Genomic DNA, 111566 nt, shown 5'->3' on the forward strand with positions numbered 1-111566 from the left:
CGAACGGCCGGTTCATTCCCGGCCGGTCCAGGCCGGCCATTAGGAAAAAAATAAACTGTTTGCACAAAAGTAAAAAATTAAAATGTTTGCACAAAAGTAGTGAAAACAGCAGATCTACAAGCACACAACGCCTCGCGGTGCGAGGCGTTGTGTGCTTGTAGATCGGCTGTTTTCACTAGTTTAAATCATTTTTAAAATGCTAAATACAAAACAAACGGTTTTGGACATACAAGGTTTCCACCCGACAACGACGAAATATAACTCATGTAATTGGCCCACTGGCTTGTCACTTGTCATGATCTGAAATGGCAAATCTTTGAGTAGCAGCAGCAGTGCTATGGAGAGAGATCTCTCTCTACAGCGCGCAATGAGGGCCTCTCCAACTCTTTTTCCCGGGCTGAATCAGGGGCCCAGCACGTCCCTGGCACAGAGCCAAACAGATGGGTAATAAGGTCACAAGCCGAAGCACTTCTCACTTCCTCAGACTAATGGCAGACATATACCTTCATCTGTGCTGACTCAGGACAACATTACACTCGGGAGAATTGCACTGGGATGGATTAAAAATGGCTTAGAAGATGCAAATATAGTTGGTGTGCACCACTGCTCTATCATAAAACATGTAATTATTTGTGTGGGCGAATGGGTTTCTGAAATTAAAAAACGAAAACAAAACACTACGTACAGTACTGTACCTAATATGTAGTCGATTATCAGCAGCTACTCATAGAGGCGGCAGTAGCTCAGGGGTAGAGAAACCGCCATTAGAACACAGACAGAGGGTTCCGGAAGGATTCCCAGTTCGATCCCGGGCTCCTCCAGAGTTAGTGTCGAAGAGTCCTTGAGCAAGACTCTGAACCCCTAGTTGCTCCCGGTGAGCAGGTTGGTGCCTTGCATGGTTTCTTCTGCCATCAGTGTATGAATATGGGTCTGAATGGATGTTGTATCAATCTATGTAAAGCGCCTTGGATAAAAGCGCTTTATAAATGCACCATTTACCATTTACTTGAACCCTGGCATCACTACTCTGGGGCGATCATTCGCCCCCAAAATAGACGATCTACAAGTTTGATAGTACACACACAAGTTAAACAAGTTGTATAGCTGCTCCAAGTCTCCAACAGACTATATATGACTTCATCTCAAAGCTCATACCCAGCAGAATGTAGTGCCCAGCATAGATTGTGTACATTAGATTAGGTCTGACGCAGCATTGCATGTGGGCTTGTTGGGAGATAGCTGTGACAGTTTGTCTTTAACACACTGATAAACCTTATTTTGTTAACTGCATCTAGACTAGCTGTACAGTAAACCAGTGGTTCCAAAGCAGTGTGCCGACTGGTGCTGTGTGACACATACAGTATGTAACTAAACAAACAATTTTGAATGATTCATTTTATTTACTATATTAGTACCTAAGTCCTCATTTCCCAATGCAGAGGCTAATCCTATGCAGTAAAATAATATAGATTGTATATTTTAAGTCTCTTCCAACCTTACCTCGTGTCCACATTTTGAGCATGCTGTAATGGCGGTGTTGTTTTAGGATGTCTTGCTGTTCCTGCATCAAACATGGTATTGCAACATGCATGATTTGGTGAATTAAGCACATCATTTCATACTTTAGCTATTGAAAAATAGCAGATCTACAAGCTCATTGTGCGGCACTCATGAGCTTGTAGATCTGCTATTTTTGAAGGGAAAAAAAGTTAGTGAATCTAATAATGTCTTCAACAACTCTACTGGAAACAGTCCCATAAGAACTATAAACGTCTACTATAAACTTATAAACTTAAGAACTATGAACTATAAATTATAAACTCATGATGCACAAAATCCACGCCACACCGCTTATATAATCAAGTTTTATTTTACAATGACTCCAAGACAGTTTAATAAATCTTTTTTTTTTTCCCATCTTAAATATTCTCAAAGTGATACATTGTCGCCATCCGGACAATATATTTACAAAAGAAAACTCTTTCTATGATCATTCCTATAATGTTTAGGAAGCAAGCACTGCATCACAACAACATTTACAGCAGACGATAAAACAACAAAAACACCCATGAAATGATATTATTACACAACCCCAAAGTAGTAAGTACACTACAGCAGTGGTTCTCAACCTGTGGGTGGGGACCCCAAATTATTTTGAGGCGTCCCCAGATGATTAACTTAATGTGCAACATTATTTTCTCACTCAACAGTAAACAAACCAACATACAGTTTAAGTGTATAGAGTGTATCTGCAGATTTCTAAAGTGACAATTTCACTTTTTAACCACTCTAAAATGATAAATTAAATATTGGTCAAATTGCCAAATATTAGAGACAAACATCTGGAAAATAGCCGTTGCGAGGCGTTGTGAGCATGTAGATCTGCTATTTTCACAACAGAACCGTGTTATACAAAATGTAATGCCTCAGCTCTTAGTGCTCGTAGGGTGGGGGGGTCCCCAGTTAATTTTAGGGGTCGCGGCCTGAAAAGGTTGAGAACCACTGCACTACAGTACAGGTTTGGCAAATAATAAATCTGTTCAGTGCATAACAATGTGCATGGCATCATAAGACCTACATACACACATACATACAGCACATACTGTAACCACACACACACACACACACACACACACACATACAGTACACAGTCATACATACATTCATCGTCCAGTGTGCCACGGTGGGGCTGCTGTCAGTACTCTGTGTCGGAGCTGTCGGCGGCGTCCGTGTTGTGCGACAGCATGTAGTTGTCCATGTCGATGGAGGGACAGTTGTGGATGGAGTAGCGCAGCCGCTCGCTGAGGACCGCCTGGCTGGTGTACGGCGGCAGCCGCAGCAGGAAGAAGCAGGTCTGAGCCGTGGGGAGACCGTTGATGGGCTGGCGAGAGGAGAGGGAGAGAGAACGTTGCTGACGGCTTAAAGCCACCCATTCAGGCCTAGAATTATTGAATGCTTTAACCAGTGAAAAATAGCAGATATACAAGCTCACAGCGCGGCACCGAGTGCCGCGCTGCGAGCTTGTAGATCTGCTATTTTTGAAAAAGTCGTGAAAATGTGTGCAAATCTTTGAATATATGTATTTTTAAAGCGAACGTTTGTAACTCAAATTTTGCTTCTGGGGGTGGTCCCTGGAACTAAATATTTTGAGATGGGGGTCCGTGGGCAAATAAATATCATTTTGGGGGTCCTTCACATGAAAACGTTTGAGAACCACTGACATAGTGGTCTCTCAAGAACAGACTAACTGAGCTCCAGTTAAGTGAAAAGGACCTTTTCTTTGACGATGGCTGGCCAGATTGCAGACATGGAAACATAGGTTTTTCAAAAAACCTTAGAAGGATTCAAAAGACACTTATAGAATCGGGTAAACATTCTAATTTTCACAATTCTTTAAAAATAGCAGATCTACAAGCTTGCAGCGCGGCACTCGGTGCCGCGCTGTGAGCTTGTATATCTGCTATTTTTCAATAGTTAAAGCATAAAATAATGATACACTATAATGTGTACCCGTTCTAAATGGGTTAAAGCCATTAAGACTGGGATTGAACGCATTATTACGCGTCATTTTATGCTTCAACTATTGAAAAATAGCTGATATACAAGCTCACAGCGCGGGCACCGAGTGCCGCTCTGCGAGCATGTAGATCTGCTATTTTTGAAAAATCGTGACAATTTGTGCAAGTCTTTGAATATTTAGACCTGATTCTATAAGTGTCTTCTGAATCCATCCTTCTAAGGTTTTTTTTTTTGAAAAACCTATTATCTATGTCAGTGGTGCTCAAACTTTTTCATGTCAAGGACACCCCAAACGCCTAAATGGCTCAAAGCCTGGTTCATACTCGTAGTGCGGTGGCTGTGACGCATGCTGAAAATAGGCAAACTCACAACGTGTTGCGGACACACAGGAGTACAGTAAAAAAAATAAAGATATTTACAGTATTTTCTGGACTATAAGGCGCACCTGACTATAAGGCGCACTGTCAATGAATGGTCTATTTTCGAACTGTTTTCATATATAAGGCGCACCTGACTATAAGGCACACATAATAGACGCTACCGCTGCGTTATGCATCCAACAGATGGAGCTGTGCTAAAGGGAATGTCAATGTCAATGAATGATCCATATATAAGGCGCACTGGACTATAAGGCGCACTGTAGTTTTTTGAGAAAATTAAAGGCTTTTAAGTGCGCCTTATAGTCCGGAAAATACGGTACTTGTGAAGATGCACGTCCCTACAGTTTCTTTAAAACATGGTGCTGGACCCAAAACTTGGACAAAAGTGAGGAAAAAGGGAACGCACAGACTGGAGAGCATCCCTTTTTCTTCACATATTTACTCGTGACCCATAGAAATGGCTGCGTGGCCCCCCCAAAAATTGGTCCCGACCCAGTGTTAGGGATGGGACAATAATCGTTATTATTATATTATCGTGAGAAAAAACACTCACAATAATCGTATTGTGGAGATTTAAATGTATTGTGAAATTATCCTACATCATGCACTGGGATCAATTCACCTTTTATTTGCTGAGGTGCATCTCTGGTACAATTTAAACCCTCTATAATTGGTCAAACGGACCAGGAACGTACCTACCCCGTATCTTTGCTATCTTGACTCTCACATGGGAGAGAGGTCACATGTGTGGGAGGGATGATGTATGAATGTACTTTTTGACAAGTGCTGAAAACACTGACAATTATCTATTTTTATTTATTATTAACTATTATCATTACTAATACTATTATCTATTTTCTCTTGCAAACTGAGCCAGGGCTCGATAAGCACTATGCTTCTCTCTTCCCCTTTTCCAGTACACTTTGATATGGACTTGACAACCTGTGCCTTGGACTTTGCTTTCTTTTTCACTCTAATGTGATTGTCTTGCTCATACTGCACTAATGCACATTGCATTATGTAGTGTATGTGTTGACCAAAGAGCTGGAAATAAACTAAACTGAAACTACCCAGTGTTTGGGATCCAGAGAGTCCTTCCTTACCCTGTCGACCTTGATGATCTGGAGCTTCTGCGTGATGTCGGCCGGGTTGGTGGGCAGCCGGGAGCGGCCCGACACGAAGCGGAGGAAGAGCACGCGCTCCTCGTTGGTGAACTCCTCCAGGCTCTCCCACAGCCAGCCGATGAGCGGGTGGCTCTCGGCGATGTCGCGGTAGCGCACCAGCCTCCGCAGCATCTCCACCGAGACCTCGGGCAGGCCGCAGACCAGCTGCTCCAGCTGCCGCGCCGTCAGCAGGGAGAGGAGGGGCAGCGGGATGATGGTGGACATGCCCTCTCGGACCGCCGCCACCTGTAATGTTGATTTCTGCTATTTATATGTGACTATGGGCACTTGTTTCATTATTGGAGAACTCTCCAAGTGAAAAATGCCATATAGTCATTATTGCTAATCGAAGGGCCCTGTTTCTCATGTATTTAACCAAACACAATTAGTTATTTTGACCAAATTGTTCAGTCTATTTTTATAACTAGTTTGCTGACAGTAAATCCACCGACCTGCGAGTCCATTTCGTGCAGCCTAAACTCCAGAGCCCTCTCCACATATTCAGTCCTGTTGGCAAAGGTCAGGGAGACGTTGTGACCTCCAGGAACCACGGGAACCAGCTTTCCATCCGCACTGTGGGCCAAGAACGAGTCCAATGGGATCATCTAGGAAGAAAAAAAATGTAAAGAAGGCTGTTCAGTATTGCATGCCGATTTATAACAAGGGGGTGATCAGTGATCACACTGAGATTCGTCGATTAAAAAACAACAGGGTTTGGTCCACAGAAAGCTTTTCTTTTTACACTATACTTGCCTTGAAAAATCGTGAAAGGTGGTGCAAATCTTTGAATATATATATTCTTTTAAAGGAGGGGTCAGCAACCTTTTTGAAATGAAGTGCCATGTTTTTTATTTTCTAGATAGTCAGTGTGCCATGTCAACATAAATTTGAATCAAACATTCTGACATATTTTGATGCTCAGGACATTATGTTCTGTTATAACGATCATTAGACTCAGAGCAATAACCCACCTACTGTATCTCCCAGACGCCCTCACCAGTCAGAGTTCAGAGTTTGAATGAATGTAGACATAAGTGCAGGGTGTAATTTGCTGTAAATTAGGTGACTTCATTTAATTGACTGCGTTTAAAAAATATATTTTTAAAATATAAATCCTCTCTCTCACACTTCTCTGCCAGTGTGATAGTGACCACCCTCCCCTGTGCCAATGTTGGCACCCGTGCCTAAGGTTGCCCACCCCTGGGTTAAAGCTATACTGTGTAAGTTGCTCAACTAGTGGTCAGTAGCGTTATAGCAAACCGCGGTCGCCTCTGCTTTTTTCGGCCGTTTTTCGCCGCGGACCGGGCCTTCAGACCCCCGCGTCCGCCTCGCCGGCTCGCCCGCCTCGCCACGCATCCGTGGAGGTGTCTCGTGTCCCTCTGCGGACCGGCGTTGGGGAGGTTTACAGGCTAGACTTCTAGACCAGTGTAAACAAAGCTGTTGAAGCAAGCTATTTCCTGAAGAGACCTCAAGATGCACTGTCATTGGCCGGTAGTGTATCATGTGTGTATGATCTGCAATGTGATTGGCCAACGTATACACAACGTATACGGATGATGCAGATGACGTCATTTTGCCGCGAAATCCCGCCCCTGTCACGGCTAAGTAGAAAACATATAAAGAAAAGGTTTTTGGGGCTGAAATTAACGGAGTGGGGGTTCTAAAACTTTAGCGATTTAATAGTTAGGACAATTTTAAGATATGTTTTATAAAAAAAGTTACATAGTATAACTTTAAAGCAAATCATCTCACCACGGGGAAGTTGTCCTCTGTGATGTCGCTGTTGTCCAGGTGGAGGATCCCCTGCAGGGAGCGGAAGGTGAGCAGGTCCACCTCCTCCAGGTCGGTGCCGGACAGGGGGATGGAGCAGAGCTGCTTCCACGCCCAGGGGGCCAGGTGCAGGTCCAGGGGCTTCTTGGTGCGCACCGCCACCGCCATCAGGATGCCCAGGAAGCGGAACTGGACCATGTGGTCCTCTGAGGCGGCCGCCGGGTTCAGCAGGAACCTGGCAGAACGCGTGGGTGGGTAGGGCATTCACCAAATATTAGAATATTCGAATATCAAGGTCACTATTCGACGTTGTTCACCGAAGTCGAATATTTGCTTATTTTCTTTTTTTTTTATTGTTTTCTCTTTAAAAAATATATAGTTTATAAAGCTTGGCTAGATAGAAAGTCATAAGAATGAGTTGTCAATGCCCCTGGTGGATGAATTTGTTAATGCTCTATACCAGGGGTTCCTTTTAGGCTGTGACCCCCAAAATAAACATATTTGAACTGGGGACCCCCACTTGGAATTGTAGGTATTACATTTAATGTGACTCGGTTCTGCAGATAAATATTGTGAAAATAGCAGATCTACATGCTCACAACGCCTCGTGAGCATGTAGATCGTCTATTTTCACAATGTTCGCCTCTTGCTTACTTAATATTTGACAGTTTGGCCAGTCCTGTCGAATATTCAACTATTCGAATACTTTCAGGTAGAATAATTCGAATACTAAAAATCACTATTCGTGAATGCCCTAGTGTGTGGTGGAAAAAGTCAGGGACGTGCAGAGAATGTTAGAGAGGCGGGGGCTGAAATATCTAAAAGTGCCTTTTGGTGAAAATATTGAAAATACCAGACCTCCAAGCTCACAACGCATCGACCTGCACCGCGTTGTGAGCTTGGAGGTCGGCTATTTTCACAACTTGCATTCATGGTCTGGAGAGGGCACTTTTTTACAGACAGATAAAAGGGCAAGGGCTCAAGCCTCCTTTGTAGTCTATGTGTGCTTGTAATGTAAGTACAGTACTTAAGTAAATGTACTTAGTTACTTTACACCACTTAGTGTGGTATGCTATGTCCAAAATAAAGCTCCCGTAGGATTTTTGTGCCAAAATTGATTTTTCTGCAGATTTTGGTTCTATAGGGTCCAAACTATCAGAAAATGACGGGGGTCAAATTTTCCGACCCCTCCCTCATTTCCTGGGGGCGGGTCACTTCAGTTTTGGCCCTATTCGGCTATGTATTCCCAATTTCCCATAGTATTTTTTGCTAATATTGATTTGTTTGCTGTTTTGGCTTCTATAGAGACCAAACTATCAGAAAATGACAGGGTTCAAATTTTCATACCTCTCCCCCATTTCCTGAGGCGGGGAGGGGGGGGGGGGTTCAGTTTTGGCCCTATTCGGCTCTATATTCCCATAGATTTTTTTTTCTTCTTTTCTGTTTTGGCTTCTTTAGGGACCAAACTGTCAGAAAATGAGGGGGTTCAGATTTTGCATGCAATTGAAGATGCCAGGGCAGAGCCCCTGTAGGAAGATCTTCCATGTGTCCCATAGCATGATCTGGGACACATGGAAGATCTTCTGGGACACATGGAAGATATTGTTGATTCCATGGGTTTGCTTCAGAAAATGAAAAAGACAAAAAGCTGTCAGATCTTCAGGATGCATTCAACAAACGTATCATAACGATGATGGCTGGCTATGTTGAGGGTCGAGTTGTCTTTGATAGGTAATATTAGGTATATGGATCAGTCGAAAAATGCGAAGTCTTCATCCAGAGATGAAGCTCACTATGTCCATCAAGGAACTCCTGACTGTGTGATCAACCAAGGAGAAGTTGACATGTGTTAGGCCAGGGACTGCTTGAGTATTTCTCAAGGGACAGTTCTTTCATGCTCGTTGTCATATATGATACCTTCATCAAGGGACATGATTTTGAGGAGGTGCACACATCGAAGAGGCTGCTGACACCGATCTCCAATTGCCCTGTGCCCTGAGCTTCCACCAATTGAAGAGAATTGGTGGAATTCAGAGAGTGGAGGGTATGTTCCAGTCAGGTGTCTTGCCCTCCCTGCTCCAAAGGCAATACTTGAGCTCATCACATGTGGGTGCAAAGCAGGTTGCAAGGGATAGTCAGTCTCTGCAAGTGCTATGGCACTGGACTGGAGACTTTGCCAACAGTATAAAGGCCCATTCTCACTGGGCCAGATTAACAGATAAAGAAATATCTTTCTCCATTCAAGTGGATGGTAAGACACAGATAAAAAAATATCTGTGACAGATATTTTCTTTTATCTGTATCTTACCATCCACTTGAATGGAGAAAGATATTTTTGTATCTGTTTATCTGGCCCAGTGGGAATGAGCCTTAACACTCAGGACGCCACCATTCACTTGCGCTTTATTTTGAAGAGCCCCGGAAGCTCCGTGCGTGTGCACGTGGGTGTACACTGACGATCCAGGAAGGAGATCTGTTTGTTTACAAACGGTCGCGAAAACTAAAATCCTAACCGGGGCCGACCATCACGGCATAGTGTCGCCGTGAAGACAAGCTGATCTCGGCCTCCTCTGCGTTATTTGCACCTTATTTCGAGATAAAGCCGTTTTTATGTTTCAGTATAGAATAGGAGTCAATGGATAATGGCCGCTCTCGGTTGCTTCTGGCTGCGTTGCGTCATGACGTATGCAGTTTTTTCTTTCACCAGCACCCGTAGCAAGCGTCTGAGATGCGGGTTACCATGGAAACCTTATCTCGTCTGTGAACGTGTTTGGCTACCAAGAGCAGCCAAACTGTTAAGGGAGGACATAGATAACAGTGATCATAAATGCTACCCCATCCTCCTCACTTGAACTGTTCCTACCTAAACTATTGAATAGCCTCAGAATATGCTGTGAAGTTGTGTATAAAGTACTGTAAAGTACTCCCCCCAGGATATGAGGGAGGGGTCTGAAAATTGGAACCCTGTCATTTTGTGATAGTTTGGTCCCTATAGAAGCCAAAACAACAAATGAAAAAATATATTTTAGCAAAACAATCCTATGGGAGATTGGGAAAACATAGCCGAATAGGACCAAAACCGAAGTGACCCGCCCCCCAGGAAATGAGGGAGGGGTCTGAAAATTTGACCCCCATCATTTTCTGATAGTTTGGTCCCTATAGAAGCCAAAACAGCAAACACATCATTTTTTTGCAGAAAACTCCTCTGGGAAATTGGGAAAACATAGCTGAATAGGGACAAAACTGAAGTGACCTGCCTCCAGGAAATGAGGGAGGGGTCTGAAAATTTAACCCCCATCATTTTCTGATAGTTTGGTCCCTATAGAAGCCAAAACAGCAAAAAAATCTATTTTGGCAAAAAAATCCTTTGGGAAATTGGGAAAACAAGGCCAAAAAGGGCCAAAACTGAAGTGACCCGCCCCCAGGAAAGGAGGGAGGCAGGGCCGTAGCGCGCCTAATCGGCGCTCTAGGCGAGCTCTCTCGAATGCGCCCCCCCACTCCCGCGCGCGCTTTAGCGTGTTTTGCCGTGAATTTAGTCGGTTTTGGGTCGGTTTTGGGCTGGTTTGGGTCCACTCCCTCCATTTCGGCGCCCCCTCGGCGCCCCCTCTAGGCTGGCGCTCTAGGCGACCGCCTAGTCCGCCTATAGCTAAAAACGGCCCTGGAGGGAGGGGTCTGAAAATATGACCCCCGTCATTCTCTGATAGTTTGGTCCCTATAGAAGCCAAAAAAGCAAAAAAATCAATTTGGGCAAAAAAATCCTATGGGAAATTGGGAAAACAAGGCCAAAAAGGGCCAAAACTGAAGTGACCCGCCCCCAGGAAATGAGGGAGGGGTCTGAAAATTTGACCCCCGTCATTTTCTGATAGTTTGGTCCCTATAGAAGCCAAAACAGCAAAAAAATCAATTTTGGCAAAAAATTCCTACGGGAATACATAGCATACCGCACTAACTGCCTGGCAACGCGTGCGGACAAAATAGAAAACATATTAGAGGTGAGTCTATTTATATCATCTTATGGCTGCATTCATCAGGCAGCTATGTTTTAGTTCCTGTTGTGCTTGGGGTGAATGCACAGCACAGGCTGGTGTGATCAGTGTTTTGTAGACAGTACAGAAATAACAGGATTCCAAGGCATTGATCTCAATGTCAAAAGTTTTAATTAAACAAAACACATGCCTAGCCTACCTGTACATGTTTTGGCCTCAAATGCCCTGCTGAGTCCCAGAAGAAGACCTTGAAGAGGGCCTTGAGGAAGGCCATTTGAGGTTGAAACATGTAGGCGTGTGTTTTTGTTCATGGATGAAGTAGACTAGTCTTGTTAAAGCTTTTTTTGCTTTGAGAAGACTGCCTTGGAATCTTTTTCTCACCATTTGAAACCAAGGGGCACATTCCAGCAACAATTGATTCTTTACTAATCAGAAGGATAAGCCCTCTGCCCTTTTGGGGCGAGATCGCCTTTCGCCCTTAATATACATTTAGTAAAGAGCTGTGTACCTACCTGTCTGTGTTGCTGCCCACATCAGTGAAGGTGTTTGGAGTGTGGATGAGAAGGTCCACTACGCCAGACTGGATCTCCTGGAAAAATGAAAATAAATATAAATAAACAAATAAAAATAAAAGTTTCTCAAAGTGGGGTCTGGGGACCAATGGTCTCAGTTTTACTCATCATAGCTTAGTTATTATTTCGTTTTCGTCCGTGAAATAAGGTAGTCGACAAACATCTTTTCTTTTGTCATAGTTTTAGTCGACACAATCAACACTACTGTGGTGGACCTTCTCTATTACCCAGGGTTCCCACACATTTTTACCAATTCATTTCTGAAACTTTTCCAAAACCTTTTCAGAATATTTAACCCAATTTCCAGGACTACATAACAATAATTCAGCTCAATAACAAGTCGCTTACTCCTATGCGCAATGCCCAAAGACAGGTAGTGTATGCCAGTGGTTCTCAACCTTTTCAGGCTGTGACCCCCGAAATAATCATGTTTTAACTGGGGACCCGGCACCCTAACGAGTACTAAGAGTTGAGGAATTTTGTAGAACACGTTTCTATTGTGAAAATAGCAGATCTACATGCTCACAACGCCTCGCAACGTTGTGAGCATGTAGATCTGCTATTTACACAATTTCTGCCTCTAATATTTGACAATTTGGCCAATGTTTAATTTGTCATTTCAGAGGTATCAACAAAATCAATAACCAAAGACAATGCATAGCTATTTTTTCCAGGACCTTCCAGGACCCTTGATCAATTCCAAAACTTTTCCAGTACTGGAAAAATATTTTTCTAATTTCAAAATATTTCCAGGAATCTCATGACCCTGGGAACCCTGTATTACCTGACACATCTCTGTGATGGTGTCATCAAAGACCCCTCCGGCGTCGTCGGCTCCCTCTCCAATGAGCTTCACCTTCCAGGCCCGCGAGGGAAGCCGCAGCTCCTGAGGGTTCAGGTTGACCACCTGCTTGGCGATCTGCACAAAGATGGGCTTGCTGGAGCGCCCCCTAGTGGAAAGTTGAAGGGAAGACAATGTAGAGCGTGACCATTGTTGTCAAGCAGATGACGATTTTATTCTGTTTCAATCGGATCTGTCAAAACCGGCAGGTTCCTATTACAAAATGTCTTACTACTGAAGACCAAATCAAATATTATATAGCACATTTTGTACGATAAAACAAAAATACCAAGCACCTTACATTAAAAGTAGGGATTGATATAGGACAAAAACAACAACGAAAAATAGGGAATAACATAGCAAGGATAAGGGGGAGATTGAAGTACAGTAAATATAAATTATATAAAGAATATTAACCACCATCACTGTTTTTGAAATGTTTTGGCTATAATGACATTCCCAAAACAAGAGCACCAGGTTGATACTGGTTAAAGAAAAAGGAAAAAGAGGGAGACAATATAATACAAATAACTACAAATGGTCTTTATGTAAGTGAGGCAAAAAACAAGGTGTGTTATAGCAGTGGTAACCTACAGTACATTCTTCAAGACCCAAAAGAGAAATTATAGTAAGACCCAAACTAGTGAAAACTGCAGATCTACAAGCTCAGTGAGCTTGCCATTTGTTTTCTAATTTACACAATTTCGTTGATTTTCCAATTATTTCTTCATTAAATCCAGATTCTCAAACAATGAAACTATTCCAAATGCACAAACTATGAACTATAAACATACACAAAAGGCACAACAGACAAATTCACACAAAAAAATAAATAAATAATTGAATTTGTTTTTTATTCCATGTACATTTTTGCTTTTTTGGGAATGTTGTTTTTTTTTTTTTTTATGTTTTGAAATAATAATAATTAAAAACAAAATGTAGGACAGAAACAATAAAAGGGACCCATACAAATGTGTCCACGACCCACAAATGGGTCCTGAGTCCCGTCCCAGCGTTTGGGAACCAGTGTGTTATAGGACATAAACTCCCTGCCAACAGGCCTGTCATATCACCTGCTGGAGATCCTCTTGACAGTGATCTGTGGGCCGTAGGTCTTGCCCTGGGTCATGGTCCTGCCGATGGAGCGCACCAGAGGCAGAGTGTTGACCTTGGGGGAGAGGAGCCCTCTCAGCGGGCCCTGGATGATGGCCGCTGGGCCCGAGTTGTAGCGCGATGCTGACCCCTGCAGGGAGGGAGGACACCAAAGGGCACAGATGCAGAGAGGCACAGAGGAGGAAAAAAAAGATTGAGAGTGAAGGATTACATGGATTTTAAAGCTACAATCCAGGAACTTATTTAAAGCAAGTAAAACATGAAGAGTATTTTAACTAATTGACTGCTAACATTGTTTTTCGACTTATGTAGTTCCCTGCCACGCTTTCAGAGATTTACAAAAGACTTTTGTACTTTTTGTATGATAGGTTACTACACTCGTGTATATGCTCTCCAGTCTGGTGTGTGTTGTCTTGTTATGTCTTGTTGTTGTATTGTCTTTTATAAAATCAAATAAAAATTAATATAAAAAAAAAAAACTTTGAAAATTCATAGAATATTCCACGTTGGAATATTCCACTATATTACATTTTAGACCCTGGTGTCGGGCAGGACACCTACTGGCTGAAAGTGTCAATTAAGCAACCCTGCCTCGGATTGAACACTCAAGGCACTGCCATCTTTGATGTACTCCATAAATTGTTCTCCTTTGGAAGAGACATAAAATGTGCGGATCGTAACCAAAGACTAAGGGTTTTCATACTGGAGTTGGTCCTTCTTACCTGACTCTTGGGGTCCAGGTTGAGGAGTCTCCAGGACTTGTACATGAGGTCAGAGAAGTGGTAGAGCACTCTGAGACGCATGTTGAGGGCATCGGGGTCGCAGTCTTTCAGAGTGTTGTACTGGGGAGGGACGGACTGTGGTAGACCCAGCTGGACACTGAGAGAGCCGCCTGGAGAAGAGAGAAGACATCAGATTACCACAGACAGTGTAGGCTGGACAGCAGTGGCTCTAAAACACTTTAGCTCGAAACCCCAAAAGAAGAAGACATTTGATGTGTCCCTGTTACCCAAACTAGTGAAAAAGTTTATGAAGTTTATATTTCTATTTTAACTAGTTCTTAATTTTTTCCTTCTAATTTATGGAATTTCTTAGATTTTTGTATTTATTATTACATTAATTTATGTATTTTTGTGTACCATTTTAATTTATGAAATGAAGAGAGAGAGAGAGAGAGAGAGACGTACCTGAGGCTTTAGTGGAGGTAGAGGGGGTGGTCCATGCTGAGCTGTGGCACCGTCCTGCAGATATCTGCGTGATGTTTTTCCCCTGGAGCGTGGTCACCAAGGTGGGCTCCTTTATTGGGTTGGAGTGGCCTAACCCCAGCTGGAACACACACACACACACACACACACACACACACACACACACACACACACACACACACACACACACACACACACACACACACACACACACACACACACACACACACACACACACACACACACACACACACACAAAGGATGTGACGATATGAAAGTTGTGACGATATGAAAGTTTGTCACAATTATTGTGACCAAAGAAATTGCTATTTTACGATATTATCGCGATAATCAAAATATCCCCAAAATCCTTGATCCTGAGACGAAACATTCTTTTCACTGACAGGGGAGAGATTCCCCAGTTGGACGTGGCGCATGGAAGGAACACATTATACCAACCAGTTAATTTCCCCTCCTTCAGGTGCCCCGGCTGGCCAGGGGGAGGCAGTATAGAGACCAAGATTACTGCATGTTTTTTGTGAGGGTACCTTTCAGGGGATTTCCTGGTGGCCACAAGGCCAGAGCTGTCTCTCTCTGGTCATGATGTCCCAAACATTATTCAAAACCCTGAGGTCACAGCCGTTGTTTATTCAAAAACAAACTCTGACTCCCAGACCTTGCCTTTGACAATGATCAGTGTCTGAGCTACCTTCACTTTCTACCTGACATCCCTTTTTTTGGGCATGTACTAATGTACTGTATATAGGCAAAGGTTTTGTTCAAAACTAAAAGTGTTCCAAGCATCTAAAAAATTCCCAACGTTTTGAAAATAGCAGATCAACAAGCTCCATGTCGCGATGTAGATCGTCTGCTTTGGCTATATCATCATAAGGCGAAGTATATAGGACTTAAATGGATATTTAACTTTCAAACATGTTTGGGGTGATTTTAATGTCTACTCTGGCTTTCGTAAGCACCCCAGACAGTTTTTAAGTTGTGTGATTCAGTATTTAGATATTTGATATTCATGTTGATCAGAGTATACAGTTGAAGGGGTCAAGATGTTTCCTCACCTGTCCCTCGTTGTTGCAGCCCCAGGCATAGACATCTCCTGTGGAAGTGAGCACCAGGACGTGTTCAGAGCCCACAGCAATGTCCACGATGTACAGACCCTCCAGCGCGGGCACCACCTGAGGATGGATCTTATTCTTCAGCATGGAATCTGGCAGACCGATCAGGCGCTCTAATGGGAGAAGGGACAACACAATGATAGCTGAGTGTTTAAAGTCCTACTGTATAAGATCCATTTTTGTAGTCTTTTTGCCGATTTCCAATGCCTGTATCATTTTGGCGAGAGTGTCAAAAGAAATTGTGCTTAGACAAGTTGCAAAAAGACATATTTGGTGGGTTTTATTTAATTGAAAAGGTTACACAGTGTAACCAATGAATACAATTTTGTCCAATCTGTATGGTAGAGTATGTTATAATACAATATAACATAATACACAGGCCCGGGGCTGGGACATCTGACGCTCTGGGCAATGTACCTATGATGCGCCCCCCCCCCCCCCCACGGACCACACGCCTCCCCCCCCCCCCCCACGGACCACACGCCTCCCCAAGTGTTACCGACAAGGGTTTTCAGCTGGTTAATTATCAGTTGCCTTAATGGTCCACGTCACACTGTTAAAAACCAGCATGCGCACGCAGGTAGGCACCGAATGAACCCCACCGCTCATAGGATGCAATGGATGGCACTTGCATTCCATCAAACTTTCAGATGCCGTTTTTCTCCCAGTGTGGAGGAAGAATGCTTAGGATTTTTACTGTAAATTCTCACACTTGAAATACATAATCCTTAGTTTCTGTTGATTGTAAACAATAATAGCGATTCAAAACAGTTGTCCTTCAAACCCCACCTCTATTCACCGTCATCAGAACAGAGGGAGCGCTCCTCTTGATCACCCACCCGATCCACTGGATCACCAGAGCGTCTACTGCTCGCCCAGCTGCAGTCCATGAAGCCTAATTATGCTCCGTCCTGCGACGGTGTCGCGCGCAGAGCCGCAGACCTCCAAGCTCAGAAGGGTTGCATTGGTGACGCGATGTGAGTTTGTATATCAGCTACTCTTGACGTGGAACACCGTTGCGCAATGATGAAGTATATATGTCTCGATAAGGGCGCTCCCATGGGAGCACCTCACTAGCACACAAGAGGAGGTTGAATAACCAGTGCTCCCCAAAACAACAGGTTTGGGGATCTGTTGGGAATTGATTACATGATACAGTCAGCTGTGCATTCAGTCTCAATGTTAGTAAACAAATAATTGGTCTATTATCTTGCATTGCGGCAAGGGGAAGAATGCATGCAGCGCTTCTCTCTCCTCTGGCGCCCCCTGGCGCCCCCTTGTGCCATTGCGCCCCTGGGCACTTGCCCACAATGCCCTGCGTAATCGCCGCTTCTGATAATACAAATGGGCTGGTTGTATTTTGTCTTCCTGCTCTTCTATTGAGGCAAATCAAAGGTCATGTCTCACCTAGATACAGGATCTGACACAAATTTTTACCTGATGGTAAAGGTTCAATGTATCCCCTGAACAAGCAGACAGGCTCCAGCTCAATGGTAAAGCACTTGCGCGGAAAAGCGGGTTCAAATCCGGGGTAGAAGAGGTAAGTTACATAGTGTAGCTTTAACCAGGTAAAAGCCCTCTGAGATCCAAAATCTTTTTCTCAGAGTCCTGGCCAAGAAAGGCACCCGAAAACAGCATTTAAATTAGAGCCCAACCAATTATATCTGGTAGATAAATCGCACATGATTTTCCTCTTTTTCATGACACCAGCATCGTCAATTACGGAGCCCACGCGACTTGATTTGAACCACTTTCCATAATAGCGTACCTTGTCCGAAGGTGTAAACATGCCCATCGTTGGCCAGAACCACAGAGAACTGAGTTCCACAGCTGACCTTCCAAATTCCCTTGTTGCACAGTTGCTCGATTTTCTGAAAATAAAATGACATTTGTAAGTACTTTACAAATTCAGTGGGAAGAACAACATCTATAGAGACAAATCCTATTTTTTGTCCCTTTAAAGCTGCAATCCTTAAATGAATATGATGTTATTTGGCCCAATATGTATGGTCAGAGTATCTTTTAATCCTAAATAACTAATTCATCAGCAGTGGTTGGAGGTGGTCTCCCTACGCTTCCGTTGAGTAATTCAGACCCTGATGTCTATTAGGACAACTACATTGACAAGTAGTCTTGCCTGAAGTTCATATGCACAATAATCTCCCCCATACCACTGACTCTAAGTGAGCAGCAGAGCGTTGGACGAGTTTGAATCCTGATTATGAGCATAAAAATGATGCATCGCAGCTTTAACCTATTTAGACTTGTTAAAGAACCACTTTAACCATTATTTTATGCTGTAACTATTAAAAAATAGCAGATATACAAGCTTGCAGCGCGGCACCAAGTGCCGCGCTGTGAGCTTGTATATCTGCTATTTTTTGAGAAATCTGAATTATTTTATTTTATTAAAAAATAAAATAAAATAATCTTTGAATATATCTTTTTAAAAGCGAACATTTGTAACTAAAATATTTGCTTCTGGGTCAACATATTTTGAGATGGGGGTCTGCGGAAAATAAAAAAGTTTGAGTACCAGTGATTTAGAAGAAGGATTTAGAAGAAATTTATAGAAATGGGTCAAAATATTCAAGGCGATTTTCAAGATTTTCAAAAACAGCAGATCTAAAAGCTCACAGCGCTGCACTAGGAGCTGTAACATACCTGGGGGTAACACTTGGCGGTGTAGGAACCTGTGCCCAGTTTGCCGTAGTCCCCGTCCCCAAACGCCCACACCGTCATGCCATCAGACGAGAGCACCAATGTGTGGTTGAGGCCACAGGACACCTACAGTACAGTACAGTACAGTAGGTACAGGAACATTAAGCAATCTGACCAGCCTTTTGTTTTACATAACATAGTTGTTGGGCCAAAACCTTTTTCATTATTAATCTCATAAATTAATGCACTAGACCAGGGGTCTTCAACATGGGATCCGGGAACCCTAGGGGGTCACCAGAGTTAAAAATACACATTAAACGAACAACCTATACTGATGAGATTGCTGTCAAACAAGTCTAAGCTGTCTCAAAATTCTATTCTATTCTAACACAATTTTATACAATAATTTATAAAATGAGTGAAACTGGGTTTTATAAATACGGTAGTTAATCAATGAAAATTATTAACAAGAGCATGTGACTATATAATAACTACATTTGATTACAGTGCGAGGTTTCCGCCCCAACAGCGGCGATATGTAATTAAAAGCAATCTGGCCACCCTATTTTTAACATAAATAAAATAATCCACACGACATGTTAGAATAAAAAATATGTTGATGATGACCTGTCCCACATGATATCCCTCGAGGGCGGTCACCCTTTCGGGAAGCATCTTGTTGGATGTTGACCTTTGACCTAGCCTGCCAGAGTCACCACTGCCGAAGGTAAACAGTTTACCGTCTGCTGTCACCACGGCAGAGTGCCTGAAGCCACAAGACACCTGGGAACAGAGAGACAGAGACACACACGGTGTCCTGTGAAGCTCTGACAGAACACTGGGCTGTTTGGTTATGCATTAGGGCATGAATAGTGATTTTTAGTATTCTAATTATTCAACCTCAAAGTATTCGAATAGTCGAATATTCGACAGGACTGGCCAAACTGTCAAATATTGAGTAAGCAAGAGGCGAACATTGTGAAAATAGCCGATCTACATGCTCACAACGTTGCGAGGCGTTGTGAGCATGTAGATCTGCTATTTTCACAATATTTATCTGCGGAACCGAGTCACATTAAATGTAATACCTACAATTCCAAGTGCTTGTCAGGGTGGGGGTCCCCAGTTCAAATATGTTTATTTTGGGGTCACAGCCTAAAAAGGTTTGACAACCCCATAGAGCATTAACAAAATCATCCACAAAACAATAAAAAATATAAAAAAAAATAAGCAAATATTCGACTTCGGTGAACAACAACGAATAGTGACTTTGATATTCGAATATTCGATGAATGCCCTATTACGCGTAATTTCTTGCAGGAGACGAGTCAGCATCTGATATGGGCGCGGTGGTGGAGAGTTGGCGTTTACCTGAACCACCTCTTCTCCTTGCAGGCTCTCTATCTGCTTGGGTCTCCTCTGCGTCTCACTGTTGCCATGACCCAGCTTCCCAAAGTCTCCGTCCCCCCAGCTGAACACCTCCCCCGTCTCCGTCAGGGCCATGGAGTGACCGTCTGAACCACACGACGTCACCAGCTGCGTCACTACGTAACCTGCAACACACACAACGTCAGGTCAGTAGGGTAATGGGTTCATATAGATTATTTTTAATGAAGATGAAAACAGATGCCAAACAAATATTAATACATCCAAAGCGTAATGATTTCTCATATCCAACAGCTGAATTAAAACAAGACAAGTTCTAATAATGGCGTGGCTTCCCCATAGATCTCTCATGTTGATGATGACATCATATAGATCAGTGGTTCCCAAACTTTTAAGCCTGTGAACCAAAATTTATGTCTATCCCGGGACCCAAACTAGTTAAAATAGAAGATCTACAGGCTCACAATCACAACGCATCGATTCGCGGCTATTTTCACTTCCACACATGCACACACACACGCGCGCGCACACACACGCACACGGTTTCCATGCGGCAACAATATTGGATGCAACAGAAGTGTGTTGAAAAGGAGTGAGTGATGAGTTAAACCTTGCAGGGCAGAGATGACGGTGGGCGTGTGCAGGTCATCAGAGTTCCCCAAGCCCAGTCTTCCATACTGACCCTCTCCAACAGCCAACGCTGTGCCATTGATCAGCACCAAGAATGTACAGTTCTGGCCACACACCACCTGACAGGACAAAACAACACAAACAAATACATAGTATGAATAAATAGCAACATAGACAACACGGGCCACTTCCAAAAACGTTTTAAATATCTGGATAAGGCTAAATGTAGGAACAGGAAAGTAGGACGCCACTAGAGCAGTGATTTTCAACCCTTTTCATACAGTATCAAGATCCTTTATTTACTTGGAATTTGGAGCCATGGACCATGTGATGAGATTTAGCCTCTCAGACAGAGTCAAATGAAACCGAATGGACCCGTATGGGTCCATCCATTTAATGGGGACCAACTGGAGCCCTCTCAAGGACCACTGGTGGTCCCCAGACCACTGGTTGAAAACCATTGCACAAAAAAATGTAAAAAAATGTAAAAATATATATTGTTTGTTTTTGGTCTGTAGATAGTGTACTGCACTTCTCAATGTGCCGCCAGGGGTCTCCCAGGGGTCCTCAGGGGGCCTCAGGAGGTACAGTAAAGTAAGTACTGTAGCCGTGTGGCGCACATGTCAGGAGCCTATATTCTGTTTCCTTAGCAAGAGGCAGCTTTATGTACAAGTACACCCCCTGGACATGACACTAGTAGTATGTCACAGGAACTTAGACCCAATCCAATCCTTGATGCTGCTTAGTGCCAAGCAGGGAGGCATTGGGTAGCGTTTTTTATAGCCTTTGTTATTATGACTCGACTGGGGATTGAACCCCGACCTCCTAGTCTCACTCTAACCACAAGTCCACTGAGCTGGTGGCTTCCAGGGGGCCCCCAGCTACAGTAAATGATTGATAGTTAGTAAGCAAATGGGTCCTTAGAAGTTCTGTAACTCTGAGAGTACACAAAAAGGGCCTGTTTTCAAACTGGCGGTCCTTGAAAAGAAAAAAAGAAAATGAGAACCACTGGTGTACTAACTACTGTACCTGTTTGGTCTGGGAGAGAGAGGGGACAAGTGTTGGCACCATTAAGTTGGTGCCTGTATCTGTCATATGTCCATAGCGCCCGTTCCCCCACAGATACACGTCACTCTTTCCCCCTTGTTGCCAGTCCTGGGGAAACATAAAATACAACACATGACCATTAACAAACTATAAATAGTTAAGTCCAAAGGCTGCAAAACCTGTGAGGTGTTATTTTAAACAAATGTCCAATAGGGATGCTAAGGTTTATGTGGTTACGTTATGCTGATTACTTTAGTATTCTTTAAGTTTGTGCTCTCTATCCATTCTACCCTTAAAGAGTTGAATTGACATCCAGGTTTTTGCAGTGGAGAAACGTAATAGTTCATGAGGGTTAGGTCACTTTAGTAAATGTAACTGAAAAGCATTATTTGGAATAGATGTTCCAAGGAGAGTGTCCTTGAATGAACAGAGCAGTGTTTATCAAGCCAGGAACACGTGAGTGAATAATCCCCATATTGCAATATGCAACTAAACCAAACGAGGGCATGTCAGTCACATTGTGTCACATCGTGTCAGCACAGCTGGGTATTACCTCAGGTCTGGTGGTGGCCCATGACATCAGCTGCTCATCCATCCTGAAACTCCACTTGCTATTATCCTAGAAGGGTGAAATGACGTGACATTATGTACAGCATAAACACAGGATTAATATACTTACAGTAAGCAACGCACTGTCAGCTTCGGGTTTCAGTCACAAAGTCCTTGGATGCCAGTCTATGACGACACTGTGTACACGTGTTCGGCTATCGGTATCCAGCGTTGCACAGGCTACTGAGGCTAGTTCATGATGTCAGTCATCTACTGTAAGATGTCAGTACAGTATGTCTATATTTGGGCATAATATATGGACAAACACACAGACCAGCAACTTAAACTTTATAGAACTAGAGGCCCTCACACCTATGTCGCACTGCCGATCCGACCGATATATCTCAGTCCTAGTGTCAGAGAATCCGTTGTACACATCTGTCTGTGTTCCTTTTGTGCCCATATATGGAGATCCCTGATGTCATTAGTATATGCCCATTTGGCATGTTTTGAAATAATAATGAAAAACAAAATGTAGGAAACCAAAATGTAAGGGACCCATAGAAATGTGTCCTCGACCCACAAATGGGTCCAGACCCAGTGTTTGGGAACCAGTGCTTAGTAGAATATGACCGTTGAACTGCTTTTCATTTACTCACTAGTTTACACACACACAAAAAAGGTAAGCGCACACATAGGGGGAGACCTCATAACAGTGGATTCCATGGACTCTGTGGGTTCCTTTAGGGGGATCTATTCTAAATTGACCCATACAAGTCTCAACTCCGTCAATGTACAAATGGAACCAAATGAACCCGTGAGGGGAGACCTTTGAATGTTTGAGAAACACTGCCTCATAACTCACTAGCGGCCTGATGACCTCCACGGCGCCGGCCTCTTGGAACTCGGGAACGCTGAAGGACTCGGGGAAGGTGGAGCCCCTGGCGAAGGCCTCGGCACTGCGGACGGTGGTGGCGTAGGTGGCCAGCCAGCTCCACTCCCGCGGGCAGAGGGTGGTCTCGGGGCCGGTGTGGTGAGGGGGCAGCGGGTAGCAGCACAGCTGGCGGTCCAGAGACAAGCCCACCGCCAGCGAGGCCAGGCTCTGCAGGAAGGCACTGTGGACCAGCTGGTCGCCAGCTGTCACGTGGCTCTGTGGAGCAAGGAAACATACACACACACACACACACACAGTGAGATGTTCACCAGCTGTCACATGGCTCGGTGGCAGGGAAGCACTTCAGTGACAAGCCAGTGGGCCAATTACATGAGTTATATTTCGTTGTTGTCGGGTGGAAACCTTGTATGTCCAAAACCGTTTGTTTTGTATTTATCATTTTAAAAATGATTTAAATTAGTGAAAACAGACGATCTACAAGCACACAACGCCTCGCACCGCGAGGCGTTGTGTGCTTGTAGATCTGCTGTTTTCACTACTTTCGTGCAAACAGTTTAATTTTTACTTTTGTGCAAACAGTTAATTTTTTTCCTAATGGCCGGCCTGTACCGGCCGGGAATGAACCGGCCGTTCGGGAGTTGTCCCGCTTTTCCCAATGGCCAGCAGCACGTCCCTGAGGACAGTACACAGGCAGAGAGAGCCCTGTGCATTGGCGGGGGATAGACTTGCCAGTGGATTCAAACGGGAGCTCCCTATTTGATCTTTGATCTGTCTGTTTGTCTTTGATCTGTGTAACCATATCTGTTTAACCATTATTTTATGCTTTAGTCATTGCAAAATAGCAGAGCTACAAGCTCACAGCGTGGCGCTGCGAGCTTGTAGATCAGCTATTTTTGAAGAATCTTGAACATTTTTGCAAGTTGTTGAATATTTTGACCCGATTCTATACATTTTGAAGAGATATATCCAAAAGATTTGATGAAGATTCCACGATTTAAAAAAAATAGCAGATCTGTGAGCTTGCATATATGCCATAAAATAATTCCAGGTCTTAATGGGTTAAGAGAAAGTTGATTAACAGAAACTGATACTGCAATATCAGGATCTAGGGACGAAATAGACGTTTGCGTTATCGCTGAGATCCAGCTATGACGTAAACCTCCAGTAAAGTCTATGAGCTGCTTTCCCCTTGGTTATTACTGGACCTTAACCTTGCAGGCAGTTAGAGTTACTAAATATGCCTCCATATGTCATTGCTTGGTGTCATTGTTGTTCTCCATTGTCCACATATAGACAAACATATCTTAACTCGGAACACTTTCCAACTTTGCTTTCATTCACTATATATAAAATATAAATGTTGTTTTAGTGATGTTATCACATCCTGACAATGTCCAGATAATCAGATCAGGATCGTGGTCTGGAGGCGGCCTTTCATGCATGTAGACTGTCCGTGCCTGGTCTTGCGGAACGCGGACATTCTATGCCCCAGAACAGCACCCGGCAAATCTCACCGGGAGTCTCCGGCCAATAGCATTTGTTCTCCCCCCCCCCCTCTCTGTCTGCTGTTCTCTCTGTTCTGCTCCTGCTGATGGCCGCTCGCATGATGAGGACGTGATCCACAGTGGATACGGTTTGGGGTGCATGTATACATACGGTTTATCACGGTGATAAATCATAGCAATTTTGATCAATTTTAATGGGTAAGTATATACAAACCAGTTCACATGAACAATACTGATGTAAAATAAGATATCTGAACGGCCACAAATATTTTATATGCGCTAAATTACAGTTAAAATGTCATGAACCACAGTTACAGGGGGGCTGACCCAGGCTTTTCTTCTTGAAATGCCTGGATCCCGAGGCTAGTCCGTGCCAGACGCGTTGACTGTAAATATTGTTTGGATATGCAAGTGGTGGTGCCTCGGTAGAATCATTCGTTAGCTCAGTGTGAGGGTGACATGAGGATGAAATGCAATCTTTTGTATTCATTTCCTTCCTCAGAACAGTATACAATATATGTGGAAAATTAAATCAGAAATATGCATAGGCATTGAATGCCCAGCTGGCACAAATGCACATCTCTGGGGAACATACTACATGCACTCGACACACAGAGTTGACACTACAGCCTGGTATATACTAAAGGCCGGGCGTGAATACTAACCCGTTCATAGTTGTACTGCTCCTGCAGCAGCAGAGGCAGTCTCTCCAGTAAGACAGCCAGGCAGGGGGCTCGGTTCAGTCCCAGGATGCCCTGGGTCCTGAGGACCGTGCGACAGGAGGCCAGAACGTGGTTCTGGCTGACCCAGTCTGGACTGCAGCAGATCAGCAGAACATCCTTCATGAGGAAGAAAACAAAGAGACAAAGCAATCAACCTACACCGTACTGTTGATCTTGAGCAATTCTTTGATTTAGTTTTAGTCAGTCTTTTTAATAGAATTCCATTTTGTTTTAGCTGTCTTTTAGTCGTCTGAAAAGTTTGAGTTTAAGTCTAGTTTTAGTCTAAGAAAGACTAAATCTACAGTTGATTTTGTCGACAAAAGATTATGATGGCGCGTCTTGGCGGCGTCTTAATGGCTGATTTTACACTTGGTTGCATGCTGAAAATAGGAGTTGTGAGCTTGTAAATCAGCTATTTTCAGAGAGCAACACCCAAGTGCAAAAAAAAAATGTAATTACTCGTCTTTTAGTTCTACTGGATCTCTTCTCCACACACCCTAACATTTTAGTTAGTCTAGTTTTTATTTGTTGAAGAAATCACAGCTTAGTTATTTAGTTTTCATTTCGTTTTCGTCGGCAGAAAAAAGGTAGTCAACAAAAAATAAATTGTTGTAGTTTTAGTCAATGAAATCAACACCACATACACTACATTGTCAAATATTAGAGGCAGAAATGATGAAAATAGCCGATGCGAGGCACTGTGAGCATGTAGATCGTCTCTTTTCTCAACGGAATAGATCGAGTCAAACTAAATGTAATGCCAACTTCTACAATTCCAAGTGCTTGTGCAGGGTGGAGGCGGGTCCCCAGTTAAAATAAGATTATTTTGGGGGTCGCGGCCTGAGAAGGTTGAGAACCACTGGTGTAAGACAATCCCTGTGAGTCAGACGGTGTGACTCATGGACATCATCTGGAGTGTCTCACAGGCTGGGGAGCCTCTTGGCTCACGCTGTACCTCCTGGAATGTCTGGAGCACAAGACACGGCGTCATTGATGTCTCACTGCTTTGATTGGTCGACTATGAATGCCCAGAGCTTTGAGTCATGAGCCATAGATTGTCTTATTACAGCATAAACTAGGCTTTAGATTTCAAGTACATCAGATTACAATACATTATGAGCGTTATTTAAAGCTCGGTTTTGACAGAACAATGTCAAAGGGATACTTGTGTAATTCTCCTGGAGATTATACAAGATGTTTATGTGTTGTTGAGGCCGCAATCCATAGCTTTTATGTCCTTCCCCTGGGATTTCCTGCTTGGCGAGGGGAAATGGTGCACTTATGAGCTTCTGGCAGTACAACTTGTTTACCAGTAGGTGTCCTACTGTCTGTTTGTCTCAGTGGAAAAGTAGGGAGACCACCCCCAACCCCTGCAGATGTACCAGTTATATTGTATTAACGTTGAAATAATGTTTTATTCATTAAATAAAGTTCTGGATTGCAGATGACCCTTCTATTGTAAATACCCTTTATTTTGCTAAAAAAGGGACGAGGGGATCCGAGCACTCAGTTCTTGCCCCAAAGAAGACTGTGAAGGTCGAAACATGTTGGTTTTAAAGAAATAAACTTTGTTTTAACTTTAAGTTCTCCTCCTGACTCTTGAGTGCTCGGATCCCCTCGTCCTTTTTAACAGTATTTTCCCACTGATCCTGGTAGCACCACTTACTTTTTAAGACGTTTTTTTATCTCCATTGAGCACCCGGTTGTTCTCTGTTTTTATCCTTTATTTTGCATTGTATTTTACGGCTGTTTTTCTGATGATATCTTCTGCATAATACTGTGTTCAGTCATTCAATGTTATATGAGTTTAAAAAAAAAAGGATCTCATTGTAAATAAGCTGTGTGCTTTCTGAGCTTATCCTTTGAGTTGACCGTGTACCAGTGAACTGTATTGTCATGAAACCTTTTCCTATGCAGAATTCTAATAAATACTTCAATTAATCAATCAATCAATCAATCAGTGAGCTTTAATATAGCAGCAAATCTGCCATATTAAAGCTCTGAAGCAGCGCTTAATTAAAAGATATGTTTTACCTTTGACCTTCCTGAACATACGACCACTCCCACATTTGGTATCCAGGTAATGTTGACTAGTGAACCCAATCCTGTCACTGTTTGTAAGACAGAACCATCCTAGAGGAGGCAGAAAGAGGAAGCATTGGTTAAAACACATGGTAGGCATGGTAAAAAGAAAAGGCATGGTTTATCTTTCACTAGTATTACTGTTTATGTATCCTTTTGACTGTGCAGTAGGGCATTCACGAATACAGAGTTTTAGTATTCGAATGATTCGACCTCAAAGTATTCGAATAGTCGAATATTTGACAGGACTGGCCAAACTGTCAAATACTTAAGTAAGCAAGAGGCGAACATTGTGAAAATAGCCGATCTACATGCTCACAACGCCTCGCAACGCAATAGCGTCTGCTATTTTCACAATATTTATCTGCGGAACCGAGTCCCTTTAAATGTAATACCTACAATTCCAAGTGCTTGTCAGGGTGGGGGTCCCCAGTTCAAATATGTTTATTTTGGGGGTCACAGCCTAAAAAGGTTTGAGAACCCCTGGTATAGAGCATTAACAAATTCATCCACTGACAACTCATTCTTATGACTTCCTATCTAGCCACGCTTTATAAACTATATATTTTTTAAAGAGAAAACAATATAAAAATAAAAATAAGCGAATATTCAACTTCGGTGAACAACGTCGAATAGTGACTTTGATATTCGAATATTCTAATATTTGGTGAATGCCCTACTGTGCAGATGTTCTCAATGGGGTTCATTTAGCTGGGGGGGTCCCCATGCAGGACCCCAGCTAAATGGGGTCCTGGGGAAAACAAATCATACAGTTAGGAGACGTTAAGACATTACCTTTAGAGACCAGATGTTCAGAAGACCTCCGATGCCTCCGGATGCCAGAGCCAGCCCGCTGGGGCAGAAGGACAGGGTCCTCGCCGCCGTGATGTGGCCGTTCAGCGTGAACACACACACTGCGCCGTCACACTACGCAAGACAACAAACACACAGAACTGATTTAGTCATAGTGATAATGATATTCTATCCCATACATGGGCAACTGGCGGCCCAGGGGCCACATGCGGCCCCCACCTTCACTTAATGCGGCCCTCAGGTTAATTAATACCGGAATACTGATAAATAATTGATTTCAGCTGTTACAATTCCAAACATGACCTGCTTTAATTCCGTCAGTCATTCAGAAATAACAAAAAATAATTCAGGATTCCAATTCAAAAGAAGCAAAAATAGCCGATCTACAAGCTCAAAACGCATCGCGCTGCGATGCGTTTTGAGCTTGTAGATCTGCTATTTTGGCTTCTATTGTATGCAATACTAGATTGACAAATTTGGCCCTCTGGAGTGAGTGTGGAAATATAGTGGCCCTCACCATCATCAAAGTTGCCCACCCCTGTTCTATCCAATCAAACTAGGATGTTTACGTTGGCTATGGAAAGAAATAGCAGATGTACAAGCTAATTTCAGGTAGGACAGTACGGATTGCACCTTTAATCTGTATAGCGCCTTTCAAACATCTAAAGCCGGTGGAGAGTTTCAAAATCATAGGGACACTGACCTTAGCACCACTGCCCTTGTCCTGACTGGGGCATCTGCTGCTCTGTGCTTTGGGTAATGACACACTAGTGCCCCCCTGTGGCAGCGTCCACACATGCACCCCACCATTCTGACAGCCCCTGTTCAAATGAGAGAGAGAGAGAGAGAGAGAGAGTGAATGAGAGAGAATGTGAATGTGTGACACTCACCAGCTGGTGAATGGAAGGTTAAATCCCTGGCAGAGTCATACCAAATACTCTCCCCGAGTGAGAGTGAGAGGAGAAAAAAAAAAAGAAGATCTTAGATTTTCTTAGATCTTTTCTTTTATTTATTCATGGCATTAAATCATTGCATTTATTCAAAATGTTTTGAAACATAAATAATAATAATAATAATTCAAAAACAAATTAGGAAACCAAACATTATCCCGACCCAGTATTTGGGAACCAGGGCATTAGAGTGCAATATGTATTGCAGGGACTCTCTAGGTTCCTTTATGGGGGTCTAAATTGACCCTCACATGTCTGTAACTTTGACAGGGTACAAATGGAACCAAATGGACCCGTTCCATTTGTACACTGTCAAAGTTAAGGGGAGACCTTCACATTTCAAAGTTTGAGAACCACTGATGTAGAGGCATTACTCACACAGCCATCATGAGCCTGGGGTTCTGGGCTCTAGCGGGGAGCGGGCACCAGTCGGCCACGGTGACCACGCTGCTGTGGAAGAGGGAGTGGACGGGGGTCCAGGAGCCCCCGGAGCGAGCCCAGATCTTCACCACCTCGCTCCGCCCCGTCGACAGCAGCAGGTGCCCTGTGGGATCCCACTTGAGGGAACTCATGCTCTCCTGTGCAATAAAAGGAAAGGGGGAAAGGTTCAAATTCGTTCTCCTGCTATCAGTGCTATGCCACTAACATGTGGAACACCCTACCGAAGGCCTTAAAGTGTGAATCCCTAACTTCCTTTAAAATTGGTCTGAAAACCACCTACAGACGGCTGCTTCTCGAAACTTGTAATAGACTAGTAAGACACCTCAGGGTGCCATCTGGCCAGTGATGTTTAAGGGACCAGTTACGCATATATGGAGACCCCTGCATGATAGTCAACAATGTTATGTCAAAACATGCCCATATATGGGCATTACCAAATATGGGCATTCCCAGATATGTCCTTAATATTGATAACATATAATATCCTTAATTATGTCCTTAATATTGATAATAGGAATCTCCATATATGGGTATAAAATGTATGTTAATTAGTAAAGCCAAGCAGGGCCTTGGCGAGTTAGGGCCTGGTTTTGATGCCTGGGGATCTTCATATATGGGCATAAGGGGGTACCCTAACACCAGGGCTCCACTGGCTGCGTCGCGTTGCTCTGCGTCTTGACGGCGTCATTGACGCCGTCACATTGGCGTCCGACCGGCTCCACCGCAGCGCAGCGGCTGTGACTGTGAGGTATTCATTCTATGGCCAATATAGCCTATAGCCCAATATAGCCCATTTCCAAAACAACATGAAAATCACTTTCAAACAGGAATAAAACTATGAATGTGAACGTATAGAGCGCACTATGTTCACAGCAGAGAGCAGCAATGCACCACTGACCACTTTGTCATGATTATAGCCTGTTTACATAATTTTAGACCGCTGTATATTACATACAAAGATATGCTAGGATTTTTGGAATTTCTAGTCACCCTTGTGAATGGATAGCCAACAGCAGAAACGCACGTATACTAGCCTACATTTAAATATAGGCCTACAATGCATTTATTCATATTTTATACATGACTGGACGTTGTGGACGCCGTCAAAAAATTGAACCGGGGCGATTTTTGAGTTTGGACGCCGTCAAGGGAGCGTCCGACGCGGACGTTGACGTCGCCAGTGGAGCATCCCTTCATTGATTAAAACGGGAGCGTTCCCAACGCTGACGTTGACGCGACGCTCGACGCGCCCGGTGGAGCCGGGGGGTAACAGGGCATCATCTGGGAATGGTTATACAGTCTGGGAATGCCCATACTGTATGGACATTTTATTTATTTTATCCTTAATTAATATATATCCATATACATATTGAGTTGAATGGCGTTTTGTGCACTCACAGGGAAAGCTGACAGCACTACAGGTTGCTCCGTCTCGTAGGCCTCTGCCGTGGCCAGGAGGATCTTTCCATTGGGGTAGCCCACTGCAAACGGCCTGTCTTTACTGTACCAGGCTAAACACTGAGGAGCTGGGAGATGCCAAGAGAAAACACATGCCGTTAAGTACAGGGATGGTGGCGAACTTCAACCAGATTAAATCATCACATCCACATTACAACACATTGTTATAATGCAATGTATTATCTACTAGGGCATTAACGACTCAGTCGACTTCATTACACAAGTCGACTCCCACCAGAGAAAGTCGAAAGTCGAAGTTCTATTGTGAAAATAGCAGATCTACATGCTCACAACGCCTCGCGATGCGAGGCGTTGTGAGCATGTAGATCGGCTATTTTCACAATTTCTGCCTCTGTATATTGGACAATTTGGACAATGTTTAATTTGCTATTTCAGAGGTATTAAAAAGTCCTTAAATTGGCACTTTAGAAATGTGAAGATACCCTCTATACACTTAAACTTTATGTTGGTTTGTTTACCGTTGAGTGAGAAAATAATGTTTCGCATTAAGTTAATCATCTGGGGACCCCCCAAAATAATTGGGTGGTCGGGTCGTGTGTGATGTGATGGCGTCATCAAATGATAAAGTCGACTTCAACTCAACTTTTTACTGAGTCTAGTCGACTTGCAAAAATCACAAGTCGTTAATGCCCTATTATCTACAGTATAAGTCATCTGTCATCTATGGGGGTGTTTTTTCGCAGTGATTCTCAACCTTTGTATTTTCAAGGACCCCCATTTTGATATTCATTGGGCCACGGACCCCCATTTGATAAAGAATTGTATCTCTCAGACCTCGATTTACACTGTCAAATCCTCAGTGTCGATTTAACCCCGAGAGTGTAAACATTTTTGTACTGTACACTACTTTTTCACCATTCCCACTGTGGGCATGATAACTACTGTATAAAGATAACTATAACTATATCTTTCACCATTGTATATTTTTTATAGTTTGTGTCAACACTGCCATCCACTTGACTAGAGAACGATTTTTTTGTTTTTTTGTTCAAGGTTTCTTTATTATGTTTACAACTTGTATATGAATTCACAAAAATATACAAAGAATGATGTATTTTTTACCCTCCCACCCCCCCAAAGTTCTCGCTCCGAAAGAGCCACAACCCTGGTGTCTTGTACCCTTATCAATAGAAAAGAAAAGAGAATAATAATCATAGTGATAATAATAATAAGAAAGAAAAAATGTAAATAAGCACATTTACATGAACAATAGAGCGCAGTAAAGATTATCATTAAAAATGAATAAAATACGTATATACATACATTCAATGAAATAAAATAAAAAATAAAAACAAAACAATGGGGTCAGTAATATGGTTAATTGATGTCAGCAGCCTTCATCCTCTCAATATGTGTTAGGAAAGGTTGCCAAATGGCAAAGAATTTCAGATCGCCCTCGAATCCTCTTGTGGAGTAACGGATCTAGAGAACGATTTTAAAACGATATATTTTTCATAGTTATAGTTATAGTGCTCAGTGTGAATGGCCCTTTTCAGACCTGTAAGGTTCATTTGGTTCCTAACCATCAATCATTTACCGGTAGCTTGGGACCACCTGGAACCCCCTCGAGGACCCCTGGGAGTCCTGCACACCCCATGTTGACAACCAGCGTTTTGTAGCATTCAACACTAACAAATGCATGCCATTTAGACCTGGAACACATCTTTGTTGAGTTAGATTGTCACCTCTTTAAACATTATTTTATGTTTTAACTATTAAAAAATAGCAGATATACAAGCTCACAGCGCGGCACCGAGTGCCGCGCTGCGAGCTTGTAGATCTGCTATTTTTGAAAAAACTTGAAAATGATTGCAAATCTTTGAATATATATATTTTTAAAGACAACATTTGTAACTAAAATCTTTCTTTCTCAGGGTCCCTGGAAGAAAACATTTTGAGATGAGGGTCCGTGGACAAATACATAATAATTCTAAGGGTCCTTGACATTAAAAGGTTTGAGCACCACCAATATAGAAACATACGTTTTTCAGAAACGAAAGGAAAAATCAAACCTCGGTTCGAAGTGGAGCGGTGAATCTGAGCAGCTATACCGTGTGTGTGTGTGTGTGTGTGTGTGTGTGTGTGTGTGTGCGTGTGCTGCAGAACAGCGCCCCTCCTTTAACTTGTGTGTTGTGTGTGGCCACTCAAGGTATTGCCAGGCTACAGACACGGCCAGCCAGCCAGCCACATACATACATACATACATACCCACGGACATACCTGTCTATTGGGAGCGCTTTCACCGCTCCAAAAAATGTATAAGAAATTTTTTAGGATTTTTTTTTTTCAGGTCTTAAAGGATAATAAAGCCAATGGAACTGTGATCCCTGTGCAATGCATTCATCTCTAGTACATGACCTCACCTTCTTTCTTGTAGCAGTGGGTGAGCTCAGTGCCCTCCACCTGCAGTAGGTATTCATTCACTACCACCTGCAGCCAGCAGAGGGAGCCGTCCAGCCTGCCTAGCAGCAGGTTCTCAGCAGGGCTGCTCTTGCAGGCTCCTCCTGTCTGGCCAGTGACAAACGGTGAGGAGACCTGGGTCCAACACAGCGCCGTGATCCGTGACCTGTGGGCCTCCAGGTGATGGTGAGACCCTGAAGACAAAAACAAAAGCGTGACTTATTTCCTATCCCCACTTTAACCCAGAATTATTGAATGCTTTTTAACTATTGAAAAATAGCAGATATACAAGCTCACAGCTGCGAGCTTGTAGATCTGCTATTTTTGAAAAAGTCATGAAAATCTGTGCAAATCTTTGAATATATGTATTTTCAAAGCGAACGTTTGTAACTCAAATTTTGCTTCTGGGTGGTCCCTGGAACGAACTATTTTGAGATGGGGGTCCGTGGCCAAATAAATATCAGTTTGGGCGTCCTTCACATGAAAAGGTTTGAGAACCACTGACATAGTAGTCTCTCGAGAACAGACTAACTGAGCTCCAGTTAAGTGAAAAGGACCTTTTCTTTGACGATGGCTAGCCAGACTGCTGACATAGAAACATAGGTTTTTTTTTTTTTTAGATATACAAGCTGTGAGCTTGTATATCTGCTATTTTTCAATAGTTAAAGCATAAAATAATGATACACAATAATGTGTACCCGTTCTAAATGGGTTAAAAGGTGCAGGGATCATCACTATGCTGGCTTTTGGTGGACATTTTTTGTCAAAATGAGTGGACAATAATGTTACCAAAGAAACATCAAGAGCTATATCCCTGAGTGACCATAACAGGTCTGTAACTCAGAGTGCACACCTGTATTTTTGTACACACTCAGTGTTAAGGGGGTCATTGCAAATAAAACATTTGAGAATCACTATCAGTGCTGCTGCAACCCATTTTGGTGCCCGAAGCACAACAGGCTGTTGGGTGCCCTTACAGCCTTACTTACAATGTATCAGATCAGATCAGTCTCTGTATCTGTCTGTCTGTCTGTCTGTCTGTCTGTCTGTCTGTCTGTGAGTGAGTGCAGACTTAGAGTGAGTTGCAGACTGCGCTGCGGCCCCGCCCCCAGATCAAATGGATGAAACCATTGAGTCTTTTTCTTCTACTTTTTCTCTCTCATTTTTGGTGCCCTTTGGCACCAAAAAGAGTAATCATTGCTAAAGAGTAAATAGTAATCATTGCTAAAGAGTGTTTGTTCAGTAACAGGGGTCTCGCTGTCTCTCCAGCTCTTTAGTGAAAAGAAAATACATTTTCAGGTGGGTTACAAATGTTACTGTATCAAGTATGTGTTTCAGTTCCAATTTGTGCTCATTTCACTTGTTTATTGTCACTGTCGGCCAACTTTGTATCTCCAAGTTTCACATTTGTACGATTTTTCGTAAAGCAAAGCCCTGCTTCATCATAAGGAATTACCTGTATCTTCCGTAACCTTTAATAAGAAGCATTTCCTGGTTTTCCCCAATACGCAAGGATGGTAAATGATTCATAGCCATGTGTTAACCAGCTATGAATCATTTAGCTGGGGGAACCTTGGACCACACCTTGAGAGCCTGTAATTTACAGGATACATTTTATCTCTTTATATTTTGAGATTTCCCTCTTTAAAAAATATGTTTGTAAGAAATATCTCTCACTCTCTCTTTCTCTCCACGTTCAACAGTAGATGTTCCACTGTTGCCCAATGTTGTGAGTTTGGGGAGAGTGGGTGGAGAGTGGGTGGAGAGTGGGTGGGTCCTGGTTATGTAAGCACTCTTCTGTCCAGTGTTGATCTGGGAGAGTTTATCCAGGAAGCGGAGCAGAGGAATGCAGCTGCTCACTGACCTCAAGACCAGAACATGTCAGCAAGTGAAGTCACATCCCAAACGGGCCTCAAATGTCCACCGTCAAAGTGGACCGAAGGAGATCATAGATTTGATTTTTTTAAAGGAGAGACGTTGTCCAACAGCTTTTCAGCTGCTGCGTCAGAGGAAGAAGAGCCACAGATCTACCAGCGAGCCATGCTGAAGCAGCCTGTGATAAAGTTACACAGAATAGGTGTGTGCATGTTTTTATGTCCCTGCACTCTTTTCATCTTCTAATAGAAAGCAGATGTAGAGAAATGTTGTCGGTACTCGGGTGAGTAACGCAGTAATGCTTCCTCCCAGCGCTAAATAAACTGTAGATACGCATTGTGTGTGTGTGTGTGTGTGTGTGTGTGTGTGTGTGTGTGTGTGTGTGGGAGGGAGAGAGAGGAGAGAAAGTGAGTGAGACAGAGAGAGAGAACAGCCATAAGAGTCGATCGGTGTCAGCATGCCACCATTGGTGTGTGAATGTGGGAAGTGAGGACGCTGGCGTCGACTGTTCTCCGCTTCCCCTCCCAATGTATGAATGAATGAACCATTGTAAAGCGCTTTGAGCACTTGGAAAAGCGCTATAAAAATGCGATTCATTAAGAGAGAGAGAGAGAGAGAGAGAGAGAGAGAGAGAGATACAGAGAGAGAGAGAGTGAGAGAGAAAGAGAGAGAGAGAGAGAGAGAGAGAGAGAGAGAGAGAGAAAATCATCAGGCAGGCCAGGAATCTGCCTGAATGTTCCAACGGCCAATCTGTGCCTGGCAGCTAAATTACGAATATTATATCAGTTGGTGATAGAACACAGCTTGTATTAGGGATGGGACGATATGAACATTTCATATCACGATTATTGTGACAAAAGAAATCACGATTTACGATATTACCGCGACAATCAGAATCCATTATCCTGAGGTGGAACATTTGCCAAAAAACAGGCGATCTACAAGCTTTAACCCATTTAGACCGGGAACGCAAAATGCGTTTTTACCTTTCAGGTCGGGAACGCAGAATGCTGTTTTACCTTTCAGACCGGGAACGCAAAATGCGTTTCCTGCGTTTCCTGTAGTTTTTACCCTTTTCTGGTCTCGTGGCCAATGAAATGCATCAGGAGGCGATGACGTATGCTTCCCTATGACTACCGCAAAGCATTCTGTTTTTTTTTTTTTCTGTTTGGGAGGGGGCTGCACTGGGAGAATCCCAGTGAAGCTTCTCATAGCGGCGAAATGGAAGACGCGTTGAGCGAAGGCAAACCGGACCCGCTGGAATTGGCATTGTTATTGTTACGTGATATGTTTGAAAACGACGACGATGATGAAGAAGTGTTTCATGGATTTCATGAGGACTGGATTACTTTTCACGGACGCACTTTGAGACGGCTAGTTTCAGAGACCAACACGTTAGCCGAACAGCTAGTCAACCCCAAACTCCAGAACAACAGATTTGCAGCTATAGAGGTAATAACACTTATAAAATGATTATGATGATATGGTTCATTCATTCACATACACAGGCGCACACACACACACGCACGCACATATAATAATAATGACAAATGTCGCTCGCCAGATTTACCGTTATATGGAGCTAACAACTAGAATTGAAATATTGAAAATGAAAGTTTTGGTGCTTGTTGTTTCTTGTCAAAGTGGTGGTCTATGGTGTAAGGCCTATTGTGTAAGGCAGGGGTCCTCAAATACAAATCTTGAAGGTCCACAAATATTTTTTTGAAACCGGTCTGGGTCCGGGGAAAAAAATGAAATAATAAACATATATATCCGCTTATTTTTCAATCTTATATAGTAGGCAAAGATACAAAAAAGTACCAACCAGGGGTTGACACTATGGTCTCAGAGGCACTTGCCCGTCTGGCAAGTACAGGTCATGTTCTACTTGCCCTCAGGTCATGGCCACTTGCCCTCATAATCTTACATTAGGGATACCTTTCTTATATTATTTTACATTTGCTAATGTTAGTTTTTTTAGTAGTTTGTTGATGCAGTAATGGTCTTTTTCCGTTTCTTTCTTTATTAAAAGGGTCTTTAAATTATAACTTCACTGTCATCTGGCCTGGCCTGGCCTGGGGACTCGGAGTCCTCCAAAATCATTTGGGGACCTCACTTCACTTGACTAAAGAACAACAACAACCCATTGAAAGGAAAACAGTAGTAAATCAATGTGGAGCAGAGATATTTTGCACTAGTGTTAGTTGCTCTGGTTTCTTTTAACAAACTGGGATAATCTTCGAATAATTTATGCTTGTGTCGCAACGTGAATATCGATCTGAAAACAAGTTGTTGCGCGTCGCTGACGATTGACGAAACGGCTCGTGGCTCACTCCTGTACTGTACCGAGTACTGCGTGCAGCTCGCCATGCAGAAAGAGAGGCGGCCGTCACAGGCTGTGGCGCGTCGCGACAAACTCTCCTGAGAGAAGATTACAATCCTGCAAACGTATTCACGTTGATGTTGATGTGCGTGAATGAAACCCACTGATTTATAACTAGTTGCACTGTTGCAGGCTGCAGCTAGAGCTAGCTGCTAGCTGCCTGCTCTGAAAGCTTCCACGCACGGTCTGTGGTAACAGCCTGTCAGCGCGTCGTTGTCATAGAGATGACAAACCCATAATACTATGTAGCCCGGCATCAGCCAATCAGCGCGTCGTTGTCTCTCTCTCTCACACACACGCACACACACAGTCTCAGAGCGCATGCAATGAAGTGAACGAGAAGTGGAAACAAGGAGATATTTTCAGATTTTTTTTAATTTTTTTTTTTTACTATAATTCGTCCTGGGTCCGGTCGGCGGTGCCTCGCGGTCCGGACATGGACCGCGGTCCGCCTATTGAGGACCCCTGGTGTAAGGTCTCAAATATTTGCTAATTATGTTTCTATGAGCTACATAGGCTGAGAAATATATTATTTATTAGACGTTTTATAAGATTTATTACAATTTTTGAGTTTGCAGATTTCTTTTAAAAAAATTATAAAGGTCTGGACCATGACAAATAATTTCCCATGAAAGCCAAAGGTGTAAGCTATCAAACAGTTTTGAAATTTTGTTTCTAGCTGCTACAGAGGCTGAGAAATAAATGTTTTAGTAGACGTTGACACCTCTGTGAAGTTTTCCATAAAATCTCAGGTTTTAGGGGTATTTTTCCAATCGGCCATAGGTTTTTAAGGCTTTTTTCCAGGCGGACTTAGGTCTAAATGGGTTAATAAGAAGCATTTCCTGGTTTTCCCCATGCGCACGTTACAACTGATAGATGGGCATGTTGCGCATGGAAATACGAAAGGATGGTAAATGATTCATAACCACGTGTTAACCAGCTATGAATCATTTAGCTGGGGGACCCCCTGGAACACCCTTGGAGGGTCCTTGGACTGTTCGCCGCTTCACCTCCCAATGTATGAATGAATGAACCATTGTAAATGATGGAGGATGATGGAGCATGATGGAGGATGATATCACGATAAATTGAATCTCCACAATACGATTATCGTGAGTGTTTTTCATCACAATAAACGATAATATTGCGTATTGTCCCATCCCTAGCTTGTATGTTATTGTATCTCTCCGACACGTCGAGGCAGTCGACCTCCCACCTTAGAGCCTGGGTCTGCTTGACGTTTCCTCCAGTTAAGAGGGGGTTTTTCGTTGCTACTGTCGCAAAATTGCTTGCTCAGTGTGGGGTCTCTGCTCGGGTATCTGCTCTTTAGCCTATTTAAAGTGTATTGAGATAGTTGTTATGATTTGACACAAAATGGAATTGAATTGAATTTCAAAAAGTTTTTTTTTTCTCTCTGCTCATTCACCATCCCAGATGTCTTTCCTGCGCAACTCGAACCTATCTCCGGCAGAAATGGACATCTCAAACATCACCAGAGAATTCACACAGGCGAGAAGCCGTTTCACTGTGACCAGTGTGGGACCAGATTCAGGTATAGCAGTCATCTGAAACGACACCAGAGAATTCACACAGGCGAGAAGCCGTTTCACTGTGACCAGTGTGGGATAAGCTTCAGCCTCGAAGGTACTCTCAAAAAACACCAGAGAATTCATACAGGAGAGAAACCGTACACCTGTGACCTCTGTGGGAAAGGGTTCAGCTCGAGCGGTGAGCTCAAACGTCACCAGAGAATTCATACAGGAGAGAAGCCCTACACCTGTGACCAGTGTGGGACAAGTTTCAGCCAGAGAGGTCATCTCAAATGTCACCAGAGAATTCACACAGGAGAGAAGCCCTACTACTGTGACCAGTGTGGGATAAGGTTCAGCCAGAGCGGTCATCTGAAAGAACACCAGAGAATTCATACAGGAGAGAAACCGTTTCACTGTGACCAGTGTGGGACCAGATTCAGGTCTAGCAGTAATCTGAAAGAACACCAGAGAATTCACACAGGAGTAACAGGACAGAATCTCTACACCTGTGACCAGTGTGGGAAACAATTCAGCAAAAACAGTGACCTCAAATGTCACCAGAAAATTCACACTGGACAAAAACCCTACCACTGTTACCATTGTGGGATAAGCTTCAGCCGAGACAGTACTCTCAAAAGTCACCAGATAACTCATACAGGAGAGAAACCGTTTCACTGTGACCAGTGTGGGACCAGATTCAGCCAGAGAGGTCATCTCAAATGTCACCAGAGAATTCACACAGGAGAGAAGCCCTACTACTGTGACCAGTGTGGGATAAGGTTCAGCCAGAGCGGTCATCTGAAAGAACACCAGAGAACTCATACAGGAGAGAAACCGTTTCACTGTGACCAGTGTGGGACCAGATTCAGGTTTAGCAGTAATCTGAAAGAACACCAGAGAATTCACACAGGAGTAACAGGACAGAATCTCTACACCTGTGACCAGTGTGGGAAACAATTCAGCAACAACAGTGACCTCAAATGTCACCAGAAAATTCACACTGGACAAAAACCCTACCACTGTGACCAGTGTGGGATAAGCTTCAGCCGAGACAGTACTCTCAAAAGTCACCAGAGAATTCATACAGGAGAGAAACCGTTTCACTGTGACCAGTGTGGGAGAAAGTTCAGCCGGAGCAGTAATCTGAAAGAACACCAGAGAATTCATACGGGAGAGAGACCGTACACCTGTGTCCAGTGTGGGGCCCGTTTCAGCCTGAACGGTCATCTGAAACAACACCAGAGAATTCACACAGGAGAGAAACCCTACCAATGTGACCTCTGTGGGAAAGGGTTCAGCTCGAGCGGTGAGCTCAAACGTCACCAGAGAATTCATACAGGAGAGAAGCCCTACACCTGTGACCAGTGTGGGACAAGTTTCAGCCAGAGAGGTCATCTCAAAGGTCACCAGAGAATTCACACAGGAGAGAAGCCCTACTACTGTGACCAGTGTGGGATAAGGTTCAGAGATGACGGTACTCTAAAAAAACACCAGAGAATTCATACAGGAGAGAAACCGTTTCACTGTGAGCAGTGTGGGACCAGATTCAGGTCTAGCAGTAATCTGAAAGAACACCAGAGAATTCACACATGAGTAACAGGACAGAATCTCTACACCTGTGACCAGTGTGGGAAACAATTCAGCAACAACAGTGACCTTAAATGTCACCAGAAAATTCACACTGGACAAAAACCCTACCACTGTGACCAGTGTGGGATAAGCTTCAGCCGAGACAGTACTCTCAAAAGTCACCAGAGAATTCATACAGGAGAGAAACCGTTTCACTGTGACCAGTGTGGGAGAAAGTTCAGCCGGAGCAGTAATCTGAAAGAACACCAGAGAATTCATACGGGAGAGAGACCGTACACCTGTGTCCAGTGTGGGGCCCGTTTCAGCCTGAACGGTCATCTGAAACAACACCAGAGAATTCACACAGGAGAGAAACCCTACCAATGTGACCAGTGTGGGACAAGTTTCAGCCAGAGAGGTCATCTCAAAAGTCACCAGAGAATTCACACAGGAGAGAAACCGTTTCACTGTGACCAGTGTGGGATAAGGTTCAGCCGGGGCAGTGTTCTGAAAAGTCACCAGAGAAATCATAGAGGAGAGAAGACCTACCACTGACAGTTTTCGATTTTAACCACTTTAACCATTATCTTGTGCTTTAACTATTGAAAAATAGCAGATATACAAGCTCACAAGCTTGCAGCTCACTGCAAGCTTGTAGATCTGCTATTTTTGAAAAATCGTGAAAATGTGTGCAAGTCTTTGAATATCTTTGTTTTTTCGATAACTGTTTTCATTTATTTTTAATAATTATTTTTTTGTATTTAATTTTTTCCATTTTCCCAAATAATTATTAAAAATAAATGAAAAAAGTTATCGAAAAAACACGGCCTGCTCACGTATTAGGAGGGTATTATGAGTCACCAGAAAAAATAATGGGTGTTTTTAATGAATCTATAATGGTTAAAATGGAGTTTGAAGTTACAATGGGTTTGTATGTGGAGAGAAGCCCTACCACTGCTCCCTGTTGAAAGTGGAATATCCCTTTAAGTTTTTTTTTTTTAACTGGAATATTTTTCAATACTTTTACTCCACTACATTTCTGAGGCAATTGCTGTACTTTTATAACACTGCAATTATTTGAAAGCTTTATGTAATGGTTGCTTTATAGATTTTAATTCTTATTACGAAACATACATTAACCATTTCAGGCCTATATATACTTGCAGGTTATTTGAAAACAGACGATCTACAAGCATACATAAATTGGAAAACAAATGTTTAAGAAAAATAGCCGGCGCGAAGCGAAGCGTTGTGTGCTTGTCGATCTGCTATTATTATTATTGATTAAGTTATTAATAGATTTCTACCCTATGAATGACAGGAGATGTGATGTCTCAACTGCCTGATTATATGTTTATATTTTGTATATTATAGTATACTATATATTTTATTTTGCTGTTTTTAAACTGCGTCATGCAGAAGGGAGAAGTTTGTCTCTGGGGCTTTCTGACAGAAAGGGGGTGTGGTCCCCTTTCTTTAGATCAGGGGTCTTCAACGTTTTCAGGCCAAGGACCCCTTAGTTGAGAGAGAGAAGAAGCAGGGACCCCCACAAACTTTTCATAGATTCCATATAGTTTCATTGCTTGACAGCAAAATCATCAGTGTATTTTGGATTCATGTCAATTTGTGTTTTCAGATATGTATTTAACCACTTGAATTATCAATACATAACTTGACATTTCACTCTGTACTTAGTCTACTCTTTTTCCCCTCTACACCAAACGTCTTTGTCGAAAATAGATGATCTGCAAGCTGATCTACACGTGATCTACAAGCTCACAACGCATCGCGCTGCGAGGCGCTGTGAGTTTTTTTGACTAAAGTTCTCAGAATATGGACACTAGGGTCAAGTGGTTAATATAAAAAAGGAGAAAAAGGTTTCTATCACACAAAGATTTGGAGGACCCCCTGTAGTAACTCTGAGGATCCGCTGTTGAAGACCCTTGCTTTAGATTGACCCATTTACTTCATGGGTTCAAATCCTAACGTGGGTGTGCTTTTTTATTATTATTTCAAAGTATGTTCCGATAGATGTTATACATGTTGAGGTTAGGTTTAGGCAGGTTTAGGCATCGTTTTTATGAGGTTAGGGTTATGGTTATGAGGTTGGCTGCATGGCCAACTTCTTCCCTGTGCTTTTGACAATATAGCCAAACTACAAGCACACCCGACCTGAGTCCCGAGTCTCCCGACCTGAATATGTAACACTAATTACCTAACCTCAAAAAGAAAAAATAATATCAAAGCTCTGACTAACAGACCAATGACTAACAGACCAATGACTAACAGACCAATGACTGACCGTTGATAGCCCAGATGTTGAGAAGCTTGTTCTGGTGAGCAGCAAACAGGGTTCCTCCAGAACTCCAGAACATGGGGGACATGACATGAGCTCCAGATGTCTTCTCAGCACTGACCTTTTCTGTTTGGCTGAAAAGAGACAGTAGAAACATCTAAACTGCAAACATTGATTTTTTTTTCCTCTTAAATCTTTATCCCAAGGTTTTGTAACCCATTTTTCACCCAGTGCTAATTGCCTAAGCTCTAATCCTGAGCGCTGCTCTCACTCTGCCAACCTGGGGAGAGCTCCGAACTGAGCTCATGCTGGCCAGGAGGAGGCATTTTTTTTTTAGGTTACCAACCCTAGGGGACAAGGGAATAACATGCAAACTCTACACAGAAAAGCCCTTTCGCCAACCCCACCTAGGGTGTCGGAGCTGATGACACGGAGGAGAGAACACGCCCCCAGCGTCCCCCGGTGGGAATCGAAACCAGGAACTTCTATAAAAATATGTATGCAGATTATACTGCAGTTTAAACTGTTATTACAGTGTTATATACAACATTTAAATAAAGATATATCGTATCATGCAGCCCCAAACGTAATCAAGCAGATGGAACCTTGTGCAGTGGTGTAAAGTAACTATGTACATTTATACCACATAAAAATGTTTTAGTTATTTGTACTTTACTTGAGTATTTCCAACTTCCAATACAATTCTACTCCACTACATCTCGGATCCAAATACTGTACTTTTACTCCACTACAATTGTTTTTGTAAACTTTGGCTACTAGTTACTTTGCAGATATAAATTATTACAAAACACACATTAAGCACTTTAGCCCTATTTTATACCACGGCTATTTGAAAATAGCCTATCTACAAGCTCACAACAAGTCACATTGCGGCGCATTGTGGGCTTGTAGATCCGCTATTTTCAAACATTTAAGTACTTTTACATTTGGTGCTTTAAGTACACTTTGATACCAGTACTTTTGTACATTTTGTACTCTTGCTTGTAACAGAGTACAGTATTTCTACATTTCAGTATTGATACTTTTAATTAAGGAAAACATTTGAGTACTTTATTCCTCCACCACTGACCTTGTGCATGAGAACATGGTCTGAAGTTCTGTGGTGGTCTGGCTGATGTGCCACAGCTGCACCATCTTGTCCTGAGACCATGCAGCCAGCAGGTTCTGCTCGTCATTCCAGGAACAGCTTGTCACCTAAACAACAAATCAGTCCAAAAAGGACACATTCCCTGAGGTTTGTACAGCAGCAGCTGCTTGACAGACACACACTGAGAGCTTCTTACTACCTTCCCACCAACATTAGCACTCCCATGTGCCCCTAGATACATTTCATTACTACAATTAAGATCCAGTGCAAGATCAGGAAGAGTAGAGTGAGCATGAATGCTAATGAACAAATGTCAAGGTAAATAGTCACACAGAGTGCAGAGATAATAATGTAGAAAAGAAACTAATAGGATGAAAGCTACAATGAACCTAGCATCTGTCTACTCTAATCATACTGTTCTTGTAAACAGTGTCCATTGCAGCCATTGTATTACAACAACAACCTTTTGCTACGCTCTGCTTTTGACAGCTATCACATTAAAGGAGTAGCTCACCCATAACAATGACTTTTTTTCTATTGATTACTCAAGCCATAGAGACTTGAGTTCAATAATATGTTTTTGTATTTGTCGCATTCCTAAGACAAAAATGTGATTATAGTAAATGTACCCCCATTGATTCCGGATGGGGACCCAAATGCATGGCACTGGATGGGGAAACCATCAAGGTCAATTTACTATTATGACATTTTTGTCTTAGGAATGCGAGAAATAATATATATACTGTATTATTGAACTCAAGTCTCCATGGGTTGAGTAATCAATAAAAGAAAAATAAACATTTTGGGGTGAACTACTCCTATAACTTGCAAATCAAGGATTTTCCACATGAAATATCAATATTTTTAGATCCAGCCAGAGCTACAAAATCTCTATCTTGTCAACAAAGCCTGCAGTATGCACCGGAGAATAATGCATGCTATTACTATATCAGACCACCTAAACTTGTCCTAAGATACTTGACACAAGGGGGCGCCCACTGGCCTACTGGTCCAGGTGCATACCACATAGGCATCGCCGGTTCGATTCCCGATCCGGACGACCTTTGCCGCATGTCACTCCCCGTCTCTCCCCCCATTTCCTGTCAGTCTACTGTCATATCCAATAAAGGCATAAAAAAGTCCATAAACAAATCTTAAAAAAAAAAAAAAGAAAAGATACTCGAAAGGACACCTCACCCTGCCATGGTGTCCCTCTAGTTTCTTGAGAGGACATTTCCGCAGGTCTCCTGCCACGTCGCTGTAGGTCTGCGGCCGGGAAGGATTGTCTCTCTCGGAGGCGGCCAAGGCCTGCACCAGCTGCTGGGCTGCCCACTGACGGTGCTTGTTGGTCAGCCGCGCAGAGAGCGTGCACGCTGCCAGCGCATTGGCCAGCTCCAGGGGACCCACTCTGCCCCCTATGGGTGACGGGGGAGGAGGAGGCATCCCGCAGTTACCCGGATCTAGGAAACACAACCAGAAGGGTTATACAGTATGACTACAGACAGTTCTTCCAGCAGTCAAAAGTCATAAATAGCCATTCATTTGTTCTCAGGGTTATTATAGTGAACCAAAACTAAGACTACAAGTAAAAAAGGGAAACAATATCTGATTGTCAGGCATTCTTTCATCCTACATCTTTCATCTTCTATAAATCAAGGCGTTCCATATAATATTTGAACACAATATCTCATTTTGAAATAGGGGTGCAACAGTTAACTAAAGTAAAGTAAAAGAAGAAATGTACACAAGCACACAACACGTCGCAATGCAACACATTGTGAGCTTACGACGACGAAAATAAGTGCAAAAGTGGTAAATCAGATGAATAAATTCAGTCAATAAAAATAAAATAATTTGAATTTGTTGATTTGTTATATCACAAATTAATTCGGGAAAAGATATTAAATAAAAATATTATCGATGGAGTAAAAAAATAGAAGAAAATAATAGATAGTTTCAGCATTATTCGGAAACTTTACATTTGAACAACCTCGATATGAAAACAATCAATTTCCTTAAGTGCCTTTCATGCGGCTGCCTCTTACCTTTGGCTTCATGGTCAGCCCTGTCTGGGGTGTAGCGGCAGGGAGTGACTTTTTCTGTGAGCAGGGCCACCAGGTTCTGAGTGACCAGGAAGGTGGAGGTAGTCTGGTCCTTGTAGTCTTTTAGCTGTGTCCCCTGTAGTCCAGCTTTTAGACTGGAGCTCAGGCGACCTCTCTGCTGAGGGTCGCTGATCGCCCCGATGTTCATTCCAGTGGCCGCAGCCATCAGGTCCTACAGGAAGTAACCAGTGGTGTAAAGTAACTACTGTAAGTGCATTTACTTGAATACCGTACCTAAGTATAATTGTAAGGTATATTTAAATAGAACAGGGATCTTCAACAGGGGGTCAGGGACACCTAGGGGGTCCTCAGAGTTACTACAGGGGGTCCTCCAAATCTTTGTGTGATAGAAACCTTTTTTTCTCATTTTTTATATCAACCACTTGAACCCTAGTGTCCATATTCAGAGAACTTTAGCCAAAAATAGCAGATCGACAAGCTCACAACGCCTCGCAACGTGTTGTGAGCTTGTAGATCGGCTATTTTCTGCAAAAAGGTTTGGTGTAGAGGGGAAAAAGAGCAGACTAAGTACAGAGTGAAAGGTCACGTTAACTAAGTATTGACAGTTCAAGTCGTTAAATATCTCAAATTGACATGAATCCAAAATATACTGAGGATAGTGCTGTCAAACAATGAAACCATATGGAACCTATGAAAAGTTTGAGGGGGTCCCTGCTTCATCTCTCTCTCAACTAAGGGGTCCTTGGCCTGAAAACGTTGAAGACCCCCTGGCACAGAAATATGGGTATTCCATTCCAGCATGAGTCTGACCTGAGTGCAGATGTCCATCAGCTCTCTATAAGCGGTAGAGTTCTGAGACACCAGGCTGCCGATGGCTGAGCTGAGGAAGCTGATGATGGTGGAGCTGCTGTGATCTGTGGACAGGCTGCGTGCGCTCTGCTCCTTACAGCCCTGGTTGTCCATGCTGGTGTGGGTCCGTCCGGCCACCGCCAGGCACATCAGTCGCACCAGGATCCGAATATCGGCCAGACCCAAAGCCTCCAGCCCACTGGTTTGGCTGGATGCTGACGCACTGGCGTAGGGGAGATGGGAAAAAACAACAACAATTGGGATCATATCTAGGGCTGTCACGATTATGACGATTAATTGTCACACAAATAATTGTGATTAACGATTTAATTATGTTTTTGTCGTTGACAATTACATTTCTGTTTGGCTTTTAGGCTTTGAAGTTACACATGGCAGATACGACACATAACCTAAATATGCAAATACCGGTGCTGACATATTTGACAACTTTATAATAAAAAGAACATTGACAGTGGAAATAGCTGATCTACAAGCTCACAACGCATCACGATGCGACGTGTTGTGAGCTTGTAGATCTGCTATTTCCAACATTTTTTTAAATGTTTGAAAATATATGAAACTTTCTAAACATGGAAACGATCATGATGATTATGACAAAATAATTGCGATTCTGTCAAATAATTGCGATAAAACGATTATGTAATAATTGCGATAAGACGATTATGTATAATTGTAACAGGCCAAATCATATCAAAAGAATAATTCTCAACTTCAAGATAGTAAAAAATAAAAAAGGTAGTGAATAGTGATATTATATGCTGCTCCAGATTACCTGGAGGCGGTTTGAGACAGTGCTTTCATGACCATGCTGTAAGCCAACAGTATCTGTGCTGTGGAGGTGACCCTCCTCAAGGCCTTCAGTCTGTCCTGGAAGTCTTTCAGAGAGGCGGCCTGCTCCCCTAAGCTGGGAGGAGAGCCCTTCTGCTCAGCGCCTGGACAAGGAGCAAAACATCAATCGCACCAGGTTATGACAAAATAATTGTGATTATGTCAAATAATGGCGATTATACCAGGGGTCTTCAACGTTTTCAGGCCAAGGACCCCTTAGCTGAGAGGGAGATAAAGTAGGAAACCCCACTACATATTGTATAAAATTGTGTAGCAGATCTAGTGCGGATTTCATAGATAGATTCATAGACTTGTTTGACAGCACTGTCATCAGTCTATGTTTTAACCACATTTAACCACTTGACCTCTACACCAAACCTATTTGCAAAAAATATCCGATCTACATGCTCTCAACGCTTCTGCGCTGCGAGGCGCTGAGAGCTTGTAGATCTGCTATTTTTGGCTAAAATTCTCCTCAGAATAGGGATGCGAGGGTTCAAGTTGTTCATTTAAAATAATTATCCTATCACACAAACATTTTGGCGCCCCCCCTGTAGTAACTCTGAGGACCCCCTAGGGGTCCCGGACCCCCAGCTGAAGACCCCTGGATCAGGTGATTATGTAATAATTGTGACAGGCCTATATGGAGATACAAGGTTTCTGCCTGCCAGCAGCAATAAGCGTCCAGTACCTTTGGGGACCAGTGCTCTGGTGTTATTCTCTGTGGAGCTGTGGACCAGGGCTCCCAGGGGGTCTGGCTCTGTGAAAGGGATGGGATCGGGGATCAGTTTCTTTTCGGTCAGCCCCAGCGGTCTCAGCAAGACCCCAAAGTCTTCCAGTCCCGTAAGCTTGTCTGTGTCACTGTCATCTTGCTGACCCATCTCCCAGTCATCTGAGGTGAAGGGGGAGAAAAAAACACATCATTCATTTGCTTAAATGAATTAAACTGAAATAAGAAATGGATGATACTGCATTGTACAACAAAAATATACTGAAACCGATATTTAGAAGTAGAACTAATAATCAGACTTGGAACACCTACGCTGTTACACCTTTCTAGTCGGGAACGTGTCATTTTAGTTTAATTACTTTTTTTAAAGATTTTTGAATAGAATGTTTTTCAGAATTTAGAAGGCGATTTTAGAATCAGCCTCAGGCCTAAATGGGTTAATCTTTGACAATCAAGAAGCAGGGTTTTCACAACACACTGCAATATGACACGTTGTGATCTGCCACTGTACCTTCACTTTTTTATATAAAGGTTCATTAATTATAATCGAGGCAAAATTAAAATTAGAAGTTCTAATTATTGCCCAGCACTACAATGACATTTCAATAGAGCAGAATGAAAAGACATTCTTTACCATCAGAGGTGCTGTCCAGTTGGCCAATCAAATCATAGGTTAGACCTTTCATCCTAAGGAGGAGGAAACACAGAACCACAGTGACAAACGTTAAACAACAGGAAGAGTGTTTTCCATCTCTAGAAATGTTAAAGCTGCAATCCAGCTTTCATGTCCTAGTCGGGATTCAAACCCTGGCCTCCCATACTAGAGACTACATTTACATCGCTCTGCCAATAACGCATCCACACTCAGCAGGGACGTGCTGGCCATTGGGAAAAGCGGGACAACTCCCGAACGGCCGGTTCATTCCCAGCCGGTCCAGGTCGGCCATTAGGGAAAAAATTAACTCAAAATGTCAGCCTTCGTTCCATTTTGGGGGCTGGGCGGCCAACAAAGTAAATCTTCACTGTCGGGCAGAAACCTTGTATCGCCAAGTTTCAAATTTGTAGATTTTTTTCGCGAAGCAAAGCCCTGCTTCATCATACAAGGCTGTCGCACAAAAGTAGTGAAAACAGCAGATCTACAAGCACACAACGCCTCGCAGTGCGAGGCATTGTGTGCTTGTAGATCGGCTGTTTTCACTAGTTTAAATCATTTTTAAAATGATAAATACAAAACTAACGGTTTTGGACATACAAGGTTTCCACCCGACAATGACGAAATATAACTCATGTAATTGGCCCACTTGTCATGATCTGAAATGGCAAAGTAGCAGCAGCGCTATAGAGAGAGATCTCTCTCTATTGCGTGCAATGAGGGCCTCTCAAACTCTTTTTCCCGGGCTGAATCAGGGGCCCAGCATGTCCCTGCCACTCAGAGACTACATTTACATCAGCCAATAACGCATCCCCACTCAGTAAAGGAAGTTGTTTTGCCTATGAGCTTCAGGCAGTAGTACTTTTCAACACAAACGCCTCACAATGCGAGGCGTTTATGCGACAGACAGTCTTGGGCTTTACTTTACGAAAGAACATACACATTTTAAACTTGGGGTTACAAGGTTTCTGATCGACAGTGACAATATATTTGTGGTAAAATAAATCGCTGCTTACAAGAATATTTGTGGTAAAAGAAATTCCATACCCAATGAAAACAGATGCATATAAAGCCATCAGCTAACAGCGTTAAACCAATAATTCTGAGTTTTTACACAAAATGATTATGACACAATCATAATGGGGTATTTTGGGGAAATAAATACATTTATTCTGCATTTTTAAAAAGCTCTGTCGTGATGTAGTATTATCTCTGCCAGGCCGGGATGAATAATGTTTTTGCCTCCGTTGATGTGACCGAGTCTGTGTCCTCTTACAAAACAAATCACAAAAAAACATGAAGACAGCGTCCGAACAAACACAAGTTTGAATCACTGTGTACAGAATTACTTGCTGTTTTTAATCCAAGATCCTACTCTCTGTACCTGGGCTGTCACGATTATGACATTTTACGTGACGATTAATTGTCACACAAATAATGGCGATTAACGATTTAATTGTGTTTTTGTCGCTGAACAGTGGAGCATATGAATAAAAATGACATTTCTGTTTGGTTTTGAAGTTGCACAATGCACATATGACAAATAGCCTAAATATACAAAGGAATGACTGGCATATTTAATACGTTTATTCTTTATACATTTATAGTGGAAATAGCCGATCTACAAGCTCACAGCGCATCGCATCGCGATGCGTTGTGAGCTTGTAGATCGCAGATCGCTATTTCCACTACTTTTTGAAAGTGTTTGACATTTCTCAACATGGAAATAATTATGACGATTACTTAAAATAATTGCGATTACTTAAAAATAATTGCGATTAGACGATTAATATGTAATAATTGTGAAAGGCCTGTACCTATCATGTTTGGAGCTGAGCTCCTCCAGGTTGGCGGCGAGGTACATTTCCCTGCAGGAGTTGCAGAGCAGATAGAAGGGGAAGCTGGAGCCACAGTCGCCCCGGAACCAGACGTCCACGTAGGCCCCGGTGCTGTCGTAGCCCCGGCGGGCCGTGGTCTGCCCGCAGCCCGGGTGCTGGCGCTTCATGTGGTTGCTGAACTGCAGGGTGAGGGTGCTGCACAGCTCACACTTCACCACCTGGTTCTGCTCCTCCCCGCCCTAAAGAGAAGTGGAGAGAGAAATAAAGCTGACGCCAAAAGTACGGCACTGAAGGCCCTTTCCCACTGCGCCCGATAACGATAACGATATGTCGGCGACGGCGTTCTCATCAATTATGGTGGCTTTATCGTTGTGGTGTGGACGCTGCCTTCCACTTCAATTGAAAACTATATTTTTTTATCGTTATCGGGTGCAGTGGGAAAGGGCCTGTAAGGCTAGCCTGATTTCAGACTCAGCTCACGCTTTAGTCTGAAACTGTGCTCCATTCTGAGCGATTTACGGGGGACTTTTTTGCGAGCGTGCACGCGCGTGTCCGCGCGCGAGTGATCGTGACGCACGGTGATCGAGACGCACGGTGGACGCGACGCACCGTCGGGGAGTGTGTGTGTGATTGTGTGTGTGTCTCTGTCTGTGCCAGTGACTGCTTCCACACAGAACTGCGACCAGAAACTTGTAATCAACAATTAAACAGCTTGGTGAAATCAGTGCGCTCGTGCGTGTGTGTGTGCCTTCCTCTGTGTGTGTGAACTTCGTTTGAATCGTTTCAACTGCTGCGCGGATTGGATATTCGTTAGACCCACCCCACCCCCACCCCCACCCCCACCCCGCGCGCTCATTGGACAGCCGAAAATAAAAACCGATTCATGTACTAAGCTCCAGACCAGAGAAAGAGTCCACTCTGAGAGTGGGCGGGGTCTCTGGTCTGGAAGCAGGCTACTGTAAGGCTGCTAGGCAATATATATATATTATATATTATATATCAATATAGTAACAAGACTAGATCTAGTCTGTGATTTTGGATATTGTGATGATTTGATTGGCCAAAATATAGTATTTTGCTGTTTGGTAATTATTTTATAGCGATATCAAAAATCACAATATTGGGGGGTCCCCAGTTAAAATATGATTATTTTGGGGGTCGCGGCCTGAAAAGGTTGAGAACCACTGCCCTAACGGACATAGCAGCTTTTAGTGCGTCCCAGTACATCACCTCCACCATCTGGAGTGTCTCTCTCTCCAAGCTGAAGAAGGCTGGCGTGAGCAGCTCCTCGTAGGGCTCCTCGTGGTAGGCGTCGTCAAAGTCGTCCATGTACCCCAGCTCTGACTCCTCCTCCACAGAGTAGGGGTGGAACTCCAGCTGCTCTGGCCAATCAGAAACCCCGAGGTCTGGATGGTAGAGCTGTGGGAGAGGGTTGGGCGACGGCGACGGCAACTCTGAAGCGGGTAGAAGAGCAACGCGTTGCTGAATTAAGTTAAGCGTTTCAATGGACCCAATGTAGTTATTATTTAGTCAAAAAATCCCTAGACAGACTTGACCACTTTCAGTTTATTCTAGGTTTTGTCTTTATACAGCAACTAATAGATTGGATGGGAGATTGATTACTAGTAAAGTACAATGACAGATTACCTAATACAAACATTTTGGGCGATAGCTTTCAAGCATTGAGCAATTGGGTATAGTGTAAAATCAAGGACTGAATGTGTACACTTCCATTCTGCCTCTAGGCTGTACTTTCACCTGCCCTCCTGAAGGGGGTCCTCTGACCCAGGCCGGAGCGTCGTCGTCGTGCTGGAGGTGGTCTGTTCCTGGTCAGGTGGACGTCAAGGAAGTTCTCCCTCTCCACCAGTTCAAAGCCAGGCAACATGCTGCAAAACAAGACAGGGGCACATGTTCTAGCACCGTTCTGCTCATCTCTGGTGCCTCCCCGTTCAATAGTTCTTGGACAGGGGTTGAAGGGGATCCCCAGCTAAATGATTGATAATTAGAAAATGACCCTCACAGGCCTATAACTTACAGGTCCATTTGGCTCCATTTCTTTACTCTCAGAGTTAAATTAACGAAATTATAAAGGAACCATTGTTCTGGTCCGGAGCCAACCAGGTGTGCAAATGGACCATTAAGGTCTGTAACTCACTTTTGGTCAATTATTATTATTCTATTTTATTTTTAAATTTTCCCAAAAAAATGATTAAAAATAATTGAAAAAAAAAAAAAAAAACACAGCCTGCTCACATTTTAGGGGGGCGTCAGGATTCACTGGAAAAAGGACGGGTGTTTTTATTTAATCTATCATGGTTAAAAGGGAGTTTGAAGTTACAATGGGTTTGTATAGGAAGGGGGCTTGTCTGATAAAATAGAATATCAAATCATTGTATCATATTTGAACTGGGGGTCACGGCCATCATGGGTGAGCGGCTGACCTTTCGCTGGGTTCACTGGCGGGGGCCTCGGGGCACTGCACGGTCTCTGGCCCGTCAGGAGAAGGGGTTTCAGCGGTGCTGCCCTCTCTCTGGGACCCGGCAGCCGCTGGGCACTCCTCAGCCAGCGGGTGCTCCAGCATCCAGCTGGCCAGCAGCTCGATGGCTCGAGAGTCCACCTCGCCTTCCACCTCTGGGGGGAGAAAGTTCAGCAGGAGACGTGAAGTGTTTAGAGTTTTAATAACCTTAAGTGGTTAAAAGATACTTTGTCAGACTCATTCCACATTTCATTATACTACAAAACAGCTATTTCCTGGACAGGGGGTGCTTGCCCGAAAATATATTGAGATAACACAAACGTAACACTAGCTTTTATTGCTAATGAATTGGGATTGGGACCAGAATGCACAGTAGTCGGTCTGAGAAGCTGCTGCAATGGAATTGTAGGTTGGCTGCTAAATAAGTGAGTACGAAAAACATAAATGTTACAGACTGAAGCTTTAATCCAGACCGGGAAAGCATCTATCACTTTAGACTTTAAACATTATACTTTTGCTGTCTTGTACCGTGGTATTTTCTGTATATCTACTATTTTAGAAACATCTTTCTGCAAATCTTTTAATACATAATATATCTTTAAGGTTAACGAAGTAAAATCTTTGCTTCTGGGGGTCCCTGGAACAACATAATTTGAGATAGGGGTCGGTGGCTAAATAGTGAATACATATCTTTTTGGCATGATAAAAGTCTGAGCACCACTGGCAACATATGGCAACATGTGTTTTCAACGGCCTCAGGCTTTAATGGGATAAAAGCATGAAGGCAAACGGCAGTACCTGCTGCCTCCATGGCCCTGTAGATGTGTCTCATAGAGAAGCCCATTTCTAGCAGCCGACTGGCCACGAACATCTGAGCCCGTTCTGGTGGTTGAGAAGAAGGAAAAGGAATAGAAACGACGCAAAACAAAAACAATCCCTCACACATCCATCATTTAACAGGTCCCTTAGTTCCTAGAATATAATCAATATAACTTGTTACAATGTTGTCAAATATTTTCGTTATTCATTTTTAATACCTACAGTAAATCAAGAGTTACTTCATATCAAGCACAGCCCATTAACCCTTTATGAATCATTTATAATGAATTAAGAACAACACACCATTCAAGCAAGTGGCGGGTACAAACTGTAAGTGCAGTGCATGCATTTGTTCAATGGTAGAGCAACTTAACATGCTTTATTTCAGCACCAACTCACAGCGTGAGTAAAAAAACACCTGGACATTAATCAGACCACGCAACACACAGACAGACTGTTACCATCGAGCAATTCTTTGTGTCTTTTTTCTATTTTTACTGAGCTGCAGGACACGATTTGAAATCCTTAGAAAAGTACAAATATAAGGTTAATGGTATTTTAAACCAAACTTAATCAGCCAAAACAAAGTCATCAGTCCCTTTGCATTGACCCTCTGGCCTGGATATCAGCAAACTGATAGCAAAACTTTAACCACTTAAAAGGAGAACTTCCCCTATTTTCAACACTATCTTCATATAATTGGTCATAAGATGACACAAATGGTGGGCTATGAACACTTCAGAAACCTGGCTACCGCAATGTGTATGTGCGTGTGTAACCTTTATTTAACCAGGAGAAATCACATTGAATATAAATAAAAATCAAACCTCGGTTCGAAGTGAAGCGGTGAACTTTTATTCTATGTGTTCTAGAGCTATGAACTCTGTGATCTATACATTCTTCCAATTCTGAATGAATGAATGATTTTATCTGGAGGGCCGAATTGTCATGTGAAGCTTGACCTATCCTCAATGTATGGTCTCACTGGACATTTTTAATCATCCAACCAGCAGACTGGGACGGACGTTACACACATATTCTGGATGTACGGGACAGATAAAACCTGTTCATTCTGGACTGGAATGACCATATATGGACATGAACGGGACACACAAAGCCACTCCTTGGAAGCGGCTTTCACCGCTTCAAAGATTAAATAAAATGACATCATCGATGGGATTCCAAGCTAACATAAACTCTCTTCCTCAATAGTTAGCATGTTGAAATAGGAGCCATTGTTCTTGCATTAATAAAAAAAAGATGTGTGAAATCGTGTTTGAAATGATCAAACCTGCCTACCAAGGATGTCACTGCTACAGTAGGTAGGTTAATGAACTGCCCACAGCGCTTCTCTGAGACACAGAGCGAGTAGACAGAAATGGTGCCATCATATAATGAGCCTTAGTGAGGACCAATTATATGAAGATACGGTTGAAAACAGGTGAAATTATAGTTGTGTTTTCTCTCACCTTTTGACATTTTTTTTTAAATGTTTTGGAAACGTTCGCTCCCAAAATAACATACTCAAAATAGCATTAATCGTAATTATTTGAGTGACAATTAATCGTTGCGTGAAATGTCATAATCGTGACAGCCCATATAGTCCATGGGCCAGACGGGTTGTCGGTATCAAAAAGGTGGCAAAGGTTACCATGCATTTTTGAAAAGCTCTATATCTGTAGATTATATTTTGGTATGATAACCCTTTCTTAGACCCAGCTAAATTGGTGTTATCAGCCGCTAGAGTTGGTCCCATTAACTTTACATTACAGGGAAAAAAAGCAAAAAATTAATCTGCTTTAAGTAGCATAAGAGGGGTCAAACTAGGGGGTTTTCATGATGCTGAATCCATTGCAAGCATCTGTTTAGCACGAAAAACATTCCTGGGGCTAAAACAGCCCCCACAAAAGTGATGACTCATCACTTTTCATCACTAAACCATAGTCTTTTTAGCCCAAGGAATGTTGTTTGTGCAAAACAGATGCTTGCAATGGATTCAGCATCATGACAAACCCCTAGTTTGACCCCTGACACCCCTCTTATGCTACTAAAAGCAGATAATTTTTTTGCTTATTTTCCCTGTAATGTAAAGTTAATGGGACACCAACTCTAGCGGCTGATAACACCAATTTAGCTGGGTCTAAGAAAGGGTTATCATACCAAAATATAATCTACAGATATAGAGCTTTTCAAAAATGCATGGTAACCTTTGCCACCTTTTTGATACCGACAACCCGTCTGGCCCATGGACTAATAGTAGCGTCTGTGACTTGTCCTTACCCAGGCTGCTTCTGGCCAGTGTGCTGCTAGGGCCAGGCTCCAGGAAGCTGGTCTGCTGCTCTGTGAAGGCCTCACAGGAGGCAGAGCTGGCCAGGCTGAAGCAAGGGTGGTGCATTGGGGAAGTGTTTACCAAGCCGGCGAGCGAGGGGAACCGAACTAGCACCATCTGCCTGGAGGGAGCCAAGACACATACCATAACAACAATATATTGTGCTAACGGAAGCTACAACTATGTACTGTATAGCGGTGTGCTGCTTGAGGGCGACTTTCAATGCATGCGTCACAAAAAAAGAACAAACCACGTTTCCTCTTGTTAAAAAAGTAAAGTGTACCAGGATTTATACCACCACATTTTATCATGGAATTTCTTTCATGTAGGAAAAAAGAAAAAGCCTAATTTGTGTGCCTAGCACCTTTTTCTTCTTTTTGATATGGTATTGGAAAAGGTATTGAGTATAATCTTTTAATTTCTACTATTGTATAAGAGTTTCCAATTCTGGTATCGTGACAAGTTGTACTGCAGATATTTCGCTGGTATTTGACAAAACCCTCTCTCAAGCCAAGGTGCAAATACGGTTCTGTTCTTTGGAGCGGGGTGGAAGATACAAAAACAAGTTCAAATGTTCTCCAAGTGAGGGAAAACAATTAGTCTTACTGAGCCACGGCTAAAGCCTCATTTATATTTTGCTACAATGCGCTGGCAGAAAGTTCTGCGGTTCAGTGGCTTTGTTACAATAGCAACCAGACACCTACTGTAGCCCAGCTGAGGTCTGTTTACCTTCCACAAACATGGCAGCCAAATGTCTTCATTCATAAAAACCAAGTAGCAGAGTTATGAAGTAGCATCATCACCAATGGCAGAAAGTACTGCATCTGCTTTATATGAAAACTGTCAAATCTTCTATGCCAGTGTTTCTCAAACTTTCAAATTTCAAGGTCTCGCCTTAACTCTGACAGAGTACAAATGGAATTTGTACACTGTCAGAGTTACAGACTTGTATGGGTCAATTTAGACCACCCTAAAGCTATCCTTACACCTAACAACTTTGATAAGATTTTGGACAGATTTGGAAAGATTTCTCAAAGACTACCCTCTCACACTATAAGATTTGAAAAAGACTTTCCAAAAACTTTATAATGCAAAGCAAAGATTTCAGTTGTTAGATGTGAGATGCCTCTAAAGATTTTGTAAAGACTGGTTCAAGATTCCCTTTTATTTGCTGAAATATGCCTATTATATAGCCTTGTGTTCCTATATAAATTATATTATTATAAAGCATTAGGCAAACCATACATGAAAATAGCCGATCTACACGCTCAGTCACAGCGCGTCGCATCGCAGTATTGCAGTATTGATACTTTTACTTGATTACTTTTTCCATCACTGCAAATGCAGTGCACACACACACACCCCAAGCTCCGCCTTCCTCCCTCAGCCCTCTCCTCTCTCGTTCTCTCCTCTCAGTCTAGCCGGCGCAGATCGATCCTATCAACTTATTATCAACGTTGAATGTTTGGATAATGATGGAAACGCGGAGAAATAACTAATAAAGGGCTGTTGTAGTAGCCGCACCAACAACGACCAGGCTGGCAGCTCAGGCAGCGCCATGGGGAATGAATGGCTTGGCTTTTAGCTTGTTCTGTTTTGGTTGTAGGCTAGGCTACGTCATTGTATTCATTCAGACTCAGCCCCGATTTGTGAAAATATTAAACCAGTTTGATATTCTCGTAACAGAATCTGGCTCTCAAGTTGGGGTAAAAATCGAGTCGGAACACTACCTCACATTTAACGATTGACTAGCGACCGAATCACGGGAGCTCGCCGCGACTTTATTACGACTGAGAAATCTTTTCAAAGTTGTTAGATGTGGAGGGCCTTAAAGGAACACACAGAGTCCCTGGAATCCACTTTGAGAACCACTGTTCTATGTGATATGTGACATGATACTATGTTGCCAGAGCATGAATTGGCATTAATGAACACTTGACAGCACAACACCGCACTCCCCTGTTGCTGTGCTGAACTGTGATGTTTAGTGGGAACTATGAAGGCCTACATGTTTCCTCTGGTTGGCACAGGGATCAGCTGGTTAGCTTGCAACAACAGGCATGGGCAGATCGAGCTGGATGCTGGGTTAAACAAAGCCACCACAGTCTGAATCTTTCACACACTCGCCCACACGTTCAACCTAAACTCACCCATCCGCTGGGCCTCAGGTGAACTGCTGCTACTGACAGACACAGATCTGTTGCAATCAGTAACAAACACCATAGCCTGGCTGTAACTACTGGTTGTATCCGACTGATCCTATAAGAACATCTAAAACATTTCTTCTTCTTTCTTTTTTTTTCAGTTAACCAACGTTTTCAACTCTTGTTCATAGAGCCAAATCTGTAGCCACTCAAGAGTAGGAGAGCAATCTTTAATCTTGATTTAATTGTTTTTCAAAAGTGACTTCTTTTTTTCTTATCTTCACGGATAGCAAAACATAGTCAAAACGTTTCACTTCGATTTGTTGATCTATAAAAAAAAAAAGAAAACCATACCTCAAAATAGTCTGAATAATGGCTAAAGAACATAAGCGATAGCTGCAGCCCTATACTCCAGAGTGTCTGTGAATCGGGCAGTGGTTCTCGACTTACTGCAGGAGAGTGATGGGAAGGAAAGGGTTGAAGTTCTCGAGGCCGTCCGTCTGCAGTCCCGTCAGCAGGGAGGCTGCCAGGTCATTGGACGACGACGAGGCGGAGGCTCCGTCCGATTGGCCGAAGATGGCGGTGCCTTCTGACCCCGTGCTGTAGAGGGACACAGAGCTGGAGGACTTGGACACTGGCTGAGAGGATGAGTGGTGGCCCAGGTCTGTGGAACATGATCAGAGAGGAAGAGATCAACAGTCAAGATCACATTCAATTTGGGCAAATTTAGGCCTAGAATTATTGAATGCTTTAACCAGTGAAAAATAGCAGATATACAAGCTCACAGCACGGCACCGAGTGCCGCGATGCGAGCTTGTAGATCTGCTATTTTTGAAAAAGTCGTGAAAAGGTGTGCAAATCTTTGAATATTATGTATTTTCAAAGCGAACGTTTGTAACTCAAATTTTGCTTCTGGGTGGTCCCTGGAACTAAATATTTTGAGATGGGTGTCCGTGGCCAAATAAATATAATTCTGGGTGTCCTTCACATGAAAAGGTTTGAGAACCACTGACATAGTAGTCACTCAAGAACAGACTAACTGAGCTCCATTTAAGTGAAAAGGACCTTTTCTTTGACGATGGCTAGCCATATTGCTGACATAGAAACATAGGTTTTTCAAAAAATCTTAGAAGGATTCAAAAGACACTTATAGAATATAATTCAAATTTTCATGATTTTTCAAAAATAGCAGATCTACGGTGCCGCGCTGCGAGCTTGTATATCTGCTATTTTTCAATAGTTAAAGCAAAAAATAATGATACACAATAATTTGTACCCCCCGCGCTGCGAGCTTGTATATCTGCTATTTTTCAATAGTTAAAGCATAAAATAATGATACACCAAAGGAGATTTCTGTCTGCAATCGGACTAAATCCATACAGTACCGCATATTACATCGTATACATATAACTTCTGTCCTTAAAAACAAAATGGATCCTAGTGTGTCCCCACTTTGCCTCAAATGCAAAACAGAAATCGGTAATTACGTTCATTGTCTCTGGTCATGTGTGAAGCTCCAGAACTATTGGTCTGATGTCGTAACAGAACTGTCAACCATTTTCGGTGTCCCCATAGACCCAAACCCCTTGTGTCTTATACTTGGTCTCCCAGATGGTCATATTCTCAATGCCAATCATAAGAGGCTATTCAATGTGTTAACGTTTGCTGCCAGGAAGAATATTCTCCTATTTTGGATCAAGGATGTTGCTCCTTCCAAAAAATCATGGCACAATATTATAATGGATTGTATTCCTTGTGAATACATAACATGTATGTTACACTCTAAGATAGACGCCTTTTATAAAATCTGGGACCCCTACTTAAGATTCATCGGGCCCACGCTATCTGCTGCTGTGCTTAAAGGGTTCCCCTGTCGGCCTTGACTTTTATCTGTCGCTGTTTTACTTGTCTTGAAGTTTCTCGATTGATGCTGAACTGTGCTCAGTGTATCTAGTTCCGATTTGGGTCGGGCGCCTGCCCTCTCCCTTCTAAGGGGGTCGTGGGGGGGCTGGGGATTGATTGCTTCGCTCATCAAGTATGCAATTTTCCATTCTACATGTTATTGCCTGAGCTTATGATTTATATTTTTGTTTTTGTTGTTCCAGTTTGTTTGTCTCTTTCATTTTCTTGTATAGTGTTGTTATTGTCTAAATAATGTATGTCTAAAAATTTTATAAACATATTATTCAAAAAAAGAATAATGATACACAATAATGTGTACCCGTTCTAGGACCTGGAACAAATTATTACTTGAACCAGCTAGCTTTAGCTATTGAAAAGTCACGACAATTTGTGCAAGTCTTTGAATATGTTTGATCCGATTCTATAAATGTCTTCTAAATCCTTCTTCTAAATCAGTGGTTCACAATCTTTTTCATGTCAAGTGCCCCCCAAAATGACATGTATTTGGCCGCGGACCCCCGATCTCAAAATATGTTGTTCCAGGGACCCCACCTGAAGCAAATATTTGAGTTACAAATGTTCGCTTTTAAAAAAATATATTCCATGATTAGCAAAACATGTCATAATTTTTCAAAAATAGCAGATGTACAAGCTCGCAGCACGGCACTCGGTGCCACGCTGTGAGCTTGTATAATGGTTAAAGTGGTTCCAGGTCTTAATGGGTTAAAACTTAAAGTTCTCAACACTGTTGTGTAGGGCTTTTGCTACTTTACAGTAAAAATGAAAAATGCATAGTAGAAAGTAGGACATGAATAGCGACATTTAACAAAAACATTTTCATAATTCCATGTTACATGAACAACAGTAACTCCCATTTACACTGTTGTCGCTACAACACTTAGACAAACAGCTAAAATAGCCGATCTACAAGCTCACAAGTCGCACCGCAAGCTTTAGATCTGATGTTCTTAGAACGCTTTCATTTCTTGAATTTGCTTTCCCTTTTAATCATTATCTTTGTGTAGGGATGCCAGAGTGAAAAGTGGTTAACAAAACAACAACCAGAATCAACAAGAAAATCTAAAAATCTATCTACCTTTGCGTTCCTTGGGTCTTTTGTGTTCATGGAGCTTATTGAGAGCTCCTTTGTAGATCATGACCTGGGCCCGTTCCAGGTCTGCCAGAGCCACGCTCTGTTTGATGGGACAAGGCCTGACTGCCCACTTCACCATGCTCCGCACCACGTACTGCAGCACCGACCGCAGTTCGGCACCGTCGTCCCCAATCGCAGCCTGGTTGAGGTTGGGGCTGGGAAAGGGGCTTGTGGGGCAGGCGGGAGAGTCGCTTTTGGGCACTTGGAGCACGTCCGTAAACTTCCCACTGCCAAGAATGACAGCCAGAGATTTCAAAGCGCCGAGGAGTAGGTAGGACACTCTGATTGCTCTCAACTCGAGGGCAAAGGCATCTGCTTTGGTGGTTTGAGGAGTTTGCTGGGTCTGGGTTACTTGAGAAACTAGAGTGGAAGTGATCTCCTGTTGGTCACAGACCTTTGTGGCCACTTTGGGTGAAGAGCTCAACAGTAAAGTTTCTTTTTCAACCTTCTCCTTGAGTTCTCTTCTCTCATCGTCGCCCATCAGCCTTCCATCTTCCTCTAACATGACACGGGCAATGTCTTCGTCCAGGTCCCGCTCTAACTCACTGCGGAGAGCACTCTCCTCGTCCGAGCAGCTCTTCTCCGAGGACTGACCTTGGCTCTGAGTCCCTTGGCCCTCGGGCTCCTCCAGGAGCCCCGTCAGACAGACCAGGTCCAACAACACGGACGGTTTGATGCCTCGGAGTCGTGCGATGTCAAAGTGCAGCGAGTCGCATGGCTCCAGTGAGGTGATGAGCGTGTCACTGGGTGACCAAGAATTCAGGAAGCTTGGTTAGTGAAGGAGGTCAAAGAAGAACACAACCCACAGACACAGCAGAGAGCATGGCAGTGGCAGGAAGGAAAGAGAGGGCATCGATGGATTGGAGAATGAAATGAGAAAAAATAAAAGAATGGGAGAGAAAGGAAGAAAAGAAGCTAGGTGAAGTTCAGAAGGGTTAAAGGAAATAAAATGAAATGTTTGAAAAGAAAATCTACAGAAAAGACACATGTATGAATTTTCAGGGAAAGAGAAACACAAAAGGATGCATGTGCAGTCAATAAGGCTTTCAAAGTCAAATGAATTACAGCAAACCGACACGGATTTAAGGACCATACTAATGTCAATGTGTGGCTTTTTTTCCTTTTCTTTAATGCTAAAGCAATACAATATTCTTTAACCAAAATGTAGCATTTTTGTACAGAAAATTAAAAAGTTTATCCGTCGATTTCCCAATTTTATATTTAACACCTTGACGTCCGAAATAGAATGGTGGTTGGTAGATTAGCCGTGACATTTCTATTATTGTATTGTGATCTGAGACATAATATTATGTTTATAAACATGACCCCGCAGCCCCTCCATCTTGAACAGCGCCGCTGTTTTTTCTTTTTTTTTTCCCCCCAGGCCAGTAACTCACCATGATTTTCTCGATTTCCGTTGGGATAGAATGGGGGTTTTGGCCGATCGTCGATGTCCCTGTGCGTTTCGCGTGCGCGATCCTTTCACGTAAATGTCCCCGCAAATAGTCCATGTGTGACTGAAGAACAGAACTGAAAAGTTTCGCTAGCATAGCCCCAAGCATGGCTGCTGTAGGAGCTCGAGTGTGCAGACAGCAAACGGATGGCTGGGAGTAGCCTTGGAGAAGGAGAGGCGCTGACGTCACCTCTGCTTCATGCAAGGTCTGCATGAGCTATCAGTGCACGAGTGGTGACTAGGGAAGGTTAGACGATCGCCGATTTTCGGATCAAAAGCTTTTATTCCGGTTTTAAAGACAAAGTCCGGGAATGTACGACGTGGCTGAGAGTCCCTGGGGGGATGTGCGATATAGTACGGTTTTAACATTAAGGGGCTCCCCTTGGCTTAGAAGGTGTTAAATATATATATATATATATATATTTAGTGAACAACTCCTTTAACAAGTTTTGTACGCATTACTTGAAATTTGGGGCAAAATGTTCAGACCAAAGTAAATATATAAAATATTGAAAGCCCCTTTAACTGCTCTTTTCCTTTCTACATACATTCAGACATTCGGGCTTCCTTTTAGAAACTCAATAGAACACCAATTTGGGTGCCGTTGGTTAATGAATGTTTAGTACCTGAAGGAGAGGTCAGCCTCTTCCCACTGGAGTTTGGCCAAAGAGCTTCCCTCCTTCATCACTCCCAGCAGAGTTGCCTTGCGCCCAGTGGGTTTATGGAGGCACAGGCCCCCGGCCCGGAGTCCACTGTCTACGCCTCCGATCACGGCCAGCACGGGCCATACCTCAGAGCATAGGTCTGCCAGCTGGGCCTCTGACAAGCCCAAAGAACCAGCCATGAAGCTCTCTGCGGCGCTACGAGTCTGGTCTTTATGTCTGTCCTTCTCTTCATGGAATCGGGGGCTGGTGCCTTTAACAGAAAGAACGTGACACTGAGTGAGCAAAGAATAAACTAGAACTGCACTCTGTTGAGGTGCCAACTTGCAACTTGTGCACAAGTAGGCCATACATGACCTACTTGTGCGCCAGCATAGCATGCCATGAGGTGTGCTCTGCTGGCCTCATTGGCTGTTAATGATGACATGACCAAGAAGCTGTAATGTATGGCCTTCTGTTTCCCCACCCCATCACACATGCCCCCTCCTTTACCCTTAGATTTACAGTCTGTATTATTTTACTTGTATGGAAGTTGACACAACAATGTGTATACCATATTGAATCAAAGCCTTAAAGCAGTCTAATAAATCCCTAACTTCCTTTAAAATCGGTCTGAAAGGTCATTTACAGGCGGCTGCTACTCGACACTTGTAATAGACTAAGCCCATACTAACCATCCCTTTTCCACTGTAAATATCGATTATTTATTTTCTTCTTTATTACTATTATTACCCTTATTATTTATGTATTTATTATTTTGCTATTGATGTACTGTGTTCTATCTGCCTGTCAACGTTATATGAGATACATAAAGGTTTCCTGTGTAAAAAAGCTGAAGAGCTTACTGGGATCTCCTTAGTTGACCTTGTACCAGTGAACTGTACCGTCATGAAACTGTACCATGCAAACTACTAATAAAGTCTTCAATCAATCAATCAATCAATCAATCAATGAGTAAAAAATATTGAATCACCTGGCTTGAGGCTCCCGTCTTTAATGTGGGGGCCGATGAGGTCCAGGCGGCTCTGGATGTGCTGGTTGATGTGTGGGCTCCACTGGTCACACTGGTGCAGCTTGTGGAGCAGCTGCACCGAGGCCTCCAGCAGCGCGGTGGTCCGAGGGCTACACAGGGGCTCTCCAGGCAGCAGGTCACAGGGCATGATCCGCATCTGAAGGTCAGATATCTCCACCTGAGTGTGCAAAGACAAAAGGAACACTAGAAGCAGTGCTCTTCCGAGCACAGGTCTCCACCAGGTCAGGCATGTAATGTGTTTTACATAAGTCGGCCTCCTGATGGCGCTATAAAAGGCTGATGTAAAAAATGCAGGGAAAAGGTTTTACCTTGGCCTCTAAGGAGTGCGCATACAAAGTTTGACACTAATCGGTGGAGTTATAGGTGAAAACATGAATCGGCCTGTTATAGCGCCACCATGAGGCTGATTTGATTTTTCTTAAGTGGCATTTATTCCTCTGCCTATTGGGAATGTGCATGCACAATTTCACCAAAATCGCACACTGCGTTCAGGATTGCAGGCATTTTATTGAAAACTGAGCAATCCTGCAAACTTTGAAAGCCAGTTTTAGCCAATCAGGATGGAATATGGAAAATCTGACACATCCATGTCGATCACATGACTGTAGAGATACTGTCTACTGATTTACGTGATTTTTGGACAAAATCTGTAGGAGTACTGGCAAAAGTTAGTTTAGCAAAAGTCGGCCTCCTGGTGGCGCTAGAACAGGCCCATGTGAAATATTTGGGGCAGAGGTTCTGAATTGGTGTCGAGGGAGTGTGTGTGCACAGTTTGGCAGCGACCGGGCCAACGGCGCCGGAGATTAGCTGGTAACGGACAACCGGACGGACGGACGGACGGACGGACGGACGCACGGACGGACGCACAGACGGACGGACGGACGGAGGGGAAAACATACTCTCCCTCAGCCTTTGGCTGGTGGAGACAAATATAGGGCATCCGTTAGGTGCAGGGCAGGGGCTTCAGCAGGGAGCAGAACTGGGAAGGATAGCTTATTCCTCCGCATGAGTTACACCCTCCCAGTGATTTTTTTTTCTTTTCCCATATGAAGGTCCATTAGTTATTTGGCATTTGAGCCAAGGATCATTTGATGAGACACATGAGGCCTCTCAGACCCAAAACTTCAAATAAATATTATCATTTGTTAAGATTTTGTCTATAGACAAAATGGAATTGTATACAATTCCATGCTGTGTAGACTTCTTGTAAATTAAGTAATGCAGATGTTTAACAATAATTTCTATAAGGGTCCATTTGGTTACCAACTCGCCATTAGTTAGCTGGGGACCACCTGTAACCCCCTAAAGGACACCTGGTGGTCCCTGGACCACTAGTTGAGAACCACTGACATACAGTAGGGGAATTGAGAATTGGCATGATGAATACATTGGGGGGAAAAGGAAGAATGTTGTACACATCCTTCAACTTCTGCCTTGTTCCTCAGTCTGTTTTAGACAATAGAAAATAAATGATCTGCAGTCACTTTTCACAACATCAGATTAACCCTGATGAACAATGTCAAGTGTACGATCAGGGGGATAAATCGTTCAGTTAAAAGTACCTTCTCTCCTGGGTTACTGCTGTAGAACAACACACAGGGGAACAGCTCTGTGGCAGACACATTTTCAAATGCCAACTTTGGCTCCTATAGAAAAACACAATTAGACAAAGAACACCAGCATGTTGGACTGTAACTGTACCGTTCAGTTATATTCTTTATTCAAAAGAATATGACTAGAACTAAATCAAAACGTGCTGTGGTACCTTGTTGTTCTTGGAGAAGGAGATGGTGTGGGCCTCCATGTCCAGGATGCAGGTGATGGTGTCACCCTGAGTGAAGGGGGGCAGAGTGCGAGGCTTCTCCCCTCCGTGGTACAAGCTGCCACTGTAGGCGCGGTACAGCCACATGTCAGTGGTGGTGTAGAGGTTGTAGTCTCCGATGGGCCAGCGAGAGACCCCGACGCATGTGCCCTCGTTGCCCTTGTTCTCCTTGGTGATGTTAAACTGAGGACATAAGGACGAGTTGGCAATCAGATTAAAAATAAATAAAAGAATCACACCCACTATGAGCGGTGCAGGCTGCTCAACCGCACCACTGGGTGGCTGCAGCTGGTGTTGCCGTACTCATACGGACAAATGGACAGACAGACATACATACACACACGGTCAAATGTTGGAGCAGCAGGCACTGCTCAAAAGACTTCGAAATGCAAAATAAAACATGGATCAGCTTTGTATTTGTGCTCTAACACAAAAGGTTCCTGGATAGTATTGTCCCCTTAGCACTAAACCACCATTGAGGGACATACATTTAACAAAAGAATGTTGAAGAAATGAACTTAATTCCACCAATATTGTTCATGCTCCTTACCTTCCATATAAAACAACCAGAGGAGATGGAGGTCGTGGCCAGACTGTAACCTTTCCCTCCTGAGCCGTGGGAAACAACGTTCCCATTTTCCAATGAACAGCAGATCAGCTTATAAGGGTCAAAGGAAAAGTTCCCGATAGGAATACATTCATCATCGCTGCCGGAATCCTAGAAATCAAGACGTTAGGACATCATACAATTATACAATAATATTGACATCAAACGGTGGTCCGTGGCTCAAATGCTGAATAAATAATGGACCTTGACATGAAAAGGGTTGAAAACCACTGTTCTAAATCACAGTGAGAGACTTTGTCCATTATTGTCTGAATGTTATAGACAGGGTTCCCACACATTTTTACCAATTCATTTCCAAAACTTTTCCAAAACTTTTCCAGAATATTTAACCCGATTTCCAGGACTATATAACAATAATTCAGCTCAATAACGAGTCGCTTACTCCTAAGCGCAATGCTCAAAGACAGGTAGTGTATGCCAGTGGTTCTCAACCTTTTCAGGCCGTGACCCCCGAAATAATCATATTTGAACTGGGGACCCCCCACCCTGACCAGCACTAAGAGTAGAGGAAGTTTGTATAACACAGTTTTGAGCACGTTGTGAGCATGTAGATCTGCTATTTTCACAATTTCTGACTCTGTACCTTCCAGGACCCTTGATCAATTCCAAAACTTTTCCAGTACTGGAAAAATATTTTTCTAATTTCAAAATATTTCCAGGAATTTCATGACCGTGGGAACCCTGTATAGATTGAAAATGTTACCCTAGTTGTGGTGTCGGACGTCTCCTCCTGGTTCTTTTCAGCTAACGGCTCCTCCCACATGGTGACAGAGAGGAGTCTAAACAGCTGCTCAACGATCTACAGGGAGACACAAAAGCAAACATGTTCATTTAAATGCAATCCATAGCTAATTCATAAAATGTTATAGTAACTTTTTTATGGTAAAAAAATCACATCTCTTCTGGACAAATGTTTCAGTGCTAAATGATCCATTTGCAACTCTGAGAGTATACAAATAGTGTAACAAAAGGGACCCTAACGGGTCCACTTAGTTATTTTACATTTGTATCTCAAGAGTTAAATTAACATGGAGGATTTTACTGTGTACCATAACAACTGACTGACCACACTAGATGAACAACCTAATATTTAAACGGTCCATTTTACCTGCTGAATTTGAACGGGCTCAGAACACGCAGGTAAAAGTCCTTCTAGAATGTGAAAGGACAGAAGTTTGGTTCGAAGGTTCCGGAAATGTGGAGAACCTGTGAACAGCAGGGGCCAGTGATTATTATTGCATCGAACATCTCAAACAGCACATTGTGGAAGTTATAATGAGGCTTCTGTATTGTTTTACCCAAAGGACACTTGTGGGAAATGATGTCCATAAGTGGATCGATCCACTTGATAAAAGCAGGGACCTTTTTGCTCCCTTTTAGTGACAGGATACGTCTCAGGAACACCAGGAAGTCAGCCAGCTGAGACTCTACCACTCTGCTTGTCTGCATTATCTCCATTCCTATGTGGAAGAACATTTTAAACGAGATGAGACTCACCAAATATAACAGTGGTTCTCAAACAGTTTCGCGCCAAGGACCCCTAGATTGATACTGTATGTATTTTTTATGAACAAAGAAGCTAACTTAAATGTGCCTTACCCTCTGGCTTTGATCTGTTGCTACAGGAGTCTATCTCTGTCTCCTCTTCTGTTTTCCTCACTGCTGCCTCCTGCTGGCGGAAAGTGTCCAGGAGAGTCTGCAGTTGCTTACACATCACCTCCATTAGAGCCTGGGATACATCCAGAGGCAGGGAGCCTTCACAGGAGCTGTAATCATTGATTACATACAAGTATTTAAATTAAATTACATCAATTTATGTAAGTGTAAGGGGTTGAGAACCAGTGTTGTAGATCAACAGCTACAAACATCCAGTCTCATGTCATGATGACCATATAATATCGATATATATTGTCCAGCTCTACCAAACACCTCCAAAAGGTTAGCGACACCCACAGCTACAACACTAGAGGGAGCGCACACAACGATCTGATAATACAAACCCATAGTACAAATATGGGAAAATTCTCCTTTTACAACACTGCCACTCAAGTGTGGAATTCCTTAAAACACGTAACTCACTGGCCTCCTTCAAAACGGCCCTGAAAATTCACCTTTCAGGAGGCTAGAGGCGAAGGTAGTCATCACTTTTCCCATAAGACAGGCGAGAAGTGAGACCCCCCTTTTTACCTTACACCCAACCCCACTTTTCCCCTGAACATATGAGTTTTTTTTTTTTTGTAAATGCAACTAATGTTATTTTCTTATTGTTGCTACGTCTGTAAATTGAGTGCCAAGAACTTCCGACGTAAACAAGACCGTAAAAGGCCTAATTCGGTATGTTCCTGTTGGGCAGGATGTTCTAACTGTACCTGTGCCGTGCTGCAGCACAGGTACTGTACATGTGACTGCTGTACATGTGATAACACTAAACAAGGCGCTAACTCGTTCTCCTGCTATACCATCAACATGTGGAACGCCCTTCCACAAGCCTTAAAGGAGAGCAAATCCCTAGCCTCCTTCAAAATTGGTATGAAAAGTCACCTTCAGACAGCTGCTACCCGTGACTTGTAAATAGACTAAGCCCCCATGCTCCCCCCCCCCCCCCCTTTTCTTTTTTTTCTGCCTTTGTATTTGATGTTATGTTTTTGAAACTGATATTATCCTAGATAAAGTACTATGTTCTATCCGTCTGTCTTTCAATGTTATATGAGATACTTAAAGTGTGGTTCCTGTGGAAATAAGCCTCGGCTTTCTAGGATCTCCTTTTAGTTGACCTTGTACCAGTGATTTGTACTGTCATGAAACTGTACTTTTTTCTATTGCAAACTTCTAATAAATTCTTCAATCAATCAATCAATGTTGTTCATTGTGACTAATAACATATTCGATATTCGCTCTAACTCGAGTCCAGATGTTTAGGATCATTCACCTTGCAGCTATGGCCAATATCTGGAGCAGGCGGGAACAAGCTAATTTGACGGCTCCGCTCAGCAGCATGGGTCCAGACAGGGAGGCTGCCAGCAGGCTCTGGTTCATCAGGACACACGTGTTGTCAGTCAACATGGACAGGGTCTCCAGGATGCCACACTTGACCACCAGCACCACGTCCATGGGCTGGTAGTGGAAGTTCAGAGCAAACACTGAGGCCAGGAGGAGATGCTGACTGGAGCCTGGTAGAGAGAAACACATTAACCCATATTTAGAACGGGTACACATTTTGTGTATCATTATTTTATGCTTTAACTATTGAAAAATAGCAGATATACAAGCTCACAGCGCGGCACCGAGTGCCGCGCTGTGAGCTTGTAGATCTGCTATTTTTGAAAAAACGTGAAAATTAGAATTTTGACCCGATTCTATAAGTGTCTTTTGAATCCTTCTAAGATGTATGTTTCTATGTCAGCAATCTGGTTAGCCATCGTCAAAGAAAAGTTCCTTTTCACTTAAATGGAGCTCAGTTAGTCTGTTCTTGAGAGACTACTGTGTCAGTGGTTCTCAAACCTTTTCATGTGAAGGACCCACAAAATGATATGTATTTGGCCACGGACCTGCATCTCAAAATATTTAGTTCCAGGGACCACCCAGAAGCAAAATTTGAGTTACAAATGTTCGCTTTGAAAATACATATATTCAAAGATTTGCAAACATTTTCACGACTTTTTCAAAAATAGCAGATCTACAAGCTCACAGCGTGGCACTCGGTGCCGCGCTGTGAGCTTGTATATCTGCTATTTTTCACTGGTTAAAGCATTCAATAATTCTAGGCCTAAATGGGTTAACCCATATTCAGTTCGGGAACGCAATCGTGGAAATCTGGATTTTAATCACTTTAACAAAGCTTTAAAAAATTCAAAGATTTCCCCAAATGTTCATGATTTTCAAAAAATAGCAGATCTACAAGCTTACAGCGCGGTGCTATGAGCTCGAATGTCTGTCTGTCCATCCGTCCGGGAGTATTGAAATAATTAAATCATTATCCAGTGTGTGTGTGTGTGTGTGTTAATAGATCTTACAAACACAGTAGCTACAGTAGTCCAGCTAACCTGTGGGTGCTCTTTCTAGCAGGGCCTTCTGTCTGAGGACATGCACCACCTGCTGGAAGAGCGTGTGAGCTGCAGACTGGAGATCCCTTTGAGTCATCATGGCTGCTGCCTGGGTGCCAGACTGGAAAAACACCAAAAGAGAAACAGAGTTACCGAACACGAGAAACCTTGCATCTCCATTTGTCATCTTTGTGTGTGGATTGGTTATTGTGAAAAAGAAATTCCAGTGAAAGATTGTATTGTTGCTGCCGGGCAGAAACCTTCTTGTCTTAACACTTATGTTGCAATGATTTTTTCCGGCCAATGTCCCGCGTTGCCATGGTTACCATAGACTTCCATGTAATTGTGCAAGTGTGTAAAAAGTGCACGCCCATGCCTAGATGATGCACCACGTGTTTAGATGCTGTTCACAGCTTTCAAACAAAAAAATCCGCTTGGAAATCCGTTCAGGCATTCATGATTTATGGGCCATTATGTTTTCTTAAGATGTAAACAAACATGGCTGCCATGTTTGAAAGAATGGGTTGGTATGGGGGTTAAACATGCAATTTCGCGATCGCAATCATGCCTAATACATTTCTGGAGGTCCAAAAACATTTTTTGAAAAAAAAAAAATTGAATTTATTTATTTATTTATTTTTTTCAAAAACGGCCCAAACTCGGGAAACTCGGGGTTGGCACAGCACTAGTACCAATACAAACTCGGGAAACTCGGGGTTGGCACCATATGTGTTAATGAATGCCCTACTAGCCTACTTCATACTATGGCGTCAAAAGAAAGCATCAAAAGCATCAGATCCACAAGCTCGAAACGCGGCGCGAAGCGACAGGCTTTGATGTTGTAGATCTGCTACTTTTGAATTTGAATCCTGAAAAGTTTCCATCCGACAGAGACGATATCAAAAATAACCTTTGTTTAACTGAGAAATGAGCACAGTATGAGTTTAAGTGGTGATACCGTGTAGTGACGCATCTCGTCCTTGGTTCCAGGTGGACATCCGATGATGGGCGCTCCCAGACTGAAACAGCCAGACAGGAACTGCAGCTGCACTGACTCCAACAGGCCAGGGAAACGTGGATGGAGCGAGGAGCCGCTGCTCTTCTCCTCCATCTCCAACAGGAAGGAGGAGATCTGACGCAAAGCCTCCAGACGCACCTGAGAAACACAGAGGAAGCGATATTAAATTACAGTTCAACAACCTGGTAACATGTTGACCAATCTGGGAAGCCATCGGCAAAAATAATGATAATAATAATCAGTTGCTGGCTGCTGAATCTGTCTTGAAAGATTACATGTTGACAGGTAAGTAAGAGATGGGGGGCCGTGGCCAAATACATACGTTTGAGCACCACTGACATAGAAACATACATTTTTACAGAAACAAAAAACTGTTAGGATTTGGAAGACATTTATTTTGTGAGAATTGGCCTTATGTCTTAGGGGTTAATTAAAAATCTGGAAAAATCCCATTACCTCTGCCCTCTGTTGCTGCTGGACTATGGCTACGGTGATGGCCTTGGGGTCGGCCTCGGGACACACGTGTTTCTCGGGCAGAGACGAATGGGACGAGGACAGCCGGCGGTCCAGGCTGCCACATAAGAAGTGGAAGACCTGGCAGAGGATGGGCGCGCTGTCCGCCCCGCAGGGGGACATGGTGGCGGCGGTGGGACTGATGCACTGGCGCAGGCGCTCCCAGGCATCCTTCATGATGTGCAGGGAACACAACGGCAACCCTGGAAGCCACACAGAGCAGAGAGGGTTATGGTAAAACATAGTCTTTCGTAGCCAGACAACTATTCCACAATCTCCGAATGCTATATACTGTAGTTTGTCCGAGTCCGAGTAACAGAAGTAGTCACTGCTGCACGGAACTGTAGTCTCATTGGAAACATAACAGAAGCACACTAGCACAGACAGAGTCATTTGATCGGCATATTCTTGTTATGCGAGTAGTTTAAGAAAACATTTGAAAATATCATGGAAGTAACACCAACAACACCAGAGAAAGACGAAATAACGCTCCAAAAAATATTGAAAGAAGTCATAACGCTTCCAGTAGGACTTGATATCGCTACTGCACCAAGGGAGCGGGTGCGTCACATCCGCTTTATCTCGCACTCATGATAAGACTTCCGTTGCTCCAGACTGTATGACTGGAGCATTAGCAAATTGTGGGAGTTAACTGGCCACGCGAGACTAAGTAAAACATAACATGTCTGCAGTTCTCTCATACCTTTTAGTGAAACACGCCCACAAAAATGTCCGCCTTCCTCAGTATAGGAATATATTTGAATGACAATTTTGTATCCTACTTACCCATCTTATTCTTAAAAGATCCTGGAGAGCTTTTTGTCTGATCAACCTAAATGAGACAAAGGGCACATTAGTGAACTTGACAATGGTGTGGCAGTGTAGTAGGAGCCACAATACTGTAGCTTATTTATACGTAACTTACATGTTTTCTACCATCAATATTAAGCTTGAGTTCAGACTTGGGCCTGAGCGGAGAATCTACAGATAATTTCCTGAAGGACAAGGATACTCACAGTTAGTGGAAGAGAAACAGTGGACATATAGAGCTATAGCCTGTTTATGAAGCCACACATGCTCTATTGTTTAACTTTATATGTCCTCCATAAAGAGCTGGCTGAATATAAACTGGACTTACAGTATCAGTTAGTGATGCACGCACGCGCGCACGCAAAACACACACAAAAACACACTATATAATATATAATATATAAAATAAGATCCTGACTACAACATTTCCATGTTTATTATGGGAAACTGAGTCTTTTCATCACTCCCGACCGCAGTAGAACGCTAGCTATTGTTTGCAACGATAAAACTAGAAGACGTCTGTGAGCGTCTTAATGCTCTCCGGCATTTCTTAAGACGTCCCCAAACGTCTTAGGCTCTGTGTTAATATCCTAGCGTGACCTCTGATATCACGCACACACACAGTACCACAATGTATAAGCTTTCAAGCTTTATCGTGTTTTACCCTTTTCACTGCTATGTACAGATTTTTCGTCAAACAAAGATATCAGATCACACACAGTTCTTACCCCTCTCCGATGCTCACAGGCTGTGGGTTGTCCCATGATTTGCTGGGTTCCACCCAGGCGGCTGCCACTCCCAGTAGGAGGAACAGACAGCGGGACACCACCTGGTGACAGGTGGCGGGGAAGGACGTGCCGTCGCCCTCCTCCTCCGCCTCCCCGTGCGTTTCCCCGTGCTGCCTGCAGGGGGCGGCCTCCCGCTCGGGGCTCCCCGCCGGGCTCTCCATGCTGCTGGGGAGTGTGGAGGTGCCGAAGGACTCGTACACCGTCACGTTCTGCTGGAGCTGCATGGCCTCCCGCGTCGCCATGAAGGACTCCAGCACCTCTGTAGAGAAACAGGTTTCTTTTGTGAAACCCATCCTTGACACTCGCACTGTATCAATAGTTGGTAAAACTGGTAAAACATAAACTGCCTTCAGACTGCCATCCCTATAGACCAATTATTTGTTTACAAACATTGAGACTGAATGCACAGGTGACTGTATCATGTAATCAATTCCCAACAGATCCCCAAACCTGTTGACTTGGGGAGCGCTGGTTTCAGTTCATTCAACCTCCTCTTGTGTGCTAGTGAGGTGCGCCCATGGGTGCCCCTATCGAAACATATATACTTCATTGCGCAACGGTATTGCACGTCGAAAGTAGCTGATATACAGTACAAGCTCACATCGCATCACCAATGCAACCGCTCTGAGCTTGGAAGTCTGCACTGTCGCAGGACGGAGCATAAATTAGACTTCATTCAATGTATGAATGAATGAACCATTGTAAAGCGCTTTGAGCACTTGGAAAAGCGCTATAAAAATGCAATTCATTATTCATGGACTGGAGCTGGGCGAGCAGTAGCAGCTCTTAAATTAACGACGAGGATTATACAGTGTAGAATGGGGGTCCTTGGGCTAGTGCATATCAAACTGGGGGTCCGTGATTTCAGAATCACTGATACACGACAATGTGTGCTTACCCGACAGGTACATACGACTGTTGTCCAGTGCGTCCTCCTCTGGCGTCTCTTCCTGGTTGTGTTTCGCTATGGACGTAGAGAAGACCTGCTCCTCCACCTCTCTGCCCTGCTCCCCTGGAGCAGCCTGCTCCCCTGTGGAGCTCACCTCCACTCTGTCCTCACCAGGGCTCTGGGAACCAGGCACACTCTGCAGTAGAGGAGAGGACAAAAATGTTTTTTTAACATTCTAACTATGCTTAAATGTATGCACAGTCGTACAATGGTATGGTATGCTGAAAATAGCTGACCGACAATCTCACAACACGCCGCATCCATGACGCGTTGTGAGCTTGTACGTCACAATTTTGTGATATGTCCCTATCGCTGTTGAGGGTGGAGGTTATCTATCATCACACCCTTAGCTGGTTTTTATTTAGCTGAATAATATATAAACACCTTTTGGAAATGTAAATATGTTTCTATTAATTAACCTGCTTCTTATCATATCCTTACTTAATTTTTAACAAAAGAAAATCTTAAGTGGCAACTAACCTCACTTTGCAGTAAGATTCTGTATCATTCCACTAGACTATGTGTTACTGTACCTGTTTGGTGGCAGCCAAAGTCTCAGCAGCTGCTATGCTTCCAAGATTGTCTCTGTAGGCCAATAGAGTGCTTCTGATTTTAAAAACCATTTCATAGACTTTTATTAGCATCTCGCAGGGCTCATACCTGTCACAAAGCAGAATGGGAAAGAAACTTAGTTATGGACAGCTATACCCTTGATTTTATACCCTCAACAATGTTGTGTTGTTGGTCTTTCAACTCTTTTTCAGTATGTTATAATTGTATTAACCATATGAACCCTAGCTTTCTTGATCTGGGCAAGTCAAAATAGGCAAGTATTCAGTGAAAGTAGCTGATGTACTGTAGATGATCAGAAAACATCTAAATGCATTATGAACTCTGGGGGACCACAGTCAGCGAAGTACGTATATGTTACAGTCATTTTGGGTAACTCAGTGAGACTGTGGTAAGAGCGCTCGTTTTGTAGTTCACCACACACCAATCACCACCAGATGGCGACAACAGCCAGTCAGCCATTCACTAGTGCAGGCGCTGACGTCACTCGTTTGCGACTCTCTTTCGTTTATTTACTAGCCCAGCTCGGCTGTGTTTAGCCATTAGCTTAATATGCCTTACTCTAACCCTAACCCTAACCCTAACCTCAGTAAAACTATGCCTAACCCTAACCCTAACCCTAACCCTAACCTCCGTGGGGTGCGCGCTATCATTCCTGCCGACGCGACGTTGTTGTGGGTCAAAGCGACCGCTTGTTCCGCCCCGCGACGCACGACAAGCGCTCCGTTTCTCTATCTAACCGTTTCTCTATCTAACCGTGACATATATACTCTACGGTTCCAAGTGGTTAATTATCTTACAAAGAAATATGAAATTAACAGAAAACACAGTATATCATTTCACATCAGTGCACTTATGTCATGTTACATAAATATAGGCCATGTATTTAGCTGTAGACTACTTCATACATCATTAGATCAGGCAGAGACATGCATACGTTAGGGATGTCAACAATTAATCTAAAATCAATTAATTAGCCAGTAGCTATGCCCCTCCCCTAAAAGCTTTTGTCCAATGCTAGCTTAGCAACCGGCAGCTTGCCAAGGCTGTTGCCAAGGCAAACCTTGGCCATCAGGAAGTTATTCTAAGCTAGCATTGGACAAAAGCTTTTTGGGAGGGGCATAGCTACTGGCTAATTGCCTGTGTCTGTGTCCAGCTGAACCTCGTTGACACTCGTTAATGTTATATACATCAAGGCAAATATGTTTCGGCACTCATTTTTGATCTTGGACAAGAATTTTCCTTTTGATCCTACATAATTGCAGAAGCACTGACCTGTCCTGTGAACAGGCCACGTCCAGCAGTCCAGTGTGTTTGAGCAGAGCTGCCAGGCTGCAGCGGCACACCGTTTCCAGCAGGTCACCCCAAGAGCCTCCACTCTCCCAGTCTGCTGTTAGAAGCAAAACACGCAGCTTATTTACAGGAAAGGTAGATGAAAACAAAACTATACTATAAGATGTACTATCACGAATAGACTTCCTCTTAAACATAATGCAAAATGACAGCAAACTTAGTTTTAGTAATATTTAATCATCTGAAAAGTTTTAGTTTTAGTCTCGTTTTAGTCGACTAAATCTATAGTTGATTTTGTTGACAAAAATTTATTTTGTAATGGCTGGTTTTACACTTGGTTGCATGCTGAAAATAGCTGATCTACTTGTAGATCTGATATTTTCAGAGCTCAACTAAACATAAAATGACTTGTCTTTTAGTTCTACTGGATCTCTTCTCTATTCGTTTTTATTTCGTGAAAAAAGGTAGCGACAAAACATTTTCGTCATAGTTTTGGTCAACAAAATCAACACTGCAACATGATCAGTGGTACTCACATTTTATACTTAAGTAAAAGTATCAATACTGCAACGTAGAAATACTCTGTTACAAGTAAAAGTCTGGAATTCAAAATGTACTTAATAAATTACAAAATTATAATTGTATTGGAGTACAATATTTGGATCCGAGATGTAATGGAGTACAAGTAAAAGTATTGGAAATTGGAAATACTCAAGTAAAGTACAAATAACTCTTTGTAAAAAAAAATGTACTCAAAGTGTAAATGTACTTAGTAAACTTTACTATTATGGGCTCTAGTTTCATCCATTCCTTACCCCTTATCCCTAAACTCTTTTGCAATTATTTTCTATTTAGATTCTTAGTTTTTTTAAGGCTATTTGAAGTATTTTCAAACGTTTTTCAAAATAGTAAAAAAAGGCAAAGAAGTTTAGGGACAAGGGGTAAAGCATGGAGACAAATATAGAGCCCAATGTACCCCTGCTGAAAGCGTAGTCCATCATCTTGTGCCACAGGGTTTGAGCTGGTTCCCTGGAGGAGCCCAGGGCCAGGTCCAGCAGGGTGGAGGTGTCCTCCTTCAGGTTCAGCTCCGTCAGCCTGACCTCGCTGCTGCCCAGCAGCACCGCATCACTCAGCCACTTCATGTCATAGTCTGCAGCAGGGACATGCAGAGAATGTTAACAACCCATTTAGGCCTAGAATTATTGAATGCTTTAGCTATTGGAAAATAGCAGATATACAAGCTCACAGTGCGGCACCGAGTGCCGCGCTGCGAGCTTGTAGATCTGCTATTTTTGAAAACCATGATATATATAGGCCCTATATATATATATATATATATATATATATATATAATTTTCTTTTGGAATATATGAATATATCTTTTTGAAAGTGAACATTTGTAACTGAAATATTTGAGTGGGGGGGGTCCCTGATACAATATTTTGAGATGGGGGGGTCCCTGGAACAGCATATTTTGAGATGGGGGTCCGTGGCCAAATACATGTAGTTTTGGGGGTCCTTGGCATGAAACATTTTGAGAACTACTGACAGAAACATAGTTAAAAAAAAATAAAAAAAACTTAGAAGGATTTAGAAGACACTTATAGAATCGGGTCAAAATATTCAATGATTTGCACACATTTTCAAAAATAGCAGATCTACAAGCTCGCAGCGCGGCACTCGGTGCCACGCTGTGAGCTTGTATATCTGCTATTGTTTTAATATTTAAAGCATAAAATATTGCGTAATAATGTGTTCTAGTCTACTTGCCAGCCCATAGAGGCCCATTGTGAACCCGGACATATTGAGTACAATAAGGTTTTATGTTAGAAATGTTGAGTAAGGGTCCCCAGCATGTAGAAACTGCCGGATGCTAACTTGCATATGTTGAGCAATTTTCATAATTTGATTTATTTAGCATAATCCCCCATAATAATGGATAATATGTCAAAAACTGATTGGCCGATTTGAACAATATTGGAGTGGTTTTGGGGGTTATTGAGGATGCTGAATCCATTTTCTAAATTCAAAATGGCAGTTTTAAACCGGAAATGGCCATATACCAACTTAAAGTGGGGTGATTTCGGGTGATTTTGATACTTTTTTATGTTGTATATGGCCATTTCCGGTTTAAAACGGCCATTTTGAATTTAGAAAATGTCAGAAATGGATTCAGCATTCTCAATTACCCCCAAAACCACTCCAATATTGTTCAAATCAGCCAATCAGTTTTTGACATATCCATTATTATGGGGGATTATGCTAAATAAATCGAATTATGCAAATTATGCAAATTGCTCAACATATGCAAGTTAGCATCCGGCAGTTTCTAAATGCTGGGAACCCATACTCAACATTTCTAACATAAAACCTTATTGTACTCAATATGCCAGGGTTCAGATTCTGGCAAGTGGACTATTCAGGCCTAAATGGGTTATTAAAGGAGTAGTTCACCCCCAAAATGACTTTTTTTCTATTGATTAGTCACGCCATGGAGAGTAGAGTTCAATAATATTTTTTGGTTTTTGTCATATTCCTAAGACAAAAAATTGATTCGAGTAAATTTACCCCCATTGATTCCGGATGGTGACCCATTTCGAAACGGGTCACCATCCGGAACGAATGGGGGTAAATTTATTGTTATCACATTTTTGTCTTAGGAATGTGACAAAAACCAAAAAATATTATTGAACTCTACTCTCCATGGTGTGACTAATCAATAGAAAAAAAGTCATTTTGGGGGTGAACTACTCCTTTAAGAGAGGCAGGGGCTGAAAGGCAATTACCTTGAATGTTGCCTTCAGGTGTGGCATGGAAAGAGGGCATTTGCATTTCTTTCACCATAGTAAAAACTGCATTCATGGTCCTGAGAGGGCACTCTTTACAGACAGGTAAAAAAGGGCAGGGGCTCAAGCCCCCTTTGATGACTATGTGTGCACGTGCCTGGTTTACAGTACACATTACAGTATGTAGAACATAGTCAGTGATTTATCAAGAAATGTACCTCTTAAAGTATCTTAAAATTAGGGCATTCCACATATATCAGGCATTATTTGACTTTATCAACGGTACTCTTTTTTATTGCGACCGTTAGGTCGCAGTTACTTGCACTCCTATACTATCCAAACCTCCACCGGCTGTAACTCCGTCAGTCAGTCAGTCAGTCTGTCACACGTCACACGTCACTCTTTTGCCCTGCTCATATCTCCGCAACCGTTGCCCCGATCCATGCCACATTTTGCACACACACTCCTTACCTGCCAAACTACAACCTCCAAGGACCCCCGGAGCTTCAGGGACCCCCAGGTCCCTGAGGGACCCCCAGGTGTAAAAAATGACCAAATGTGCAAAAATGACCAAATGACCACCCCAACGGGGCTGCTCACGGGGAATTCCCGGGGACCACAGACTCCTGGTGCTCCAGAACGGATGCAAAAGTGGTGACGCCCCCAGTGGAGGACCCCCTCCACTGCAGCTCACATAAAATGCCGTAACTCGGGCTAGGAGTGTCCGGGAGAGCCGGGGCCGGTACCTATTCGTCCGCCAAGGCGGCGCGGAGACCCCACCCCTAATTTCTCACATGATCCTCTTATAGCGCCACCATGAGGCCGACTCTTGCAAAACACATTTTTGGACACTGCTCCTACAATTTTTGCCCTAAAATCACGCAAATCGGTACACAGTATGTCTACACTCATTTCATCAACTTGGATCTGTCCCATATTGCGCCACCTTCAGGCCGATTTTTAAAACACATTTTTGGCCACTGCTCCTACAATTTTGTCCCTAAAATCACGCAAATCGCTACACAGTATGTCTACACTCATCTCATCAACATGAATCTGTCCCATATAGCGCCACCTTCAGGCCGATTTTTAAAAACACATTTTTGGACACTGCTCCTACAGATTTTGCCCTAAAATCACGAAAATCGCTACACAGTATGTCTACACTCATGTCATCAACATGGATCTGTCCCATATAGCGCCACCATCAGGCCGATTTTTTCAAACACATTTTTGGACACTGCTCCTACACATTTTGCCCTAAAATCACGCAAATCGGTACACAGTATGTCTACACTCATCTCATCAACATGGATCTGTCCCATTTAGCGCCACCTGCAGGCCGATTTTTTAAAACACATTTTTGGACACTGCTCCTACAGATTTTGCCCTAAAATCACGCACATCGCACAGTATCTCTACAGTCATGTAATCAAAACGCATCTGTCCCATCTAACGCCACCATCAGGAAGATTTTGGAAAAACGAATTTTTGCCCTCCCGATTAGGGAGTCTTACTGGTTAGTAGTATTATGTTACTTCTAGCTGTATCTCTTTCTGTATACGTCCTGTAAATCGTGCATTTATTTGAGATGGGGGGTCTGCGGCTAAATACATGTCATTTGGTGGGTCCTTGACATGAAAGAGTTTGAGATACACTGATTTAGAAGAAGGATTTAGAAGACATTTATAGAATCGGGTAAAAAAGTTTACAATTTTAACGATCAAAAATAAAAAAAATTGTAATAGTTGAAGCATAAAATAGTAATGCGTTCCAGCCAGTCTAAATGGCTTAACCAAACTGTGTGAAAGCACCGGCAGACCTCTGTTAAGTCGTCCTACCCAGTTGATCTCCATCCATCTCCAGACCGTTCCTGAGGAGCAGATTGGACAGCCAGAAGTGGGAGGCGTTCTCCTGGGGCGAGGGGGGCGGGCCCTGCAGCATGTCCCCGAGGCAGCGTCCGGCCGCCAGGGCCACTGAACGCTCAAGGTCCAGGAGCCACACCCACTCGTTGTCCTCCCGCCGCTGCTGACCACATGTGTGTTCACTTTGGTCTGGAAGGACATTTGGGATAGAGTGCAACATTCTTTAAGCAGACATTAACTCTATAACCGCTTTGGACGTTCCCGTTCGCCCCATTTTTCCCGGCGGCGCGATGCCAATTGTACGTTCTTTGGCTCGTTCTTTTGTACTTTGTTTTGATGTCTGTAAACTGATGAGGGGTCGTGCGGGTGTGTACCGTAGAGACAGCTCCCATAAAAGTGCTCTCAAAAACCCACTGGATGTTAGCATCAATGGAGTAACAAAACACTTCCTTGTTATTTTATCTGGATCTATTGCTCTGTAGCGATTGAGCTGTCTTGACGGATGGTAGCCTACCGCGGCCATTTCACATTAATTCTTGCATGAGGCTGCCCTCTACTGCTAGTATAGCCAAAGTACACCTATTTTAGGAGAAAAGAAAATAATAATGATGAAAAAGAAAATGAATACATCTTTGTCTATAACATCGCAAAGGTAAGGTGCTTTTGCTGGCACAAAACCCAATAAATAAATAACAACATCTGGCAGTAAAACTGTTAAACTGTTAAAATCTAATTTATATTAGAGGGTATGCGGCTATGCGAATGCATAAAGTGAATGGCTAATCGAGTGGCAATGTGAGTTTAACGTTGTTTAACGCAACCAGATAGGATATTTTTCTTTTTGGATGTATGGGCTGTCAAGGCCAGAAAGTAATTTTTTGCCACTCAGTAGGCGTTCCTACATAACTTCCGGGTATACCCTCTGTAGACCCTGAACTTCGGAACAGCAAGTAGATGACAGTTTAGTTTAGTCTCACATTGTCAGACAATGGCGTTGCGTTTGTTGCGCCCTTCATATTGGGACGGCAATATGACTGCTTTCCAAGGCAAGTGGGTGCAGGTTTGCCACCACTGTTCTAGTTCCCTACGTCGAATTCACACATCACCAGATATATTGGCAGGTAGGGCTGTCACGATATGACATTTTACATGACGATTAATTGTCACTCAAATAATTGGCGATTAACGATTTAATTGTGTTTTTGTCGTTGATAATTACATTTCTGTTTGGCTTTTAGGCTTTGAAGTTGTACATTGTAGATATGACACATAACCTAAACAAAGAAATTACTGACATATTTGACAACTTACTACAGGTACTTAAAAAATAACTTTGATAGTGGAAATAGCCGATCTACAAGCTCACAACGCGTCGCGATCGTTGTGAGCTTGTAGATCTGCTATTTCTACTATTTTTGACCTTTTTAAAAAAAATATATGAACATTTTTCAACATGGAAACAATTATGACGATTATGAAAAATAATCACGATTATGTCAGAAAAATCACGATTAGACGATTAAGTAATAATTGTGACAGCCGTATTGCAGGGTTGACACTAAGGTCTCAGAGGCACTTGCCCGTCGGGCAAGTACAGGTCATGTTCTACTTGCCCGAAGGTAATGCCCACTTGCCCGAAAGCTATGATTGAATATGTCTATGGTTTCACACTTGTTATTTTATATTTTTAAATGTAGCAACAGTAAAAACAGCACATTATAGGTAAATAGTGCTCTTATTTTACATTCCACAGACCAGAAAACACAGCGCACTGGCCACGTTCAGGTGTTTAGACAGATATCTCGTGTTGTGTATATAGACATTTGTGTCCCCTCTCAAATGAGCACTTGCCCTGTCGGGCAACCTGAAAGCCAACTTCACTTGCCCTGACGTTTTATTTACCTGCCGGGGGCAGGTGGGCAAGCCTTAGTGTCAATGCCTGCCTATTGGCAGGTGTACATTTTTCACCCACCTGACGAGGCGCTGTCCGGGGCTTGGAGCAGCTCCTCCTCCTCCAGCGGCCGGCGGTCTGGCAGCAGACTGTTGAAGTGGTTGAGGTGCTCCAGCAGGGCCAGCAGGTGAGGCAGCAGAGGCTGCACGGAGGCCAGCGGCAGCAGCAGCAAGGCGTACACCACCTGACACAGCAGGCTGCCGGCTACTGAACCATACAGCACGGCTGGGAGACCAGAGAGAACGGATTAGAGCAGCAGGTTCCCAAACAGTGGGAACTGTATTTGTATTTTAATGGGTCACGACGACTCAAGTAAAAAAAACAATTTATTTTCCTACATTTAAAAATATATATATTTCTGTCAACAACACCAATAATATATTTAATTAAAATAATTTTAGCTTGTCTACTTGGATGTACAATCGCACGTATTTGTGTGTGTGTGTGTGTGTGTGTGTGTGTGTGTGTGTGTGTGTGTGTGTGTGTGTGTGTGTGTGTGTATTTGTGTGTGTGTGTGTGTGTGTGTGTGTGTGTGTGTGTGTGTGTGTGTGTGTGTGTGTGTGTGTGTGTGTGTGTGTGCATGATAGGATATGGCTATCCTATCATGTTGTTGCTGGTCAACCTTGATTGGAAAGCACTTTGAGATCAACGGCTGTTGTTTTTAAATGTGATATATAAATAAAAATGACTCGACTTAAGGGCTATATTCAAATGAATGAAGACAGTAAAATAAGACAGTAGAGAATGCATGTGGTTCTTACTGTGCAGCTTGTGGGTGATGTGGCCGTCTGAGGAGCTCTCCTCCAGCAGTGTGCTTGCCCTCCTGAAGGTCTCAGCAGCATATGGCAGCAGCAGGCACAGGTGCTTGTGGAGCAGCGCCACACTGCTGTCATTCTGCACAACAGGGACGTCAGTGGAATCATTCACTATAATAAACTATACAGTAAAAATTAAATAAAAAACACGTCTGATTGCTGTAAAACATTGCTTGCCCACAATAAACTACGTACCCTGGCAGAGACCTGTTCTCCGAGGGGCACATTTTCCAGTTTACTATGTGTAAATCGTTGTTGTCGGGTGGAAACCCTGTATGTCCAAAACCGTTATTTTTGTATTTATCATTTTAAAAAAGATTTTAGAATAGTGCAAATAGCTGATCTACAAGCACACAACACCTCACGATGCGAGGTGTTGTGTGCTATTTTCACTAGTTTATGTGACAGTCTTGCATGATGAAGCAGGGCTTTACTTTATGAAAAAACGTACAAATCTGAAACTTGGAGATACAAGGTTTCTGCCAGACAGCGACGATATAAAACTATACAGTACAGTACGCCTATGTACATCTATGTAAATATGCAGCTCGGCAAATAAAAGGTGAATTGAAATCAGTGCATGACGGAGGACAATTTTACGCTAAATTAAATCTCCACAATACGATTATTGTGAGTGTTTTTCATCACAATAAGAGATAATAACGATTATCGTCCCATCCCTAATTCCATACCTCTATGCTGGTGTAGACATAGCAGTGGGCCAGCAGGTGTTTGTGGAGGGCAGACAGCAGATTGTGGAAATGAGAAGGAGGATCAGTCTGTCTCTGACTCTCGCTGGGCTGCTGCTTGTCGCTGTTCTTCTCAAGTTCACCAAACGCTTGCTCCTGCATGGGCACACGTTTCACACAAATAAGATGACCTTGTGAGACACACATGAAGAGGTTCTGCTCTAGATCCCAGGGAGTGTGCGTATAATTTCATGTCGATCGGGCTAACAGTGCCGGAGATTAGCTGTAGGATGGACAGGGGCGAAAATGTTGTCTCGGCCACGCCTTTGGCCTGGCAGAGACAGGCCCACTTCATGAGTGGGAAATCCACACAAATTAAATTACTTTGAGTGGGTTATTAGTGGAAGTGTTTTCCAATCATCTGTTATGAATTCATTGCAACACTGGCAATGTTCTACTACTGTTTACAATATTTCTATACCCCATTAGATGAACAATTTGACCTTATCCAAAAATCTGGCTTGCGTGACTTTGAGAAAACTTGTTGCTGAATGTGTTTTCTGAATTTGGGTTAGAAACCATGAAACTTGGATGGATATAACAGAGGTTTAGAAGTAGCCCCATTTAGCAGTAGTCACATTAGTTTCATATGACGGACAAGACATTTCTGATCTTGTATCATAATAGAAAATAATCCATGAATTATCAAGAGGAGCAAAATACACAAATAAAGCCAAACATCAAGGTAGAGTTGCTTGGAATGTCCACGTACTCTAAACCTTAGTGACATTAACAGGTGCATTGTTACTCAACATTTTGCTATTTAAGTCAATGTAAAGCTTCTCAATATTTGGAGTAAAATATAGCTGAATGATGAACAACACTTTAAAATGTATACCGTGTAGAAGCCGATGCTTAGGAGAAGGGTCCTGAGTAGCACCTCCACCAAGTGGAGATGATCGGGGGCCTCAGGGAGGCTGGATGAGGAGGGTGGACAGTCTGTCAGCTCCCCAGAGATGCTGTATCCTAGTAGACAAGCTACATGGCTCTGGTCCTGGAGGCTGCTTAGCACCATGTCTAACTGCAGACGCTAGATAAGAAAGAATAAACGAGTGTGAAGTGAGCGGCACCTTTAGTGAGTTAATTTCATTAGGCGTCCCACAAAGCTTGGCCAATGCCAAGCTCTGCGGTATGGACATATGGACGGACGTACACTCAAAGCCAGATGTAGGAGCGGTTAGCAGCGCTCAAAAAAGGACAAAAGGGTTTTATTTAGCATGTCTTTTAGGGATGCAACAGTTAATTGAACTAACCGATTTAATTGGTTATAAAAATAAATTGTAATAATAGATTGTAATAAAAATTATAATTTGGGACAAATATTCAAATGTCCTTTTTTTCCGAATGTCTACATTTAGCTCACAACACGTACCCTAACCCTAGTTTAAGTATTTGTATGCAACACTGGTGTAAAACCAAGTATAAAATAGAGCTTAAGTGCTTACTCATACTTATCAATTCAGCAGATCTGTTCATGTTGCTTTGTCGATATACAAAATAAAGTGATAAAAAATCGATAGTATAATCGCTAAGAAATAATCAATAGCTGCAGCCGTAGTGCCTTTTTCCTTTTCAGGAATGCAAACTAGGGATGGGACAATATGAACATTTCATGTCACGATTATTGTGAGAAAAAAAATGCGATTTAAGATATTTGCCAAAAGATAGCCGATCTACAAGCTCACAATGTGTCGCAAGGACATTTGGTTGAGAGTGAAAAAAAGACTGTATCAAGTACGTTATTTCCAGGTCCGTCTTACCAATTAGAAGGTTTAAATGGTACCACATATGTAGCTCTGCAAATAAATATGAATTGATCCCAGTGCACGGCGGAGGATAATTTCACGATAAATTCAAATCTCCCCGATACCATTATTGTGAGTGGTTTTTTTATCACGATAAAAGATAATAGCGATTATCATCCCATGCCTAACTACTGTAGCTCAAGTGCTTACCTGTCCTCTGGAGAGGTTCTCCCAGCTCTCTGGGCCCTGAGGTAGGAGGGAGTGGAGCAGTTCTGTTCTCTCTCTGAGTGGAGGGAGTAGCAGCGATGCCCCAGTGGACAGAGTGCTCATCACTGCCTGTAAACACACACACGCAAGCACCAAGAGTTGAGGCATTACATTTTGTATAACACGGTTCTATTGTGAAAATAGCAGATCTACATGCTCACAACGCCTCGCAACGCGGCCTCTAATATTTGACTATTTGGCCACTGTTTAATTTTAGAGGTATTAAAAAGTCCTTAAATTGTCACTTTAGAAATGTGCAGATACCCTCTATATACTTTTATGTTGGTTTGTTTACTGTTGAGAGAGAGTAACAAATAAGTTAATCATAATTATTAATAAGTTAATAATTTGGACCCACAGGTTTACTGTACCTGTTGTATAGAGTCTGGTACGTTGGAGTCTATAAGCCTGAAGAGCAGGTTTCTGAGGGGTCGACCCTGAGCCCCCAGGACCGTGGCACCGGTGCAGCCAGCGTGGGCCAAGGACAGGTGGATGGACAGCAGCTTCATGCACAGCAGCACAAACTGCTGCTGTTCCCTGAGGAGCACACAGCAGAGGCGTGATTTCAGAAAGAAATAGGGCAGGGGTCTTCAACGTTTTCAGGCCAAGGACCCCTTAGTTGAGAGAGAGATGACCCCCACAACCTTTTCATAGATTCCATATAGTTTCATCATTTGACGGCACAATCATCAGTGTATTTTGGATTCATGTTAATGTGTGTTTTCAAATATCTAACCACTTGAACGGTCAATAATTAATAAACTTGACCTTTCACTCTGTACTTAGTCTGCTCTTTTTCCCCTCTACACCCAACTACTTTGCCGAACATAGCCGATCGACAAGCTCACAACGCCTCCCAGCGCGAGGCGTTGTGAGCTTGTAGATCTGCTATTTTTGGCTAAAGTTATCAAAATATGGATGCTAGGGTTCAAGTGGTTAATATAAAAAAGGGGAGTTTCTATCACACAAAGATTTGGAGGACCCTCTGTAGTAACCCTAGGGGTCCTGGACCCCCTGTTGAAGACCCTTGAAATAGGGGGTGGCAAAAAAGTACAATTGCAACCCATGGATTAGTAACCATGGTAAGCACACCTTTTCGATGGGAACGGGGTGGGGGGGGTGTCATCTCCTATGCCGTCACAGTAACGTTCCAGGAAGTTGCGCAGGTAGGTGAAAGTGCTCTCTTCTAAGTCCACACAGAAGGGCCGATGCCACGCCACCAGCTGTCTGCAAGGAAAAAGGGTTCACAGTTCACAGTCCAGGTGCATGATGTGCATAGAGGTGGCAGCGTTTGACCTGGGGACACTGTTTTGAGCATGTCATTGTAGGTGAAAACTGACAAAAATAAATCCTAGGCCATTGATTCTCAAACTTTTTAAATTCAAGGACCCGCAGTTTGATATGCAAAAGACCACAGACACCCATTTGATACCCCTTTTTTATCTCTGGGACCCGAATCTACAGGTATTCCGTTTCAAGTCTTCAGGCTTTAATGCTCTTTTCCTGAAGATTTCCTGAACATGCATTTTTTCAACAGGTTTCTTTCCCTGTTTTGCCTTTTTTTATTATTTTTATGGAGAATGGAGCATATTTTTGCAGAAACCTGCAAGTGGGCAAGAAACCACTCCATTCCCATTGAAAAGCAGAATCCACCTTCATAGGTAGAGTTAAGAAGCAAAAATAGCTGATCTACAAGCTCAACGTTCTGCTAATCCACTGGAAATCTACTGGCTTTCCAATGGCAGGACGTGTTAAGTTTTGAAATGGCACATCTGTACATTGGTTCCATTTGTACACCATTTGAAGACGGTTTTGATGAGATCCGCTACAGTATGCAAGTCACTCCACTCTTATGAACAAACTAAACAGCCTCACACGATGCGCACGCTGCACGGGAAAGAACACATCTCCACCAGGAGGCCTGGTCTAATAATAATAGTGATGTTCGCAGTTAAATTACTGACTACAGCCATGATGAGAGTAGCATGGCGTGTGATTACCAGGCGTATCGTCTCTACTGTTTACCACCCGGGGCGTCCTGATCACTTCACTCAAAACATATCATTTTCGGCCCGGGCCTCTGGCATGGTGTTCCGGGCACCCTAAATGGTAAATGGTGCATTCGTATAGCGCCTTTATCCAAGGCGCTTTACCTAGATTGTGCATTACATTCAGCCATTCACACACACGTTCACACACCGATGGCGGAGGAAACCATGCAAGGCACCAACCAACTCACCGGGAGCAACTAGGGGTTCAAAGTCTTGCTCAAGGACTTTTGAGAACAACGTGTCGCGTGTTCGAATCCCGTTCCCACTAAAGGCTAAAATAAATCGTACAAAAAACGAACAAAAAATATATATATACCGGTATATATTTTCAAATCCAGAATGCTTGTTTGGCAGCTCTACTTCTGTGATTTCAAGAAGGCGCTATGTAAGCTTTGCTGAGCATCAACAATTGAAACTACTGACTTAATCCAGTATGATAGTTTTGAATATGTTGTCACATTATTATACAGTATTTTGTGTGCTTCCGGTTGCTCAACTTGAACTGAGCCTGGTGGGAGGCTTTTCTCATAGCCTCAAAGGATGATTGTGGTGCAATTATAAATGTAAAGAAATGGCAGGTGTCATTGACCGATTTGAAAGTTATCGAGTAATGAGGCCCATGGCCTGATGTCAATGTGCACACAAAATATGACGCAGATTACTAGTAGTATGAGAGATTTATCTATGGACAGACACGTGCGCGCACGCACACACACACACACACACACACACACACACACACACACACACACACACACACACACACACACACACACACACACACACACACACACACACACACACACACACACACACACACACACACACACACAAGCATTTGTGTGTGTCTCAACACATACTGTATCTCATATCTTAACACATGAGATAAACATGTAGCAGAGTGTTCCATTTTATCTGATCATGGTTCTACTATGGTAACTAATCATTTATGCACATTCGATGAATGCTCCTTTTATTCTTTCTTTGTTCTATTTTTGCACTCTTTTCCTTAAATCTTTCTACTTTTTGTTTTATTCTGCTGTTATTATATATGCAGCTGCATTGACTGAAGGAAGCCAAAATAAGTTTTAAGGCCCATTCCCACTGGGCCAGATAACAGATAAAAAAATCTCTTTCTCCAGATATTTTTCCATTCAAGTGGATGGTAGATACAGATAAAAAATATCTATCACATATATTCTTTTTATCTGTGATAGATTATTTTTTGTATCTGTATCTACCATCCACTTGAATGGAAAAATATCTGGTGAAAGAGATTTTTGTATCTGTTATCTGGCCCAGTGGGAATGGGCCTTGATGCTTATGTAGGCTATCTGTACACAGGATGTAACAATAAAGTACAACCTTGAACCTTATTCAACTAAATATAAAAAAGTTTTGTTCAGTCTTATTGAGATGTTACCTATCCGTGGGGACTGCGGTCCAAACCAGGCTGTGGGAGGTGCCAGCTGTGATCTGTTGAATTGATACACCCTCTAGACCAATCACCTTCTTGGGTTTGGTGACACGCGTAGTAGTGTGACCTTGTCCACACTGTCCCATGGCGTTGTTGCCCCAGGCGTAGACTTCATTCTCTGGAACAGAACAGGCCATGAGGAGAAGAGAAGAACACATTCTAGGACATTTTGTATAGCACCTGCAAACCTCTATGCCTGAATCAATGATCCACTTACATTTAACTATTTTCAACCTGGTGTCCCTACAAAAAACACCATTCACTGATTTTGGCATACAATGAAAAAATAGGGCTTTTAACCATTTAAACCTGATATAATAAGTTGACTTGGGTCCCCTTGGGGCCCCTCTTTTTTCCACTTTTACACCAAATCTCTAAAAGCTATCTACAAGCTAGGCTATTTGTGCCGAATGTTCACCTGACATGCCCAGATTTGGTTTAAGTGACTGGCTCACATTAAAGGTCCCCAAAACAAACACTGAACTGGGAAAAACAGTCATTTGTTTTAATGCCCCAACCACTTGGAATGACCTACAGCTTAATTTCAAGATATGTTCTCCCATAACATACGGTCAATTTAATTGACAACCTACCACAAATGTCTGCAACTGTTTTTAAATTTGTTTCCTATTGTCTTGTTTTGTGTTTGTGAATATTGATGTTGTACTGTGATGTATCTCGATGGCACTGGAAATGAGGGCAACCTCAATGTCTTTTTGAGAATAAATAAAGGTTGAATGAATGAAAAGTGGTTGAACAAATCAAAAAGCACAGGAACATAGTTATCAATCCACGTGAATTTAACAGGCGTCAGTGTTTCTGTTTAAACAACCATAAAGCTCTTCAGATAATGCTCCTGATTGTGTGGTAGTGTGTAATGGTCTTACCGTGGGACAGAGCCAAACAATGACTGTCTCCACAACAAATATCAATGATCTTGGTGACACCGAGTTCCTCGATGAGCCTGGGCCTCAGAGAAGTGGTATCAGACGAGCCACAGCCCAGGCACGGGCCACAACCCCATGCAAACACCTGGGGGAGACAAATGTCTGTAATACAGTATAGGGAAAGCATTTGGATGCCAACGCACACAATAACACATCTATAAAGTACATTCAAACATGTTAGCAGGTTATGGCCTCATTCCCTTACATAATACATTCAGGTAAAAAGCAATAAGGGTTTTGCACACCTCAAGTCAAGTACCTTGAAAGATCTATAGGGGAAAAACGCAAACACAGCACTGGAATGTCTACAGATAACAGTATAATATACAGGCCAGGGGTCTTCGAAACGTTTTCCCACAACCTTTTCATAGATTCCATATCGTTTTCCACATCGTTTGACAGACATTATAAGTGTATTTTGGATTCATGTCAATTTGTGTTTTCAGATACTTGAACCGTCAATACTTAATAAACTTGACATTTCACTCTGTACTTGGTCGGCCCTTGTTCCCCTCTACACCAAACCTCTTTGCCGAAAATGGCTGATCTACAACCTCACAACGCCTCGCAGCACGAGGTGTTGTGAGCTTGTAGATCTGCAAATTATGGCTAAAGTTCTCAGAATATGGACACTAGGGTGGTTAATATAAAAAAATCGATCACCCAAAGATTTGGAGGACCCCCTAGTGGCCCCTCGTTGAAGACCCTTGGCATAATAGTTAGGTACAATCCTATATTATAATGTAGTTTAAACATTTTGAATCTCACCTGTCCAGAAGAGGTAAGGGCCAGAGATGCCAGGCTGCCAGCACAGACCTTCCTGATGACAAACCCATGCAGGGCCTCTATTGCCTTGGGGCGGTATGCACGGATGGTGTCTCCATGGCCTAGTTTACCTGTCATCAACATACAGACTGCTGAATACAACAACAAGACCCCTGTCGTAATAGATCAATATGGATAATACTTTGGGTGCTGTCCTTCGATAATGACATTTGGGTTCCAACTGTGCAAGTACTATCATCAGACAAGACATCTGGATTTCTCTCAATGCAATATTTCTAATGCAATTCATACAACATATGTCAAATGTTCTGCCCAGTTACTGTAAGTGTCATTTTGATGTACAGTACCAAAAGTACAGGATGATTACATGCTCGAGTTAACCTGGAGAGATATGTTTAGCCATACCATTGTCCCCTCCTCCGAAGGACCACACAATGCGTCCATCTTGGGAAACGGCGATGGTGTGTGAGTTTCCACAGGCCACCTGACCTACACCACTGATGTCCTTCACTAGTGTAGGCAGGTTCCGATTGTGACTGTCACTAAGGCCTTTAACAAAGAGAGAGATAGAGTTCAAAACTGTGATAAGAGTAGGACTGAAATTGTTTTTTTTTTTATTATTTAGTCGTTCATGCTGATTCCCTGATTTCCCCACGCTTGTGTAATCTTGTCACTGCCGACCCCTTCTGGTTGGTCTCGAGACTGGTTGATTGAGTTCATTGAGTTCAAACCAAGGTAAACTTTGTCTGCTTGAAATTAAGCCTACTTCCAGGATTCACGTTGATGCTGCTGTTCCTATTAATAGCCCAGCAGATGATGTCATTTCACCTTCTACTGGTGTCAATACATTACCATCTCAATGGAATTCATTGAGGTTTTGGGGCGAACTTTAGACTTGATTTTATTACCTTGGTAAACCTTTTCATAAATACTTTGTTTTCAATCGCTAGTTTAAAGTATGTTTAAAATCATCATGGTATGCGTTTAGTAAATGATGGTCCCATTCATTTTAAAATGAATGATAAAGTAGGGTATGCTTCTAAGCTTTCTACTGGTTCTACCGAGTGAAGACCTGCCCTCGCTGCGATTGCAGCCAATAGCATTCATTTGATTCATTTCCGGTTGCATTTCCCGAGATCCTATTCCTACACCAAAAAGGAGTTTACTTTAGCCAGAGGCTAAAGTAAAGATTATTCGTTTACCGAATGGGTTCCGAGATTGCACTTATGCTCACAGTCATCCTTGGACCAACCTGTAGAAGTCTCTAGTGCAGTGACAGAGATCTCCCTCCCCATCCGGCCTCCCACAAACATGGCCAATTGTGTTCGTTGGAACGCCTGGCCAAACCGGATGCATCCCTAGTCTCCAATGGTCGTGTGGAGGAATTTTACCCATGCACAAGCCAAGTTCCCAAATTGATGCTGTTGAACCATATAACTTAAACTCCAAAAATAAGACATGTACCTAGCCTGCCATAGTCCCCATGTCCCCAGGTGTAGAGTTCTCCATCGTTAGTGACAGCAGCACTGTGTCTGTAACCAGCAGACACACAAACAACAACCTGGCCAAATACAGACAGGACAACCAAGGAAAAAGGTCACACAGAAAGAAGGAGATATATCACTAAGAAACAAATAATCACAACCTACATGAAGCTGCTTTGTTTAGATAGCATAATGGTGAGAATGAATCACAAAAGTCAGTGGCAACTAATATTTTCCACTGCTCCTTTCTTCAGAAAGCAGATACTTTTTCGGGAAAAGCAAAGAGCAGACTTACTTTCCCTACAAGAGGTCCTTGTATTAGCTTGGGATATTTCTGCGTCGCGCTATTCCCATGTCCCAGCTTCCCGTGTTCTCCATCCCCCCAACTGAAAACCTGCAAGATAGACGATAGATCAAAATAGATACAGGATGTTTAATATTTTTACGTTATGTATGTTTTGCTATGTTTCAAACATTTTGTACCTTTTGATGCCAATACTTTTGTACTTTCACCCAAGTGCATTTTGAATCCCGGACTTTTACTTGTAACAGAGTATTTATACATTGCAGTATTGATACTTTTACTTAAGTAAAAAAGTTAATACTTTTTCCACCACGGGTAATCAATCCCTCTTACCTCTCCCTCAGCTGTGATGGCTAGCGTGTGCCCGTTGGATCCCTTGGAGGAGGAGACCTTCCTCATGTTCTTGGGAGGCTCCAGCACCAGTTTCTTGGGCATGGACTGGTTGTTGGAGTCGCCCAGGCCCAGACGCCCATAGCTGCCTTTCCCGCACGCTTTCACCGAGCCGTCTGCAAACACTGAAAACGTACAATACTGGCCCGCCTCCAGCTGAAAAGAAAAAGAGGTTGAGCTTAAATAAGTAAGATAGGCAGTGGCCAATAAATGACAGATACAATCTTAACATATCAGGACTATGTTTCAGGTTAAAGCTTCATTGTGCGATAAGCAGCCCCTAATGATAAACCAGGGTAATTGCAATAACAAGCCATTGTGTTTCAAAACAAGCCAGCTCTCCGCCTCTCCCCTGTGGCCTGTTCCCCCGGCTCCTCATCCCTCATCACAAACCTTACACACGGCCAACAGACTATGGCACGCAAAGAAAGAACAACTTGGTTACTACCAGGAGTAGGGATGGGACGATAATCAGAATTATTATTTATCATGATAAAACAACAACACTCTATACTGTAAACCTGTAAAGCGTGCATTTCATACTCTCTAATTTCACTCTACACAAATCAATTTGCCAAAAATAGCAGATCTATAAGCTCACAGCGCGTACCAAAGCAACATGTTATGAGCTTGTAGATCGGTTATTTTTTAGCGAACGTTCCCCTAGGGTGCTGGGGATTCAAGTGGTTAAACAAAAGTGGCATTTTAAGTTTTAAGCATATTTTGATTATCACGATGATATCGTTCATCGCAATTACTTTTGCCACAATAATCTTGACATGTAATTTGCATATCGTCCCATCCCTAACCTTGAAGGCTCTTTCAGTTTGCTATCATGAGTTAAGAGGCAACTTAGGGGCTACACCAGCCGTCTGGGCACCTAGGCTGGTAATCCGGACAACCTGACAGCGTGTCGTGGGTTCAAGTCCCGATCCCGTCAACCTTTGCTGCGTGTCTGCAAAGCCTGTCTGCAAAGCCCTTAAATCTATCAATAAAGATCTACTATTTATTTAAAGATCTGCTATTTTTATAAATGATTGAACATATATGAAACATTTTCAACATGGAAACGATTAGACGATTATGTAATAATTGTCACAGGCTTAATTATAGACGCTTGACAAAGCCGGATGCCAGACTCCGCGGTGGCGGACACGTACTTGAGCGCCACCTGAGCACATCCCTGACATTCTACTCAAAAGCCTCACACACACACACACACACACACACACACACACACACACACACACACACAGGGAAGGAGTGACACGGTGACACAGTGCTACTGTACCATCTGTGCATTGCTGAAGCCTTGTGCCAGCTTGGGCTGCAGAATCTTCTCCAGGGTTCCCTCAGCGAGCTGGTGGCTGCTGTTGCTGCCCCACACGTACACCAAGACCGCATCATTCTCTGAGCCGGGTGCAGTCGTACCTGTGCTGCACGAGCACTGGCAGTAAGAGGCCAAGTTACAGATCTGACACAAGGGAGAGGGAGAATGAGGCCATAAAGATCAGAGGTGGAAAGTGACTATTCAAGTACTGTACCTAAGTGCAATTGTGTAACTTTTACTTGACTTGAGTATGTCCATTCATTTATCAATACTTTATACTTCTACTCCAATACATCTCAGACACAAATATAGTACTTGTTAATCAACTACAATTATTTGAAAACGTTTGCTACCCATTAAACCATGTTAACCATTAAAACCATATTTTGTACTTCAGCAATTCAAAGTTACTTTTACTTTTAAGTAACAAAATTGGAACTCTACCACTACCACTGATAAAGATTCAGTTATACAGTAGGGTGGACAATAAAGTTCTGTATTAAAAACACAAATGATCAAATGAACATTTTGAGAGTGCTTGCCAAATCCACAATTGAATCACACAAGTAGGGATGGGACAATATGAAAATTACATGTCACGATTATTATGACAAAAACTATATTATTGTTTTACGATTTGTTATACGATATTATTGCGATAATCAAAATATACCCAACATACATTATCCTGGGGCTGAACATTTGCCAATTGTTGCCAATTTTTTGGCAAAGAGATCTGGTAGAGAGTGAAAAAAACTGTATCAAGTACGTTATTTACAGGTCCGTTTGACCAATTATAGAGGGTTTAAGTGGTACCGGATATGCAGCTCAGCAAATAAAAGGTGAATTGATTCCAGTGCATGACGGAGGACGATGTCACGATAAATTAAATCTCCGCGATACGATTATCTATTAAATAGCGATTATTGTCCCATCCCTCTACACACAAGTGATTTCTTACCTCTTCAAACAAACAGAGAGCCACCTGGGAGAGTCTGCAGAGTCCATCTGCATCTTTCTGCAGTACCTGAGTGTTGACGGAGTCCCCAGCAAAACCCTGAAGGAATCGAAAAACAGGATCTGTGTTTTGATCTTCTTACACAAATACTCAACTTTTGAAGATGATATATACTCGTGCTACAGCAGCCAGCAGGGCTGGGCCATATCAATATGATATTATCTGATCTGATCGTGTGTTATAGTACTGTGATTTTGGCTATTGTGTAATATTGAGGCATGGCAGAGGTCTTGATGGTTTTAAGTCTGCATTACAATAAAGCAGTGGTTCTTAACCAGTGGTCCTTGAGGGGGTTCCAGGTGGTCCCCAGCTAAATGATGGAGTGTTGTTAACCAAATGGACCCTTATAGATCTTTAACTCTTCAAAGTGTAAAATGAAACCAAATGGACTCGTAAAGGTTGAAATTATTGTTTTATTACTTAATTTACAAGACGTCTACACAATTAGAGAATGTAGAAGAATTGTTATTTTGATCAACGTTTGCCTGTTATCTCTCCTATAGCACCACATCAATACAGCATTGAATTGTGGACAAAATATTATCCAACAATAACAAAATATTGGAGGGTTTGGTTCTGAGAGGCTACACCTCATCAAATGGTGGTCTGTGGCTCAAATGACGAATAAATATTGAACCTTGATATGAATATTTTAAAAACTCACCGCAGTAAAGTGATGTAATGTTCTGAACTTACTTCCTTAACCTGTCCATTAATCACTTAGTTATTATATAAGCATTACTGATGATTAGGGTACATATAATATCTCATCGTGTCAGCAATGTTGTGAAAGCATCAATAAAGCCTTACCCACAATGTGGATGTTGAGGTATATTTGGTGAGAAATATTGGGATTTTGGTCATACTGACAGTGACAGCCCTACTACATGAATTTGAAAAAACACAAAACAGACAGACAGACTGACAGCCATTGAGCACCACTGCTAGTGGTGCTAAAACACACTTACAATGTCCTGTGTGTTATCTGCAAAGTGTGAATGAGGTCAGTGTGTCTTATGTTTGAATCACCAGTTAATCAAAAGGTTGCTATTTAAAATGTAAGTTGTAAGCTTCCATTTTTTTGCATGAGGAAGGAATTAATGACAATACAGCTGCACAAGTTTACAATCAACTGGGGGCAGTTCTCCATTCCTAAACCTGCCATTCCTGGTCATTGCCTCCGTAGGAATGGCAGATCGTAGGAATGGCAGGTTTAGGAATGGAAATGTGTACCCTGTATGAAATTAAGCCGTATACAGCTATATCTGAAAGGTAGCAGACCATGCCAGCATACTGTAGTCTCAGGAGAGATTTGAGACCTGTGTGTGTGTGTGTGTGTGTGTGTGTGTGTGTGTGTGTGTGTGTGTGTGTGTGTGTGTGTGTGTGTGTGTGTGTGTGTGTGTGTGTGTGTGTGTGTGTGCACGTGCATGCAAGTATGCATATGACACACTCCGCGTGAGATAGAGAGTCACAATGTTCTCTATTTGCTCCTTGTTGTGAAGCAAATAGCAAACAGTACAGAATGACCTCTGTAAAACAAAAATGTACTTTAGACATTTAGCAGTAGGGCTGGAATCTGCATCAATTTACGGTAATTGGTTATAAAAAAGAATCAATATTTTAATAAAATAATCTATTTAAAATCATGCATATTTCGTGCATGTCACTATAGGCTAAAACCTTCCAAAAAATTCACAAGCTTGTAAATGTGCCATTTTCACTATTTGTGTACGACACTGCTGAGCAACGAAGAATAAAATGATGCTGAAGTGGTTAATCGATTCGTTGATGTGTAAAAAAATACATTAATGAACCTGAAAAAAGGGCCTTCTCAATTATTCGATTAATCCTAGTCCATGATTAACCCCTTGAAAATAATTGATCGTTAAAAGCCTATTTAGCAGACACTCTTATCCAGAGTGACAAGTTACAACTTACAAGGGCAGAATCGGAATAGGCAGAGTAAGCATGAACTCTCTAGTCAATAGAGAACAAGATAAATAGTCACATAAGTACTGAGAGAATAATGTGGCGTAGTGCCGCAAGGAAGCTTGGATGCCAGGTAAACAATGAATTACTACAACTCCAAGGTTTTGTGTGAATGGAACAATGAGGGTCCAAAATCCATTCGCCTATTGCTGAATGTTCGCCTATATTACGACATTACGACCACTGTTATTAATTATATCTATAGTTATGACAGGGTGAAGGTAATATGAACAACAAATGTGTGATTTTGGCTTATGATCCAGAACAGACTGACAAAATGAGGCAGAGGCCCAAAAATGAAGGATTTGTTTTCACGTACCGAATACTGCTTCATTTGGAGAAGGGTTTGATGGATGAGTTCAAAGCCCACGCCTGCTTCTGTCGTGGACTCCTGGGATGCCATTGAAGATGACGAAGATTGGGAGGGCATGGAAGAAGAAGATGCAGCAGAGGCAGCCAGCGCCACCTCCACCCACTCCAGCAGAAACCTCAGGGAGCCTCTCTGTATTGCAAGCCCCAGCAGGAGCTCCAGGGCCAGCCTACGACCAGCCCGGTCCGCCCCACCAGCTCCGCAGCTCACAGATGTCTTTTTCAGGAAGTTAGTTACCTGTGCCAAACAGTCCAATCCAACTGCCGGGATCTTGCTCTCATTGGCCAGGGAGAGCGGCGGCAGCGAGGCCAGCACAGAGGACGCCGTCTCCAGCACGTCGTTGCAGAGCGCAGCCCCGGGATCCAAAGACGCCGCGTATCGCCAATTCTGCTGCAGCAAGGAGAACAGCAGACTAAGGCCTGTCCTCACGCCCATCTCTATCAAAACATCTGTGCCCGACTTTGCCCTGGCTGCGTCGCCAGGCAGCCACGGCTCCGAGCCCGAGGCTGGCTCCACGGCAGCATTCTCCTCCCCGCTAGACGTGGGCTGGGGAGGCGGCGGCGTACGGAAGCGGTCGTGGTACTTGTTGTGGAGGGCGTAGTAGATCCTCTGGAGCACCACCAGCCTGTGGTGGAGGCCCAGAGCGTAGGGGCTCCGCGAAAGCACGTGGTTAGAGAGGCGCCGCTGGCAGTCGAGCAGCGCCGACAAATACTCCTCCCTCTCCTCGACGGCACAAGACTCGTACTGGAAGTCCGGGAGGCGAGGACCAATGAGCTCCTGAACGGGCTGAGACAGGCCCACCACCTCCTTGTTGTGGAGCAGCTTGTCATAGAGAGCTGCAGCACCATGTCTCGTGGCTGTTTGTACACCATCTTCCGAGGCCCAGGCACTGTTTAGATGATCCTGCCACTTTTTCATCACATGGGTCTGGAAAGGCACCATGTCAGAGCATCAAATCAACTCTGCAGTACACCTAAGAGAAAGAGACAACCGTTGGATAAGTTAGTAGAACCCTTCCGTCATATCCACACTTTTTAAAGGAGTAGTTCACCCCAAAATGACTTTTCTTTTTCTATCGATTAGTCACCCTTTGGAGACTTGAGTTCAGTTCAATAATATTTGGGTTTTGTCGAATTCTTAAGACAATAATTTGATTTGACACAAATGCATTTGTGTCTCCATCCAGAATCAATGGGGGTAGATATATTATAATCAAAGTATTCTCTTTGGAGTGCAACAAAAACTAAAGCATATTATTGAACTCAAATCTCCATGGGGTGAGTAATTGATAAAAAATCATTTTGGGGTGAACTACTCCTTTAAATTTAGAAAATGGCACAAATACAGGAGGATATTTTATTCCTCTAAAATATCCAATATTGTTTCAAAGGCTTTAGAATTCTGCAGAAATGTACCAGCCACACTCTCCTTGGCTTTACCACACTAATATCAAACAGTGTGTTCTATAATGTCGCTATCGGGAAGAAACCTTGTATGTGCAAAACCGTGACTTTTTGGGTAATGGAAGAAATAACTTCCAATGGATCCAAGTAGTTATTATTTAATCGCAAGGTCTGTAATTATTTTATGATTTAACTATTGAAAAATAGCAGATAAGCTCACATTTTGAAAGATCGTGAAAATGTGTGCAAATCTTTGAATATATCATTTTCAAAACAAAACTTTGTACTGTAACTGAAATCTCTGCTTCTAGGGGTCACTGGAACAACATATTTTGAGATGGGCGTCTGCGGCCAAATACATGTAATTTTGGGGTCCTTGAAATGATTGAAAAGGTTTCAGAACCACTGATTTAGAAGAAGGACATTTATAGAATCGGTAAAAAATATTCTATAAGACCTGCACAAATGTTCACGATTTTTTAAAAATAGCATAACATAGTGGTGATCTACAAGCTCACAGCGCAGCACTTGATGCAGCGCTGTGAGCTTGTAGATCTGAAATTCTTTTAATAGTTAAACCATAAAATAATGGATCAAGTAATAATGCGTAATAATGCGTTTCGGGTCTAAATGGGTATAGAACCCACAAATAGATACAAATATGAAATATAGATAGGCTTCTTCCCGACAGGAACATTATGCAGATGATAAACTGGGTCAACTGGGCCTCCAGAATGAAGCTCATGACATGATATGGCATGACAAATCTAGCATGACTAAACAGCAGTTATATATAGTCTCATATGGATTTTTTTGGGAAGCAATAATAATTCAAAACTTCTTAGGCAGCCAAAAATGACTTCTTACCAAAATATTGCCACGTGTTTTAGAATAATATGTGTGCACTAACTGAATACAATACATACTGTACAATACATGCTGATATTCAGGTATTTTCAAATCAGAATGAAGAATTGATATTCTCCTGCATGAATTGTGCTTTTCTTCTGTCTTTATTGACATTCTAAACATCAAACCAAATAATCCCCCAAGCGATGTAGCCTATCTGTTTAGCTGTGTTGATGAGGAATTCCTGTGGATAGGATTATGACTGCATGCACATTCTTGCCTTCTTCGATTATGTTGCTACACAACCCATTAGCTATGAAATGAAGACAGACTCATATCCCTCCAGCCCAGACGTATACAGTACAATAGCGGTAAATTCACTCCAAAGAATTTAGGAGTTAAATGATACTGTATGGGATCACTGGGAAGGGCTGACTCTAGGGCTGTCACGATTATGACATTTTACATGGTGATTTTGTCACTCAAATAATTGCGATTAATAATTAAATATTAGGCTTTGAAGTTGCACATGGCAGATATGACACATAACCTAAATATACAAAGAAATGTCATATTTGACAACTTTATAACATTTTTTTAAATGTATTCTAATTTATAAAAATAACATAACATAGTGGTGATCTACAAGCACACATGTCACATCACGATGCGTTGTGAGCTTGTAGATCTGCTATTTCCACTGTCCCTTTGAAAATGTTTGAAAATATATTAGATTACGATTATGACGAACGATTATGACAAAATAATTGCGATTATGTGAAATAATTGCGATTTTGTCAATAATTGCGATTAGACGATTATGTAATAATTGTGACAGGAGGCCTAGCTGACTCATCAATATATGTGCGTGTACATTTCCATGGTGGGGTCGGTCAGCGACAGAGGGCCTGTCCTGGACTAGTAGTAATAGTAAGGCAACTTGATGCCTGTCGTGCCAACCCCCCCCCCCCCCCCCACCCCAACCTGTGATCTTATCTACACATGTTCTGTTTCAGAGAGAAAGCTGTCATCGTTGTCTCTCAGCTGCTGTGCACATGTGGTGTCCCTTTGACACACGACCCGATCCAAATGCAGTGCAAAAAAAAAACAGCAAGGGTCCCAGCATGTATGCTCCTCATTCCCATCCTGCTTTTATGACTAACAATCAGCAAAGTTTCGCACGCGCGCACGCACGCACGTCGCACGCACGCACGCACGCACACACACACACACACAGTAGATGGATAGATTGACAGTCAGACAGAAAGATAGCACCTTGGCCAAGCCAAACTACATTCTCATTCCTCAATGGCATTCATACCTTCCTTCCATCAGTGTGGAACATGCACAAGCACACGGTCTCATTATATGACCTACTGACTGCCTCTTTCATTACGATATTGTGCAGTCACAGCTCTTCATCTCTCTTGCCTCGCCTCGCCTATGGCCTGCCGGCTATATGGTTTCCACTCCTGACAGAAATAACAAGAAGCAGTGAATGATACAGCAAAGGCCTTGACAGTTGAGTCAACTCCCTCATTATAACGACCACCAGTAGTGTGGGTGCAAGAAGGGACCATGACGCCTCCAGTGTGGAATATGATCGAACTTGAGCATTTAGGACCTGAACTGTCAACAACACGTCTATATCAAAAAAGCACCTTGGTTAAGCACCGTTGGTCTGACGAGTTTTAACATTCACCAAGTTAACATTCACCAAGTTAACATTCACCAAGTTACCATTCACGAGCGTCGTCAGGTTAACATTTCACCAGGTTAACATTCACCAGCGTCATCAGGTTAACATTTCACCAGGTTAACATTCACCAGCGTTACTTTTACTGAGGTTAGGGTTATGGTTAAAGCTATACTGTGTAAGTTGCTCAACTAGTGGTCAGTAGCGTCCGCGTCTTTCGGCCGTTTTTCGCCGCGGACCGGGCCTCACACCCCCGCGTCACCCCCGCGTCTGCCTCCACCTCGCCGAGATCTATCTTTAGAGGGGTCCCTGGTTCCTGTGCGTTCAGGCATTCCGGAGAAACGGAATGTTTCACCCGAGTATAGATAGAGACACACGGGCGCCTACAAATATGGCCGCCCTATTGTGATAGCTAGCGACCCCACTTCAAGATGCGCTGTGATTGGCCGGCAGTGTATAACCCTCGCTGTGATTGGCCGGTAGTGTATGATGACGTAATTTTTGCGCGAAAACCGGACCCCGGTCAGGATCATAGAAAACATATAAAGAGAAGGCTTCAGAAGCTGAAAATAACGAAGTGGGTGTTCTAAAACTTTAGCGATTTAAGAGTTAGGACAATTTTAAGATTTGTTTAATAAAAAAAGTTACATGGTACAACTTTAAGGTTAGGTTACAACTTTAGGTGTATCTCCGTCCCCCTGACTTTCGGCACCTCCGCGCAACCAATCACAAGCTCTCCCCAGTAGGGCTGTCACAATTATTACATAATCGTCTAATCGTGATTATTTGACATTATCGCAATTATTTTGTCATAATCGTCATAATCGTGAATGTTGAAAAACTTCCGAAATAGTGGAAATAGCCGATCTACAAGCTCACAACGCGCCGCGAGATCAAAGTTATTTTTTAAGTAGTACGTTGTCAAATATGTCAGTAATTTCTTTGTATATTTAGGTTATGTCTCATATCTACCATGTACAACTTCAAAGCCTAAAAGCCAAACAGAAATGTAATATCAACGACAAAAACACAATTAAATCGTTAATCGCCAATTATTTGAGTGACAATTAATCATCATGTAAAATGTCATATCATGACAGCCCTATACTCCCCAGGCTTTACACAGCATAGTCCCCAATTTGCAACCATAATTTAAACCATTGGTTCTCAAACTATTTCATGTCAAGGACCCCCAAATTAATTAACAAGTCTAATTTGGCCACAGACCCCACCAGAAATATTTTGTGCCAGGGACGGGACTCGCATTCAGAATTGTGTTGTTGAATGTTTTCAAAAATATTCAAAATGTGTCAAATTCCTTCTAGATGTTTTGAAAATAGCATAACTACAAGCTCGGCCACTTTCAAACAGCCAAGGCAGGTCAAAGTGGTTAAACAGATTTTGACACTATATTGCTGGGGACCCCCAAGAACCCCTACCAAGACCCCCTGATTTAAACATCCAATGGCCAAATCGGAATGCAGGCAGCAGTATAGATCTGAAGACGATGAGAAGATGAGAATCTGTTTTATGGCAGACCAAGATATTCTGAAGAAAGATGTCACCAACAACCTTGAAGTCATTAATGGTCATCAAAGCCTAAAATCATTCTTTTTAATGGTTAATTCCAAAGGTGTGTCTGTCTCTCTCTCTCTCCATTAGGCTGCAGGTACAGCAAATACACACCCCAGTCATGCGTTTTATTCACATCAAATGTGAAAGTCAATACTAAAAGGCTCCCTAATGTGGCATTATCATTATACCAATTAGATTTTCATTTTTTATATATATATATATATATATATATATATATAAAATCAAAGCCATAACATTGCATTACCCACCTCTACAGTACGTTTATCCCTGGGGAAATATTAACTGTGATGACATGCCGTATAAAATATACATACAGTATATTTAAACATTCTGGCTAATAATGTGAGTTGCCTAACATAGCTGCCTAGCCTGGCTGGTTGGGAGCTATTTTTACAGCATATTGGCACTGGCACCGCTCTGCTGTGCTGTGTTAACTTTGCTATATCGTATAGTGACAGCTGATATGACAGTACATAACGCATAACGGTAAATTCACCTTTCCATTTGCCACCGGCTGTGACCCAAAAGCGATGAAACGCCTGCATTCGACAACGACACAATTGTCTCATCATATCCATGTTACACCGACATAATACATAGCCCTAATGTACAGACACCGGTGTCTGTCTGCAAGCATATACACAGGCTAAAGCTAGCTGCAATGCAGCTAATCCCGTCCGCTAATGCTAACGTTGCATTAACCTGGCCGTTAACCACAGTATACCATAGTGATCAAGGCGATCTGCGTTTAGTTGTCACCTCGCAGCGACATCAACTTCTCTAAGGTAAACAAACACACACAGACAGCACCCAGCCAGGCGTCTTCAATAAACATCTGACAGACTGGAGCCACCGCCTACCTTACTGATGGACTGTCATTGTCCCAAGGAGTAGTGTAGTGTAGTGTACAACACTGGTTCCCAAACAGTGGGTCGGGACCCACGTGAGGGGTCGCGAACACTCATTTTTATGGGTCATCATCATGAGTAAATATTCCTTTATGTATATGTATGTATGTGTATGTATGTACTGTATAGGCCTATGTGCAGTATTATGTATGTATGTATTGAATTATTTAATTGCTTAATTATTTAATTACTTAATATTTATTTAACTACATTGTTTTTAATTGTTATTTCACAACATCTACAAAATATATTCACACTTTTGCAAGAATTAAAAACAAACTCAATGATGTTTTTTTAAAGAATTTCAGGAATAAAGAAATTCCATAAATTAGAAAACAGATGCTTAGGAAGTAGTTAAAAAAGCCGATCTACAAGCTCACAAGGCAGCACAAAGCGACACGTTTTGAGCTTGTTGATCTGCTGTTTTCACTAGTTTGGGTCCCTGGAAAACATCTGATTTCTCTTTTGGGTCTTGAAAGGTTTTGGGACCCACTAACACTGTTTCTCAACCAGTGGTCCACATACCACTAGTGGCCATATGGCATACCATAATTACCGGTGGTCATGAAGCCTAAGATCCATATGGTTCTATTAGACCCCATGATATAATAAAATAGAACATTATATTGGAAAACAAGTTGCAGTGAAATATGGCCATATCAGGGCTAGGGTTTCTGATGTTCTGAGCCTCATCAGATCAGCTTTATTTGGATGGCACACTGCCAACTAAGTGCCAGTAGGCTATACTGTTAGCCGCTATCCTAAATGCAGGTCATGGGATGGGGCCTCATTTATCAACTAGAAAGGTGCGCTCCGTGGAGCGTATCTCCGCCAGTCCAGGTTGCCTACTGTATACCCGGAGCTGTGCAAGAAGAAAAAGAGGGCATTTTTGATGCCGTTCAGATTTGTCTTTGTTTCTTTTAAAGAAAGCGTAGCCCTCTACAAACCATTTCATCCATTGAAAACGTGGTAGCGTGTTTCCACGACCACACGCAGGTAGATTATCGTATCCTAGCCTGGGAACGCTTCCAATTTCGGGCTTTTTCATCCAGTCGGGAGCGGAAACAGCCTAAGTCATGTAGTCTACCAAACCAGGAACAGTTTTAACCCAAAATAATTCCCCACGCTCAAGGGAATCATTTTAGCCTAATAAACGCCTTGATGTGACATAGTTTTGTTTATTTGGGAAAATGTTCTATCCAATATATGGCAGCTGCCATACCTTGCCATACCCAATTGACGCCTCTGGACGTACTGCAGGAGCCATATAACATCAGACACCTGAGCACTTTTTATCTAGCAACAATCAGTCTGCGAAACAAGTGCTAAGCGCTGGTCACCATTAGCCTCGTAAACCAGTCTCTCTTCCTGCCTTCAGATTCGAACTGAAGATGGGAGGAGTCAGTTTACTAGGCTAGGTCACCATGGCTTTTAATCAAAATGCGTTTTATACTTGATCGGTTGATTTTGAGAGGTGTTAACCGCTACTACATCTCGCTTTGTGTGTATGTCCGTCTGTTTATAATATGTCCGTCCCGCAAAGCCTGGCATTGGCCAAGGCAAGCTATGAAGCGTGGGAAATAATAATGAAATTCATGAAACTCATGAAAGGCACCGCTCCCTTCACACTGGGTGTGACTTTTCATTTATATTTAGCTGTGACTTTTAATCCACTTGATACTGATTTGAAACCAGCAGCTACTTTCATGCACTTCATGTGTTCCTTTTTTTTTTACGTTACTTTCTCTATAACTGCAATAGCGTGAGCTTGCACAAACGAGAATTTCACTCACTTTACTTCTAACTGGGATGTCACTATTAAGTTTGATTGATTGATTGATTCACTTGTCATGAAGATCTCTGAGAGACTTGTTCTACAGCACACAAGGACACTCCATGGACCCTCCGCAGTTCAAGTACCAGGCTGAAGTCTGCGTGGATGGCTTATAGTACTATATTGTATGATAACTATGGATTTTGCCCAAAGGCATAGTAGGCTATATCTGCTTTGATTAGGAGGTCCATGAATCATTTAGGGAAATAACAAATGGTGAATTGCATGAAGATTAAACTTCATTTCCAGTATCCAAAGTTACCGTTTATGTTACCATAGGCAGGCTACTGCAAGTCACTGCAATGTATGTTTGAACAGAGAATAATATAAATAGCTGAGTGGCATTGAGGTGGACTTTCCTGTCTCTTAGCGCTCTCTGCTGCTGCAGGCTGTTAAGACAGCTCTCCCCAGAGTCAGAAGATCACTGCCTTGGCTCTAGGTTGGACTGAAGAAACACCTCACAGATAACAGAAATGGCCGGTAGCTCATGAACGCGACACTAAATCTGGGGAGCCCGAGATCGAACTGGGAACCTTGCGGTCAGTGGAGTTGTGTTTAAATTTAAAACACCTACTGTTTTGTGGTATGCGTACATGAAGACTAAGGTTAACAGAGATTGAGAAAGGTAGAATTGAATAGGCAGTTGGGAGAGGTAAAAATAATCCCACACAGTGTGAAGTGAGCTAGGCCTATTTATGAGTTAATGTGGGCTTGCTTTAGCAAGACACCTTTTTGGCACCCTATTTCTTCCACATTTTTAGAATACAGATTTTGTTCGACTTCAACTTGTTCAGCTTCACACAGTTACAGCATGTGTGCTTCTGTTTTTCTCGTTGAATTCTTTTTGAGATTTTTGAAAATACAGTTTCCCAGTTAATTCCTAAGGGAAATGAATTCTGTCTTAGCCTACTGTTTATATTATTGCTTAGAATACCACAAAGTTCTGCAAGAGTTCAATGGACCTTTTCCTATAACCTTTTTGTAAACCCAAAACACCAAAAGTCTATTGAGTTCAATGGAGGAGATGTGCGAGCTTGAGGATTTGTTAAGCCCTCCCCCCCTTAAGAACAGTTTGTAACTAGAAATACTGTTCCTACGAAACTGTGTGGGCTCGCATGTAACACCATGTATGGGCATAAAGATCTACCCTTTGGTTGCACCTTGACTGTACTGTCTTTGTACTGTCGAGGAGAATAGGTTACGTCATTTTTTAGGGGAACTTGACTGATAAATTACGTAATTTCTGAGGAGAACTTAATATATACTGTAGGTAGGTAGTGAAGATAACATAGTGTTCTCGCTTTCAGCGAGCCCACAATTAATTACATTTAGGTAGTAATGGTTTCTAACTTTTATATTGTTTCATTAGGCAGAAGAGGAGGCAGGGGCACGCTTTAGGGATGGGACAATATGAAGATGTCATGTCACGATTATTGTGACCAAAGAAATTGCGATTTACGATATTATCACGATAATCAAAATATCAACATTTGCCAAAGAATTGCAGATCGACAAGCTCACAACACGTCGCTGAGGAGTGAGCTTGTAGATTGGCTATTTTTTGGCAGAGAGATTTGGTAGAGAGTGAAAAAAAAGTTATGTCCAGGTCCATTTTACCAATTATAGAGGGTTTAAATGGTACTGGATATGCAGCTCGGCAAATAAGAGAATGAATTGATCCCAGTGCACGATAAACGTAAATCCACAAAACGATTATCGGGAGTGTTTTTTATCACGATAAACGATAATAGCGATTATCGTCCCATCCCTAGTGTGCGTGCCTCCGTGGCTGACAACAGGGGGCGCAGTCCATACGCTTGGATGAGCAGCCCTGCCTTTGTATAAGATTGTGATTGGACAGCTGATGAAAAGTGGTCCATTTCCCAAAAGGTGCTCCGTTCGACCAGAAAAGGGAAAGAAATCAGCCCCTGTGCACTGTACGCAGCCACCTTTTGGTCATTTCTCATAAGGTTTAATGGAAAAGGGTGGTGCCTATATTTCTTTGAAGGCACCTATAGCGTGAGCATGTTGCCTTTAGCTTGTTTTTTGGATGGGAGCTTGCAAACAGACTTTTGTGATGCACGCACGCACGCGCGCGCGCACACACACACACACACACAGTGTCACGTTCAGACATAAATAGGGTGGTATTCTTGAGGCGTCAGTCTCTTGCGGCAGGTAGGACAGCTGTGGTAGGATTGATGCAGCAAATCTCTGATACACCGACTGCAGAACACATGGCCGCAGTGAGTAGAAACCACTAGCCGACCACTGCTTACAATCTCTGCGTAGGCATCCATACACACAGGGCAGCTGATCGTTCCCGGAGTCGCCCTGGTTCCACTTTTCTGGTCACCTCCGTGACTATTGTCCACATAACTCTCTGCACCTCTGGTCTGAGAACGTTCATCCACCCCCATACCAGAGTGGCTGTGGGTCGGGTCAACAATGGCAGGGTCTGACCCCTCGCCCTCTAGGTCAACTGAGAACGATCTATTAACTTCATCCACCACTACGGAGTCGGCGCCAATATCGGGGTCCGATCTCAGATTCGATACACAGATATCACATACCTGTATATCACCATATGGATACCGACGGAGATCATCTGGGTAGCGGTTATCCAAATGTGCTATATAGGTCCTTATTCTCCTGATCGTGTCTCTAATGCTATGTTGCACTTGTTGTCGCAATTGGTGGTTTTCCACTCTCATGGTGGAGATGATGTGCTCTCTGGCCTGCTCATGAATTGGAGTGAAGGCGCGGAACCTGGTAGAAAGGAAGCAACCCTCGGTGTAGCCTCTACAGTCATGTGAGTGATGTCTGTCATCTTGATGATAGTGGTGATCATCATGGTGGTGTCTGAGGTTATCGGTTTGGTAGCGGTGATCGTTGTGGCGGGTTCTCAGATTAGGCCGCCAACGAGAGGCATCAGGTGGCTGACGGTGGCTGTCACTGTGGCAACAATGGTAATCATGCGGAGAACAATGGTTGCCATTGGTCATCTCTAGTTTCCTTCTGTCTCTGATGCGTCTAATGCGCTTTACTTCTTGTTGTTGCAGTTGCCTGCAGCTGGTAGAGTAACTGACCTCATAATCTGTCAGGTATAATGACTGGTGGCTGTGCCTACGTGTACGGTGGTCCACATCAAGTTCTAGATCCCTCTCAGTTGGCCCGATTCTGAACATCTATGCTGAAACGGACATGTGAATGATAGAATTTGTTTTAGGTGAGGCAGGATGTGAGGCAGGATACTTATACAGTTTGTTTTGTCATTGACGCTATTTGTCTCTATGTATATAACCAAGGTGCTTTATGAACACCGGCTATCTGGTTCTTTAGACGTTTACCCGTTCCTTTTATACACTCTTGATGAGATGTCCATATTTGGAAAGGAGGAAGCCTTATTTAGGAACTGTAGTGAATGACACATGACCTCCTCAATTAACAACAGGAACACAACGTGACACGTTGTGAGCTTGCTGTTTTTACTAGTTTGGGTCCCAGCCAAACGTCTAATCAATATGACGTCATATTGAGATACAGTGCTTACTTCAGGGCATTGCCG

General features: G+C 42.8%; 2 protein-coding genes across 2 annotated transcripts; one reads left to right on the forward strand and one right to left on the reverse strand.

Annotated features, from left to right (window-relative positions):
* Window positions 1-1892: 1892 nt before the first annotated feature.
* LOC308299697 (putative E3 ubiquitin-protein ligase HERC1) lies at window positions 1893-100654 on the reverse strand (the record flags this gene model as incomplete). The annotated part of the gene is made up of 79 exons (XM_080743487.1): window positions 1893-2881; window positions 5003-5308; window positions 5515-5667; window positions 6815-7067; window positions 11331-11407; window positions 12175-12340; window positions 13305-13474; window positions 14067-14236; window positions 14532-14670; window positions 15623-15792; window positions 17448-17550; window positions 18344-18466; window positions 18968-19123; window positions 19712-19893; window positions 20337-20475; window positions 21386-21511; window positions 21957-22022; window positions 22818-23102; window positions 25018-25191; window positions 27109-27207; window positions 27952-28083; window positions 28673-28790; window positions 29298-29497; window positions 30759-30886; window positions 33203-33433; window positions 42901-43028; window positions 43985-44109; window positions 45200-45462; window positions 46048-46276; window positions 46876-47137; window positions 47708-47867; window positions 48455-48655; window positions 49128-49180; window positions 50963-51222; window positions 52214-52437; window positions 52742-52869; window positions 53425-53614; window positions 54258-54341; window positions 56559-56728; window positions 59202-59415; window positions 61750-62573; window positions 63886-64174; window positions 64895-65111; window positions 66517-66600; window positions 66720-66959; window positions 67327-67494; window positions 68108-68203; window positions 68513-68610; window positions 68703-68864; window positions 69004-69170; window positions 70334-70574; window positions 71448-71568; window positions 72406-72603; window positions 72922-73181; window positions 73765-73810; window positions 73904-73973; window positions 74517-74835; window positions 75475-75661; window positions 76059-76185; window positions 77371-77482; window positions 78365-78538; window positions 82016-82228; window positions 84012-84215; window positions 84752-84884; window positions 85498-85650; window positions 86393-86584; window positions 87510-87635; window positions 87938-88103; window positions 88659-88793; window positions 91041-91212; window positions 91982-92126; window positions 92810-92937; window positions 93233-93376; window positions 94292-94388; window positions 94607-94705; window positions 94949-95161; window positions 96297-96479; window positions 97297-97392; window positions 99662-100654. 79 exons carry the CDS (start codon window positions 100652-100654, stop codon window positions 2696-2698), a joined length of 14535 nt encoding a protein of 4844 aa, XP_080599613.1. The 3' UTR covers window positions 1893-2695.
* On the forward strand, window positions 35381-41204 carry LOC308299063 (uncharacterized protein; the record flags this gene model as incomplete). Its single annotated transcript, XM_080742788.1, has 2 exons — window positions 35381-35397; window positions 39050-41204. The coding sequence occupies 2 exons, from the start codon at window positions 35381-35383 to the stop codon at window positions 40620-40622; spliced, it is 1590 nt and encodes a 529-aa protein (XP_080598914.1). The 3' UTR covers window positions 40623-41204.
* Window positions 100655-111566: the final 10912 nt, after the last annotated feature.

The sequence above is a fragment of the Nannobrachium achirus genome (genome assembly GCF_963921795.1).
Source record: "Nannobrachium achirus genome assembly, chromosome: 15".
Classification (NCBI taxonomy): Eukaryota; Metazoa; Chordata; class Actinopteri; order Myctophiformes; family Myctophidae; genus Nannobrachium; species Nannobrachium achirus.